General features: G+C 42.7%; 4 protein-coding genes and 1 pseudogene across 6 annotated transcripts; 3 read left to right on the top strand and 2 right to left on the bottom strand.

Moving 5' to 3' along the window:
* Positions 1-1,983: 1,983 nt before the first annotated feature.
* On the bottom strand, positions 1,984-14,542 carry LOC139381598 (transmembrane protein 150A-like). The gene is made up of 7 exons (XM_071125251.1): positions 14,185-14,542; positions 9,911-9,958; positions 9,471-9,533; positions 9,073-9,140; positions 7,988-8,118; positions 4,095-4,272; positions 1,984-3,692 (listed from the first exon to the last, which is right to left on the bottom strand). The coding sequence occupies exons 1-7, from the start codon at positions 14,247-14,249 to the stop codon at positions 3,505-3,507; spliced, it is 741 nt and encodes a 246-aa protein (XP_070981352.1). The 5' UTR covers positions 14,250-14,542; the 3' UTR covers positions 1,984-3,504.
* Positions 14,543-15,458: 916 nt separating this feature from the next.
* Positions 15,459-22,504, top strand: LOC139381259 (NFU1 iron-sulfur cluster scaffold homolog, mitochondrial-like; annotated as a pseudogene).
* A 9,669-nt stretch (positions 22,505-32,173) lies between these two features.
* LOC139381974 (cell division cycle and apoptosis regulator protein 1-like) lies at positions 32,174-68,462 on the top strand. 3 transcript variants are annotated; one of them, XR_011628603.1, is made up of 29 exons: positions 32,174-32,234; positions 33,887-34,050; positions 36,213-36,391; positions 38,289-38,468; positions 41,025-41,054; positions 41,204-41,233; positions 41,390-41,419; positions 41,596-41,628; positions 41,856-41,882; positions 42,224-42,432; positions 42,700-42,826; positions 46,003-46,125; positions 47,151-47,343; positions 47,511-47,802; positions 49,271-49,496; positions 49,647-49,760; positions 49,895-50,061; positions 50,861-51,071; positions 52,376-52,459; positions 54,349-54,537; positions 54,786-54,977; positions 58,901-59,137; positions 60,632-60,779; positions 60,983-61,218; positions 63,195-63,315; positions 63,567-63,767; positions 64,122-64,327; positions 66,876-67,065; positions 67,157-68,462. XR_011628603.1 is itself a non-coding variant. In XM_071125868.1 (28 exons), the coding sequence occupies exons 2-28, from the start codon at positions 33,939-33,941 to the stop codon at positions 66,936-66,938; spliced, it is 3,960 nt and encodes a 1,319-aa protein (XP_070981969.1). In that variant the 5' UTR covers positions 32,174-32,234; positions 33,887-33,938; the 3' UTR covers positions 66,939-68,462. The 3 variants fall into 3 exon arrangements, 2 of the variants coding, with proteins under 2 accessions (XP_070981969.1, XP_070981970.1); XM_071125868.1 differs by having other exon boundaries at positions 66,876-68,462; XM_071125869.1 differs by lacking the exons at positions 41,025-41,054; positions 41,204-41,233 and having other exon boundaries at positions 66,876-68,462.
* Positions 68,463-83,156: 14,694 nt separating this feature from the next.
* LOC139381937 (storkhead-box protein 1-like) lies at positions 83,157-125,551 on the top strand. The gene is made up of 4 exons (XM_071125817.1): positions 83,157-83,665; positions 120,306-120,458; positions 120,932-123,803; positions 124,736-125,551. The coding sequence occupies exons 1-4, from the start codon at positions 83,290-83,292 to the stop codon at positions 124,887-124,889; spliced, it is 3,555 nt and encodes a 1,184-aa protein (XP_070981918.1). The 5' UTR covers positions 83,157-83,289; the 3' UTR covers positions 124,890-125,551.
* Positions 125,552-134,532: 8,981 nt separating this feature from the next.
* Positions 134,533-139,822, bottom strand: LOC139381123 (zinc finger protein 502-like). The gene is made up of 2 exons (XM_071124420.1): positions 139,664-139,822; positions 134,533-137,735 (listed from the first exon to the last, which is right to left on the bottom strand). Exon 2 carries the CDS (start codon positions 137,591-137,593, stop codon positions 135,941-135,943), a length of 1,653 nt encoding a protein of 550 aa, XP_070980521.1. The 5' UTR covers positions 137,594-137,735; positions 139,664-139,822; the 3' UTR covers positions 134,533-135,940.
* Between the last annotated feature and the right edge of the window lie 4,357 nt (positions 139,823-144,179).

A 144,179-nucleotide genomic window follows, 5' to 3' on the forward strand; every position in this document is an offset into this window, starting at 1 on the left:
TTTGCCGATGTACGGTAGCTTATAGGCATAATGTTTACAATGCAAGCTACGGGTAGAAACGTTGTACAGTTGGCTAAACATATTGGTAAGTTAAGTAGTGCTCATGTATTTTTTTCTCCAACCAATGTAGGCCTACTAGTGAAGTTAGCTAACATTATTTTATCCCCTTTTCAACATTGAGAGTGTTTAATCACGATTCATGTTGACAAACATGATAACAGATCACATCCATATGGCAAGTTAGACAAGTTAACTTTCAGGGGATAAACTAGATGGCTATGCTATATTTGCTTGGCATCTAGTGGTGATGACAGTAGTCCGACTGACAACTTTATCAGGATGAGGATCAATGGATGTTTACTGATCATGAAAAGCATGCAGTAACTTGCTGTGCAACTGATGATAGAGCTAAATGTGGAATAATCAGAAATGTGTAGTTCTGACTACTATGCTCTTCAAGAGGTGATATTATTTAAAACCAAATAGTTATAACATTTATTTAACAATCCCTTAAACGGCACGTAGTTGTCATTGGTTTTAGCATCGCTGGGGGTCTCTACAGATGAAGCCTGGGCTGGAATGTGAAGATGGTAGCCTGCTAGCTTTAGAAAACCCTAGGTAGAACTTGATTCAAACATAGTATACTGCTCTGGTCTGAATAGATAATCAGATCTGTACAAAGCCTGTAGAAGTGTTTAATAACAATCCCAGGAAACATATTGTATGAACATCATATAATCTCCCAATAAAATGCACAGAATCTGAAATGCACCCAGTATCTACTTTTGCTCTATGTTGAAATCCAGATCGTTCCCTACCCCTACAATGTATGTAGATCTCAAAAGATTGGATATAGTAGCTTCACCTTGCCATATTGCTTACCTAGCGGTTGGAGTGTTCGTCGCTGGTTCGAATACCTGATCCGATAAGGTGAATAATCGGCCAATGTGCCCTTGAGCAAGGCACTTAACCCTAATTTGCCCCAATGGACCCGTACTACTATGGCTGACTCTGTAGAACAACACATTTCACTGCAGCTATCTGGGGTAAGTGACAATAAAAACCTATTTATATATATTTTGTTATAATCATGCACCCTTTGTACATAAAGTAGGCTAATCAATTTCAAGTACTTCTTGTTCTGTACATTCCTAAGTCATCCTTAGCCAGTGCACACACCCAACAGACATTCATTCTTCCAAGACCCTAAAATTCAGACAGCTATCAGTCCACAGTGAGAGTCAACAACACAATGACTAGGTTTCCCAAACATCTCCGGTTCAAACTCCACCAGACTTACCTGTGCACCTACAGTACACACCTGTCCCCACGCAAATACCACCTGGGAGCCAATAACTGTTAACACCCCACAATGCCATAGTAATTATATAATGACGGGACAACACCTACTGTACCGAACACCACTGATATGAGTCATGCCTGTGTTCTAAGAACACTTAATACTTGTGTTCCAGAGGTATGCACGTTTTTGACATTCATTGTGTTTGTACATTTCCTCAGACAATTGAGCAAGCGTAAAGAGTCAGCACTACTTGTTTCCACATCTTCCCACATATGAGTGAGGCAAGGGGGATGTTTTTGTGGACACAACTCATATACAGTATCAGGGTTGACCCCAGAATTGACCCCAACTCTGTACAGTATACCCCGGGAATAGCTAAGTCAGACTCCCCTTAGATATGTTGACATTACATGTTTTTCACTGACTCCTGCCTGCATTCCTACACACACACACCTATAACGAACGGCCTACACACTGTCCCCTTTGGAGCATTACATAAACACATGACAGATCCTGGAGTGAGGTGTGTTGATGCGGAAACCATGCGGTTGAACTTGCCAAAGAAGTTCTCACGTCACTAATATGACAGCTTAAGGGATGTGACGACTAGATCTTGTCATAAAGTGTGTGAATTCATGGGACAGTCCTGCAGAGGAATCACAAATACAACAATGATTACATTTGATCTTACACACGTTTTATTACTCAATTACGCTTGGCAAAAGAAATGCCTCCAAAAATTAAGAGTAGGAAACCTTCCAAGTTGATATTTTCATACTGAATTAGGCTAAATGCTTTTATTTATTTCTACTTTTAGTAAACATCAGTTTGTCACTATTTCGTTATATATTTATTTATTTATGTACCACTTTGTTAAGATGTAACTATATAGTCCATGATATATTGTTGTTGTAAACAAGTCTGAATCATCGTTGCACAAATGCCTGAATAGGAACACTGTAGAAAAGCAGTAGAAAATGAGAACGATACATAAGAAGAAAGGAACAAATACAAAGTATAATGCCTTGCTAAGAAATTTGTTCTGTTCATAACATTTTCAGTTAGATTGTTTCTGGATGAAGGATTGCTTTTGTTCTGGTTCTTCTCTCATCTGCCATGTATGCAGTAAAACTTGTACAACCAGCTGTTCTGCCATCAAAAAGCTTTCCAGAATGATCTATCACAAAAGACAGAGGCCTCTATTAATAAATCTGAACCACCACACCTGCCTGAATTTCCTGCCTCCTTCACATTAAATCACCTGTTCTATCACAAAGGTTTAAAATTATCACTGGCTTCTAATCTCCACACCAATAACCAAATGACTTGATCATCATTTGAATGTTAAAGCTGTCGAGGGATTACTGGCCTCAGATTCCATCACAACATTACACCTCAATACTTCACTTTGCAGACAGTTACATTTTTTATACAACTTTTTTCTGTTGTTGCCTGGCATAGTAATGCCCCGAAGACTTTAAGTTTTAGACATATAGACAAAACATTGAAAGAATAACATCATTCACAATTCTACATGGCCCATAAAATAGAAAATTTCACCTTGATCAATTCAGAACATGAGAATAGAAATATTGATTTTAGTACTTACAGTGACTACTACTCAAATGCTAAGGTGTCCTGGTATTGGTCCATCAGTGGCTATGAAAGTTGTAGGATGGACAGTTTTACTTTTCCAAAGCTTTCAGAAATACTTAGATTTGTTGTGACCCGAATAACTCATCTTTCGTTTTGTATTTAGGGGCTTGCATAAGAAAAATGATTTCAGCCCTGATTAAAAAAATTAAAACCCATCCTCAATAATAAGACTTGGTCTGCGAATGAGATCAAAGGTTATGTTTGATCCCCATCTTTGATGCCACTAGGTCAGTGTTTCCCCAAACGGTGGGTCGTGGACGATTCAGCTGATTCATTTTTTGGTCGCAGCCAGAACCGGTTACAAACAATTGTTCCCTTTACTTGGTTGGTCCAATTCCACAAGCTTTAGATCAGTCACAACATAGAAAAGTTTGTAAACTACTGGGTTATTTCATTAGGGCACAACGTGACATTTTTTTTAACCGACACTTAATGGACAAGTCCAGCTGGTCTCTCCATTTTGGAACGTTTTCTTCCATTTCATGCATCACATGACCCAAGTGTCTCTTACAGTAGGTCCCCCAGCCCAGTAGCATCTCATCTTCTCAGGCCAGAAGGATAGGCTTCTCCTCATCTTTCTTCCCCAGCAGTGTACACAACATGGAGGAGGAGAAGAAACAGAACTCAACAGCGAAGCTGAGCTCAAACAGCTCCAGGTTGACGCTCAGTATCCACTCAAACACGGCCGCTGAGTGCTTGTACACGTATTCCTCCTGTACAAACAAGATTGCATCTGACGTGGTCAGAGGTCAAGGAGGGAGAACTGTAGTTGTTAATAGTAACCCTATGCATATGTTCAAAGGAACGTCGAAGATGTTCAAACATTACTCATCAATAAACAGACAAAACACACAGATAGGCAACCTCACTGTCAATGTTCTGGACGGTATCTTGTTGTTATCAAATACCACTACTACCTAGAACGTCTTGTGCCTTTCTGGGCCTGTGAGCGTTTGCAAAGTTGAAGACGTATGGAAGAGGACACTCCTATTCTTATATTTACTCTTGCATTGTGTCGTCTCTATAATTCTCCTGAGTGTATGCACACCCAGCAGAATTTAATAGGTTCAGGGGTTATACGGTCAGGGTTCAGGGGTAAGGCTTATAGTGTTCATCAGAGCAAGTGAAAGGATACAGCCAATAGTGACAATGATTTGGACCGCAGTAGACATGACCCGTGCTGGGTAGAGGAACCACTCCATCCGGGTCAGAACACACTTCCCTGTGAGCACCGTGAGGAGCAGGCTGTAGAAACAGATACACAGGAAGCTTACCGCAGCCCCCAGGTAATGGGCCAGTGTTAGGTACTCGGGCTGGAGGAGAGAGGACAGGTTACAGTTAGTATTAGGTACCTTGGATAGAGGAGAGGCTTAAGACAAGGTTCCATTTAACTATTCCAGCTGCAAATGACAAAGCCAAAGCACTTCTAAGAAACCATTATGCCACACAATACTCCAATTCCTCAATGATGGATGTGTTTGTGTTACATTCTAGGAACCTCTGCTGTCAAGCTCCTGCCTCTTCCTCTCTTTGGATTGGTGGATACATCTCGTTATTTTAATACTTTTTGTAATATATGGTGAGAGGTGTTGATGTCAACCGCCTATATTCAATGGAAAGTGAGATGCTATGCTAGCCTCATGAATATGCATAGACCGTCCTGAATTTCAACAGGGACAACTCCGATAAGTGTTTTTTCTCAAAGTTGCTAGGATGTGACGTGCATCACACTTATATCAGTACACTAGTAACAACCTAAGCATAATGAAGCATAATGAAACTTGTATTAGATCAAATAAGCCTCACATATGAAAATAGCAACACATTTTTATCTTGACTAAATTTGACACTCATTGCCCCTATACAAAAACTCCTTACTTGCTTAATATACTGAACAAAAATATAAACGTAACATGTAAAGTGTTGGTCCAATGTTTTATGAGCTGAAATAAAAGAGCCCAGAAATGTTCCATATGCACAAAAAGCTTATTTCTTTCAAATTTGGCCCACACATTTCTTTACATCCCTGTTAGTGAGCATTTCTCCTTTGCCAAAATAAATCAATAAAAAGCCACTGACTGCAGGAATGTCCACCAGAGCTGTTGCCCGAGAATTGAATGTTCATTTTTCTATCATAAGCCACTCCAATGTAATTTTAAAGAATTTGTCAGTACGTCCAACTGGCCTCACAACTGCAGATCATGTGTAACCATGTCAGCCCAGAACCTCCACATCCGGCATCTTCACCTTCTGGATCGTCTGAGTGGATTCTGGGGCATATTTCTCTCTGTAATAAAGCCCTTTGTGGAGAAAAACTAATTCTGATCGGCTGGGCCTGGCTCCCAGGTGGGTGGGTCTATGCCCTCCCAGGCCCACCCATGGCTGCGCCCTTGCCCAGTCATGTGAAATCCATAGATTAGGGCCTAATGAATTTATTTAAATGGACTGATTTCCTTATATGAACTGTAACTCAGTAAAAATACATTATTGCATGTTACGTTTATAGTTTTGTTTAGTATAATTAATGATCTGCTTAACGTGGACAGATTTTGGGCGGAGTAAACCCTCTCGCTTTGCCTTTTCCTCTCTGTTCTGAATGTGTCTTTGTGGCAGCTCTAGAGACAAACGGAAAGGTCGTACCGTTCAACTTAATAGGTGTATGTATGATTCCCGGTCGCTAACTAAGGCAGTACGACATTAAGGGCACAAGTCACGACATCTCCCATTTTTTGGTGTGTTCCTCTGCCCAGGTGTTGCTGATGCATGCCAGATCTGACAATGCCTGGATAGTTATTTTAAGTATCAGCTAACCGCATCATAAATTCTAGCAATGGGCGGATTGGATTATGCTGAGCAGCAGGGCACACACCAGTCTATGGCCTGCAAAAGCGGTGAGGGAGGAGCTCCCTTCTCAGTAATCTATGCCACACTGTCATGTTGTCAGCCAGGCAGCATGGTGTATCGTCTTTTCCATAAAATATACAGTATGTTTGAATTTGGGCAGATTAAGCGTTTTTTCACTTTTGCATGTGAAAACACAGAATCCTACTCATTATTACATCACTTTTGTTTTGATCCAACTTCGCCTTGGGCTTTGAATGTGGCACCTGGCTCACACCCGGGAGTTAGCCCGGTTCCAAAACAAATGGTGTAAAACACGCCTACCCGGGTGCCCGAGCCAGATTAATCGAATCCCCTCAATCTGTCAGACGATGACACAGTCGATGACATGGCACACAACCATTGGTTGATGCATGCAACGTCTGACCATGGGAACTGGCTGCATCACCGCTTGGTATGGCAAATGCACCTCCCTCGACCGCAAAGTGCTATAGAGGGTGGCACTGGTGCCGACAGCCCAGTACATCACTGGGGCCGAACTCCCTGCCATCCACAACCTCTATACTGTATCAGGCGGTGTCAGAGGAAAGCCCGAAAAATTGCCAACGACTCCAACCACCCAAGCCATAGACTGTTCACTCTGCTACCGTCCGGCAAACGGTACCGGAGCAACGGCTCTCGGAACAATAGGCTCCAAGACAGCTTCTACCCACAAGCCATAAGGCAGTTAACAGTTAATTAAGTGGTTACCCGGATGATATGCACTGACCCTATCTTGCACTGACTCTATGCACACTCACAAGACTATACACTCAGTGTCCAGTTTATTAGGTGCATCCATTTAGTACCAGGTCGGACCCCTTTTCCCCCAGGACAGCCTGAATTCTTCGGGGCATGGAAACATTGCTCTATTGGTATCAAGAGCCCTAACGGGTGCCAGAACAACATTCCCCACATCATTACACCACTGCCACCAGTCTATACCGTTGACACCAGGCAAGATGGGTTCACAGACTCATGCTGCTTGCCCCAAATCCTGACTCTGCCATCGGCATGACGCAACATGAACTGTGATTCGTCGGACCAGGCAATGTTTTTCCACAATTGTCCCCACTGGAGCTTCATCTGCGGTCTCTTCACACTTGCTCAATTGTCTGAGGAAATGTACAAACACAATTGGGGTGTTGACAGCTGATAGGAGTGGAATCTGGTGTGGTCGTCTGCTGCAATAGCCCATCCGTGACAAGGACCGATGAGTTGTGCATTCCGAGATGCCGTTCTGCACACCACTGTTGTATTGCGCCGTTATTTGCCTGGTTATGACCCGCCTGTTAGCTTGAACGATTCTTGCCATTCTCCTTCGACCTCTTATCAACAAGCTCCTTTCGCCCACAGGACTACCGGCGACTGGATGTTTTTCATTTGTCCCACAGTTCTCTGTAAACCCTAGACACTGTCCTGCCTGAAAAGCCCAGAAGGCCAGCCGTTTCTGAGATACTTGAACCGGCGAGCCTGGCATCGACGATCATACCATGCTGAAAGTCGCTTAGGTCACTCGTTTTGCCCATTCCAACATTCAATCGAACTGTAACTGAATGCCTCAATGTTTGTCTGCCTGCTTTATATAGCATGCCACATCAACGTGACTCATTGTCTGTAGGAGCAAACCATTTTTGTGAACAGGGTGGTGTACATACACACACACACACACACTACCACTCTCACATAAAACCCCCACACATTCACATACACTACATATGCATACTCACTCACATACTCATTCCAACCACTACAATGAGCCCATCCTCCTATAGCTCCTCCCACCAGCCTCCACTGACAAACACACACACATACCGACACCACAAACACACACACACTTTTGCACTCATGTGTTGCTGTACTCTGTTCTTTATTTTATTCTTATTATTATCATCTATCCTGATGACTAGTCACTTAGGATAGATGATAACTGTACATATCTACTTCAAATACCTCGTACCCCTGCAACTTGAACTGGTTTTGGTCCTCCCTGTATATAGCTCCATTATTATGTTTTTTCTTCTCTGCATCGTTGTGTACAGTGTAGCCAGCCGCGCAGGCCTAAGTCACCTGTAAGTTACTTTGGATAAAAGTGTCTACTAAATGGCATATATTATATTTACTGTTTGTAATACATGAAGTACTAACATTGCAGTTCCCAGCCACGAAGGCCCCGACGGCTGCCACTCCACCAAACACCAGGGCGATTCTACTGAGCATGGAGTGGACACTGTTCCTCTCCAAGATGTGAGCATGGTGGAAGATACAGAACACCATAACTAAGGAGGAGAGAGTAAAAATATTGATATTATAATGCATCTATAACATTATATTTGATCAAATGTTCATAAGATGTTTATTACATGTTTATGCAACATCCCATCTGTATAATATAATGTGATTATATGATTATTATTCAATAACACAACAATGACAATCAACTCGTAATAACTTTTCTTTCTGGAAAAACATTTCTCTAGCAGGACAGCAACACATTTGATATGAAATATGACTAGGGCCCTGTGCTTTGGTTAATCATGTCATATGACCTGGATTTGAACCTTCATTTTAAGCCTTTTCCAGAAACAAGAATTCAACAAAAAATATAAGCAATTGTCTGAGGATGGTGCTGGACCATCTGATATAAAAAAGAAAAGGGGACAGTTTGACGAAAAAGCTTTAAATAAAGGTTCAAATCCAGGTCATGTGATCCAAAACACAGGGCCCTAAATATGACATACCAAACCCTTTTATATTTATGGTACTTTTACCACTTTTTCTCCTCAATTTTGTGGTATCCAATTGGTAGTTACGGTCTTGTCCCATCGCTGCAACTCCCGTACGGACTCGGGAGAGGCGATGGTCGAGAGCCGTGCGTCTCTGACACACAACCCCGCTAAACCACACTGCTTCTTGACACACTGCCCGTTTAACCCGGTAGCCAGCCACATCAATGTGTCGGAGAAAACACCGTACTCTTGGCGACCGTGACAGCGCGCATTCGCCCGGCCCGCCACAGGAGTTGCTAGAGCGCGATTGGAGAAGGACTTCCTGGCTGGCCAAACCCAACCCTAACCCGTATGACGCCTCCCATTACATTACAACATTATGAGCACATACTCGCACACTCTCATCTTTGTGTCAGTATAGACATCTGCATAGTGCATAGAGATCCAGGTTGACCTGTGTATGTACAGAATAGGTAATCTGCACAGTCACAGAGGTAATCTTACACAGAAATGAAGCAGCATTGATGGTGGCTGTGAACAAAGAGTTTTCTGGTGAGCTTGTTCCACTCGTGCTGCAACAAGGCCAAAGCATGTGTAAGAAACGATTATTTCAAACAATACTCAAATTCCCCAGTGACAGAAAACATTCTAGGAATGTCTGTTAAAAAGCTGACTAAGTGTTCTGATGTGAATGGAACAGAGTTAAAGTTCAAGTTCTAATTCAATGTTAAATTCAATTTAAATTTATAAACTTAAAAATGAAAGTCTGTTTCAAAAAATGTATGTTCAGTAAGTATTTGTATTAATTTTTTACTGTAATTTCAATTATTTTCTTCACTTTCTTCACTGAGATTAAATTATGTTAGTTGACCCCAGCCTTGGTATCAGGTGTCTATGGTTACCTAATGGTGGGAACTTGACAACATGCCATTGTTGTATTGTTTCCACAGGGGTTCCCGGGGGCCCTGAAGACAGAGGGGAAATAATCATGGTTACAGACCTTCCTTTTATGTATAGTGTGTATACAGTATGCAGTGGTTTTCACCCTTGGTCTTGGAGGGCTACAGGGTGTGCAGGCGTTTGTTCCAACCCAATAGCAGCAACACACCTGATTCAACTAATCAAGTTGATGATTAGTGGATTAATTTAATCAGGTGTGTTGGTGCTGGGATAAAACGAAGAGACTGGACACCCTGTCAATCTCCAGGACTTGTGTTGAACAATACTGCTTTATAAATATGCTTGTGTTACATTAAAGCAATGTATTTCATTGACATAGAATTGGCTGAGATAACCATTCACAATGGTCTGTAGGAATTCTCACAGACAGAGCACAACGTACCAGTTGTTGAGGGAACACACATGGTCATAGCTGTATGCCAGGCCATACCTGAAACAACAAAACAAACACACCCATTTGATATGATTGAAGTGCCTAATTATCTATGTTAGGGCGTATGTTTTTTCGATGTATAATATTGTACTAATATTGTACTAATTATTTTATGAGCATAGCACGCGCTCCAGCAGGTGTATCTCACTGATCATCCCTAAAGCCAACACTTCATTTGGCCGCCTTTCGTTCCAGTTCTCTGCTACATGTGACTGGAAAGAATTGCAAAAATCGCTGAAGTTGGAGACTTTTATTTCCCTCACCAACTTCAAACATCTGCTATCTGAGCAGCTAACCGATCGCTGCAGCTGTACATAGTCTATCGATAAATAGCCCACCCAATTTACCTACCTCATCCCCATATTGTTTATATTTATTTACTTTTCTGCTCTTTTGCACACCAGTATCTCTACCTGTACATGACCATCTGATCATTTATCAATCCAGTGTTAATCTGCAAAATTGTAATTATTCACCTACCTCCTCATGACTTTTGCACACAATGTATATAGACTATTTTTTTCTACTGTGTTATTGACTTGTTAATTGTTTACTCCATGTCTAACTCTGTGTTGTTGTCTGATCACACTGCTATGCTTTATCTTGGCCAGGTCGCAGTTGTAAATGAGAACTTGTTCTCAACTAGCCTACCTGGTTAAATAAAGGTGAAATAAAAAATATGTTTTTTATTTTTATGAGCATTTATATTTTGTCAAACTTAAATAACCTGTTCCCTTTGGCCTTTACACACATTGCTTACAGTACATGTGGTGAATCGGTCTTTTAGGAAAAAACTGTTTACCTAATTCTTTACCTAGTAACTAATTACCTGTTTTCTTATTGGCCAATGCATTAATTGTATGCTTTATATGCTTTATTGAAACAGAAAGTGACAGTCAGTTCTAGTGTGGTTGCTGATGGTGTTCAATGTGGTTTGACCTTTAAAGCTGCTAAATAGTTATCCGTCTCCATCTAGGCTTTGCTCCTACAGAAAAGTCATCCATCCACTTGTACTCACACCCTCAACTTACAATATGATATACAGTACGCTCGCATAATAAAACACTGATAATCTTGAGAGGTACAATGGGTAACCAGGAACTGATGAGTGTGACTAAGCAAGAGTACACAGTTGGAGGTCATTAGAATATTATTAGCATGAAGGTTAAATAAAATGTCTCACAATGTATGAATCAGTGAAACAATTGGTTTATATTTTGCGCGTTGTGAGGTGGGGTGTAAGGTGGTGGCTCTGGCTCTACAGGTATCTTAAACGATAACTCAACCGAACAAAAATATTTAGTATCAGCATGGGACTTTCTTTCTGGAAAGTTTTGTTCAGGGTCGGCCCTAGCCACTAAGCAACATTTCATTTATTTAACCTTTATTTAAGTAGGCAAGTCAGTTAAGAACTAATGCTAATTTACAATGATGGCCAACCAAAAGGCCTCCTGCGGGGACGGGGGATGGGCACAACATGGCAGCAGCACAACATGGTAGCAGTACAAAACAGGTTACAAACATTATTGGGCACAGACAACACCACAAAGGGCAAGATGGTAAAGACAACAATACATCACGCAAAGCTGCCACAAATGATCCAGAGGCAGCGCTCCTAGTGGCTGGGGACTTTAATGCAGGGAAACTGAAATCTGTTTTACCCAATTTCTATCAGCATGTTAAATGTGCAACCAGAGGGAAAAAAAACTCTAGACCACCTTTACTCTACACACACACATGTACAAAGCTCTCCCTCGCCCTCCATTTAGCAAATCTGACCATAATTCTATCCTCCTGATTCCAAGCAAAAATTAAAGCAGGAAGCACCAGTGACTCGGTCAGATGAAGCAGATGCTAAACAACAGGACTGTTTTGCTATCACAGACTGGAATATGTTCCGGGATTCTTCCGATGGCATAGGAGTACACCACATCAGTCACTGGCTTCATCAATAAGTGCATCGATGACGTAGTCCCCACAGTAACTGTACATGCATACCCCAACCAGAAGCCATGGATTACAGGCAACATTCGCACTGAGCTAAAGGGTAGAGCTGCCGCTTTCAAGGTGTGTGACTCTAACCCGGAAGCTTATAAGAAATCCCGCTATGCCCTGCGACGAACCATCAAACAGGCAAAGCGTCAAAACAGGGCTAAAATTGAATCGTACTACACCGGCTCCAACTCTCGTCTTATATGGCAGGGCTTGCAAACTATTACAGACTACAAAGGGAAGCACAGCCGTGAGCTGCCCAATGACACAAGCCTACCAGACGAGCTAAATCACTTCTATGCTCGCTTCGAGGCTAGCAACACTGAGGCATGCCTGAGAGCATCAGCTGTTCCGGACAAATGTGTGATCACGCTCTACGTAGCCGATGTGAGTAAGACCTTTAAACAGGTCAACATTCACAAGGCAGTGAGGCCAGACAGATTACCAGGACGTGTTCTCCGGGCATGTGCTGACCAACTGGCAGGTGTCTTCACTGACATTTTCAACATGTCCCTGTGCCCAAGAACACTAAGGCAACCTGCATTAATGACTACAGACCCGTAGCACTCATGTCTGTAGCCATGAGGTGCTTTGAAAGGCTGGTAATGGCTCACAACAACACCATTATCTCAGAAACCCTAGACCCACTCCAATTTGCATACCGCCCAAACAGATCCACAGATGATGCAATCTCTATTGCACTCCACACTGCCCTTTCCCAACTGGACAAAAGGAACACCTATGCGAGAATGCTATTCATTGACTACAGCTCAGCATTCAACACCATAGTACCCTCAAAGCTCATCACTAAGCTTAGGATCCTGGGACTAAACACCTCCCTCTGCAACTGGATCCTGGACTTCCTGATGGGCCGCCCCCAGCTGGTGAGGGAAGGTATCAACACATCTGCCACGCTGATCCTTAACACTGGGGCCCCTCTGGGATGTGTACTTAGTCCCCTCCTGTACTCCCTGTTCACCCACAACTGCATGGTGCCAGGACAACAACCTCTCCGTCAATGTGAGCAAGACTAAGGAGCTGATTGTGGACTACAGGAAAAGGCGGGCCAAACAGGCCCCCATTAACATCGACAGGGCTGTAGTGGAGCGGGTCGAGAGTGTCAAGTTCCTTGGTGTCCACATCACCAACGAACTATCATGGTCCAAACATACCAAGACAGTCATGAAGAGGGCACAACAAAACCGTTTCCCCCTCAGGAGACTGAAAAGATTTGGCATGGGTCCCCAGATCCTCAAAAAGGTTCTACAGCTGCACCATCGAGAGCATCCTGACCGGTTGCATCACTGCCTGGTATGGCAACTGCTCGGCATCTGACCGTAAGGCACTACAGAGGGTAGTGCAAACGGCCCAGTACATCACTGGGGCCAAGCTTCCTGCCATCAAGGATCTATATAATAGGTGGTGTCAGAGGAAAGCCCATAAAATTGTCAGAGACTCCAGTCACCCAAGTTATAGACTGTTTTCTCTGCCTCTGCATGGCAAGCGGTGCCAGAGCACCAAGTCTAGGACCAAGAGGCTCCTCAAGACCTTCTACCCCCAAGCCATAATACTGCTGAACAATTCATAAAATCGCCACCAGACAATTTACATTGACCCTCCCTTTTGTACACTGCTGCTACTCGCTGTTTGTTTGTTACCTATGCATAGTTACTTCACCCCCACCTACATGTACAGATTACCTCAACTAACCTGTACCCCACACACTGACTCACTACCGGTGCTCCTTGTATATAGCCTTGTTATTGTTATTCTTATTGTATTACTTTTTTATTATTACTTTTTATTTTAGTCTACTTGGTAAATATTTTCTTAACTCTTCTTGAACTGTACTGTTGGTTAAGGGCTAAAGTCTGCACTTGTTGGATTCGGCGCATGTGACAAATAAAGTTTGACTTGATTTGATATACAGTCCATGTCACCTGTTTCCTCCCCTTCATCTACACTGATTGAAGTGGATTTAACAAGTGACATCAATAAAGGATCATAGCTCTCACCTGAATTCACCTGGTAAGTCTATGTCATGGAAAGAGTTCCTCATGTTTTGTACACTCAGTGTAACGTAACATACTAATTTGAGTGTCCCGGATTTACGTTTACTAAATTACATCTAGTCTATGAGACCAGGCTGAAGAGAAATCTAAGTCAATAAACTCAAGAACATGTTATTATTATCTTATAAAACATTAGAAGAAAATATAAATATAACTTACGTCACCCATGTGCCAATGAGAGACACCAAGGAGAGGGAGATGGGGAGTAGACTCCAGAGGACCATGTCTTGGTAGTTTAGTGAGAGCAGCAGCAGAAGTACAGTAGTGACGACCTGGGTCCAGACACAGTCTGTCTTTCTGGCACTTTGAAGATTTCTGCCTCTTAGATTCCCCCACAGCAGAGTCAGTCACCCATAAACCTGACGCCTCATCGTAACTGTAGAATCCCAATAAGTATGTCCTGTTACCAAACTAGATCATTCAAGTATATCCAGCAGATTGACGTAGTACCAGTTTGTCTGTGTACCTTCCACCACCCAGGCAACATTCCTGCGATTTGAGAGCAGCAGAGGAAACTAAAGTTCTAACCAATATTGCCACTCCTTTTGGAAGGGAGTACCACCTTGTCCTGTCAGAGGACAGACGTGAGGAAACATGGGGTGGGCCCTCTCGACGCTATCTCCCTGTTTGTTTTAAATTACATAGCACACACTGTCGACTGCATAGCGGTCAAACTCTAGTTCTCCAGGGGCAGTGTGGAACTTTAGCCAACTATACGTTTCTTAGATTCCTTTACTGAACTGTAAACTATAACTTTCAGATTAGCTTAAAAATATGTGTTATTAAAGTTGTCCAGAAATAAAACTTTATGCTATGGTAAATGATGAGATTGATTTGAAATAATTGGCCAACAGAACTTGTGAAAGTGGAGGGGAGAGAGAGAGAGAGAGAGAGAGAGAGAGAGAGAGAGAGAGAGAGAGAGAGAGAGAGAGAGAGAGAGAGAGAGAGAGAGCTGCAGCTTTGTAGTAAATGGGCTGTCGAAGGTCTGCATTAAATGCAAATTCCGGAAACTAGTGGCAAATTTGACAAAATGCATACCAAATTTAGAGATTATTATTTATGTAGTTTATCACACATATTCCCACTTCAGTGATCATTTACATTAAATACCTATATTTTGCTTTAGTAGCAGCAACAAAATCCCAATACATTACATGCAAGAATTCGGATTTATGTTTATCATTGCATAGTCTGCAGAACCAACAGTTAATTAATCTCAATAGTAGCTGGCTGTTCAGATGCCAATATTCGTACTTTCTATAAATGTATCTAGCTAGCTATATAGGTTGAATTTATGTTTATTTATTGTAATGACTATGAATATTTACTTAGTAAACGTACGATTAATGAACAGTGGAGCAATTGGAATAAATTTTAAACAGGATATGTCAAGCCAGCTGTCTGGAGTCCTCATTTTCAAAACAAATTAAATCATGGCGGCCCGTTTAAAATCGAGTTTTCTACAGTTGATTCGGTCACGAAATACATCACATTTTAGGTTTGAGTTTAAACATTTTCTATGAAATTAAGAGTTCTACTTGGGTATACCAACTTAATGAAAGTCTTGCTGTGATTTCAGCTCAGTAGCTCAACCTTAACTGCCACATCGTCGATGTCAAACCAGGTCCTAGCCTAATCCCATCCTCATGTTGCGCAGCCAACCACCACGATGGGCCAAGAAGTATAACAAGAACTCTGTTTGCCTGGGCCTTCTTCGGTTATGTAGCTAACGTTAAACCCGTCATCAGCAACTTGATTGAGTGACGTAGCTAACGACGTTAGCTAGGTAGCTAAAAAACATTCCGTTTTGTTCTGCAGTCTGGTCATTGAGGCATTCCCTAGCTTAGTCAGTGTCACTGCACAACCATAGGTAGCTAACGTTAGCTGCTTTGTCGTTTCTTTGCTTTTTGACAGTCTCAAGTTAATGTTTCAAGACCATCGGACATTCATCCAACAGATTGGGTTTGTAAGGATAAACCCACTGTTGAATGAATGTCCGACCATCTAAATACATGACCTGACATAACTGTCTGTTAAAGGTTTACAATGAAAACGAGAAACCAGTTCCACACACAATAGACATTGGCCAGAACTTCCGAAAACGTCTGCCTCTGACAGTACCCACACAGTTCGCAGGTGAGAAACCGTCCTTTCTGATCACATTTACTAACTAGAATAACCACATTCAAAGGCTACAGATGTCATGTTTTCTGTAGTATATACAGAGTAGGCCTACAAGTGGAACTACAGGTAACTGCCAAAATAAAGGAAACACTTGCGTACATTTTGAATGCAAAGTATATTGAAAGCAGGTGCTTCCACACAGGTGTGAATTTCTGGCAGCCTAGACGCTGTGTTGCATATTTCTGCCTTTCTCACGTCGGAGTGCAGATTGCACATTTTGGTCCCCCCCAAAAAAGTGGGAGGGGAAACTCTTAAATTGCACCACCATCTAACCCCTTTTCTCAAAACTCCTTGTAGATCTTCTGCACTACAATCTCTCATCCAAATATTTTTCTGCCGATGCGACTACCACATCTATGTTCTGTGATTTGCAGTCCATCAGTGCAGTGCAGTTGATCACCTTTGCTATAATCGCAAGATATCCAACCTTACTGAAAAACTCATCCTCTCTGGGTCTTTCTTCAGACCTACTCACTGGGGAACTCCCAGTTGATTATCTCACCTTTGGGCTGTCCTCTAGTCTCTTCACTGCCCCAGGAAAGGAAACTTTCTGCCCCACTCAACCGGTCTCTCTCTCACAGGGCACTTCGGATCTCCAACTGCATGGGCGCCCCCGCAGTTGACACAGTGCTTTTTGTAACCCAACTTTACACTCCCATTGACTATGCCCTTCTGCACATTTCTCACATTGTGGGATCTCCTTTCTACACACTGCTGCAACATGTCTGAATCCTTGACACCTAAAGCACCGTAGCGTGTTTGGAACATAGGCCCTCACAGAATAGCAAATATAACCTAACCTGACCTTATCAGGTAGAAACTCTGTTAAAGTTCAACAAGACAGACAGGGTATTCTCAGTTGCATTGCCACTGGGTCTACATCTTACCAAAAGGTGGGTGTCACAAACACCAGGGATATTCTTTTTCATTTGATTCACCTCTACGCTCAACGCTACCCACCAGTCACCCCTTTGAGCACGACACAGGTTGAGCCACGATGATGTGTGATGCACTGCGCCCGCTGCCTCTGGGCAGAGGATGCAGAACAAATCTCAACAATTCCACTTCTCTAAACTTTCAAAGATGTAACCGCTCGCAGCTTGTCCTTTACCGTGCCTGAATCAATGTACGGTTTGGCCAAAAAGCAGGAATCCACTTTTTCCTTAAATCTCACTCCAACCGGTCCAAAATCATTTGTGACAGGACTCCCATGGCAAACACTGGAAGTGTCTACCACACCTGTAGCTGCAGGTACTTCATCCTGGTCTGGCTCGACTTCAGAGCACTCACTACTGCTGACTGATGTTCTCAAGAGCACAAGTAGATTTCTAGGTAATTTTACTTGGTTTGTATTCAGGAGAAGAAAATGATTGGACAAAGGTTTGTACTCAGGAGACGTAGGTATGTACTTGCCTTTTTATGCTTTTGTGTCATCGCACCCTGGTTCCCGAGTTAATTAAGAAATTAACATCCCATCATGCTTAGGGTCATTTCCAGTTGCCCATCATTTTGGTTACCATGGCTAGAAGAAGAGATCTCAGTGCCTTTGAAAGAAGGGTCTCAATGGCACATAGTGGGATTAAAGGGTGTGTGTGTGTCTGTCACCAGATCTCAACCAAATTGAACAGTTATGGGAGATTCTGGAGCGGCTCCTGAGAAAGCGTTTTCTACCACCACCATCAACAAAACACCAACTGAGGGAATTTCTCGTGGAAGAATGGTGTCACATGCCTCCAATAGAGTTCCAGACACTTGTAGAATTTATGTCAAGGCCTGTGGTGGCCCAACTCCCTATTAAGACACTTTATGTTTCCTTTATTTTGGCAGTTACCTGTAGCTATATGCTCAAATGATTGCGGTTACAGTTGTATTGATAGCAATATAGATTTATTGATGTATAATGTTTTGAGAGTCTGGGATAACAAATGATGGGAATAGGATAGGTTGACTATCTCTTATTTTAAATGTATTTATTATATGCTGTGTAATACCAGGTTGTTTTTTTTACTGTAGGGATTACTGTTGTTTTCTGGTTTTGTCTATATTGTGTTTATTCCATCGGGGGTCACGTTGGAAACAAGTGGAATTGCTTTAATGTGTTATTCCCTGGATTGTACTCAGTGCATCTTTCCCATATTGGAAATATGAACAATGAGCAGTAACCTTGACAAAACCAGACAGTGTGAATAAACTGAGGTTTTCCAACGTGAATCACAATTGTTCTCTAAACATCAGCTTGTTTGCTTTTCAGAGTGTGGGAGAACCAGTGACATTTGTACATGAACTGCTGTAGGAGAACTCGAACCGAAGATAATAATTTGTGCTCTAGGAACATATTTCTTAGAGGTTTAATTACTGTACTGATTAACCTAAGTTACAGTTCTGTGCATGCCTCAAGTAAAAAATCTATTGCAACGTGCAATGTGCTTCTCCACTGTTTGTTGACCCCCCTTGGTTTTCACAGGAACTTGTTTGAAATGGAAGGAGTGAAAAGTGGCCCTGACTTCATCACAGTGCCCAAGGTACCCAATAAATACACTAAAGTTTAAACCCTCATTTACCAACCCTATCCATTTGCTCTGGGATATGGTGTGCAATTAGACCATGATGACTGAATGGATCATGTCACAAATACAATTGAACTTACATTTTATGATTCAATTCATGGGCCATGTCCACATTTTCAACATTCTCCCAAATTGTGCACTTGCACAATCCTTGTCATTGATTTTAAAACATAGGATTGGTATAAGCATTGACAAGAGTGAGTTTTCACCATTGCAAAATCCATGCAAGAAAGTGTGCAGAATCTGGGAGAAGGGTGGGGTATGGGGCCATGTTCATTTACTAACAGGCCTTTGCATGTTTTGTGTTGCCTTTGTCAGACAGATGGCGATGTGGAGTGGACAGACATCAAGCACCATGTCATGGATGCCATCACTAAGTGGAGACCCCATGACCACGGGGGTGACCCACGATGAGAGCAGTGAGTATGACAGGAACAAAACTCTTCTTCATATGAGTGTTGAGGGTCAATCTGTCATAACCTATTGTCATCTTGATAAATTGCATACATCTAATGAAAATTTTTGTTTTTTTGTATTATGAATTTAAGACTTTCAACATGCTGTTCCTGTCTTAGGTCACTTTGGAGGTGATGAAATTCTTTCAATGATTAACAAGCTTCTAGATACACGGATCAGGTAAAATCCCCATATACTATTAGTATGATGTACAGTGGGGTCTGAAATGATTGACACCGTTGATAAAGATGAGCAAAAATGACAGTATAAAATAAATAATTAAAATATTGTCTGTTGTATGCAAAAAAAATGGGATATTATTTTGTACTGATACAACTGCTCAGAGAAAGAGAAAACAATAATAATTGAAGGATCTTTGATTATTCCTCCATATAGAATCTTTCAAGATCCTTGATATCATTCATCTGCACTTATGGACTGCGCTCTTCAATTCAAACCACAGGTTTTCACTAGGCTGGCCATTGCCAACTGTTGATGTTGTGGTCAATTAAACATTTTTGTGGATTTTGATGTGCTTGGGGTTATTATTTTGCTGGAAGATCCACTTTAGGCCAAGTTTCAGCCTAATGGTAGCGGCAACCAGGTTTTTGGCTAAAATGTCCTGGTACTGGGTAAAGTTCATGATGCCGTTGACCTTAAGGGCCCCAGGGGCTTCCCGAGTGGCGCAGTGGTCTAAGGCACTGCATCACAGTTTGCGACCGGGAGTCCCATAGGGCATCGCACAATTGGCCCAGCGTCAGTTTATTTTTTATTTAACCTTTATTTAACTAAGCAAGTCAGTTAAGAACAAATTCTTATTTACAATGACGGGTTACCCCGGCCAAACCCTCCCCTAACCCGGACGATGCTGGGCCAATTGTGCGCCGCCCTATGGGACTCCGATCACAGACGGTTGTGATACAGCCCGGGATCGAAACAGGGTCTGTAGTAATGCATCTCACACTGAGATGCAGTGCCTTATACCGCTGCGCCACTCAGTGTTTCCTCCGACACATTGGTGCAGCTGGCTTCCGGGTTAAGTGGGATGGTGTTAAGAAGCGCTGTTTGGCGGGTCATGTTTCTGAGGGCGCATGACTCAACCTCTCCCGAGTCCGTTGGGGAGTTGCAGCGATGAGACAAGACAAGATCGTAGTCACGAAATTGGGGATAAAAAAAAGTATTTATATACTAAATAAAAAAAACAAAAGGCCCCAGGACTAGTGGAAGAAATTAACCCCATAACATCAAAGATCCACCACCATATGCATCTTTCTTTCGACGCAAAACCCCCAACTGGTGTGCGTAGCCAGGGAGCTCTATTTTCATGTCATCCAACCAATGTAAATGCCTGGAGTTTGCTAAACAGCATTGGCACTTGGATTGGAACTGGTGCTTTGGTCAGATGACATGAAATTAGAGCTATTTGGCCATGCACACCAGTAGTGGATTTGGTGTTGAAAGAAAGATGCATATGCAATAGAAAAAAACATACCTAACCTAAAATATGGTGGTGGATCTTTAATGTTATCGGGCTATTTTCCTTCCACTGGTCCTGGGGCCCTTGTTAAAGGTAGATTCAGCAACTATAACATAGATGAAGAACGTAAACAGCATAGTGGGTCATGCTGTCAACAGCGTGAAGTGAACCCGTGCACATGCGCAGATACTGTCTGTGACTGTGAGAGCGAAGTCTTGCATCTTGCTCATCTCAATATCTGCGGTGCTGCTCGTGGCAACGTAATTTCGCTGTCGACCTTTAAGGTTAACCGCATCATGAACTTTACCCAGGACATTTTAAACAGAAACCTTGTTGCCTCTGCCAGGAGCCTGAAACGTGACCGGAAGTGAATCTGCAGTGTTCAGTCATAATCATTACAGAGCATGCACTTTTAACCCCACCCCTCATCTACTCTCAGCCCATTCCACCTATCTCTGTAGACCACCCTCAGGCAGATTGTTTGGGCACTGAAGTTGTTCCACAAACAAATTATAGAAATTATGTTGATATGAAATAAAGACTATAGTGATGTCATCTTCAAGGACAGCTCGGTACAAATTCTCCCATCCCCTCCCCCCTCTTAAACCTCTCTTCTTCATCCCCTCCATTCTTCTCTCCCCTCCATTCTTCTAACACCTGTTATGTTGTTCAGTGACAAATAAACTCAACAAATAAACCCTCCCGTTTCACACAGACCCACAGTGATGGAGGATGGCGGTGATATAATCTTTAAGGGCTTTGAGAATGGCACGGTAAAGCTGAAGCCGGTTGGCTCGTGCACCGGCTGCCCCAGCTCCACTGTCACCTTGAAGAATGGCATCCAGAACATGCTGCAGTTCTATATCCCGGAGGTAGATGACGTGGAACAGGTGAGAGACAGAGAGGAGGAGAAGAGGAAAGTGAGAAGAAGGGAGAAACCCATAGAGAGGCAGAATGAGGATAAAGTGAGGGAGGAGGGGAACAGTTAAGCTTTTATGTCTGTTATAGCTGTTCTTTTTGTTTTGTTTCTCTAGGTGGAAGATGAAGTGGATCATGTCAACGCAAACGTTTTCACCGAGTTGGAACGCAAGTTTGGAGACATAAAACTGTCAGCCCCCATGCCTATAGATAAACAGCCTGTTGTATAGATGTCATGCAAACCAGGTAGACACTGCTTACCCTAGTGCAATGTTCATGATGAGAGAATAATATTCAGCATTGCAATTTCAAAATACCTAGAAGTGTTCTGTGCACTGTTGTCTATTAGTGTGGCGAGAAAATTACTGTTATTGATTCTACATAAATATTTTCAGTGCACAGTAATTGGCCGTAATTTTGTAGGACTAACCTTGCTTCTGAATTTAAAAAATGTAGTTCACCACACTGAAGAACTGGAAGTTGTCATTCCCACGAATCTAGCAAAAACAAGGATTATAAAATGGAAGTACATGCTCTACGATATCATAGCGGTCTGCAAACAATCGCTTGTGCTGGAATATATGATCAATCATGATGACCAATTCAGTATTACCATTAAAATAAATCCAAATAAATACCTATTAACTTCTATCACACCCTTCCCCTCCCCCCCAAAACACTTGCCAACCCCCCTGATCTATATCATGCTGAAACACTTCACCCTTAGGATTGTTCAGCATGTCAACAACCATTTCAACATTAACATCTCATACCCCCAATATCTCTTTTGCCGTCTCCACAAGAACCTTCAACCTGGCATTTTTGCTTTCCACAACCTGAATCGTATTGATAACCTTACCAATAAAAGCTATGAAGTCAACTTCATTATCAGTGTCCTTTGACAGTGCACATTCATGAGCGCAAGATTTCTGAACAGGTGTCCAAACCATGCCAGGACCAGCAGAAACACCAGCCAGGTTATTCCTACAATGCGGTGCCATTTGGACCTCAAATCTTTTGGAAAAATGTTTGTATATTGTAGCAGGTTCAAGGGTGTGGGGTTTCCATGTTACCAAGTTCAATAACCAAACAAACACAAGGAGCACAACTAGAATGCAAATGGGGAGTTTAGTTGGGAGTTTTGCACACTGGGGAAAGGGGGGAATTCACCAACCATTCACAGTCCACAATCCATTTCTCCAGGGGTAATCATAAAACTCAGGTCCTCGGCCAAACCGGTTCGGTACACAGTGGGGTAACCACACAGCCATTTCACTCGCTTCCTTCTCCATTCTCTGCCGCATCCTCTTTTATCCCCAAGCATTCACTGGCTTAATGACCCACAGGCTCGCCTCATTGGGGCAGGAAGTCCATATAAGGCTCGGGGGTGGAGCCAGCGGGCTGCAAGGCATCTCCCTTCAATTACCACTCCCCTCACCTCTCCCTGCCACAAATGTATGTGTTCTCTCAGAAAAAGGACATGTTTGACTTTCAGAAAAACATATTGATCAAGCTCAGGCACGTAAACACCGGGGTGCATTTTCCAATTTGTTAGGTGCATAATCCTAACAAGGTGGAACCTAACAGAGTGGAAATGTTATTAGCCACAGCTCTGTGAGTGAGCAAGATTGAGCTATCGTATCATTTTTTTTCTCTATAAATTTAGCCTAACTGTGTAATTTATGAGTGGAACATACAGACTAACAACATGAAACATGGACAAATAGATAAACTTAGTGTTTATTTATTTAGCTTCACACTTCTTTTTTTTTACCCATAAGAAATTATGACACTTCCTGAATATTGTAGGAAGGGGTTGATTTCTTAAATAGAGAATTACAACAAACTAACAGGGTGGAAAGTGGTATCGGGGACACACAGAAAATCTTAAATAAAATAATAATAAATACAATAATCACGAAGAAAAAAAATATTGATACTTTAAAATAATGAAGAAAAATGTTAAACGTTATTATTTTAAGACTTGATAACACCTTGATAACACCTTGGGACATGGCAAAAACTCTTACACCCACTGACAAAAAGTGTTTAAAATGCATTAAATTCCCTTTCAAGATCTATATTTGGTGTAAAGGACACCTGAGATTATATTTAAAGCCTTTTGCAATCCACATTTTACACTAAATAAGAACTTCTATTTTCTGGGGACAGAAAAGGCACCGCTAGGCCTCCTGAGTGGTGCAGCGGTCTAAGGAACTGCATCACAGTCCTAGAGGCGTCACTACAGATCCAGGTTCGATCCCGGGCTGTGTCCCAGTCGGCAGTGACTGGGAGACTCATGAGGCGGGAAAACGCCTCTTTGACCTAGACTTGGCGCTCCGGTACCGCTCGCCGTGTGGTAGCAGAGAGAACAGTCTATGAATAGGGTGGCTGGAGTCTTGGACAATTTTCAGGGCCTTCCTATGACACTGCCTGGTATAGAGGTCCTGGATGGCAGGAAGCTTGGCCCCAGTGATGTACTGGGCCGTTCGCACTACCCTCTGTAGTGCCTTGCGGTCGGAGGCTGAGCAGTTGCCATACCAGGCAGTGATGCAACCAGCCAGGATGCTCTCGATGGTGCAGCTGTAGAACCTTTTGAGGATCTGAGTACCCATGCCAAATCTTTTCAGTCTCCCAGAGGGAGAATAGGCTTCGTCATGCCCGCTTCATGACTGTCATGTTAGTTTGTTGGTGATGTGGACACCAAGAAACTTGAAGCTCTCGACCCGCTCCACTTCAGCCCGTTGATGTTAATGGGAGCCCGTTCTGCCCTCCTTTTCCTGTAGTCCACAATCAGCTCCTTTGTCTTGCTCACATTGAGGGAGAGGTTGTTGTCCTGGCACCACACGACCAGGTATCTGACCTCCTGCCTATAGGCTGTCTCATTGTTGTCGGGGATCAGGCTTACCACTGTTCTGTCATCGGAAACAGGGAGAGGGAGAGGTTGAAAATGTCAGTGAAGACACTTGCTAGTTGGTCAGCGCATTCTCGCTGTACACGTCCTGGTAATCCGTCTGGCCCTGCGGCCGTGTGAATGTTGACCTGTCTAAAGGTCTTACTCACATCGTCTGAGGAGAGCGTGATCACACAGTCTTCCTGTACAGCTGGTGCTCTCATGCATGTTTTCAGTGTTATTTGCCTCGAAGTGAGCATAGAAGAACTTTAGCTTGTCCGGTAGACCCGTGTCACTGGGCAGCTCTCGGCTGTGCTTACCTTTGTAGTCTGTAATGGTTTGCAGGCCCTGTCATATCCGATGAGCGTCACAGCCGGTGTAGTACGGGATCTTAGTCCTGTATTGATGCTTTGCCTGTTTGATGGTTCTTCGGAGGGCAAGGCGGGATTTCTTAAAGCTTCTGGGTTAGAGTCCCGCTCCTTGAAGGCAGCTCTAGCCTTTAGCTCAAATCAAATCAAATTTATTTGTCACATACACATGGTTAGCAGATGTTAATGCGAGTGTAGCGAAATGCTTGTGCTTCTAGTTCCGACAATGCAGTAATAACCAACAAGTAATCTAGCTAACAATTCCAAAACTACTACCTTATAGACACAAGTGTAAGGGGATAAAGAATATGTACATAAAGATATATGACTGAGTGATGGTACAGAGCGGCATAGGCAAGATACAGTAGATGGTATTGAGTGCAGTATATACATATGAGATGAGTATGTAAACAAAGTGGCATAGTTAAAGTGGCTAGTGATACATGTATTACATAAAGATGCAGTAGATGATATAGAGTACAGTATATACGTATACATATGAGATGAATAATGTAGGGTATGTAAACATTATATTAGGTAGCATTGTTTAAAGTGGCTAGTGATATATTTTACATCATTAAAGTGGCTGGAGTTGAGTCAGTGTGTTGGCAGCAGCCACTCAATGTTAGTGGTGGCTGTTTAACAGTCTGATGGCCTTGAGATAGAAGCTGTTTTTCAGTCTCTCGGTCCCAGCTTTGATGCACCTGTACTGACCTCGCCTTCTGGATGATAGCGGGGTGAACAGGCAGTGGCTCGGGTGGTTGATGTCCTTGATGATCTTTATGGCCTTCCTGTGACATCGGGTGGTGTAGGTGTCCTGGAGGGCAGGTAGTTTGCCCCCGGTGATGCGTTGTGCAGACCTCACTACCCTCTGGAGAGCCTTACGGTTGTGGGCGGAGTAGTTGCCGTACCAGGCGGTGATACAGCCCGACAGGATGCTCTCGATTGTGCATCTGTAGAAGTTTGTGAGTGCTTTGGGTGACAAGCCAAATTTCTTCAGCCTCCTGAGGTTGAAGAGGCGCTGCTGCGCCTTCTTCACGATGCTGTCTGTGTGGGTGGACCAATTCAGTTTGTCTGTGATGTGTACGCCGAGGAACTTAAAACTTAGTGCAGATGCTGCCTGTAATCCATGGTTTCTGGTTGGGGTATGTGCGTACGGTCACTGTGGGGATGATATCATCGATGCACTTATTGATGAAGCCATTGACAGATGTGGTGTACTCCTCAATGCCATTGGAGGAATTCTGGAACATGTTCTAGTCTGTGCTAGCAAACAGTCCTGTAGCTTAGCATCTGCTTCATCTGACAACTTTTTTATTGATCTAGTCACTGGTGCTTCCTGCTTTAATTTTTGCTTGTAATTTGCCAAATGGAGGGCGAGGGAGAGCTTTGTATGCATCTCTGTGTGTGGAGTATAGGTGGTTCCCTCTGGCTGCACATTTAACATGTTAGAAATTCGGAAGAATTTGGGAAATTAGGAAGTTAGGTAAAACTGATTTAAGTGTCCCTGCATTAAAGTCCCCGGCTACTAGGAGAGCTGCCTCTGGGTGAGCATTTTCTTGTTTGCTTATAGTGGAATACAGCTCATTCAATTATATGTTGGTGCCAGCCTCTGACTGTGGTGGTATGTAAACAGCTACAAAGCATATAGACAAAATCTCTCTCTGTAGATAATGTGGTCTGCAGCTTATCATGAGAAACTCTACCTCAGGCGAGCAATGGCTCGAGACTTCCTTCGATATCGTGCACCAGCTGTTGTTTACAAAAATACATAGACCGCCAGCCCTTAGACCGCCAGCCCTGGGGTCAGGGCCTGTTCCCGAGGGAGTCGTATATCTTCCGCCTCGGGCTCGTCAGAGTCGTGAAAAAAGAAAAAGGATTCTGCTAGGCCGTGGTGAGTAATCGCAGTCCTGATGTCTAGAAGTTATTTTCGGTCATAAGAGACGGTAGCGGCAACATTATGTACAAAAATTGTAAAACAAATAAGTTACAAACAACGCAGATAAACAAAAACAAAAAACACAAATCGGTTGTGGGGCGCATAAAACGTCTGCCTTCTGTTCCTGCGCCATTTGAATGTTTTTTGTTTTCCCAAACGAGGAAAAAAATACAAATAAATCTACTTTTAATTATGAACATATAATTTACACATCCACTATCAAAGGAAAAACAGAAAGAAAGGATTTTTTATGCGTACATTATTTACAAAAGTGTACAGTCCCTAAAAATTAAGCACTGAGGTATAGACTGGACCTTGACAGACCAACCCCAATGCCCGCTGGGATACGGAGGTCAGAGGTCAGGCGATGATAACATGGCCGTTGCCCTTCCCAGTTTAGTCTGTTAGAGTGAGAATTGACAGAGGCCATTGTGTGCGTCTCTTTCTTTGCATTCCCACACTGATTTACAGTATCAGGCAGTGGTTGTTCTTGGAGACGGCGACACAGGAGAAGGATGAGGGCTGGTGTGTCCGGGTGCACAGGGCAAGCATTTTAGTTCCAACCTTATAGCATTAGCTAGATGAGATGCTGGTGCTTTAACAGGCTAGCATATGGTACTGGTTGAGATTATGCTAATCTGCTGAAGCATTTAGGTTGGGTGGAAAAGGAGAGTGACAATGGCTACTAGGAACATGAACACCAAGGTGGTGATGGTGAGGAGATGGTCAGCATCTATTTTTTCCCACCTCTATACTTCCAAGCTGCATGCCTTGTTACATGTAATACATATTCCTGTGAATTCCTATCATTATTCCACAGTGTAGATATAGTGTTTAGGTGCATGTAGAGCAATATAACACTGGTGCCCTACTGCCTCATGGCTTTTAAAGGGACAGTGAGGGATACTGACAGAACACACACAAGATGCACCTAGAAGGTCATGAACCCACACAGAGGAGAACTGAAGCTGCACGGGTACTAATCAAAATGGCTCTCTGACATGTTTTTATTGTACTAGGCAAGTCAGTTAAGAACAAATTCTTATTTTCAATGACGGCCTAGGAACAGTGGGTTAACTGCCTTGTTCAGGGGTTAGAACGACAGATTTTTACCTTATCGGCTCGGGGATTCGATCTTGTCCAACTAGTCCAACGCTCTAACCACTAGGCTACCTGCCGCCCCTTACACAGCCTGGATGTCCTTTGGGTGGTGGACCATTCTTGATACAGACGGGAAACTTTTGAGCGTGAAAAACCCAGCAGCGTTGCAGTTCTTGATACTCTCAAACCCATGCGCCTGGCACCTACTACCATACCCCATTCAAAGGCACTTGAATATTTTGTTTTGCCCATTCACCCTCTGAATGACACAAATACACAATCCATGTCTTAAATGTCTCAACACATAAAAATCCTTTAACCTGTCTTCCCCCAATTCATCTCCACTGGTTGAAGTGGTAGTGACATCTATAACGGATCATACCTTTCACCTGGTCAGTCTATGTCATGGAAAGAGCAGATGTTTTGTACACTGAAATATTTTCCATATAATTATAATGTATTTATTATTTCTCACACAGTATTTAATATTTTCTCCAAGTTTAACAGAGCAGCAATGATACTTCAAGCTTTCCCCCAGTGTGGGTCGCACTTATTGCTCGTCTTTAGACTATTTAGCCTTTGGTCAAAGATGAGCCTTGTTACCGGTAATAACTCCCTACATGTATCATGAGTCATGACCGTAAAATACACTACACCTGTACATAGACCTGACCCCATTTCAGTAGTTCGAAAGAATTCACACCCCTTGACTTTTTCCACATTTTGTTGTATTACAGCCTGAATTTAAAATGAATTAAATATAGATTGTGTCACTGGACTACACAAAATACCCCATAATGTCAAAGTGGAATTATGCTTTTAGAAAATGTTACACCCCTTTGTTATAGCAATAAGTTCAGGAGTAAAAATGTGCTTAACAAGTCACATAATAAGTTGCATGGACTTACTGTGTGCAATAGTGTTTAACATGACATTTGAATGACTACCTCATCTCTGTACCCCACACATACAAGTATCTGTAAGGTCTCTCAGTCAAGCAGTGAATTTCAAACAAAGATTCAACCACAAAGACCAGGGAGGTTTTCAAATGTCTCACAAAGAAGGGCACCTATTGGTAGATGGGTAAAAAAAACAGACAATAAATATCCCTTTGAGCATGGTAAATTATTATTTACACTTTGGATGGTGTATCAATACACCCGGTCACTACAAAGAGATGCAGGCATCCTTCCTAACTTAGTTGCCGGAGAGGAAGGAAACCGCTCAGTCATTTCACCATGAAGCCAATGGTGACTTTAAAGCAGTTATATAATTTAATGGCAGTGATAGGACATAACTGAGGATGGATCAACATTGTAGTTAATGCACAATAATAACATAAATGACAGAGTGAAAAGAAGGAAGCTTGTACAGAATAAAGATTCCAACAATGCACTGAAGTGCAAAAAATGTCCTGAATACAAAGTGTTATGTTTGGGCCCAACACAACACATCACTGAGTACCACTCTTCATACATTGCAAAATATACAGTGGGGCAAAAAAGTATTTAGTCAGCCACCAACTGTGCAAGTTCTCCCACTTAAAAAGATGAGGCCTGTAATTTTCATCATAGGTACACTTCAACTATGACAGACAAAGCGAGAAAAAAAATCCAGAAAATTACATTGTAGGATTTTTAATAAATACTTATTTTCCACCATAATATGCAAATAAATTCATAAAAAATCCTACAATGTGATTTTCTGGATTTTACCTATGATGAAAATTACAGGCCTCTCATCTTTTTAAGTGGGAGAATTAATGGCTGACTAAATACTTTTTTGCCCCACTGTATATAAACAAAACATGTAAAGTGTTGGTCCCATATTTCATGAGTTGAAATAAAAGACGGAAAATGAATGGAAAACGCTGCACACTGCTGCTCATGCTCCCAGGTGATATTTATTTATAACAACGTTTCCACCCTTAGGTCTTCATCAGGCATAAAAGATCCCAGATATTTCCCCTGCACACAAAAAAACGTATTTCTCTAAAATTTTGGGCACAAATTTATTTACATCCCTGTTAGTGAGCAAAGAGAATCCATCCACCTGAATAGGTGTGGCATATAAATAAGCTGATTAAACAGCATGATCATTACACAGGTGCACTTTGTGCTGGGGACAATAAAAGGCCACTAAAATGTTCAGTTTTGTCACATATCACAATGCCACAGTTTTTGAGGGAGCGTGCAATTGGCATTCTGACTGCAGAAAGGGCATGCTGACTTCAGGGATGTCCACCAGAGCTGTAGCCAGAGAATGTAATGTTAATTTATCAACCATAAGCTGCCTCCAATGTCATTTTAGAGAATTTGGCAGTACATCCAACCAGCCTCACAAACACCGACCACGTGTAACCACGCCAGCCCAGGACCTCAACATCCGGCCACGCGGACAGCTGCACAAACTGCCGGAAGCTGTCTCAGGGAAGCTCAGCTGCGTGCTCATCTTCCTCACCGGGGTCTTTACCTGACTGCAGGTCGGCGTCGTAACCGACTTCAGTGGACTAATGCTCACCTTCGATGGCCACTGGCACGGGGGAGAAGTGTGCTCTTCACGAATGAGTCCCGGTTTCAACTGTACTGGGCAGATGGCAGGTAATGGCTTTGTGTGGGTGAGCAGTTTGCTTATGTCAGTGTTGTGAACAGAGTGCCTTATGGTATGGGCAGGCATAAGTTAGGGACAACGAACACGATTGATTTATTATCAATTTCAATTTGAATGCACAGAGACACTGTAACGAGATCCTGAGGCCCATTGTCGTGCCATTCATCCACCACCATCACCTCATGTTTCAGCATGATAGTGCACGGCCCTTCGTCGCAAGGATCTGTACACAATTCCCAGAAGCTGAAAATGTGCCAGTTCTTCCATGACCTGCATACTCACCAGACATGTCACCTATTGAGCATATTTGGGATGCTCTGGATCGACATGTACGACAGCGTGTTCCAGTTACCGCCAATATCCAGTAACTTTGCACAGCCAAGAGCAGTGGGACAACATTCTACAGGCCATAATCAACAGCCTGATCAACTCTATGCAAAGGAGATTTCGCGCTGCATGAGGCAAATGATGAACACACCAGATACTGACTGGTTTTCTGATCCACGCCCCTACTTTAAAAAAATAAGTTATCTGTAATCAACAGATGTATATCTGTATTCCCAGTAATGTGAAATCCATAAATTAGGGTCTAATTAATTAATTTGAATTGACTGATTTCCTTATATGAACTGTAACTCAGTAAATCGGCAGACTCACTCATTGTAACCTCATCGGTAGACTTGATAGCCTTGGTTTCTCAAATTATTGCCTCGCCTGGTTCACCAACTAATTAGTGTGTCAAATCGGAGGGCCTGTTGTACGGGCCTCTGGCAGTCTCTATGGGGGTGTCACAGGGTTCAATTCTTGGGCCGACTCTCTTCTCTGTATACATCAATGATGTCGCTCTTGCTGCTGGTGAGTCTCTGATCCACCTCTCCGCTAGTCACCATAGCAGCACCCGCCTGTAGCACGCTCTCCAGCAGGTATATCTCTCTGGTCACCCCCAAAACCAATTCTTCCTTTGGCCGCCTCTCCTTCCAGTTCTCTGCTGCCAATGACTGGAAGGAACTACAAAAATCTCTGAAACTGGAAACACTTATCTCCCTCACTAGCTTTAAGCATCAGCTGTCAGAGCAGCTCACAGATTACTGCACCTGTACATAGCCCATCTATAATTTAGCCCAAACAACTACCTCTTCCCCTACTGTATTTATTTATTTATGGCAAGACTTGAAAATGGCTGTCTAACAGTAATCAACAACCAACTTGACAGATTATGAATAGTTTTTTTAATTCTTCTTTCTTTAAAAGAATGTGGAAATATTGTACAATCCAGATTTGCAAAGATGTTAGACATACCCAGAAAGAGTCAAGGCTGTAATCGCTGCCAAAAGTGACTGACATTTGTTGGCTCGGTGTGAATGCTTATGTAAATGAGATATTTCTGTATTTAATTCTCAATAAATCTGCAAACATTTTTACAAACGTTTTCACCTGGTCATTATGGGGTATTTGTGTAGATGGTCGAGAATTAAAAAAATGTTTTTATCAAATTTGAATTCAGGCCGTAACACAGCAAAATATGGAATAAATCAAGGGGTATTAATACTTTCTGAAGATTACACAGATTGCCTGACCGACCTTGTTATTTTGTCGTCAAAGAAAAGTATGTAGCGCGCGTGCGCGCCCCCTGATCTACGCATGCGCGGCGACAGTTTTTGATCCATCTCCGCCGGCGAATGAACAGAGGACAGAGGTAAAGGCGTGAGGCCAATATTTTTTCCTCTATCTGTTAATGTAATAAACATTTTGGATGCTCCCTTACTGCATAATGCAATTATTGTCGCAAAATTGGAATGCCCATCAACCTTGCTGTCCATCGGTCTTTTATAGAGCTGCGTCGTGTGTTGCCTTGCTTAGGCCTCGTTATAGCTAACGTTAGCTACTTTACTAGTCGTCTTTGCTTTGATAACAAAACCCACGAGTCATCATCAAAGCTAGCTATCATCATAGCAAACTAGGTAGCTATCTAGCTATCTATCTCCGTTTGCAAGGTAACCCAGCAAATGTTGTTAGTTAGCCTATGGCTATTTATAGTTAAAGGCTAACCAGGTAGATGATATCTGTAATTGTCTAGCATGTGCATTAGCTAGATGGCCTGTAAAACTCTCGGTAGTTTTGAGCACACAAAAAAATAGAAAGTAAAAATAATTTGAAAGCTACAGCTCTTGTCTTTTGTAAGACCCCCCCCCCCCCCCCCTTAATAAAGGCCATAAATCATGCGCAATGGGCATATTCATAGTGTGCAATGTAGGTCAAGTCACTAATAGTGCAAACATTTAGTAGGAAAGGATACACACTCATTGTAAAACAATGCATTTTCTTCTCCATCCACATTACATTGTATGCATCCTCCACATGCACCGTTGATTTCTCACCCATTTACAATAGGAAACGTGAATTATGAAAATATGTTTTCTCACCTCGATAACTTGAAAGGCCTGATTGCTAGGGTCATTTTAATGTCAGGCTTGGAAATCCATTCAGCCTTTTTAGCACAGTGACTCAACTGATTTTACTGCATGGTCGGAACTAGAAGCACATTACATGCATTTCGCTACACTCGCATTAACATTTGCTAACCATGTGTATGTGACAAATAAAATTTGATTTGATTTTAAAGTGGCCAAGAGACATCATGTGATCTACTGCTGTCTAGTGGACAAACTGGGAATCTGTTGTATCTCAGGCTCTGCAGTAAACACATTGTTTCCCACCTTTCTAACAGTACTAAGCTTGTGTTTGTCAGACTTAGTTCTGAAACCGAAATGTACTTTGAGGGTAGTATAGAATATAATGCGTAGTTTAGAAAATGGCACCAGAGGGCATCAGTTGAAGAGGCTAACTAAATAGTATGCCACATTCATTATTATTATTTTTTCTAATTCTAAGGCTTTCTAATTATTAACAAAAGGTCCCATACAGAAGACGAATTCGTCCAATGACTCTTATGTGTAATGTAATAAAACTGAGAGTCATGATCAAGGGATAGCTAGCTGGCCAACTAAGCGACATTTTCCAGCAGTGAACGTTTTGCTAACCTGCCCATTAACTCTGTTGTTGCTAGTCTCACTATCCCGCCTAGTAGAGGCAGCTGTCAAGAGGCCCAACATTGTTGTTGTTTTAGCCAAGGTGGTAACTTAACGATATATTAGCCAAGCTAACGTTAGCTGATATGATTTAGCTAGCTAGGTATTGTATTAGCTGTAAGTAAATCTGTAACAATTTCATCCTGTATTGTTTGTTTTTGTTGCTAGCTGCCAGTGTTTGTGGTCAATGAAAGCAAGGTAAATGTCAAATGAAGAATCTTTATACAAATAGGCCCGTTTCCGGTTGTTGTTTTGACAGGATATAAACCTAAATCAGTTCCGTCAATACACTTAAGTTCGAGCCGTGACTCATGGCCCAGTTTGGGGGACAGAAGAACCCACCGTGGGCCGCTCAGTTCACTACCACGGGGGTGTCCCAGCCCAGCCACTCAGGACAGTCCCTGGACCTCAACAGCCTACACTGTGAGTATGACATTTTTCTGGATGACTGCCTTTCCTTCTATAATCTGTACTCATCTGTGGGATACAATTAATGTGAGGTTGAGGCAGGGTTTCAGATAGGAAAATGTGACGCCGGACATTTGACCGGCAGTATTTTAATTTACAAGACATTTGTGATTAGGGTGGCCATCCAGAAGACTGACAAGAAATCACATTTAGATTATGGTAATTCATATTCACCCCCTAGAGTCTACATTAATTAACACAAAACATTTCCCATCAAAATCCATCAGTTTTTTTGGCATGGGCTGCGTCTCAACCCACAGCATCTGCCGATGTCACCCTTCCGCATCTGCGGTGAAGGTGGCAGAGCTAGAGCAGTGTTTGTCAGATCATGAGACATTCCGAAAATCGGTCTTCTCACGAAAACGTCTATAACGTCCGAACGGTTTGACCTGCAAACTAAAGATGACTCCCACGAACACAATTGTGTTCTCCGTTTTGCTCTACGACCCCAAGAAACGTCCGATACAGCCGATGTGCCAACTTAAGTCAGTAGTGTCCGAACAGTTTGGGCTACACGCTAATATGCCCCCTCTAAGGAAAGGTGAGTCTCTCACGAACAGGTTGGTTGTTTTGCTCTAGGACACCCACAAGCCTCACAAGACTTGTCTGAAAGTAGCCCGGTACCAGCTTAAAAAATTAATGGAAGTACAGTATATATGGAGAGTTTTGTGCCTAAAATAGGGGGTTAAAAACATGTCAATCTTTCATAACTTCATTTTTTGAATTATTTTGTTTTACTCTATATTTATCCATGTATGAAGCTGTTATTCAATGTGTTTCTATGGGATAATAGCAGTAAGGTAAATGCTATTTCATCAAATTTTAGATTTAAAAAAATATATATATATACCTTAAGGGGTCCTAATATTCTATGTCACGTAGTCATACTAAGGATTTTATTTTTTTTTTACCTTTATTTAACTAGGCAAGTCAGTTAAGAACAAATTCTTATTTTCAATGACGGCCTAGGAACTGTGGGTTAACTGCCTGTTCAGGGGCAGAACGACAGATTTGTACCTTGTCAGCTCGGGGATTTGTTCTAACCACTAGGCTACCCTGCTGCCCCAAGGATCATTTAGCTATCTGAAGAGGTGTGGGGGGCTGCCTTAAATCAGAGAAGTGTGGGGGGCTGCCTTAATTGACATCAACATCTAAGCAATGAGTGATGCAATAGATCAGAACGTTTATCTTAAAATGTATAATGTTCTTAACATTACAAGCGCAGCAATGCGCACAAGGCATTAGACTACGCACTAATGTTCGTTCCATAATGCAATTAGCAGGAAAACACCATTATCAAAAGGACACCGCTCGTGCAAGTGGTTTCATGTGACAGAGTAAATAATTTGGCTACTGGACAATGAACTAAAGTTGTCTAGGCTACACATTTTGAAGCTGGTAAGACATGCCCCATAATATGTATTAAAATGTTCAGGTTTCAAACAATTAAGTATATGTTTTCAAAATGATACTGCCTCCAGCTCATTGCAAAGTGGTGTGTGATGCGCTGATGAAGCCTGACTTCCGTTGCCTATGTTTGCTGTTTGAGATGCTGTAGCAGCAGCTTTTGCTGCTGACTGATTTTCTGTTCAAAGGCTCTGTATTTGTTTGCTGTAGGCCTACGCGTGTGATAAATAAGATGCATAAAGAATATACTGTGCACCAATTTAATTCCACTAAATGATGCAAATGTACCTATAGACCGATAAGCATGACCACTCACATGTATTTACATTGACTGGTATTTCCATCAATAAATAGGCCAAAAAGCATTATTTTGCAAATTGGCTGGTGCCAATTTTATTTATCGTTTTTTCTATTGTTATTTTTTGGGACAAAGGCTTGCTATTACCGGATAACGGTAACCCTGGGTTGAGGGTACAGTGCTTGAAGGAAACTGAATCTCACTGATATATTTGGCAAAGTTTGTGATGGAGGGGGTTCAGATTAGTCCGCTGGATATTCAAAGTACTATACTTTTTTCTTTCTCTCTCTCCCGTCATTTGTTTTCTGTTTCTCGTTCTGCCGGTCTATCACTCCATTCCTCTCACTTGCCATACATCCTAACACCACTCTTTATGCATTCTTCTATTCCCACACCTCTCTCTCCCCTGCAGCTCTAGGTGTGCAGCAGCCATCTCTCCTGGGTGCGTCTCCCTCTATGTACTCCCAGCAATCGGCCCTGTCTGCAGCCTCCCTCAACTCCCAGTCGTCCGCCTCCAACTACCAGCTATCCCAACAGACTGCAGCCCTGCAGCAGCAAGCCGCAGCTGCCGCCGCTGCAGCCCTGCAACAGGTGAGCTACGCTAGGGTCAGCTGGGCAGTGTTCTGCTAGGTACAATGCAGCTAAATGTTCTTTAACAGAATATGATAATATTTGTGACTCACCACCTGGATTCGGTCTTATGTAGCAAAATGTGAAATGATGTTTTTTTTACATTGGATAAAAGTAGAGACTCAGAGCTACAAAATTGTTTATTATACACTGCATTTGAGGAACAATGGGAAAGTAATTCTGCTTTGAAAGTTGATGAACTTGTAAACTCACTTTTGAGAAAATCACCTTTGAATGTTTTGGTATCTAGCTCTTCTTTGTCTACACCCATTCAGCATCGTTCACACCCTCTTAAGCTTTAGCCCCACCCATCTTGTTTCGCTCTTGGAGTGCACACTTGACGCACTGGCCGATGATTTGTTTACCTCTGGATAACATAAAAACAGCCTAACCAGCTCTCCTGGCAACAATTTAATTACGCTTTTTTGCAGACGTTTACTGACACCGGCCATATTCAGCGGGTGTTGTACACAAGCCACGTAATGTTAGCAAATGAGCCAGCCAGCTAACGTGAGCTAGTTAAACAACAATGAACAAAGTGCCAACAATGTCACAGTGCTAGGAGCTAACCAACCAGGTTCAATGTTAGCTAGCTAACATTAGGCTCTAACTAGAAAAGCAAACGGTACTGGGAAACAAAGAATAACGTTAGCTAGGGAGCCAGCCAGCTAACGTTAGCTAGCTAGCTAACAGTACACTTTAGCTTGAAATAAAACCACCTTCTGTCAAAATTAGAAACGTGTCTTATCTGAAAATGTAGCTAGCTATCTTACATTTTCAGATATTACACGTTTCTAATTTTGACAAATTATGCACCTGTCAGGAATGCCATACCACGGTTGCCCTTAGTTTGAAGATGTAATCCGGAGACAGGTGTTGTCTCCATCTTTTTACCTATCATACTCTAATTCCACTGATTTCAAAACTTCATCCTCCAGAAAGTGAAGAGCAACACTTATGCAGCTCCACTACACAATACATTTTTTAAAACGCCTCGTTCGACAGGATTACCAACATAGACTGACGAGCTCAAATTGACAGAAGCCTTGAAAATGGCAGACCAATCGGAACCCCTCTCTCGGCATGTCCAGCTCACTCGTTATCTCAGCCAATCATGGCTAGTGGGAAGGTTGCTATATTTCTCTGTGGCTTAACCAACAAGTCTCGTAATTTAACAATTTTATTCGTATTACAGATGGCATACACTTTTGTTATTAAGGCACATGAAAGTTCACATGTTCGAGAAGGCATTTCTGCCAAAAAAAGACACTTTGATAAAAATACAGAAATAATTCAAACGGCCCTCCTGTGACTTGTGACATATGCCTAGTTTCCTGATTCGGGTCACTGTTATTGTTGTTGGATAAGCTCGGGTAATAACTTTGGTTTTGTCCCAAATGAACACAACCCAAAAGTCCCCAAAATGGTAGGGAGATACCCTATTGGTTGATCACGTCTAATTTCACTTGAACTTTCTGGATTTTGTTTACTGAAGAAACATTTCCAATGATGAGCATTATTTTGATCAGACAAACTGGTTTGGGAACCACCGAGGTACAGAGATTGGTAAGTGGCCAAACCTCACTAGACTTGAAGGAGCTGTGATTTTGGAAAACCTGTTCTCATGTTCTGATTTGTGGGTGATCAACTGATGAACACCCCCACACCATGAGACAGATCAGTGTGAACAACATATTCTTTAGATTCTGAGTGAAAGTCTGAGGAAAATACAATTTGTTTTTCTCATCGCTGTGGTTGAGTATGAAGTCACTAACTGTTTAGTAAATGGTCTTCCCTTCAAAGCAACATCAAGTCATTTTAACTTTTTCTTTCTGTCTCATCTCACTTATTGTTTTAGTCTCAAATCAACTCGGCCTTGCAGCAGTATCAGCAGCAGCAACAACAACAGCAGCAGCAGCAACAACAACAACAGCAGCAGCAACAACAGCAGCAGCAACAACAGCAGCAGCAGCAGCAACAACAACAGCCTCCTCCTCAGCAGCCGCCTCCTCAGCAGCTCTACAATGTACCCCATCAGGTGAGACACATGGCCATTACACCAAGTGAAATACCCTGTTCTAGGTTGAAGTTTCACTTAGAAGCTATTGAACTTATGTGTTTTGAGTTTTGCCCCTGATGGCTATGATTGGAGAAGATGTTTAGTATGTCATATAATGTTAGTTCATATGACGATCAATCTGGAATTCGTAATGTCTTCAATTTCTCCTGATGAGCACATATCTTTCCTTATTAGTTATACAAAATATTCTGTGGTTATAAAGGATTTGAGAATGCCACTGGGTCTTATCTGGAGTAGTGCTCTGTTGTTGGGGGTTTGATACATGTTTTTGCTGCTTGGTTTGTAAACGAATTAGAGCTTGTCAGCAAAACTGTCGAACTGGGCAGAGTTCCAGAACTTTAACCCACTTTAAGAACACAGTGTTCTAACCCAGAGCAGCCAGTTCATATCACGTCAGTTAGACCTCTCACTCACTTAGTCACAGGCTTTCATTGACAAATGGGTTTCACTTAGATAAAAGAAAATGGCATCAGTGTTTGTCAAATCAGATTTTTTAGAGGCTAGACTCTGCAGCATAGTTTTCCCTCTTGTTCTCTTTGACCTATGAAGTAGTTGTCTTATACTACATTCCACAGGAGGTTGGTGGCACCTTAATTGGGAAGGACGGGCTTGTGGTAATGACTGGAGCGGAATCAGTGGAATGATATCAAATACATTTGAATTCGGAAGTTTACATACGGAAGTTTACATTAACTCAGTTTTCTCAATTCCTGACATTTAATCCTAGTAAAATATCCTGTCTTAGGTCAGTTAGGATCACCACTTTATTTTAAGAGTGTGAAATGTCAGAATAATAGTAGAGTGATTTATTTCAGCTTTTATTTCTTTCATCACATTCCCAGTGGGTCAGAAGTTTACATACACTCAATTAGTATTTGGTAGCATTGCCTTTAAATTGTTTAACTTTGGTCAAACACTTCGGGTAGCCTTCCACAAGCGAAATAATTTGGGTGAATTTTGAGCCCATTCCTCCTGACAGAGCTGGTGTAACTGAATCAGGTTTGTAGGCCTCCTTGCTCGTACATGCTTTTTCAGTTCTGCCTACACATTTTCTATAGGGTTGTGATGGCCACTCCAATACCTTGACTTTGTTGTACTTAAGCCATTTTGCCACAACTTTGGAAGTATGCTTGGGGTCATTGTCCATTTGGAAGACCCATTTGCGACCAAGCTTTAACTTCCCGACTGATGTCTTGAGATTTTGCTTCAATATATCCATATTATTTTTCTACCTCATGGTGCCATCTATTTTGTGAAGTGCACCAGTCCCTCCTGCAGCAAAGCACCCCCACAACATGATGCTGCCACCCCTGTGCTTCACGGTTGGGATGGTGTTCTTTCGGCTTGCAAGACTCCCTATTTTTCCTCCTAACATAACCATGGTCATTATGGCCAAACAGTTCTATTTTTGTTTCATCAGATCAGAGGACATTTCTCCAAAAAGTACAATATTTTTCCCCATGTGCAGTTGCAAACGTAGTCTGGCTTTTTTATGGCAGTTTTGGAGCAGTGACTTCTTCCTTGCTGAGAGGCCTTTCAGGTTATGTCAATTATAGGACTCGTTTTACTGTGGATATAGATACTTTTGTACCTGTTTCCTCCAGCATCTTCACAATGTCCTTTGCTGCTGTTCTGGGATTGATTTGCACTTTACGCACCAAAGTACATTAATCTCTAGGAGACAGAACGCGTCTCCTTCCTGAGCGGTGTGACGGCTGTGTGGTCCCATGGTGTTTGTACTTGCGTACTATTGTTTGTACAGATTAACGTGGTACCTTCAGGCATTTGGAAATTGCTCCAAAGGATGAACCAGACTTGTGGAGGTCTACAATTATTTTTCTGAGGTCTTGGCTGATTTCTTTTGATTTTCCCATGATGTCAAGCAAAGAGGCACTGAGTTTGAAGGTAGGCCTTGAAATACATCCACAGGTACACCTCCAATTGACTCAAATAATGTCAATTAGCTTATCAGAAGCTTCTAAAGCCATGACATAATTTTCTGGAATTTTCCAAGCTGTTTAAAGTTACAGTCAACTTAGTGTATGTAAACTTCTGACCCACTGGAATTGTGATACAGTGAATTATAAGTGAAATAATCTGTGTGTAAACAATTGTTAGAAAAATGACTTGTAGATGTCCTATCTGACTTGCCAAAACTATAGTTTGTTAACAAGAAATTTGTGGAGTGGTTGAAAAACAAGTTTTAATGACTCCAACCTAAGCGTATGTAAACTTCCTACTTCAACTGTACATCAGACATGGTTTCCAGGTGTTTGATGCCATTCCGTTTGCATCGTTCCAGACATCATTATGAGCCGTCCTCCCCTCTGTAGCCTCCTGTGCTGCATTCTCTAGGATTTTTTTTGTTTGTGCAAATTATGGATGTTCAACACATCTTAAAAAATACCTCACTAAAGCTGGTCACTTGATATGTGTCAATCAAACAATGTAATGTTTATTCAATGAAAGACTTATTGCAATTTCTGCATTTGTGTGTGTACCCCGTCTCTTCAGCAACATCAACAACATACAGACTCATACGGGGTAAATTATTGATGTTCAACTCACACAGACAACTCTGAATCGCCTTGATTTGAAAAAGGCTATACTCATATGTATCAATCAACAAATGTATTATTTACTCAATGAAATACTTATTGCAATTTCTGCGTGTGTGTATCCCGTCTCTTCAGCAACATCAACAACATACAGACTCATACGGGGTAAATTATTGATGTTTGCAACTCGCACAGACAACTTTGAATCGCCTTGATTTGAGAAAAGCCATACTCATGATATCTATCAATCAACAAATGTATAGTTGACCCAATGAAAGACTTATTGCCATTTCTGCGTGTTTGTGTACCCTGTCTCTTTAGCAACATCAACAGCATACAGACTTATACGGGGTAAGCAGCAGCGGCTCGCAGTCGCAGCACAGTCAAATCATTCAAATCACAAGGCACTTCATGCTTGGTGCTGGGGTGTGGAATGTACTCTATTCTATATACGCACCGTAGTAACTGTTCTCTTTCTCTCTATTCTCTTTCTCTCTATCTATCTCTATCTATCATTCTCTCCACAGCTCCCCCAGCCCCAGCAAGCACTGCTTTCACAGGTAGGCTAATTAGGAACAAACTTGTCTCTCTTGTAAATTTAATACACCTTTCAGAAAAAGTGTTGCCACTCAAGTCATCTTGTCTTGAGTAGAATTATTTAGTCAAATATAATAGGCTTAAAAAAGATGCAATTTTGTCATGAAAATTGGGGAAAGAATTGTGACGGCATCATAATAGTCTAACATGACCGTGTCTCTTTTTCTGCCATCGGCGCGGATGTTGAAAGAACTGGAGTGGTGAAAACAAATTCCCGGTAGGCATACCCACCGTATCACTTTTCAGTTTTAAAATCCAGGTTAAATGTTTTAACCTTCTTCATAGCCAAATACAATAACAGGGCGTGTATGGCCACAATGACTGTAATAATCAAAACCTTGTAATAAATGAAGAGAACAGCTAAAGGACATTTGATTCAATTAAATCACAAATAACATGATAGGCTCGATATACAGTAGACACTTCAAACAGTTCCATTATTAGATACACAGATTTAGAATTTAGTGGGACTTCATACAATTCATCCATTTAGGACTTATACAGAAGGTAGGATGAAGTTGTCCCTGGACACTGACCTATAACTTTCCTCCTCCCCAGCCCCCCGTGGCTCTCCCCACCAGCCTCTCTCTGTCCAACCCCCAGCAGACAGCCCAGATCACTGTGTCCTACCCCACGCCTCGCTCCAGCCACCAGCAGCAGAGCCAGCAGCAGAGCCAGCACCAGAAACAGCGCGTCTTCACCGGCGTTGTCAACAAGCTGCATGACACATTCGGCTTTGTGGATGAGGACGTCTTCTTTCAGCTCAGGTGAGTGTTCAGACTCTGCACCAAGTCCTCTCAGATCTCCACAAGTGCATGGAGTTTAGGAGTCCGTTTAGGATTGGGCCACAGAAGACATCGGACCAATTGTCTTTTTTTCCATGGGTTTTCTATATTTTGCTGATCGCATTCCTAATTTGTGTACCTTTTATTCTAAAGCAGTAATGTTTTGTTGAATTTCAAGTGTGAAGTCTCCGTATATTGCAGTTTCTAAAGCAATTTCAAGTGGGTAAATAATGGGTGATGTCTCCACAGTGCGGTGAAGGGGAAGACCCCCCAGGTGGGTGACAGGGTCCTAGTGGAGGCCGTGTACAACCCCAACATGCCTTTCAAATGGAACGCCCAGCGCATTCAGACCTTACCTCAGCTGGCCAACCAATCGGTGAGCCTCACCTAGCCCCTACACACTCCTGGGACACATTCAGTAGACAGTCCTGAAGTAAAACTGAATAACTTTTGTCTCCCTACTGAAAATGATCGTGGTGACCCTGTCAACAGCTAAAACCAAAGCCTTATGCCTTGATCAGACCGACAGCGGCATTTTGTTTTGGTACACCAGAAGTACATTAATTTCCAATGGAACTCTGAATTTGCCTTGCAGCATTGGGTTGCAGAAGCATTTGTAGTGCGTTCTGTGTGGTGCATTGTGTACAATTGTGTACAGACCCTTTCGACATGGGGCCGTGCATTATCATGCTGAAACATGAGGTGATGGTGGCAGATGAATGGCACAACAATGGGCCTAGCTTAAGTCTGCCCATGCCATAACCCCCTCCGCTGCCATGGGGAACTCTGTTCACAACGTTGGCATCAGCAAACTGCTTGCCCACACAACGCCATACACGCTGTCTGCCAGCTGCCCGGCACAGTTGAAACTGGGACTCATCCATGAAGAGCACACTTTTCCCACGTTTCAGTGGCCATCGAAGGTGGGCATTTGCCCACTTAAGTCTGTTACGATGCTGAACTGCAGTCAGGGTAAGACCCTAGTGAGGAAGGCGAGCACTCAGATGAGCTTCCCTTATACGGTTTCTGACAGTTTGTGCAGAAATTCTTCAGTTGTGCAAACCCACAGTTTTATCAGCTGTCTGGTTGGCCGGTCTCAGACGATCCCGCAGGTGAAGAAGCAGGATGTGGAGGTCCTGGTGGACATTCGTGCAGTCAGCATGGCATTTGCATGATCCCTCAACATGAGACATCTGTAGCATTTTGTTGTGTGACAACTGCACATTTTAGTGCCTTTTTATTGTTGCCAGCACAAGGTGCACCTGTGTAATGATCATGCTTCTTTATGTGCCACACCTCTCAGGTGGATGAATTGTCTTGGCAAAGGAGAAATACTCACTAACAGGAATTGAAACAAGTTTGTGCACAAAATTTGACTAACACTTTACATGTTGCGTTTATATTTTTGTTCAGCATAGTAGCTAAAGGTGAATGTTAAACTTTTGTTGCACACGTAGCCACAAAATATCTTGGCTTACATAATGAAAAAGGTTAAAACTGCAGAATATATTACTCGGGATTGATATAATGACGAAGGCGGCAGGTAGCCTAGTGGTTAGGTAAAAATCTGTCGTTCTGCCCTTGAACAAGGCAGTTAACCCACTGTTGTAAATACGAATTTGTTCTTAACTGACTTGCCTAGTTAAATAAAAGTTACATATGTACAGTGGGGCAAAAAAGTATTTAGTCAGCCACCAATTGTGCAAGTTCTCCCACTTAAAAAGATGAGAGAGGCCTGTAATTTTCATCATAGCTACACTTCAACTATGACAGACAAAATGAGAAAAAAATCCAGAAAATCACATTGTAGGATTTTTTAATGAATTTATTTGCAAATTATGGTGGAAAATAAGTATTTGGACACCTACAAACAAGCAAGATTTCTGGCTCTCACAGACCTGTAACTTCTTCTTTAAGAGGCTCCTCTGTCCTCCACTTGTTACCTGTATTAATGGCACCTGTTTGAACGTGTTATCAGTATAAAAGACACCTGTCCACAACCTCAAACAGTCACACTCCAAACTCCACTATGGCCAAGACCAAAGAGCTGTCAAAGGACACCAGAAACAAAATTGTAGACCTGCACCAGGCTGGGAAGACTGAATCTGCAATAGGTAAGCAGCTTGGTTTGAAGAAATCAACTGTGGGAGCAATTATTAGGAAATGGAAGACATACAAGACCACTGATAATCTCCCTCGATCTGGGGCTCCACGCAAGGTCTCAAAATGATCACAAGAACGGTGAGCAAAAATCCCAGAACCACACGGGGGGACCTAGTGAATGGCCTGCAGAGAGCTGGGACCAAAGTAACAAAGCCTATCATCAGTAACACATTACGCCGCCAGGGACTCAAATCCTGCAGTGCCAGACGTGTCCCCCTGCTTAAGCCAGTACATGTCCAGGCTAGTCTGAAGTTTGCTAGAGAGCATTTGGATGATCCAGAAGAAGATTGGGAGAATGTCATATGGTCAGATGAAACCAAAATATAACTTTTTGGTAAAAACTCAACTCGTCGTGTTTGGAGGACAAAGAATGCTGAGTTGCATCCAAAGAACACCGTACCTACTGTGAAGCATGGGGGTGGAAACATCATGCTTTGGGGCTGTTTTTCTGCAAAGGGACCAGGACGACTGATCCGTGTAAAGGAAAGAATGAATGGGGCTATGTATCGTGAGATTTTGAGTGAAAACCTCCTTCCATCAGCAAGGGCATTGAAGATGAAACGTGGCTGGGTCTTTCAGCATGACAATGATCCCAAACACACCGCCCGGGCAACGAAGGAGTGGCTTCGTAAGAAGCATTTCAAGGTCCTGGAGTGGCCTAGCCAGTCTCCAGATCTCAACCCCATAGAAAATCTTTCAGAAAATCTCTGAAAGTCCGTGTTGCCCAGCAACAGCCCCAAAACATCACTGCGCTAGAGGATCTGCATGGAGGAATGGGACAAAATACCAGCAACAGTGTGTGAAAACCTTGTGAAGACTTACAGAAAACATTTGACCTCTGTCATTGCCAACAAAGGGTATATAACAAAGTATTGAGAAACTTTTGTTATTGACCAAATACTTATTTTCCACCATAATTTGCAAATCAATTCATAAAAAATCCTACAATGTGATTTTCTCATTTTGTCTGTCATAGTTGAAGTGTACTTTTGATGAAAATTACAGGCCTCTCTCATCTTTTTAAGTGGGAGAACTTGCACAATTGGTGGCTGACTAAATACTTTTTTGCCCCACTGTATATATATTTTTAAATGTAACTGTCGTTCTGATCGAGGCATAAGCCAGCGACACCTTCCACCTCAATTTGAATGCTTCCAGGGTTTGAATCCAATCTGATCATTGGCTCGCTCTTCCTGTCTGCCCTGCTTGACTCACTCTCTGATTTAAATGTAATGTAAGCCTACTTGTAGCCTTCAAGCAGTATAGATGGAGCCATTGCCATATTCACCCTCCGATCTCAGTGCAGAGGTGAAGTTTGGGAGTGATCAGATTGGAACCCAGCCCTGTGTCTGTTATTAACCACTCTGATCTCCACCCCTCCTCTCCTAGCTTCAGCAGCAGCCCCAGTCCTTACCTCCAGTTCCCCCACAGCTGAGCAGCTTCTATGCTGACCAGGGGATGCAGCAGCGCTACTCAGACATGCACTCCGTCGGCATGGACAACAGACAAAATGTAACCCTCACCCTGCCTACCCCACCCCAATCCCACACACACCTCTATGGCCCTCTTATTATCTTTCTTTTTTCTTTATATATATTCCTGCTTTTTTCACACAATCTGTGCTTCTCCCTCCTCTCTTCTATTCTCTTCTATTCTCTCTTCTCAACTTTCTGTCTTCTCTCTCTTTTCCTTCTTCACGCTGAGCATTTATTTGTGTTTCAGACCCAGGTGGTTTCCTGATCTATAAAAGCACATAAAATTCATTGAATACATTTTATCTCGGGGAAATTTGCAATTTTGAAGGTGCAATCCATAAGATTTCCTTTCATTGTTGATTTAGGCTAACCATGCGAGTCCCATTGATGGTAATGTTTTTAGTGTTTTTCGCTTAAATTTTTACAGACATTAAAGAAATTAAATCAACAAATACTAGGATTTCTAGGATATCGTTCAGAACGCACTTTTGACACACTTTCTTCACTTCTCTAACCCTTCTTCAATGTTATGATTATCACCTTTTCACCTCACAAACAGGTTAGGAACTACTATCAAAACTGGAAAGTTCTCCATTCGTCAAACAGAAAGTCATACACCTATCATTCCAGGGTTTTGCAGAGTTTTATAACTCCACCTTTTTGTCGTTTTTTTCGTGGAACCTGTCCTGTCTTTGCAGATAATGCAGACAGAATATGTGCTACTTTGGCAGTAGTTTTCTCGTTTGTTGACAGAAGTTAGTCACTGTACCTGATTGAAACAACTGCACCTGCCAAAAAACATTTTGGGTGAAAGAAATGGACGCCTTCCAAACCTCACTCCTCTAGTTCTGTTTTGCTTTAGCACATGGTTACCTGTTGGCAGCGGCACAAACCTAATTTGGTGTATGTCCTCTTTGCATAATGATATCCATGAAGCACATTTCTTTAACTTACGCTCACATATGGGACAAGAAATCAAAATAAATCACTTACTCTGATAAGATACCTCATGGGACAGCCCTGGAGTAATGCTAACCTCTCTTCTCCCATACCCCACCCCAGAGCCAGCCTCCAGGCCCTAATATGATGAAGCCGGGTCCCAACATGCTCCAGTCTCTGCCTCCCCCCACCAATTTCAATGTACAGGCCCAGGGTCCCCCTCCTCCCCTGCTCCAGGCCCAGCTCTCTGCTGCCTCCTTGGCCCCGCTCCTCCATAACCCTCCTCCGCCCCTGCTATCACAGCCACCACCCAAAGGTAGGGGGCACTATGATGTCCATTTGTCTTTTTCTGATGCTTTTAGATTTAGTTGCGACTTTTGCAGAAAATAAAGAAATTATTTGATTTGTTATATATCTGTCTGTGTTTATGTATTTGTCTGTCTGTGTCTCTTTCTCGCTTTGCATGTTTCCCCTTTCCTCTAGATGTGTTCTCAGGTGGTCTGCTTCAGCCCCCAGTGAGGATGATGCCTCAGCCCGTCCGGCGTCTGGACCCCTCCCCCCGCTTCCCCAACCGTATCGACCGCCCTGAACTCATCCTCAGGACCAAGGATGAACGCAGTCGTGAAAGAGACCGTGAGCGCAGGAGGTCCAGAGAGCGCTCTCCCATACGTAAACGCTCCAGAGACCGCTCTCCGAGACGTGATCGCTCCCCTCGCCGCCCTCGCAGGGTGGTGCCTCGCTACACCGTCCAGTTTTCCAAGTTCAGCCTGGACGGGTGGGTCAACCAATCATTATAATGATTGGTCCGTTTCAGATTTTCATTGCTACTATATCTGGGTGTAATCTGGAAAACCCAACCATTGGCAACACAGTGACTAGGGTATGATTTAAATGATGGACTCTTGGCATAGAGGAACTACACCACTGCCTACATCACTAGTTTATCCTATTGAATAAAATGCTAAATAGTAGCTAGCAAGATGGAGATCACAGAGGTCATCTTTAAAGAGTGCATTTCACAAGTGGCTTGTTTGCATCAACTACCTTAACTAAAACCACTGAAAAGGTTTTGCCTGCACACTTTGGTTTTCAATTGTGACGTTCTGGCTTGTCTTCCTTTTAATTTTGGGGGAGAGTCCCCTGAATTCGTTTTTTCCCTTCATAGACAGTGACGTAGTTTCTCTTTGCCAAACGAGTCAATTGAAACCAGAGGGCTATACTACGAAGGAAGCTAGATCTACTCAGGGTTTTCTAAAGCCCTGAGTTAGCCTGCCTCAGAGCAGGTTAGTTTTGAAGCGTTCGTTGCCATAGAAATGAACCTGGCTAAAAGGTGAGCCACTTTCGTGGCACTGGTTATCCCGAGTTCAACTCGAGATTGACCAAAGTTAACCGGGTACCTCCTCAAACCTGATTCGTAGTATAGGGCTTTGACCCTAGTCACTGTGTTGCCTAGGGTCGGGTTTTTGTCACTACTCAGGGGTGCAGTTGACTGTAGAACTGTGTGTGTAGGGGCCTCCCGCATTGGTCTAAGTGCTAGAGGCATCTCTACAGATTCGAATTCGATCCTGGGCTGTGTCACATCCGGCTGTGACCGGGAGACCCATGACGCAGCGCATAGTTAGCCCAGCATCGTTAGGGGAGGGTTTGGCCGGCAGGGATGTCCTTGTCCCTTCTCGCTCTGGCGACTGCTGTGGCGGGCCGGGCGCATGCACGCTGACACGGTCGCCAGTAGTACAGTGTTTCCTGCAACATATTGGTGCGGCTGGCTTCCGGGTTAAGCAAGCAGTGTGTCGAGAAGCAGTGCGTTTTGGCAGGATCATGTTTCGGAGGACACATGGCTCGCGATATTAACCTCTCCTGGATCCGTACTGGAGTTGCAGCGATGGGACAAGACTGTAGCTACCAATTTGGATATCACGAAATTTGGGAGAAAAGGGGGTAAACAAATAAGAAGTGTGTGTGTGTAGTGGAGGACTAGGTGAACTGTATATATTCCCGGGTTTCGGTACCAATTCGGAACCTCTCGGGGCCTTTCTTACAGTTGCTGCTCCTCATGTGTCCCTGTTGTTTCTGATTGTTATAAAGAAGTGCATGTGAGGAGGTAAATTGAGGTTGTATTAAAGATGTTTTGTAATTGATAAAACAAAGTTATGTGGCTGCATTGAAGCAGGTCTAGGTGCTTTGCTAGAACCGTTTGTAGTGACTACATTTGGTAGAACTGTACTATTTTCACTCCCCTCCAGTTCTAACTGTGACATGATGGAGCTGAGGAGACGCTATCAGAGCCTGTACATCCCCAGTGACTTCTTTGATGCTGTGTTCACCTGGGTGGATGGCTTCCCCCTGCAACGGCCCTTCCAGTTCGGCAACTACTGTAACTTCCACATCATGCACAAGGAGGTGGACTCTCTGGTCAAGAACACTGCGGTGCTGGACCCTCCCGATGCCAACCACACATACAGTGCTAAGGTAAGGTATACACACAGACAGGTTGCATGCGCATGTACATACACCTGTACAGCGCTATGTTGTGATGCGTCCACTACTAATACCACATACAGCGCTAAGGTATTCCACACACACCCTCACCTGTCCTGTCTGTTGTAATGCATTGAATAGGTGATGTTGCTGGCCAACCCCAGTCTAGAAGAGCTCTACCATAAGTCCTGTGCTCTGGCTGAGGACCCTCAAGAACTCAGAGACTCCTTCCAGCACCCCGCCCGCCTCATCAAGGTTAGTTAGGTGTCAACCAATCAGGGTTTTTTCCCAAGCCTGGTGTACAGTATGTCTAAGTTATAGAGTAGCATGGCTTAGGCTTGTTTTTGACCTCTTGTTTGTCTCTCTTTCGGTCTCTCTTTGTCGCTCAGTTCCTGGTGGGGATGCGGGGTAAGGACGAGGCCATGGCCATCGGGGGCCACTGGTCCCCCTCCCTGGATGGAGCGGAGCCTGAGAAGGACCCGGCCGTGCTCATAAAGACAGCCATACGCTGTTGTAAGGCCCTCACAGGCATAGACCTGAGTCTCTGCACTCAGTGGTAAGTCCCGCTCTTTTCTCAACCTCCTTTCTCTCTTTTCTATCGCTGTCTTTTCTCTGTCTATAACTAGGCCAGTGGTAGTATTATAAAAATTGGAAAGGCGACAATCCATGATGCATGGTTTTGTTAACTCCCAACTATTAATATATAGCTTTTTTTTGTTGTTGGTTTTTGGACATTAATGACTGATTCTGTCATTTGATTTGCCTCTTAATTATTTTTTGTTTTCCAATGTCTTTGGCTACCATATGACGCCGTTCTGCTTCTATCTATCTTTGTATATCTATGTTGTGGATGAATGAATGCATTGATTTTTGTGGCTCGAAGCGCAGTCTCCCGGACCAGAAGACACCACCATTACTTTTCGTGTTTTAAATGTTTTCTTTTCATTCTGTTAAATATCTTACATATTTAACTTCTTGCTTTCACTGTCCTGTCCTCTGATTCTGTGTCTTCTCTCACAAACTCTCCCGTCCGCGAGGTCATAAGCTACACAAACACAGAAATACTGAACTTTGATTGACTGAAGGCAAGGGTTGAGATGGGTTTGGGGTGTTACCAGGCTTGATGTTTTGTCAAAACAAAAAATGGCCGCTGTTTTCCCTGAAAACCAATGGACAACCAATGGAGAGCTGCAGACTGGGTTCCATGCTAATGTTGTGTGTTGGGGGGAATACTGTAACAAGTTCAAAAGTCATTGGGGGGGTAATGTAGCCTAGGCTAGCCCTAGCCCTGTTTTTGAGAGTTGTGTCCCTGACCCCAATGTTTCTTTCCAATGCGCCTTCTTCCTTTGCGACAGGTATCGTTTTGCAGAGATTCGCTATCATCGCCCTGAGGAGACTCACAAGGGGCGGACAGTGCCCGCACATGTGGAGACAGTGGTTTTGTTTCTTCCGGATGTTTGGCATTGTCTTCCTACCCGCTCAGAGTGGGAAGGGCTGTCGCGGGGACTTCGGGAGCAGCTGGCTGAGAAGCTGTCCGCGGAGCGGAAGGAGGCTGACGGAGAACAGGCACTGAACCGCTAATCCCTCTTCTCATTTCCCCCGCTTCTCACAGGAAGAACACAGCCACAGGATATTCACTAGACATAACCACCCCAGATACACACAGTACATTATGTTATACAAATCTAAACACACACAGAGGGCAAACCAGATATCACCATCATCGCAGGCAGGATATTGAACTACCTGGTCCCCTTTAGGTTCAGTTCCTCTCACTGGTCCCCCCCTCTCCTACCGTCCTGCTACCTGGTACTACCCCCACTGTCCCCTCCCTACACCCCCACCTGCCCTCACACTCAGCAGACGGAGACTAGGTCTTAACTGAATGACAATGCCGCGACTGGCCAATCAGCTTCCAGCTTAATAAATGACTCATAATTGGGTACTAACCTTGATATAGCCTAATTTTTATTGGCTTTATTTGCTTGTGCCAAAATCACAATTAATAAAAAATTAACCCCGCTTGCAATTTTGGCTGCTTGTATGAGGGGAGGATAAAATTACAATATTTGATTATTTGCTTGGGACCGCTGAGGATTCCAAAAGAGAATGCTGGAACCTGCAGAGCCAGTTGCATTGGCATGTGTTTGTTCTAGATTTTGTTTTAGATTTTTTTTTAATATATTTTTTTCTTCAGTTCAATATCTGCTGAACTTGAAAAGAGAGAAAAAACCCTTCCCTGAGTTCTGTCTGTTCCTGTTTTGATTGGACTGTATCTAGAACTTAGTTTGTTCCAGGGCAGTTGTTTGGACAGATGCTTTTCTATGATCTTCTAGAACCTAAACAGAACCTAAAGAATGCAGAATCCTGAACTATCCAAATCAGAATCTCTGCCAGACTGGGATGGCTAGCTAGGGAACCCACATACAGACAGTTGGCATACACACTGAGTTTGGCAACACAAGCTTTGAGTTGAACCTGATGTACCTACCACTACACAGATACAGACCACACCCCCTTTGGAACCCACTGTCATTGATTTACCTTTTTGTGTTCCACAGAACGTGATTGATTGGCCGCTGGGGATGGGGGGCGGGGTATTGGTTTTCCGTGATAAAGGTTTTATATTAAAGAGATAGAGGGCGTCCCTGTGTTACCTACTACCCACCCTGCTGTAGCAGAGGACTACTTTATCATCCCAGAGCAACTCACTAGGACCAGAGAAACTATCAGACACATGATGTGAAGGATCACCTTTTGTTTTTTCACTATTTAAAACGACAGGAGAACGACTGTTTTAATGTTTTTCTGTCCCTCTTTCTTTTTCTTTCTCTATTTCTCTATCTCGGTTGGACATTTATTTCTCAAAGGAGGAAGAGGAGAAGGATGAAGAAGATTCGAAGGAGGTGACCACCCCGACACACTGGACTAAGCTTGATCCGAAATCAATGAAGGTAGTGTTCGATAGTTGATAGTTGAATAGCCTATACTTGAGAAATGACTGAATATTACTCAGTACAAAGTAGGTTACTTCGACTTTTAAAGCCACTTACCAGATATACTTTTATTTAGAGTACAGTGAGTGCATAGCCTACATTTGTAGTATGTGTATGTGATGCAGGATTTGAACCCACAACCTTAGCATTGCTAGCGAGTCAGGATAATGTTCTTCTGACATGCTATTAGCTGTTTTGGTTCAGGTGGTTCCCCACATCTATACCTGGCATCATCTGGAACTGTGCAACTTAACAACAATCCTAACCAAAAAATTGCAGGGGGTGAAATGGTCCGGGATAGGGGAGGATTCAAGGTCCCCCTGGATAATTTTATTTAGAAGGACGGAGACGCTCAGTTATGGCTTTTTAAAGGACATTCTACTAGAAAATTATACTGAAAGAATCTAAAATATAATTTCCACCTGCAGAAATGAGCCCAATAACATAATGGTAAAATGATTTAAACATATTGGCCCCTCAGGGGTTGCAGAAAAGGAAAGATAAAACGCAGATCTAAAATACTTCTCGGCTTCAGTCAGCGTTCGCTCCAAATCAGAATGTAAAATTACTAATTGTGTGCTTCAGTCGCACTTCTCAATTCAGATGAAATATCTTTGCTCTCTTCATTGGATCATCAGACTGCTCTGACTGCTGTGTGGGCTACTTTTCTCCGGTGCTTTCCTTCTGTGTAGTTTTTCTCCGGTAGCAAGATTGACTTCAAGCGAAACATTCGGAAATGTAGCTGGGTACATTCTTTTTATGATAAACATTAGAAATATGATGGCCATGCATCGTTTTTGCAAAACAAATACCTTGCTTTTTCATTGTAAGCTAATTTACTTGTGTGGCTGCTAGCCAAATAGCGTTGCGCTTCTGATAAACGATGTTCTGCCGAATGTGTTGCACTAATGTATTTTGTGTGAAGAAAAACTATAGTCGCACGGCCCTTATCACTCCTTTGAAACAAAACACCACTGTTGACTTTCAATATAACACTCAGGTTAAATGGTTATGAAAATGCAGGTTTCTGAAAGCTAATACGACCCCTGGACCAGGCATAACGTTATAGCCAATTGATACAAATCATCATATCATTATGCCAGGTAACGTCAGGTTAAGTTTATTTTGCCGTTAACATTTCATTTGGAAAGTTTTATGGGAAAGCCATTTAGAAATGGTGTAGGCCATCGTATAAATAAGAATTTGTTCTTAAACTGACTTGCCTAGTTAAATAAAGGTAAACAAACTAAGTGGTAGACACGGGCATTCCCATGCCGTTACGTCTTCAGAAAGTTGCAAGAAATACACATCACTGATACATTCTTTACTATTCTCTACATGTAGACTTTGGATTGAACGAATGAATCTGCGTGCACCTTTTTCTCTAGGGCATTTGGGAAAGAATTGCACAGTTAAACCTAGCACTACAATTGTTCTCTGGGTGATTTATTTAGATTTTTGTGGGAGTCGCACTGGTGCTCCCAAAATTAAATGTCAGGACACACATCAAAATATCTAGGCTCGACCAAAATTGTCACACTTTAGAGCCCTGATCACAAGTCATTTCAATGCATTCTTGTCTGTAGCACCTCAGCAGGGCTAGCATTTTGGTAGTTTACTTGTGCACTTATATTTTGTTATGTATTGTGTGTCTCATTCCAGCATTCCTGTATTGATGTGTAGTAAAGTGGTATAAAAAAAGCAATCCATTTGTTCAGCACAAAATACATGTAAAAAAAATAAACAATCCGTGGGAGCTTCCTGTTTTGAATCACATTTTATATCCAGTCCATCCTAAATGTGTAACAAAATAGTTATAAAGGATGAACTGACCACCTCTCCTGTAGGTGAATGACCTGCGCAAAGAGCTAGAGTCACGCTCCCTGAGCTCTAAGGGGTTAAAGTCCCAGCTGATCGCACGCCTCACCAAGCAGTTGAAAGTGGAGGAGCAGGTAGAGGAGGCCAAGGAGCCTGAGAAACCAGAGAGCCAGGTCCCTGAGGAGGAGGAGCCTCAACACATGGAGGAAGACAGAGAGGTACAGTACAGGAGGCTAGGGTACTTACGACTAAGACACTTACTGCTAGGACACTTCTGCTAGGACACTTGTGTCTACTGTACTAACACCAAAGCTGGACAGAGGTATGCTTTTAGTGCATTTAGCTACAATTAGCACGATGACAAACAACATCACCAGGGATGGCTTACTTGAATGGGTCCACTGATTTCTTGTTTCTGATTATCCCATCGCTTCATCCCATTTCTCTCTGACTGTCTGTCCATCAGGAGGAAGAGAGGAAGAAGCAGGAGGAGTTGGAGCGCCAGCGCAGAGAGAAGCGCTACGTCCTGCCAGACGAGCCCACTATCATAGTTCACCCCAACTGGGCGGCCAAGAACGGCAAGTTTGACTGCAGCGTCATGTCTCTGAGCGTGCTACTGGACTACAGGGTGGAGGACAACAAGGAACACTCCTTCGAGGTGAGACAACAGTCACACACACAAACACTCACACTTTCAGAGGACATTCAGGACACACACACAAAGTCTCAGGACACTCAGTGAACACGAGCACAGACACACGTATTAGCAGCAGCTGCACTGAGTATTGGTATCTCCCAGTCATACACTGAATTTTACACCCCTTCACGAAAATGGTTTGCTCCTGCAGACATTGAGTCACTGGCTGTGGCTTGCTATATAAAGCAGGCATCGAGGCATTCAGTTACTGTTTGATTGGTTAGAATGGACAAAACGAGTGACCTAGTCACACCATTTCAGTATCTCAGAAACTGTCTGCCTCCTGGGATTTTCACGCACGACATTGTCTCGGGTTTAAAGAGAATGGTACTACAAACAAAAAACATCCAGTCAACGATACTGTTCCCTCTAAGCTGCGTTCATGCGCAGGTGCACAGCTCCCCTCGGACTGCCGCACAGAAGAAATATCAGCCTCCCCAGAGATGCACAAGATTGAACTTCACTCAACTTTCTAGAGTTTTCCCCTTTAGTTAACACTATCAAGAACGGCATCTCGGAAAGCACCACTCGTTGGTCCTTGTGGTGTAATGGCGTAGGGAATGTTTTCCTAGCACACGTTAGGTCCCTTGATGCCAATTGAGCAACGTTTGAACGCCACACCTTGTAGAATCCATTCCCCGCAGAATTCAGGCTGTTCTAAAAATCAAATTGTATTTGTCACATCCGCCGAATTCAACAGGTGTAGTAGACCTTAATGTGAAATGCTTACTTAACTTAACCAACAACTCAGTTCAAGAAATAGAGTTAAAATATTTACTAAATAAACAAAACAAAAAAAATAACAATAACGAGGCTATATACAGGGGGTGCCGGTTAGTCGAGGTAATTTGTACATGTAGGTAGGGGTAAAGTAACTATGCATAGATAATAAACAGCGAGTAGTAACAGTGTAAAAACAAAGGGGGTAGGTGGGGGGGGGGGTAGGTGTCAATGTAAATAGTCTGGGTTGCCATTTGATTAATTGTTCAGCCGTCTTATGGCTTGGGGGTAGAAGCTGTTAAGGAGCCTTTTGGACCAAGACTTGGCACTCCGGTACCGCTTGCCGTGCGATAGCAGAGAGATCAGTCTAAGACTTGGATGACTGGAGTTTTTGACCATTTTTGGGGTCTTTCTCTCACACCACCTAGTATTTAGGATCTGAATGGCAGGAAGCTTGGCCACACGCATTACCCTCTGTAGCTCCTTACGGTCTGATGCCAAGCAGTTGCCATACCAGCTGGTGATGCAACCGGTCAGGATGCTCTCGATTGTGCAGCTGTAGATCTTTTGGAGTATCTGGGGACCCATGCCAAATCTTTTCAGTCTCCTGCGGGGATAAAGGTGTTGTTCGGCCCTCTTCGCGACTGCCTTGGTCTGTTTGGAACATGATAGTTTGTTGGTGATATAAACACCAAGGAACTTGAAACTCTCGACCCACTCCACTTCAGCCCCGTCTATGTTAATGGGGGCCTGTTCAGCCCTCCTTTTCCTGTAGTCCACGATCAACTCCTTTGTCTTGCTCACATTGAGGGAGAGGAGGTTGTCCTGGCACCACACTGCCAGGTCAGTGAAGACACTTGCCAGTTGGTCTTTGCATGAGTACACGTCCTGGTAATCCGTCTGGTCCTGCGGCCTTGTGAATGTTGACCTGTTTAAAGGTCTTACATCTGCTACGGAGCGCGTGATCACTAATTTTGGGAGTAAAGGGGTGTCCGACCCGGTATTAGATGGGTGTACCTGATCAACTGGCCACTGAGTGTATACGTATGTACACCGTAAGAATGTACACAATATATGCTAACAATGATATGTACAGCATTAGATATATTCGTGAGCTATGTCAAGAATCCAGTATATAAATAAATATGTGGTGTGTACAAACTGTAACTAAAATACAAAGTACAGAGTGTGTGTTTGAGTTAGAGGTCGACCGATTATGATTTTTCAACGCTGATACCGATTATTGGAGGACCAAAAAAGCAGATACCGATTAATCGGACGATTTGTTATTTTTAAAAAATATATAGATTTTTTATTTGTACTAATGACAATTACAACAATTCTGAATGAACACGTATTTTAACTTAATACAATACATCAATAAAATCAATTTAGCCTCAAATAAATAATGAAACATGTTCAATTTCATTTAAATAATGCAAAAACACAGTGTTGAAGAAGAAAGTAAAAGTGCAATATGTGCCATATGATAAATCTAAAGTTTAAGTTCCTTGCTCAGAACATGAGAACATATGAAAGCTGGTGGTTCCTTTTAACATGAGTCTTCAATATTCCCAGGTAAGAAGTTTTAGGGTGTAGTTATTATAGGAATTATAGGACTATTTCTCTCTCTACCATTTGTATTTCCTTTACCTTTGACTATTGGATGTTCTTATAGGCACTTTAGTATTGGCAGTGTAACAGTATAGCTTCCGTCCCTCTCCTCGCCCCTACCCGGGCTCAAACCAGGAACACATCGACAACAGCCACACTCGAAGCATCGTTACCCATCGCTCCACAAAAGCCGCAGCCCTGGCAGAGCAAGGGGAACAACTACTCCAAGTCTCAGAGCGAGTGACGTCACCGATTGAAATGCTATTAGCTAACTAGCTAGCCATTTCACATCGGTTACACCAGCCTAATCTCGGGAGTTGATAGGCTTGAAGTCATAAACAGCTCAATGCTTGAAGCATTGCGAAGAGCTGCTGGCAAACGCACGTAAGTGCTGTTTGAATGAATGCTTACGAGCCTGCTGCTGCCTACCATCGCTTAGTCAGACTGCTCTACCAAATATCAAATCATAGACTTAATTATAACATAATAACACACAGAAATACGAGCTTTGTGTCTTTAAAATGGTCAAATCCGGAAACTATCATTTCAAAAACAACTTTTATTCTTTCAGTGAAATACGGAACAGTTCCGTATTTTATCGAACGGGTTGCATGCCTAAGTCTAAATATTTATGTTACATTGTACAACCTTCAATGTTATGTCATAATTATGTACAATTCTGGCAAATTAATTACGGCCTTTGTTAGGAATAAATGGACTTCACACAGTTCGCAACGAGCCAGGCGGCCCAAACTGCTGCATATACTGCTTGCACGGAACGCAAGAGAAGTGACACAATTTCCCTAGTTATAAGAAATTCATGTTAGCAGGCAATATTAACTAAATATGCAGGTTTAAAAATATATACTTGTGTATTGATTTTAAAGAAAGGCATTGATGTTTATGGTTAGGTTTTGTGCAACGACAGTGTTAAATCATCACCCGTTTGGCGAAGTAGGCTGTGATTCGATGATAAATTAACAGGCACCGCATCGATTATATGCAACGCAGGACAAGCTAGATAAATTAGTAATATCATCAACCATGTGTAGTTAACTAGTGATTGTAAGGCAGGTGGTTGGACTGGTAACCGGAAGGTTGCAAAAACAAATCCCCGAGCTGACAAGGTAAAAATCTGTCGTTCTGCCCCTGAACAAGGCAGTTAACTCACCGTTCCTAGGCCGTCATTGAAAATAAGAATGTTTTCTTAACTGACTTGCCTAGTTAAATTAAGGTGTACATTTTTTTCTTTTAATCCGATTTCTGATTGTTATGAAAACTTGAAATCGGCCCTAATTAATCGGCCATTCCGATTCATCGGTCGACCTCTAATTTAAGTATTAGGTGTGTGTTTGTGTGTGTGTGCATCACCTGATATAGGGCTAGGGATGGCTGTTCAACTGATGGCATGGTAATCAAAGCTGTTTTTTAGTCTCGGTCTTGGTACTGATGCACCTGTACTGTCTCCGTCTGCCAGAAGGTAGCCCAGTGACGTCCTTAATAAGATTTGCATCAAAAGGTATCGTGTCTCTGTCTCCTCTTCTCTCCAGGTTTCTCTGTTTGCGGAGCTGTTTAACGAGATGCTACAGAGAGACTTTGGCTACAGGATTTTCAAGGCCCTGGCCTCTGTGCCTTGCAAGGATGACAAGAAAGACAAGAAGGATAAAGCCAAGAAGGAGGCAGAAAAGAAGGAGGCAGAGAAGAAATCAGATGTGAAGAAAGTGAAAGAAGAGGAGAACGGAGAGCCGGTGACAAAGAAGGCAAAAGAGGAGGAACCGGAGAAGAAGGTAGGTGGTTCATAGCTCTCGAGAGTGAATTGTATTTATATTGAGAAAAAGTAGGTGGGAGGTTCATGGCTCTTGAGTGAATTGTATTTACAGTGCTTTCAGAAGGTATTCATACCCCTTCCTTGACTTATTCCTAATTTTATTGTTACAGCCTGAATTCATTAAATTTTTCCTCACCCATCTACTCACAATACCCCATAATGACAAAGTGAAAACAGGTTTTTAGAAATGTTTGATTACAGCTGTGTCTTTCTGGGTAAGTCTCTTTAGAGCTTTCCACACCTGGATTGTGCAACATTTTCCCATTATTCATTGCTAGACAACCATTTTCAGGTCTTGCCATAGATTTTCAAGCAGATTTAAGTCAAAACTGTAACTCAGCCACACGGGCACATTCACAGTCTTCTCGGTAAGCAAATCCAGTGTAGATTTGGCCTTGTTAATATCCCAGTTTCTGGTGGGAAGCAGACTGAACCAGGTTTTCCTCTAGGATTTTCCTTGTGCTTGGCTCCATTCTGGTTCTTTTGTATCATGGAAAAACTCCCCAGTCCTTAACGATTACAAACATACCCATAACATGATGCAGCCACCACTATGCTTGAAAATATGGGGCGTGGTACTCGGTAATGTGTTGTTGGATTTACCCCAACCATAAGATTTTGTATTCAGGACAAAAAATAAATTGCTTTCCACAGTTTCTGTACAGGCTTCCTTTTTTTCACTTGATCCATCCTCAGTTTTCTCCTATCACAGCCATTAAACTCTGTAACTGTTTTAAAGTCACCATTGGCCTCATGGTGAAATCCCTGAGAGGTTTCCTTCCTTCCGGCAACTGAGTTAGGAAAGATGCCTGTATCTTTGTAGTGACTGGGTGTATTGATACACCATCCAAAGTGTAATTAATAACTTCACCGTGCTCAAAGAGATATTCGATGTCTGCTTTTATTTTTTTAATGACCAATAAGGTGCCCTTATTTGCGAGACATTGAAAAACCTCCCTGGTCTTTGTTTGAATCTGTGTTTGAAATTCACTGCTCGACTGAGAGACCTTAAAGATAATGTAAAGTGTGGGTTACAGAGATGGGGTAGTTATTAATAAAATCATGTTAAACACTAATTGCACACAGAGTGAGTCCATGCAACTTATTATGTGGTTTGTTTAGCACATTTGAACTCCTGAACTTATTTAGGCATGCCATAACAAAGGGTTTGAATATGTATGGACTCGACATTTGAGCTAAAGACATTTGTATTTTTTTCTTTTGAAAAACATAATTCCACTTTGACATTATGGGGTATTTTGTGTAGACCAGGGACACCATTTTTAATCAGGCTGTAACACAACAAATTGTGGAAAAAGTCAATGGTGGTGTGAATATTTTCTGAAGGCACTGTACATACAAAGTTTGCTCCATGATGTAAAGGAAGTGCTCGGTTTTTCAAACAGCCTGCTAGTTCTAAGTTGTGCCTGTGCCATGTATTTTCCAAACCCAGGAGGAGGGTGAGAAGGAGGAAGAGAAAGTGCTGAAGGAGGATTCTATAGATGCGGAAGAGAAGGAGGAGGAGGATGAGAGCAGCAACACTAATGCTGAGGAGTACGACCCTCTGGAGGCCGAAGATGCTGATGACGATGACGAAGATGGTACATACAATGCAATGCCCCTGTCCTGATTCATTATGGGCCTGTGTCCAGGACACAAATTAGCACTAGTTCTGGACTAAAAAGCATGCTCAAGAGGATCTCTATAACAAACCCTAGAAGTGTTAAGAAATTATTCCCTGTACGTTTCACACAATTTCACCAGTACAAATCTCACTGACGGACTTCTGGCGATTCTTTCTCAGATAAAGACGATGAGGACTCTAACGGCAGGGACAGGAGAGACGACCGCAGCAGCAGAGACGACAGGAAGTCCAAAGAGCGGTCCTCTAAAGACAAGGAGAAGAAGCAGATGGTGACCTACAACAAGGACCTGCTTATGGCCTTTGTCTACTTTGACCAGAGCCACTGTGGCTACCTGCTGGAGAAAGACCTGGAGGACATCATGTACACACTGGGGTTACATCTGTCTAGAGCCCAGGTATATACACACACACACTGGGGTTACATCTGTCTAGAGCCCAGGTATATACACACACACACTGGGGTTACATCTGTCTAGAGCCCAGGTATATACACACACACACACACACACACATATACTGGGGCTACATCTGTCTAGAGCCCAGGTATATACACACACACACCGGGGTTACATCTGTCTAGAGCCCAGGTATATATACACACACACACTGGGGTTTCATCTGTCCAGAGCCCAGGTATATACACACACACACACACACACACACACACACACACACACGCACTGTGGTTACATCGGTCCAGAGCCCAGGTATATATACACACACACACTGGGGTTACATCTGTCTAGAGCCCAGGTATATACACACACACTGGGGTTACATCTGTCTAGAGCCCAGGTATACACACACACACTGGGGTTTCATCTGTCCAGAGCCCAGGTATATACACACACACTGGGGTTTCATCTGTCCAGAGCCCAGGTATACACACACACACTGGGGTTTCATCTGTCTAGAGCCCAGGTATATACACACACACACTGGGGTTTCATCTGTCCAGAGCCCAGGTATATACACACACACACACACACACTGTGGTTACATCGGTCCAGAGCCCAGGTATATATACACACACACACTGGGGTTACATCTGTCTAGAGCCCAGATATATACACACACACACTGGGGTTACATCTGTCCAGAGCCCAGGTATATACACACACACACACACACACACACTGGGGTTACATCTGTCTAGAGCCCAGGTATATACACACACACACTTGGGTTACATCTGTCTAGAGCCCAGGTATATATACACACACACTGGGGTTACATCTGTCTAGAGCCCAGGTATATACACACACACTGGGGTTACATCTGTCTAGAGCCCAGGTATATACACACACACACACTGGGGTTACATCTGTCTAGAGCCCAGGTATACACACACACACTGGGGTTACATCTGTCTAGAGCCCAGGTATATACACACACACACACTGGGGTTACATCTGTCTAGAGCCCAGGTATATACACACACACACACTGGGGTTACATCTGTCTAGAGCCCAGGTATATACACACACACACACTGGGGTTACATCTGTCTAGAGCCCAGGTATACACACACACACTGGGGTTTCATCTGTCCAGAGCCCAGGTATACACACACACACTGGGGTTACATCTGTCTAGAGCCCAGGTATATACACACACACTGGGGTTTCATCTGTCCAGAGCTCAGGTGTATATATACACACACACACTGGGGTTACATCTGTCCAGAGCTCAGGTATACACACACACACACACTGGGGTTACATCTGTCCAGAGCCCAGGTATACACACACACACTGGGGTTACATCTGTCCAGAGCTCAGGTATATACACACACACTGGGGTTACATCTGTCTAGATCCCAGGTATATACACACACACACACACTGGGGTTACATCTGTCCAGAGCCCAGGTATACACACACACACTGGGGTTACATCTGTCTAGAGCCCAGGTATATACACACACACTGGGGTTACATCTGTCCAGAGCCCAGGTATATACACACACACTGGGGTTACATCTGTCTAGATCCCAGGTATATACACACACACACACACTGGGGTTACATCTGTCCAGAGCCCAGGTATATACACACACACACACTGGGGTTACATCTGTCTAGAGCCCAGGTATATACACACACACACACACACTGGGGTTACATCTGTCTAGAGCCCAGGTATATACACACACACACACTGGGGTTACATCTGTCTAGAGCCTAGGTATATACACACACACACTCTGGGGTTACATCTGTCCAGAGCCTAGGTATATACACACACACACACACACACATACACTGGGGCTTGAGCTCAAGGTTACACATGCCTGCCCTGCTATTTTTATATTCGTCACAATAAATGTGATTGTTCATTTGTTATTTTCATAATGTTGATTCATTTGCAGGTAAAGAAGTTGTTGAACAAGCCGGTGGTGAGAGAGTCGTGTTACTACCGTAAACTGACGGACGCAGCTAAAGATGAGTCTGCTCCTTCCTTCAGTGAACCCCTGCTAGACAACCTGCTAGGTGAGGGAAGGAGACCTGACACTGGAATGGGTTATTCATTTTCTCTTTTTGACTTGTCTCAAAGCATTTTTTTAAGCTTCACTAAGGTGGATCGGAATGATCCATTCCTTCACCAATGCTTTCTGTGAATATCCAACATCCTAGTTAGAACTGACATAGTGTGGTTTATTTTTGAGTCTGACACTCTCTCTGCTCTCTCTCCCTCCCTCTGCCTTTCCTCCTCGATCACCACCTCTCTCCTCCCTCCTCAGGTAACCGTGCCTTGCTGCCCATGCTTGTGTCTCGTGGCCAGGCAGCGCCAGTGGAGTCTAGTGAGTCTGGAGGCGGCAGCAGTCTAATAGTGTATAATGGAGCCATGGTGGACGTGGGCAGCATTATGCAGAAACTGGACAAGAGTGAGAAGGCCAGGGAGGAGATTGAGCAGAAACTCATGGTGCAGGACTCCAAGATGGGTAAGAGACAAGTCACCTCAACAGATTCACTCAGTCCACTACGAGCTCCCTCTACTTACTATCCGTGGCATCATTCTGTGCCTCGCTCCAAGGGAGCCACTACTTATATTTTCTGATCATTGTTAAACTCAGACTGGCTTTTTTAGGTCTTCAAAGGTCTTTTAAACTCAGACTGGCTTTTTTAGGTCTTCAAAGGTCTTTTAAGCTCAGACGGCTTTGACGCAATGTTATCTTAATTCTGCGGCCTAATGTGGGAGGAAAATTGGTGAATGAACTTCAACCGGAAAAAAGTCTAATTTAATAGAATGTATTCCTGAGTGTCTAAACCTGTATGTGTGCGTTGTTGTGTTCCAGCCGAGGACACCAAGCAAATCCTCCAGCTGGTATCAGCTAACCGAGCCCTGTCTAAAGATCTGGAGGAGGTGAAGGGAACTCTGGGCCAGACGGAGAACAACTTCAGAGCTACGGTGGAAGAGAAGACTGTCTACCACGACCAGCTCAGCAAGACACTCAACAACCTGGGCAACACCATTAAGGAACTTCAGGGAGTCCTCAAAAAGGTAGAATTGATTTATTGGTAGACATGAGTTGGTTTTAAATTGTGATATTCATGGATTTCCATTAGGTCTGGAAGAGAGCAACTTACAATTGCTGGTGGATTGAGTTAGTTGTTAATGGGAGATTTGCATGAAACTTTAAGTTATGTTTAATAATCAGCCCAAACCAACTGTGATAAGAAGGAAATGTACTTGTCGTACAACCGTCAGTTTCACTATTGCCCCTCTCAGACAAATAGAAAGTGGCGCCTTGAAAGCGCCTCGACTACGACATGTTTGTTTGTCTGAAAAGGTGCACAATGAATTTTTAAATGCCGCCACGAAACCTTCTCTGGAGATAGTTAAGAAGCGCCACTGAACAGGCAATTAACTTGTCTCTAACGGCTGCTTCTATAGCGGGACTAACGTCCATCACTAGGCAAACAGATCTGTCAATCAAATGACCTCGAGCTGCCTGCACACAGACTCCTCCCTCCTAAAAAAGTACTTTGAATTTTGTTAAATACAATGGCTTACCAATACATTTAGTCTAAAGAAAACCCATCTATCTACCTTGCTATAAAGAAACAGCAGAAAAACAACACAACAACCCATCAACCAGCAATGTTTATTGTTGTCAGGGAAACAATACCGAGCAGAATTCTACTGGCTGAAAAGGTACAGACACTTCTGATGCGGCACTTAAAAAATAAAAAAATTGTCTGAAAGGTTATCAATTGCTGTTATCAATTGCTGTGTTACTGTAGTGGCGTCCTATGTATGAAAAGGGTATACAGTGCCTTGCGAAAGTATTCGGCTCCCTTGAACTTTGCGACCTTTTGCCACATTTCAGGCTTCAAACATAAAGATCTAAAACTGTATTTTTTTTGTGAAGAATCAACAACAAGTGGGACACAATCATGAAGTGGAACGACATTTATTGGATATTTCAAACTTTTTTAACAAATCAAAAACTGAAGAATTGGGCGTGCAAAATTATTCAGCCCCCTTAAGTTAATACTTTGTAGCGCCACCTTTTGCTGCGATTAAAGCTGTAAGTCGCTTGGGGTATGTCTCTATCAGTTTTGCACATCGAGAGACTGACATTTTTTCCCATTCCTCCTTGCAAAACAGCTCGAGCTCAGTGAGGTTGGATGGAGAGCATTTGTGAACAGCAGTTTTCAGTTCTTTCCACAGATTCTCGATTGGATTCAGGTCTGGACTTTGACTTGGCCATTCTAACACCTGGATATGTTTATTTTCGAACCATTCCATTGTAGATTTTGCTTTATGTTTTGGATCATTGTCTTGTTGGAAGACAAATCTCCGTCCCAGTCTCAGGTCTTTTGCAGACTCCATCAGGTTTTCTTCCAGAATGGTCCTGTATTTGGCTCCATCCATCTTCCCATCAATTTTAACCATCTTCCCTGTCCCTGCTGAAGAAAAGCAGGCCCAATCCATGATGCTGCCACCACCATGTTTGACAATGGGGATGGTGTGTTCAGCTGTGTTGCTTTTACGCCAAACATAACGTTTTGCATTGTTGCCAAAAAGTTCAATTTTGGTTTCATCTGACCAGAGCACCTTCTTCCACATGTTTGGTGTGTCTCCCAGGTGGCTTGTGGCAAACTTTAAACAACACTTTTTATGGATATCTTTAAGAAATGGCTTTCTTGCCACTCTTCCATAAAGGCCAGATTTGTGCAATATACGACTGATTGTTGTCCTATGGACAGAGTCTCCCACCTCAGCTGTAGATCTCTGCAGTTCATCCAGAGTGATCATGGGCCTCTTGGCTGCATCTCTGATCAGTCTTCTCCTTGTATGAGCAGAATGTTTAGAGGGACGGCCAGGTCTTGGTAGATTTGCAGTGGTCTGATACTCCTTCCATTTCAATATTATCGCTTGCACAGTGCTCCTTGGGATGTTTAAAGCTTGGGAAATCTTTTTGTATCCAAATCCGGCTTTAAACTTCTTCACAACAGTATCTCGGACCTGCCTGGTGTGTTCCTTGTTCTTCATGATGCTCTCTGCGCTTTTAACGGACCTCTGGGACTATCACAGTGCAGGTGCATTTATACGGAGACTTGATTACACACAGGTGGATTGTATTTATCATCATTAGTCATTTAGGTCAACATTGGATCATTCAGAGATCCTCACTGAACTTCTGGAGAGAGTTTGCTGCACTGAAAGTAAAGGGGCTGAATAATTTTGCACGCCCAATTTTTCAGTTTTTGATTTGTTAAAAAAGTTTGAAATATCCAATAAATGTCGTTCCACTTCATGATTGTGTCCCACTTGTTGTTGATTCTTCACAAAAAAATACAGTTTTATATCTTTATGTTTGAAGCCTGAAATGTGGCAAAAGGTCGCAAAGTTCAAGGGGGCCGAATACTTTCGCAAGGCACTGTATGTTACATAATGCATTCATAAGCAGTACAGCTATAACGTGACACATACGCCTAAAATGCTGTTCATAAAGAGCTCATTAGTTTGCAGAATACCGCCAAACATTGTTCTATTTTTGTATGTTGAAATGTACTGAAGAATTCCTGTCTTGTTTCTCCAGGAGGTTCCCTCAGAAGCCGCAGCTGACCAAAAATCCCAAACAACTAATGGTTCAGACGAATGAAAGAATGAGTTGTGTAATCGGACACACTTCTTACAAATCCTGTACATATGCACTAAAAACCAGTTTCATTTGGGTCTATAGTAGTTGTTTTCTCTCTCATGGCCATAAATAGATTGGCATTGTGTGGGTGAATCCCAAAGGGCACCCTATTCCCTATATAGTGCACTACTTTTGAACAGGACACATTGGGCTCTGGTCAAAAGTAGTGCGCTATGTAGGGAATAGGGTGGCATTTGGGACTTAAGCGTTCACTTAATTAGTTCTAATGTTTTTAAGTGACCTCACTGTTTCCACCTGAAAATAAAATGTTAATTTCATTGGTTTGAAATCAGTTAGTTTGATTCTCGGGTTATTATGATGCGTTCTAATTGTGAAACTATTAATAACTATTTTGTTCAAAATTGTGTTTATTTCATTGAGAAGTGCTTCTTTGCTTACGGTATACATTTTTCATTTTTGTAGCTGCCTCAGTTACTCATGATAATTTAAATGTTTTGTTTTAGTCTGCATTGGTTTACTCGTTCATAGCCCTACCCAAATAGTAACATAACATTGATGCCAGTATGTGTGAGTAGTACCTTATATCAGATCATTCTAATTAGCAATAATGGTGTTATTTATGTTCAAGTGAATTCATAAAAAAATATATATATTTAAAGTAAATAAACAATGATATTTAGAGGGGGGGGGGTGAGGACCTTGAAGAAGATATGTTTTTGATGAGTCAACAGAATGACTATAACATGTTCCTCCTCTTCTCCCTGACAGCTGATCAATAAAGTAATTGATCATTTTGTATTTCCTCATCCTACTAATCTATGTAACTGACTAGACTGGCTGCCACTGTTTTGAGACATGGGTTGTATTCATTAGGGAACACTAACAAAGTAACGGATTCTTATTGGACACGTTCAGATAGTACCTCCCCATTTTGGCCAGTTTGCTTCCGTTTAGTCCCCAATGAATACGGCAGTAGTATTGCATGCATCTCCTTATGAGAAACCTCAGTCTCTTGAGGCCTCTTCCAGTAGCAGGCTTGTTTGATCCCAGGAGTTGTGAGACCATGGTAGTCAGTCAGTCGTGTGGTCTATGTTACATCTATCCAGGGTGGGATTGTTTAGCATTGAGTTGTTTGTTTATTGAAAGTGAAGTAAATGCAAAGCCAAACCATAAGCTGAATGTCTCAACTAACATCAAAGGAACTGGAGCCCTAGGTCTCATCCTGCCTTTTGACCAAGGATAGAATGGTTGTGATTCTAGACTAAAACAACATGAGAATACTACTGGAGTTCTGTTGTAGAATTATGGATGTTCTAGAAGTGATGTTTTCTGTTCTGGGGTTGTTGTAAAACTGTGTGAGGAGTTATGATTCTGTCCCTCAATGTTTGGGCACCAGGTGTGATGGTGTATGTATGCATTTCTGGATGAGAGCCTAACTTGAGACATGAGCCCAAAGCATATAATTTTTCTATTGAAAATGTACTGTATGGCTGTCCTGTGCAGAATTAAAGGAGTCCATTTTAACATTTTGTCCTGATTAGCTTTTTTGTCCTGTATTTTAGAGCCATTTTGTATGTAAAATAAAATGTGTACAGTATATTTTGGTTAACATTGATATTGAAATGCTTATTGCAATGAAAGATATGGAAAATGCTTATTGGAGAGCAATTTATTCAAAATATTCTTATGTGTAAAAGTCTGTGTTACTGGAAGTAGAATTTAGAAAGATATAATAGAATGACAACCACCAGGGGGCATTGTATGTTCTTTTAATGGTTTCAACACATCTGACGTCTGCATTGTTTTGGTGTGTGTTCCTCCTGGTGATGTATTGTTGCTAGTCAGTTTTTGTCCCCGGCAGCTTCACACCACTCCCATCACACAAACAATGTTGTAGTGGTATGAAAATTGGTGGTGGTGGTGGAAAAACTAAACGCTCACTATACTGCAATGCAGTTTTCTGCAAAAAAATGGGTAAACTATGTTTACCCTCCACTGCGTGCACACACACACACACACACACAGATGGAATAATAATGGATGTGATGGGAAGGAAGGTCTTCTTTCATTTCAAAACATAACTCAAAGACAAATGATTGTATGTTCCCTAAAGGTGATAAAACAAAACATTAATGTCTCTCTGTATTGAATTTGTTCTCGTTCACATTATGTGCCTCTTACTCCCTATGAATGTGGGTGAGTTTGCTTCAGAGAAAATGAACTAGAGGTGACATTAAAGAGGGTACAGATCAAAGGTTGTGGCCAGAAGTCAGCTCACTGGGAAGCCAGTGTGACATTTCTAAACTTGTCTGTCTACCTTTCACAAAAGGTCACCTCAAACTCCTCAGGTATTTTACATTTCAGGGGTCAATGGTTCACTTTCGTCTCGTATTTACGCATTCAGAAAACCTTTTCAGATGGTCAATATTTCAAAAAAGTATCTTTGTACTGTAAAAGCTCATTGTATAAGGGATTTTACCCGGTGTTTCCCTAATGGTGGTGTTATGATATGGGGGAGGTTTAGTGTTATGACATAGACAAACACACTACCATGATGCACTTACACACTCCATCCCCAGGTGGCAGCAGCAACCGGGTCTAGCCGCTGAGCCAGGCCTTTATTGACACACAGGTGGTGATCTTCATTCAGTGTCCCAGCGGGCATAGCCGTGAGGCTGCTGGTTTTGTTTGGTGGTTTCGTTGTTTTTTCTCTTTATTTTGGGCATGCCGGTGTATTTTATTTATATATAAATATATATTTATGTTTTGTTACCATCTGAACAAATAATAAACAGTTTGTACTGGCTGACCAAGAGGTCAAGAAGCAGCCAGCCCTGGACCTAAGGTAAGATGGCCGTCTCCTGTAAACATATTTTCAACACATGCTTACATCCCACATTTATGCACACATCAAATCAGGTTACAGACCATGTAAGTTAACCAACAAACTTTATACATCGTTTGCTAGGCATAAGACTCCTAGACCTAACGAGTGCAGCAAAATCAGCAGGTTAGTAACATAGTTTTGTAACAGTGGGAAGGGATCACTGGTGGTAGGTTGCAGCTGACTCCTTTTGAGTCACAGATCAAGACTGAATCATGGCTAGAAATAGTTGTATTTCTTACATGGTGGGTCACAAGAAGAAAGACCAGTTTGTATGAACTTCTGACTTTACATTTTGTTAACATTTAGTCAACAGCTCTCTATATGTCATTTCCTGGGGAACAGTCAGAGGAACTGCAGTATGACTATCCTAAATCCTTAGTTTGTCTGTCTGTGTGTGTTGTGAAATCAGACCCCTGCCAGAGAGATTGATGCAGGTAACCTCACTCCCAGACTGAGACAGGGCCTTTGTGGCCTCCTCCCCTCTCTCCTCTTTAACCCAGTGAATCAAATGGTCTCTCTCACACACACACACACACACACACACACACACACAAATCTAGACAGGGTTGGTGGGTTCGGGTTGTGTTTATAAAGGGAGAGTTTTGGAAAGTAACTGATCAAGTTGCAATTCTTTCTCCCTTGATCTGGTTATGGTGTTACGCTGGTTCCATTAATGGTTGGATATAGTCAGAACGTGCTTTTAAAAAGTTTAGACCTCTTACTTGCAGGTGTTGATCGCTGATCTGCTTATCATTACCCTCTCTGTCTCCTCTGTTTAGTTCAGTCTGCGTTCCTATAGATGTGTATAGTAACTATCTATAGGGGTTGATGGCCAATCCTTTTGTAGTGTAGCTGTGTAGAGTTGTATGGTCTGATGGCAGTCCATTGTCCTGTGGCAGTGGGGCCGTTCTCTCCTCATTCTCTCATGTGTCTGTCTGGGAGTCAAACACGTCCCCTGTCTACCATCACCATCAACACCTCCCCCATCTCAAGAAGAGACACACAATCATTCAACAGTTGTAGGAGTTGTTTCCCTTACTCAACACTTGATCTCTCTTAACTACCAAAGCTTCCCATTGTCTGTGTGTCGAAAGTTCAGTGTCGTGATTATCATGACACAACCTGTTCCCCCAACTTCCCTCACAGCCTTTAGTGGCCTGATGTGTCTGCTTTTCATAACTCGCCCCAACTTCCTGTCTGTTTGCTTTGGGTTGTTGTCTTGATTTCCTGCAAGTGCCAGTAGTTATGATATGTGGGTTAGGGAAGTAATCTTGCCGAGTCAGAAACTTGTCTTAAATCTGGCATACGAGATTAGGAGGAACATAATTGGTTTGGTGTGCCTCAGAAGATTGCTTTTAAACAGCCTTACCCTGTATAGTTCAATTTCACGCCATATGTACAGTATATATTCACATAGAATTTGGAGCATGTTTCCTCTAGTCTAGTGGGATTCTCTCTCTCTCTCACCCTCTCCCTCTGTCCACCTCTCCATCACCCTCTCTCTACTTGAATTTCAACAGAAGACTGTCCACCGTAGTCAGGCAAACTGGCCAGTGCTGTTTGATACTTTAGTTAATTGATACATGAGTGGTCCTATTGATTTTATCCTCCTTGTCCTCTCCTGGGCCTATCCACAGCCTCGGCCCCCTGTGTACACACACACACACGGGCCCTTATGTAGGGTGTTCAGGCCCTTTTTGTCCGATCTGGGACCCCTGGATTGCTGGTAGGCGGGGTTACAGTGGGAGAAAGTTTCTCAGCTGTTTTTGACAACATTGTCTCTAGGGGTCTACAGTGGCTTGAGAAAGCATTCACCCCCCTTGGCATTTTTCCTATTTTGTTGCCTTACAACCTGGAATTAAAATATATTTTTTTTGAGGGGGGGGGGGTGTTTGTATAATTTAATTTACACAGCATTCCTACCACTTTGAAGATGTAAAATATTTTTGGTGAAACAAACAAGAAATAAGAGAAAAAAACTGAAATTGAGCGTGCATAACTATTAGCTTGTGGAAGGCTACCCAAAATGTTTGACCCAAGTTAAACAATTTAAAGGCAATGCTACCGAATACTAATTGAGTGTATGTAAACTTCTGACCCACTGGGAATGTGATGAAAGAAATAAAAGCTGAATAAAGCATTCTTTCTACTATTATTCTGACATTTCACATTCTTAAAATAAAGTGGTGATCCTAACTGACCCAATACAGGGACATTTTACTAGGATTAAATGTCAGGAATTGTGAAAAACTGAGTTTAAATGTATTTGGCTAAGGTGTATATAAACTTCCGACTTCAACTGTATATACTGAGATCATGTGACACTTAAATAAAGTCCACCTGTGTGCAATCTAACAAATTATGTGAGTTCTGAAGGTAATTGGTTGCACCAGATCGTATTTAGGGGCTTCATAGCAAAGGGGGTGAATACATAAGCACGCACCACTTTTCAGTTTTTATAATTTCTTCCATTTCACTTCACCAATTTGGACTATTTTGTGTATGTCCATTGCATGAAATACAAATAAAAATCCATTTAAATTACAGGTTGTAAGGCAACAAAATAGGAAAAACACCAAGGGGGATGAGTACTTTTGCAAGGCACTGTACCCAACTAACAAACTGTACATACAGGAGTGGCCTTATTTTGTGTGTGTGTGCATCCATCTACTTAACCCATTGCTATAAAACATTGTAATTTACAATATAATTGACTAAAGTAAAACTGTAAAGTTATTGACCCTTTCCAAAACATAAATATAGGCAGTCAGGTAGCAACATGTCTCATCCACAACTCTCTGCATGTTATAATCTCCTTGCAAAAAAATTGAAAGGATATTCAAAAAGTCAAACTCCACACACCAATATCACATTTAATAGCATGTTTCAGATTTCACAGACAATATGCACATAAATCTTAGCATTCATCTACGCTTGCCGTTTACAAAAATGGGTTAAAAGCCAATTTTAGCTTAATTGCCCTCCTGTAAGCTGCCCTGAAGGAAAGCGTGTCACTCAATAGGATAATCATATACAGTTGGAGCCAGCGGTTACCGGTACCAGCCTGCAATTTGAAAAAACAAACATCTCCATTGTGAAATTACATAGTTGGCTTTGTCGTGGTGGTGCATGCGGGTCAACACATCCAGCAAGCAACATCTATGAGAACAAAAGCAGAAAAATACACAGCCCTCCACATTTCCGTTCGTACCAGTTGTTACAATGAGTCATTCACAAATGAACCCCCCCTCCCAGTCCAGGAAGTCACAGTGAGGTATTTCCTGCATGCTTCAAGTCACCTTGGTGCAGGGGTCACTAGGAACAGTGGGAGGGTTCTCTTCTTTGCCAGTGTGTGTGCATGCGTGTGTCCGGATGTGTGTGTATTTGTCCCCTAATGAACTGCATATGTGGTGGCTGTTTGATGTCGCTCTGCCACAGCAGTTTTCAGGCTTTGGTTGTTCAGTTCAAAGCTCTGGTCATTTAGACCTGGGCTGTAATGTAGTTAAGCTTCTGCATTAGGCCCTATGTTAACTTGGTGACAGGTGATGGAGAACAGATCTACACAGGGCTGAATCACAACTCATGTTTGTATAGTTAGCCAATCACTCCAAAGTCTTCATGTTTCAGTCATACTGAGAAGGATGGGAGGGATGTATATTTGTAAAACATTGGCAGAAGAACCACATGTGAATGTTACCATATGCACTGTGATTCCACATCATGCCCAGTTATGCTTTGTCACTAATTCAAATAGTCAGTGTATCATTCAAACCCTCTCGACTAGAGTGTAGCACAAGTACACAGAATTCCAGATGGCCACGTGATAACAATGGATGTTGTGAAATCACATTTTATTGTCTACACCACCTGACTCAATGCACTTGTGGTGTGAGCTCCACATTGGTGGTTTCTGTCCGCGTTGGATGGTTTCAGTGCACAGTGGTGTTGATGGCGATGAGAGAAAGGAAGCCCACCCATCTCACACAGGTTCGAAGTGCAGCTGTGAACACCTCCCATAAGACTGTGAGCTGTGTGCGTAGGAGTCGGAAGGTGCTATGGACCTTCTTTGTGTGAATGACTGAGCAGATTGCCAGTTGTCAACTCAACAGTTCTCTGAGAGAATGCCTGGCTACTGCTTCCTGCTCAGTATGGACCTTCCTGAACGTTCCTTTCCCACGTACAGTACCAGTCAAAAGTTTGGACACACATACTCATTCAAGGGTTTTTCTTAATTTTTTACTATTTTCTACATTGTAGAATAATAGTGAAGACATCAGAACTATGAAATAACACATACGGAATCATGTAGTAACCAAAAAAGGTGTTATATTTAGATTTGTTTATTTTATATTTGAGATTCTTCAAAGTAGCCACCCTTTGCCTTGATAACAGCTTTGCACACATGGAATTCTCTCAACCAGCTTCATGAGGTAGTCATGAAAAAAATAAAAAATAAAGAAAAACCCTGGAATGAGTAGGTGTGTCCAAACTTTTGACAGGTACTGTACGCACATACACACGCACAGCACACACACATCCCTCAACACACATCATGGATCTATGAAAATAAAAATGCACGACTTGTTATTGAGTTTAGGCTGATGTCTCAGTGAGATTGATTTGCTCAATGGGCCATGTATTTTCTTTGCTGTGTAAAAACCACCCTGGAGAATCTAAAAGCAGGGAGCACTTTCACATAATGCTCTGAGAGTTCAGTGCTGTTCTGGAAACATTCTCCTCCCATCCACAAGTTATTAAAACAAGACGACCCAATTTAGGATCTGACTTCAGCAATCAAGTTATACGACCGAGCCGGCTTTCAGTACCTTAGTCGGTGGCTGTCTGCACCCTGTGTGTGTGTGTGTGTGTGTGTCTGCATGCATGTTGATTTATCCACTAAAGCACCCGGGCATTCGCTTGTTTCTGTCTTATAAACATCAATACACACTATTAGGCTTGAACAGGAACCAGGTCCAGGCTGCTTTGATGTTAATAGCAGAGGGAGTGGGCTGGGGGAGTAGCCTGTCATAATAAAATAGGAATTAGAGAGTGCCTGAGTTGGCAACTTGGCGTTGGGAGACATATCATCTCTCCTCTCAGGCTGATACATCATACAAAAACCGAAACACTATGAAATATGGAAAACAATATTCTAATTGAAGAAGCCTGGTGAAAATGTGAAGGCTTAATGAAACAACCTTGGTATGAAGTGAACGTGAAATACTTTTCTATACTATTTGAGGGGCAATTCAACGTGTAAATGTACAGTTGAAGTCGGAAGTTTACCTACACTTAGTTTGGAGTCATTAAAACTCGTTTTTCAACCACTCCACACATTTCTTGTTAACAAACTATAGTTTTGGCAAGTTGGTTAGGACATCTACTTTGTGCATGACACAAGTAATTTTTCCAACAATTGTTTACAGACAGATTATTTAACTTCTAATTCACTGTATAACAATTCCAGTGGGTCAGAAGTTTACATACACTAAGTTGACTGTGCCTTTAAACAGCTTGGAAAATTCCAGAACATTATGTCATGGCTTTAGAAGCTTCTGATAGGCTAACTGACATCATTTGAGTCAATTGGAGGTGTACCTGTGGATGTATATCAAGGCCTACCTTCAAACTCAGTGCCTCTTTGCTTGACATCATGGGATAATCAAAATAAATCAGCCAAGACCTCAGGGAAACAAAATGTCTGGTTCATCCTTGGGAGCAATTTCCAAACACCTGAAGGTACCACGTTCATCTGTACAAGCAATAGTACACATGTATAAACACCATGGGACCACACAGCCGTCATACTGCTCAGGAAGGAGACGCGTTCTGTCTTCTAGAGATTAACGTACTTTGGTGCAAAAAGTGCAAATCAATCCCAGAACAACAGCAAAGACCCTTGTGAAGATGCTGGAGGAAACAGGTACAACATTATCTACAGTAGTGGCCAAAGGTTTTCAGAATGACGGAAATATTAATGTTCACAAAGTCTGTTGCCTCAGTTTGTATGATGGCAATTTGCATATACTCCAGAATGTTATGAAGAGTGATCGGATGAATTGCAATTAATTGCAAAGTCCCTCTTTCTTTGCCATGTGAATGAACTGAATCCCCCAAAAACATTTCCACTGCATTTCAGCCCTGCCACAAAAGGACCAGCTGACATCATGTCAGTGATTCTCTCGTTAACACAGGTGTGAGTGTTGACAAGGACAAGGCTGGAGATCACTCTGTCATGCTGATTGAGTTTGAATAACAGACTCGAAGCTTCAAAAGAAGGGTGGTGCTTGGAATCATTGTTCTTCCTCTGTCAACCATGGTTACCTGCAAGGAAACACGTGCCGTCGTCATTGCTTTACACAAAAAGGGCTTCACAGGCAAGGATATTGCTGCCAGTAAGATTGCACCTAAATCAACCATTTATCGGGTCATTAAGAACTTCAAGGAGAGCGGTTCAATTGTTGTGAAGAAGGCTTCAGGGCGCCCAAGAAAGTCCAGCAAGTGCCAGGACAGTCTCCAAAAGTTGATTCAGCTGCAGGATCGGGATACCAAATCAAATCAAATTTATTTATATAGCCCTTCGTACATCAGCTGATATCTCAAAGTGCTGTACAGAAACCCAGCCTAAAACTCCAAACAGCAAGCAATGCAGGTGTAGAAGCACGGTGGCTAGGAAAAACTCACTAGAAAGGCCAAAACCTAGGAAGAAACCTAGAGAGGAACCAGGCTATGTGGGGTGGCCAGTCCTCTTCTGGCTGTGCCGGGTGGAGATTATAACAGAACATGGCCAAGATGTTCAAATGTTCATAAATGACCAGCCCGGTCCAATAATAATAATCACAGGCAGAACAGTTGAAACTGGAGCAGCAGCACAGCCAGGTGGACTGGGGACAGCAAGGAGTCATCATGTCAGGTAGTCTCAGGTCCTCCGAGGGAGAGAAAGAAAGAGAGAAAGAGAGAATTAGAGAGAGCATACTTAAATTCACACAGGAGTTAATTGAAAGCATGCCAGGGCAGATTACAGAGGTCTTGAAAAAGAAGGGTCAACACTGCAAATATTGACTCTTTGCAGCAACTTCATGTAATTGTCAATAAAAGCCTTTGACACATGAAATGCTTGTAATTATACTTGTAATTATACTTAAGTTTTCCATAGTAACATCTGACAAAAATATCTAAAGACACTGAAGCAGCAAACTTTGTGGAAATTAATATTTGTGTCATTCTCAAAACTTTTGGCCACGACTGTATATCCACAGTAAAACGAGTCCTATATCGACATAACCTGAAAGACCGCTCAGAAAGGAAGAAGCCACTGCTCCAAAACCGCCATAAAAAAAGCCAGACTATGGTTTGCAACTGCACATGGGGACAAATATCGTACTTTTTTAGAAATGTCCTCTGGTCTGATGAAACAAAAATAATACTGTTTGGCCATAATGACCATCGTTATGTTTGGAGGAAAAAGGGGGAGGCTCGTAAGCCAAAGAACACCACCCAACCGTAAAGCACGGGGGTGGCAGCATCATGTTGTGTGGGTGCTCTGCTGCAGGAGGGACTGGTGCACTTCACAAAATAGATGGCATCATGAGGTAGGAAAATTATGTGGACATATTGAAGCAACATCTCAAGACATCAGTCAGGAAGTTAAAGCTTGGTCGCAAATGGATCTTCCAAATGGACAATGACCCCAAGCATACTTCCAAAGTTGTGGCAAAATGGCTTAAGGACAACAAAGTCAAGGTATTGGGGTGGCCATCACAAAGCCCTGACCTCAATCCCATATAACATTTGTGGGCAGAACTGAAAAAGCATGTGTGAGCAAGGAGGCCAACAATCCTGACTCAGTTACACCAGCTCTGTCAGGAGGAAGGGGCCAAAATTCACCCAACTTATTGTGGGAAGCTTATGGGAGGCTACCCGAAATGTTTGACCCAAGTTAAACAATTTAAAGGCAATGCTACCAAATACTAATTGAGTGTATGTGAACTTCTGACCCACTGGGAATGTGATGAAAGAAATAAAAAGCTGAAATAAATCATTCTCTCTACTATTATTCTGACATTTCACATTTTTTAAATAAAGTGGTGATCCTAACTGACCTAAGACAGAGACTTTTTACTAGGATTAAATGTCAGAAATGGTGAAAAACTGAGTTTAAATGTATTTGGCTAAGGTGTATGTAAACTTCCGACTTCAACTGTACATATTAATCCATTCAATCATGTTTGATTTCTACCCTACATGATGTATGTGGTGACGTTATTTCTTACATTAAACAATAAACTGTCAACATTATTGATCCCCCACCAGCCTCCCAACCAGTATTGCTTCCACGCTGTAAAGACGATGAATTACAGGTCATTTTATCCACAGGCAGTCAGTCTCAACATGTACACTAACGTTCAAATGTTTGTGGTCACTTAGAAATGTCCTTGTTTTTGAAAGAAAAACACATTTTCCATCCATTAAAATAACATCAAATTGATCAGAAATACAGTGTAGACATTGTTAATGTTGTTAACAACTATTGTAGCTGGAAACGGCAGATTTTTTATGGAATATCTACATAGGCGTACAAAGGCCCATTTTCAGCAACCATCACTTCTGTGTTCCAATGGCACATTATATTAGCTAATCCAAGTTTATAATTTTAAAAGGCTAATTGATTATTAGAAAACCCTTTTCCAATTATGTTAGCACAGCTGAAAACTGTTGTTTTTATTAAAGAAGCAATAAAACTGGCCTTCTTTAAACTAGTTGAGTATGTGGAGCATCAGCATTTGTGGGTTTGATTACAGGCTCAAAATGGCCAGAAACAAATAACTTTCTTCTGAAACTCGTCAGTCTATTCTTTTTCTGAGAAATGAAGGCAATTCCATGTGAAAAATTACCAAGAAACTGAAGATCTCGTACAATGCTGTGTACTACTCCCTTCAAAGAACAGCGCAAACTGTCTCTAACCAGAACAAAAAGAGGAGTGGGAGGCCCCGGTGCACAACTGAGCAAGAGGACAAGTACATTAGAGTGTCTAGTTTGAGAAACAAACATCAACAGTGAAGAGGCGACTATGGGATACTGGTCTTCTAGGCAGAGTTGCAAAGAAAAAGCCATATCTCAGACTGGCCATTAAAAAGAAAAGATTAAGATGGGCAAAAGAACACAGAGACTGGATAGGGGAACTCTGCCTAGAAGGTCAGCATCCCGGAGTCGTCTCTTCACTGTTGATGTTGAGACTGGTGTTTTGCGGATACTATTTAATGAAGATGCCAGTTGAGGACTTGTGAGGCGTCTGTGCCAATCAGTTTTTATAACCAAAGACTTTCTGCTCAAAATGTCAGAAACCGTCTCAGGGAAGCTTATCTGCGTGCTCGTCGTCCTCACCAGGGTCTTAATCTGACTGCTGTTTGACATTTATGAACCGACTTCAGTGGGCAAATGCTCCCCTTCGATGGCCACTGGCACTGGAGAAGTGTGCCCTTCACGGATGAATCCCGGTTTCAACTGTATCAGGCATATGGCAAGTGGTTCAGTGATGTCAAAGTTGTGACCAGAGTGCAACATGGTGGCAGTGAGGTTATGGTATGGGCTATGGTATAAGCTATGGATAGCGAACACAATTGTATTTTATTACTTTGAATGCACAGCGATACCGTGACGAGATCCTGAGGATCATTGTCGTGCCATGTTTCAGCATGATAATGCTGCATGTCGCAAGGATCTGTACACAATTACTGGAAGCTGAAAATGTCTCAGTTTATCCTTGGCCTGCATCCTCCCCCGACATGTCACCCATTGAGCATGTGTGGGATGCTCTGGTTCGACGTGTATGACAGCGTGTTCCCGTTCCTGCCAATATCCAGCAACTATGCACAGCCATTGAAGGGGAGTGGGACAACATTCCACAGGCCACAATCAACAGCCTGAACCAAACTATGTGAAATATATGTGTCGCGCTGCATGAGGCAAATTGTGGTTACACCTGATACTGACTGGTTTTCTGATCCAATTCCTTTTTTTTAAGGTATCTGTGACCGTCAGATGCATATCTGTATTCCCAGTCGTGTGATATTCATTAGGCCTTAACCTATAGATTTATTTAAATTGACTGATTTCCTTATATGAACTGTAACTCAGTAAAATCTTAGAAATTGTTGCATGTTGCGGGTTTTTTTCTTCTTTGGTGTACATAGATGTATTAAAGACATTATGAATCTCTGTTCTGACTGGTTAGGAATGGAAAGACCGAGTATAGGGCCAGGAGTCTTTCCTGACCATGGGAGCTGACCAGGAAAAACTCAAGCCGCTCAGACAGACATATCCAGATATCTATTGTGGTCTTTGACAGCAGTATTGGAAGGCAGGAGAATAAATTGCTCACACCAGACATTCTAATGATCACCCTGACCTCATTTGGCCTGACCCCTTCTCTTCTATGGCTGATTCCAATTCTACTGCCCCTGACAAGGGCTGGGTCACTATGGTAACATCCTGATTCCTGAGACAACCCAAACAGCTTAGAGAGATTTAGAATAAAGGATTCCAATCAACAATAGGCTGACAGTAGACTCCCCATTTCCGATGTAGTGCACTACTTTACTCTGGACTAAAGTAGTAGGCTATGGCCAAAATGAATGCACTGGGTACCATTTTGGCTTGGCTCGCACTTGAGTGTCTCAGTATGGCTACGGTTTTGTGGGAGGGTGTTCCATATCTGTTGAGTCCTACAGTGGTTTTAGAATGAATCATGCTATTCTTGGCCAGGGAGGAATAGGGAATTCGGGAAAGTATTTCTGGGGTTTAGTCCGAATCTGTCCCAAAGCCAGAGCTGCTGTAGTAGTAACCGATGTATTGGCATGCAGGGGGAAATTCAGTCGTCTTGTTTAAACATTCACTTAATTGATATATCTGATTGGAAACATACAGTATAATAAAATCAGGGATATCTGACATACACAAACCTAAAGAGACATCTGATACTGCCTCAGGTAAAATTGTTTCAAAGCTACACGTGTGCACACACACACGCACGCACGCACACACACACACACGCGCATGCAGACAAAATGAAATCATGGGAGAGGAGTGCAGAATTTCATATAATTATAGTAACTTGCTGAAGTATGCGTTGTGGTAATCAGTTTCACCAGTAGACTAAACATCTAGGGGCAAAGGCCCCTCACATTCTAAATACTAGTCTGGAGGGGCTCCCAACTACCATTGTTACCTTCCCACAAAGTTACCCACAGTCTGCCAACTACAGTGCCTTCAGAAAGTATTCACACCCCTTGACTTTTTCCACATGTTGTTACAGCCTGAATTCAAAATTGATTAAAATGAGATTGTGTCACTAGCCAACAAACAATACCCCATAATGTCAAAGTTGAATTATGTTTTTGAAATGTTTACAAATACATTTAAAATGAAAAGCTGAAATGTCTTGAGTCAATAAGTATTCAATCCCTTTGTTATGGCAAGCTTAAATAAGTTCAGGAGTAAAAATGTGCTTAACAAGTGTCATAATAAGTTGCGTGGACTCACACTGTGTGCAATAATAGTGTTTAACATGACTACCTCATCTCTGTACCCCACACATACAGATAATTGTAAGGTCCCCCAGTCGAGCAGTGAAGTGAATTTCAAACAGATTCAACCACAAAGACCAGGGAGGTTCTCCAATGCCTCGCAAAAAAGGGCATTCTGTTTGCAATAAGGCACTAAAGTAAAACTGCAAAAAAAATGTACTGTTTGAACAGTCGCTGAGATTATATTTGGTTATTAATGCAAAATACGCTACTTTGATGAATAGCCTATATAGCGTAGATCAGATCAAGGAACCAAGCGACCACACTGCCCCCAAGGCTGCAGAAGGAATGATATGGAGTGTCTATATTTTCAGGTAATAAAGAAGTTGTCGAATGCTGGAAACTAGGTGAACAACAGACAGTAAAATAAAGCGTTAGCAAAAGTAGGCATTAGTTTTCTGGTATAGGCCACCACAAAATATATCTCTGCCAACCCCATATGCCTTTGCCTTGTAACTGCACTCCTCTCCCCTCCCCTCACATCCCCTTCCTCCTCCGCGGGTAAAACACAGCACATAATTCATCAAGTGTAGCTTGGGTGATGTATCCTTTTCATGTACAGAGGAAACACAATATCCTGTTCCAGCACTGAGCTTAATACCACCGCTAGTCAGGGTGGCCCCTTTACTTCTACAGGGCTCTGAGTGCCCCTGAAACTATAGACAGACCTTAGGGGCTCTCTAAGACTGATATAATATCTGTCTATCTGTGGCTCTGACTGGGCCTGCTTAAAGTTGGAGCCTGGCCTAAGCCTGGCCTAATGGGGGTGTCTGTAGTAAAAGCATTTGGGAGGGAATGGTTCTCATTGTAGCTACAGTATCTATATAGGGCGGGGGTTACCAAACTTTTATTAGAGCCACTGAGTTAGTTTTTCTTGCAACCTGTGGCATTGCATGTACGTTCCATGTAGCAAAACTAAAGAACTATGGCACCATTTTGCAAAAATGTTCTTATCGGAATCAAATTATTTGTCTGTTGGAAGCAAGTAACCTCCGAGCAGCACAGTCTAGTGAGTTTATTCTTATGTAGAGGATCTAGCCTTCAACAAAAGTTGCTTTCAAGCCTGGCTCTGAACTATCCCATGTTCTTTCTGATGTAGCAACCATTTATAAGAAAAACCTTGAACAGGAACCAAGTGTTTTACAAGGAAGCATTGGAGCTGGTCTGCTGCCAAAACTTACCCTGCGCTACTGATGTATTCTGAACAAACAAGATCTGTGTTATGTGTTCTGTGAGCAAGGGCATTTGTACATATCTCTTCTTGCATAAAGTCTTGCACTCATGATATTATTATGGAGCCTACACAATTAAATGACTAAGAACTGTTGAATATTATTGACTTCAGAAAAACCCCTTGGTAGGCCCAATTTCAATGTCATCCAGAATATGATGTTGATACCAGCTCTTATTAGACATTAATGTGCTATTGTGTAACATGTATTAAATACTTACATTGTAAGAGGTGTATTATAGGCAACATGGCAAGTGTATTTGGGTTTAGAGTGCTCTCTTGTATGAGGACAGCCTTAGCCTACATAATATGCGCATTATTATTATGCCAATGCGTAAAAGCCATAGACAGTATATAGGTACAAATCGAGATTCGCACCTGTCTGTCAAGTTCCAGTTGAATTGCACTTCAATAGCCAACCTAAGACTACTTTTATTGGCCCTGTCACAACTAGCTGATCCCTCCGCCTCCTCTGCCAGATTCACCACTGGTTACCTTGGAAGCAGGAGAAACTACCACAGTCTGCGCTCCGCTCAGATCACTTGGCACAGCTCTGACGGACACTGTCGGAATGTTTTACAAATTCTAGCGTTCCAAGGGTATTTAGGGTGGGAAATACGTGCTTCGTTGTGTGATGATGTCTGTAGCATGATATTTCTCCTAGAATCGAGCGAATCGGCGATAACAAAAATGTCACAACAACAGCGGATCGTCCAACTGTCGACCGCCTCGCTCGCGCTGGTCTTCTGCAAGGAAGAGGAGAGCTCGATAATCACCGGTGGAGGGAAATACAACGTGAACAGTGCGAGTGGTCAGGAGATTTTTACGGATTTCAAAGCGCAAAATCTGCGCAGTTTTTGGAACAAAAGACTTGTGAAAGCAGTAGCTGAAGTTTATTTCCACGGATGGATGGAGAATTTGGTCCTGTTCGTCCATGGGAATGCCAACAACCTAGAGGTGTTGAGGGAAGCTTGGATGCGCAGAGCGCTGAGGTCACCCAAAGGGTTTGTCATCAAAGCAGTGGGTATGTGCCGGAATTATTATTCTACCATTACTATTTATACTTTGTTTGATTATTTTTAGATTACATATGAGAACATGTTGCCTGTGCAACAAAACATATATGAATGGCCATTGCCATCATGGCGCACAATAAATGATGATTTTCTTCCATACGAAAATTATCTAACCCCATTGATAAGTATTGACTTGAGTCCCCACTCTCCAGAATGTATATAGGGACTCTTTGGGAAATACTTTGTTTACACAGCACTCAGCCTCGAGAGAGAAAATGTGTTGGATGTAGGCTAATGAAAATAAAAGCCTGAGCAACTGTCAATGGGCGAGTGATCAACAGGCGGTATTCTGCCTTCTCCCTACAGTTTCAGCGATTATTTCTCCCACGACTGGCTCATGTGAACTACAATCCCGAAGCTGTGTTTTAATGTTTCGAAACGTCAATAATCATCGCTTGCGATACGCCTTTCGAAGCATACAGTATGTGGCACTTTCATCAACGAGAAAGAATCCTTAAAATATTTGTTATTTTATTTAACTAGACAGGTCAGTTAATTAAGAACACATTCATATTTACAATGATGGCCTACCAAAAGGCAAAAAGCCTCCTGCGGGGACGGGGCTGGGAATAAAAATATAGGACAACACACAATCACGACAAGAGAGAACTAAGACAACAACATAGCATGGCAGCAAGACATAACACAGCATGGCAGCAACACAACATGGCACAAACAACAGAACAAAGGGCAAGAAGGTAAAGACAACAATAGATCACGCAAAATACACTTACTGTAGCAGTTTTGCACAGTTCCATACAGCTATGGGTGCCTCCATTTGACCAAACGACACTTCTCGAGTTAGCTTACACACAGGTGTTTGGCGCAAGCTAGTTATTCCGCTTTCATAATGGTAGTCGAACTCGTATTTTTTTTGTGTGAAAATGATTTCTGATGATATGAAAGATATGTTCCTTATGTTTAAAAAACTGTACAGCAAGCGTTGCGTGTTCATGTTTACAGCAAGCGTCAGGGCTCTTAATAACATTTCCCAGGAAGTAGATGCATTCATCAATAGGCGCTAAAGAAAAAAATCAATAGGCGCTAACTACCTTTAGTTGGGTACCCTCATTGCTGCATGAAGTTTGGGGGCGGGGATGCTGCGATTCTTTTCCCGACTGGGGGATGCATAAAAAAATTGGCCGCCCTACAGATATATATATTGGTTTCTAATACAGGACTAATAAAGGCCCAGTGTGACTTTAAAAAAACTAAATGTATTTGACTGTTTAACAGCATTTGTACATTACTGATAATTATCTGTACAAAACAGTTAATCTGATAATACTTGTGGAATATAAAAATACTTGCATGATATATGCTTTCCAGTTTCTTAAAATACTTTGCAAATGGAACTTATTTTTATGTGAAAACTGAAATGGTCTGTTCATTCCTTTTTCGTATTGGTCCACAGTGGGAATTGAACCCACAACCAGGGCTGGTCCTTGCTGTTCTGCCTCCTTAAACGAGACTAAAAAATGCTGCCCCGCAAAACAAAAATATCCCCAGTAAGCAAAATGATGTTGAAAAGACGTGTAAAAAAACATATTTTCCAGACGTTGAAGTTAGGTTCAATTTTGGTTCTGAATGAAAGTTGAAAATACTTATTTTTCGGATGTTGATACCCAACTTAATCAGGAGTTATCGTGAGCCTATTTGCAATGTGTTTCCACAGTGGGAACATGACAGCACATTTTTTGTTGTTGATTGGGCACCATTTAGGTTAGGCTATTTGATGTGTCCATCTCATTACATTGTCATACATTTTATCTCCAGCCTGTAGGCTACAGAAAAGGCCACATACTCTTTCTACTATATCCTATATCTGCTACATGATTTATGTTGGATGATCTTTTTGACGGAACGTTGCTGGAGCACCACAGCGATGCGTCTCTCCATCAGCACCCCGAAGAGGCATGCTGAGAATGGACAATATTTTGCACTTCCTTTGACAAAGTGGGCACTGCTAATCACAGGGCAGAATCTACGCTCACCTAAAAAGCCCTTATGCCACTGGTTGAGAAATTGTCATTGTTTTGGGACAGAATTGTGTGAGGTTTTATGTGTTGTTGTTGGAGGTGTGTCTTGGTCAGTTTAGCTCAGAAAATGCCGCCCTCGTCAATCTGCCACCATAGGCGGACGCCTAATGAGTGTGCCGGGCGTGCCCACAACCCTAGCATTGCAAGCGCCATGCTCTACCAACTGAGCCACATCACCACAAACCACTTGATGTCTCAATTACTGTATTGTGCATTGTTTTTCTACATGGTAATGGAAAGTCTACAGGTACAAACCTAGATGACCAGCCTATGTACAATATAGTAATTAAGTGGTTCACTAATACTTCACAAAAAGTGGTTGTTTTCCATGTTATTTGATCAAGAAAAACATTTAATTTGATGTGGATGTTTTGTGTCTTTGCCCATGACTTTGCACCTATGTCATTTTTTTGGCCTCCACTACAAATGTCTATATTGGTCCGCTAATACTAGTATAGGCCCAGTGCACTACTTTTGTGGAAAAATATTGATTAAAAAAACAAGTGTTTATATATATTTTTTATTCTTATTTTTTAGGGGGTGCTGCAGCACCCTCAGCACCCCTACATCACAAGGCTATGGGTACCCTGTCTGTTTAATTTATGTGATTGGTAAACTATCTATTGTATTTGTCACAAAGCTTCAGCCATGATGTCCAATAAACGTCCGCTTGCTAATAAACATTGTCTGGTAGTCTTCTGCAGACTTTTGACTGACCAATCAGTGTCATCTTTCACGTTGAAACATTCTGTATGTTTGTCAAAGCCTGTTTACAAATTTCTGTACAACCTTAAATAGGCTTCTCTCTTATTACTTTCAGAAAGCTATATTTTTTAAAATCAGTTTCAGGCAGCTATATTGTGCATGGTGTTTTGAACATCCATATATGTATGACATGATCTCATGGGTTGTATAATAAGTGTAAATGACACCTCTGTGTGGACCCAATTATGGTATGATCAGGTTATAGGACAGAAATAGAGAGAAATATCCCTGTCATACATACCATGACGAAAATCTACCAATTTTACCATGTCAACTTTTTGCCGCCTTTTTCTGTATATCTTAATGGTATTGCCAGTAACAACGCCTGTACTTTTATTTTGGCCAACTGAGGCATGCATATGCTAATATGTTTAAACATCCTGCCAATGCCTCAGTATAAAACTTCCCCTTTTACCAGCTTTGGCACGCATTAAATAAATGAACATTCTGTTGTTGTCTGACATTAAACTTGTCCTTATCACTCTCAAAGTTTAAAGGAAATGGTTGAAATGTATGTAGTTCTGTCCTTGTGCTGTTCTCGTCTATTGTCACTGAAATTCTATGGCACCTAGCCCGGGGAACGCACACTAGAAGTCTTCACGGATCCACCTGTACCCGAATATCTGGGACCTGAGCAGGTCCAGATGCAGAATTCTAATTTATGTCATGAGTCGGATCTGATCTGATTGTCACGCTTCTCTGTATGTGTAATTTTAACTGACTTGTTCGGAAGGACCTATACAGATCCAAACGTGACTGCTAACAGTAGAGATGGAGAGAGAGAGAAATTGTTATTTATGTTGCTGCTCTTTGCTTTTCACAGTGTTGTTGTTGTCGTCCAATCATAAGTCATCAAAGAGGAATTTAATTTTTTAAATAATTGAATCTTTATTTAACTAGGAAAGTCAGTTAAGAACATATTTTTATTTACAATGACGGCCAAACCCGGACGACGCTGGGCCAAATGTGCGCCGCCCTTTGGGACTCCCAATCACGGCCGGATGTGATTCAGCCTGAATTCGAACCAGGGACTGTAGTATCGCCTCTTGCACTGAGATGCGCCACGTGAGAGCAGTTGTTACAGTCATAGAGCCTTCATGTGGGGCAAAAGTTAGGAAATATCTCATCAATGGAAGATTAAATTAAAATGATGGAATTAAAAGAAAAAGAATGATAGCTCTTGGTCGCTGTAGCCTAACAGGTAGGTCGCTACTTTATATTCTGAGTTGTTGTTTGTAGCTGTAGGCCTAGCTAGCTAGTTTAACTAGCTTCTCCCGGTTTGATGCGTTCAAGACAGGTAGCTACTACATATTCATATTGGATGATAAATAACCTAGCTATGGCAGCTATTAGTCTACTATGGCGTGAGTCGGGTTGGTTAGTTGCTGTCTATCCCTCCTTGTTCCCCATGTCACTTGCTCACACTCACAGTGGCCTACAGCCCCTGCTAAAGTGTCACCTCTCTCTACCTCTTCTCCCATCACGCTTTATCAGCTCTGGGTAATAAAGTAGCTTAAAAATGTACTTTCTGCTGCTTCCCTCACTTGGATCGGACCAGTCTGAATCCGATCAGGTATATATGGAACGGGTCTAGTTGTCCTTGGATCCGTTCTGAACCGGTCTCTATATATTTTGTATACATTTATGCATATTGGGTCCATATGGGACACGCAATGGCTTCTAATGCACACTGCCATTTCATTTTTTCCCCCTGACTTAACAGGTAAATATTTAAAGGCCCTTATTTAGCTAAGAAAATGATGGGTTAATATGCATGCAACTACAAATTGCTAGTAGGCTATCTGTCTTCAGCCAAAATAACTGGTGGGTGTTTGATAGGAGAGAAAGCGTGCAATAGTGTGATCACATTGGCTGGTGATGATACATTACTGCAACATTGGGCTTACTATTTAACCAACACTGTCACGGTCGTCCTCTTCATCTGAAGAGGAGAGGCGAGAAGGATCAGAGGACCAAAACGCGGCGTGGTATGTGTTCATAGTGAATATTTAATAAAGAAAGTACTGAACACTGCATACAAAACAATAAACAAATAACGACCGTGAAGCTACAAATGAGACCTGTGCTGACACAAGCCACTAACATAGACAATCACCCACAAACAAACAGTGCAACCCAGGCTACCCAAGTATGATTCTCAAGCAGAGACAACTAATGACACCTGCCTCTGATTGAGAACCATACTAGGCCGAAACATAGAAATCCCAAATCATAGAAAATCAAACATAGACTGCCCACCCAACTCACACCCTGACCATACTAAATAAATACATAACAAAGGAAATAAAGGTCAGAACGTGACAAACACATGATGGGTTGATATGAATTTGCTTCTTTAGCTACACATAGCCTCTCTTTTCCAGATGAGCCCATACGCAGTTGTGCATGCCGCTCTGCTATTCCTCTTCTCCCGGAGTTGCAAAACCATATGAGTGGAGGGAGGGAGATATCTGAGGTGAGATATTTTCAAGACACACATCTGATGCGTGTGCACCCGCTTACATATTTGTCTAATATTCTAACTCTGGAAAGGGTATGTGTCAACATGCTGACATATCTAAGCCTTTATAATTAGGCAGATGCATATATTTTACATATAGTTTCAGAAATGTATCATATCAGTAGTCATCACCTAATCATTTATGTATCCGTATTTATTTATTTTTTCATAATTTCAATAGATATCCTTACATGATATGTAATATTCATCCTCATATGTCTGATAGAAAATGGGATAAATTCGACTCATGAAATGCCCAGCGGACAAATAATTTTACCTGTTTAGGTGCCGAAAATCATTGTGCTTCTTCACATGAAGTTGACATATCTGAGCATACATTTGCACCATATTCAGTAGTAGGCTAAACAAAGCACGGAAAGGCAAACATCGTCATATTTAATCCAAGTTGCTATTTCTAAAGCACATTTCTGCTATTTTTGTTTTAAAAATGCAGTGTAGAAAATCCAGAGCGCCAATCACAACACGTTTTCGATAAAGATCTTTGTTAAAAACTCTTTGCTAAAAAATGTTATTTATTTAACAGAACATAAATGTTGCACACCCTTAATACCCCTGCCTACCCTGTTTGTTATGGACAATGATGCGATGGGTGCAGATTGAGTCGTCGGCGGAGGTCCCTCGTAGTCCAGACAACTTTTCAATCAGTGTCGATAAAGGGGAGAAGACAGGTTAAAAAAGGATTTGTAAGACTTGAGACAATTGAGACATGTATTGTGTATGTGTGCCCTTCAGAGGGTAAATGGGCAAGACAAAATATTCAAGTGCCTTTGAATGGGGTATGGTAGTAGGTGCGCCTGGCACCGGTTTATGTCAAGAACTGCAACACTGCTGTGTATCAAGAATGGTCCACCACCCAAAGGACATCCAGCCAACTTGACACAACTGTGGGAAGCATCGCTGTGGAACGCTTTCAACACCTTGTAGTCCATGCCCCGACGAATAGCGACTGTTCTGAAGGTGTTCCTAATGTTTTGTACACTTAGTGTATGTGCACACGTTTTCCAAACCACACTCCAACATTTACTGTAGGCTGCCACACGTGATCGCAGCATCCTGAAAAGGCACTTGAACAGCTGGGGCAACCTCAAGGGCTCGTCTCAGGATCCTCCATCTTGCAGCAAGGATCCCCAAAGCAGTTCTCTGAAATTCTTCTGGCTATTGAATGGTGATAGTTGTAGATCTTCTTGGCGCCATTAAAGCCAGAAGAATCTTTGAATAAAATAAGCTTTTCTATTAGTTTTGAACAGGAACATGAAGGCTGCCAAATGTGTACTGTAACATCTGTGCAGGCAATGCTTTGGACATAGGCCCCTGTCCTCTTACTGGGATGCCAGATCACATTTATGTGAGGCATATAATTACAACGTCCATGCAATAATTTTCACATATGTACAGTCACATGTATTACGCGTATCTTACCTGGATATGGTCGCATTAGATTTACCATCAGAGGGAATGCCTCATCTTCCACGAAAACATAGGCTCTGTGTTTGGGTCCCCGGCAAGCTCTCTAACCTTGGTAGTGGCAGATGGCCTGTAATGAGTTGGGAGCTCAACTTGCTTCGGGAAAAGATTCCTGCATCTCCCTCTCGGCTATGCGTTCACGTCGACCATGGTGAAGCCCATTTTTTTGCCACAGAGGGATAAGCAACAAAATCCTCCTTCAGGACATGCCAGATTGCGTGGCACACTTCTGTGTGCTGCCACTGGCAAAAAAAAAACGTGTCAAAGACAGCCTTCCTGAAGCAATGACGGTCAAGCTGTGAGTTCTCTCGTGCTAGAGGTTAGGGGGAAGTCGCTGATGCAAGTGGTCAAATCTGGCATCCGACATCCGAAAGTATTGAAAATGTCTTTCCTCATCATTGCTTCACATAGGTTGAACAACAGACGTGTATTCTTCAGCTCGTGTATTCTCTTCATTGGATGAACTCGCCATTTTGTCAGCAATTTTTTATTCTCCTGAGTAGTTCAGTCTATTGCCATTCATAGAGAGACATGTTTGCTTCATCTTCTGTGGCTAAAAAGTAGCGTTGTAAAGCATAGACCAGACTAGCCTGACATGTAGCCAGCTAGCTACTATTTATAAACAGGCATGTAACACCGGATCCGGAAGTTCAAATGCTGTCACTAGCTAGAGTTCCTCCCCAAACCCCCTAGTGAATATACATTCCACAAGGCGGACTTCCTCACTGGATGGAACGCAACGGAAAGAGTCCGCTGCCCCCAAAAACATCTCCTCCCACATGCCCGCAAGCATGTAGATCAATGGAGTGGAGCTTGTAGCCGCCTTTTAATAAGCTTCAACTCACAACAAACTCCCACATACACACTCACCACATGGGGGACAAGGATATTGTTATGCACACCCTAAAAACACGAACACATGGGCGTGCATAAATGCATAGTGACACACAGGCAGACTGACAGACACACGTGCACACAAACACACACACACACACCCTTCTCTTCCTTCTGATCAGACTGATTCTACTCGATAGGGATTTGTTTGGAAATTAGTCCCTGCAGGTTGATTTACTGCCTTTTCACTACAAGGCGGTTAGCAGTGAATCAGTCCTCCATTGGCTGCCAACCAGAGCCACCCTATCAACCCCAGTCCTTCAGGATTAATGTCCTTTCATTTTATGGCCAGCGAGGGACTATATAAGCCTGATGCCTTTATAACAGACACTGAGAAAGACCTTGACATTGACTTCAACACGCCAGCTCCAACTTGGAAATGCCCCCTCTGACCTTTTCCAGGTTATAATTTGTTATGGGGTTTTTAACCAGACAATTTCCTATGTTTTGAATGTGACTAGAATGCAATTTTCCTAACTGAGAGGGCTGTTCTCATTCTATTCACTGGAGGAAATTGGGTGGTAGGATTTGTAATGGCGTTACCAGCTAACCAAACTATTTGATTAGCCTATTTTAGGCATTTCTTAAGACACTGCGCAAAAACCCTAGCAAGAACCCTCTTTGAATATGGCCTAACCCTTGTTTAACACAAAGTCCCATCTCTTTTCTAATTGAGAGCTCGAGATGACAGTAAACCTCAGTGCAGTGGTGGGTTTAGCTAATCTACTGGTAGTAACATAACTCTTATTATAACTTTTAGGAGAAGTTTAGCCCAGAGAGAGCGACAGAGAGAGGGAAAGGTGAGAATCAGTCAGAAGACTGATGGTTTACTGGTTCCACCACTGTTTGGATGAGGGGAGAGAGGAGGACATTGAACGGAATGGGTGAGGAGATGAAGGGGTTTGGGTGACTGATTGAGGAGGAGGGGTGTTTGGAGGGGATGAGTGGAGGGAGTGGGTGGTGAGGGTGAAGGATTGATGTGTTAAGGGAATGAGGAAACAGGGATGGGGGTGAGCTGGAGAATGAACAGGCTCTGTTTTGTCTTTCTGGGAATGGACCCCCCCTGGTACTGGAGTTGACCTCCTACGCTGGAGTAACACTCATCTCTCTCTGTCTCGCTCTTTCTCTCTCATAGCCTCAGGCTAGCCTCAAGGCTTATGAAATCATGAACAGATTTTTTTATACAAAGAGTAGAAACTGTAGAGGGTTTTATTGGAATGATTGAATGATTGGACAGCTATGTTTGTCAGAAAAACAGAGCAAGTGAGCTCACTGAGCTCTGTGAAAAGAGCTTTCTGAGTTCAACTGAGAGCAGAAGAGTGGTTAGAACTGGCATTAGACTCATAAACCTATCCCTTCACATACGTCATGGAAGAAAGACCTTTCCATATGTAGCATTGTGAGTAATTGGACCAGAGTTTGGTTTGGACCAGAGTTTGGTTTGGGAGTGCCCAGGGATTTGACTTTTCTGTTGTCTCATCCTGTCTATCTGACATAATGGGTAGAAATGTACCATGTTCACCATTCATTTTATTGTTAAATGATGACACTACTGTAGACTTATCTGTCAAATAGCGACGTATTTGGCTGGCTGAATTAACAGCAGCCACATTTTTTGTTGTTGACTGTAGCCTCACATTGGCAGGCTCCTCATTCTTGGGGCGGCAGGGTAGCCTAGTGGTTAGAGAGTTGGACTAGTAACTGGAAGGTTGCAAGTTCAAACCCCCGAACTGACAAGGTACAAATCTGGGGCGAGTGAAATGAACAGATTTACTCTTTCATCAACGTATGACTTTTTAAAAAGACTGCTATTGAGAACCACTAATCTAACTTTGGGTTGGGGAAGTCTTGTGGTGGAGGGTGGGATGGGAACTGTTTGGTCTTGACACTTGTTTTTTCTGTCCATACAGTTTTGTGTAACTTGTAAAAAAAAAAAAAACATTTGATCACAGAAGCCTTCAGGTTCCTGAACAATTGTGGTAAAGTAAAGCATGAGGTTGGAAGGAAGGTCTTTTGAGAGAATGGTGACACCATATAAATAGATGTCCTAGGCTATACTGTTATTCTACTATGGGGGAGTGGCATTCTCATCAGTCTTGTTATGTCATAATACTAATAGCCTTGTCATGGAAGAACCTAGTTGTTGTTCAACTCTTTTCCTCAGGTGAAATAAGAGGCCTCCCTCATCCATCACAATGACTGTTAGCTGCCTCTGCATTATTGAGAAGGCTAATATGCGTCCCAAATGGCACTCTATTACCTATAGTGCACTACTTTTGTTCTTGGCCCATACGGCTCCCGTCAAAAGGAGTGCATAATGTAGGGAATAGGGTGTCATTTAGGCATCTCATTCTGGATATAGTTCCTGGTACGAGGCTACAGCCAGGCGGAGGGATATGCACGTAAGACATTAATGTTGAGTCGCCCTGTGGTGTAATGAGGTATCCTGTGTCCTCCGACACAATTTAACCCTCATCCTCCACTGTCAAAGGGTACAAGAGACTATGTCGTCACTGTCAGTGTCGTGGTATTGAATTTGAATGTGGAGCTTCCAATTGGGTAATTCAATCCAATGTAACTCTTCTCGACATCGTCGTTGTAAATTATATTGTGTTCTCAATTTATTTACCTTATAAAATGCAAATAGATGAAGAAGAAAAAACGTAATTGGAGAAGTATTGGGTTAGGCCTATAAATTGAGTTGATGAGAGGATGTAGAATTATAGGACACATGCAACACAAATGTATGCATTGCTTCCAATCATTTCTGCAATGCTTCCCTCTTGAATCAATCATTATCTGAACACAGAGAACTTCTGTTTGTCCTTTTTCTTCACATCTTGGAGATGAAAGTGCTTGTATACTTTAAGACATAGGGAGTCTGATTTCATTGGTTTGTTTGGTCTGAGATTCGGAGCTGTACTAATGGTCGTAACTCTACCAGATGTCCGCTTATTAGCCATGACATCCCCTCGACTTACTGGGGTTAAACTGCCCACCCTGTGTGTGTTTGTGCATATGTGTGTGATTGCCACGTGGCCTGGGCACCCTGTCGTGATCATGCAGCTAAGGTCAAAGGTGGCAACTTCTGGGCTAACTGGGGTTGTAGTTAAGGCAACCGGCTCATATAATCACAGCGTCTCCAGGTGTTCCATCCTCAGACTGTGTGTGTGCACGGGCGTTCGTGCTATGTTTCTAGATATTCCTCTTAAACAGAAAAAGCCCTGTTTGTGCTTGCGTGCATGCTGTGTTTCTAGGTGTTCCTCATATACAGATAAAGCCCAGTTGAACCACCATGTGCCTGTAAAAGGAAGTAGAACGCACACACACTCTCTCCCTGTAGAAGAACACACACAGTACAGAGGTAGTGTTTCTGAGTGCAGATGAGGCTTGATTACAAGTGGTCGGACTCTGCATTCAACAGGGCCAGTCAGCCGTAGCTTGGCTTGACAAACGTTTAAGCACACTGAATGGTGAAATGTGTTGGATTTGAATAATGAAGTAGCACAAACCATTTTCCTCCAAGAGTTGTCAGAATAGGCCTAGCTATTCCCTGTTGTCCACCGATTCAGCCAGACTGGCTGGGCCAGTGACGTTCTTACAAAGAAAAAAGGCCTTTTTATGAAGCTCCATCTTTCATGCTACCAGTCCAGTGTGACCTGATGCTGTTAGACATGGGTCTCGCTCTCACTCTCTGTGTGTCCTGGTCATGGACCCCACAGTGTGAGAAATGGAAAAAGGAGAAAGTATGTGTGTATGTGGTGTCTTGATAGCTATTTCCTCAGTTGCTTTATTATTAGTCCAGAGAGGAAAAGACAACCTCACCCTCCATTCTCTAACATGACCCCTCGGTGTCCCTGATCGTTTGTTAGCTACATCCTCTTCCCATTCAGCAGGAAACTCTCCCTAGGTGAGAATCATACAGACTGGGTCATTTAGTGACCTGTAGAGTTTACCCACAACACTGGATCACAGCCAACAATTACACACAGATCTTGCACCCCTCAGCTTATTCACACTGGTGTGTGTGTGCATGGTTTGTGGGTGTGTGTGTGTGTGTCGACTGCTTTTATTGGATTTGAACCTTATTCTCTCACTGCTGGTCAGAGGTAGAAGTCACCAGGTGATGTAGTATTCTAGTATTTCTGTTATTATTGAAGCTTCAGCTTCCTGAGGGGACGTTGACTTAGCTTCATATAACACTGATAACACATGCGCAGAGATAGAAACACGGCCTGGTATTATTATATTATGGATGAAGATAAGAATGAATTGAAACATACGGTTTTTGTCTTTGGTTCAGTTTGTTGGCGCATCAGACGTCTCTCCGCAAGGCCTACTGCACATACTCTGGTTAGACTAGAGAGGAAATGGCTTTCATCTGGCCTCAATGACCCACGCACCACCATCACTCTTGATTAGAGGGGGTGGGAGTACTATAAACCATTCCTCTCTCCCAGGGGTAAGGGTAGGAGTGTGTGTGTGCATGCGTTTATATGTGTGTCTGCATGCCTGTGTGTATGTATGTATGTATGTATGTGCATGCTCGTGAATGTGTGTTCGAGGCTTCGAGCGTGTGTGTGCACGCGCGTGTGTGTGAGTGCATCCGTTTGTGTGTATGCACACATGTTGGTGTCCGTGTGTATGTGTACCATCACTCAATCTCATGGGGGTTAAGGCTCCTTGGGTGGAGCGTGCTGGAAACACCCAGAACTTCTAAACTTCCCAGGGAAGGGAAGCTTGTGAAACTGAAGTCTTCTGCATTCCTCTGGGCTTGGTGGTCACTAGACAGCCAGGATAGAGGACAGAAGCACTGTGCTTTCTAACCATAACATGCCATTTTAATGACTAGGTCTAAACCATGCTCCGTCCCTTTATAATATCACATAATAGCTTAGAAACGAATGCCAACCTTCCTCCCACTGTTTAATAAAAAAAAACATTGGAATGTAGTTAACATGTTTATCTGCTACCTGCCTCCATGGTCAATGTATCACAGTGATGAGGGATCTAAAAGTTGTCTGAGCATCGGGTTACAGTGAGCACTTTGGGAACCGGGCCAAATAGGGGCTTATTCTCTGTTACATTATTACCTTTCTTCAGTCTAACACCTGGTTACTCTGTCTGGTTCCTAGGAACATTACAAGGTTCATTGTTTGGGGAATGAAGTGTCAGGATTCAGGTCACTATTGGCCCATTTCCTAAAACTCCGTATGCGGTGAGGAATAAGCGTTCTGTCTAGAGCAGGAGGAGGAGTCTAGGAGGAGGCCTAAACATCATCCAGGTCCAGGAAATCATCCCTTAGTGTGTTGATGACTGACGAGAAGGAGGTCAGCATCTTCACAGCTCTTATCCTGAAGACATGTCATAATGTTGTGTCACAGAATTAGTGACACAGACTCTTCCCCCTCTGACAATGAGGCTGCAGGACAGTAAACTTGCGTAGTCTACTCAGACTGGCCTGTGCTCTAGGGTATAACATGCGGTGAAATGTTACAATGTAGCCTATCAACATTGCTCTCTTTTCACGCTGCTCCAATGTAATACATGTACAAATCTAACAACAGAAGACTCATCTGGGTCTGCATCCCCGCTCGCAATCACTCCTACATTATGTTTTTAAACCGACAGAGGAATAGACGCACATGAAGAGCAGACGGAGAGAAGCAGGTCAGTGAAAGGCGCTGCACGGTCATTCTGGAGCTATACGGAGCCCTCCGCATTGTTACAACATTTTGGAGACGCACATCGATGCAGTACGGAGCTCTGCAATTTGGCTTCTGCATGGCTCATAAGGCTCCGCGAATGGGTCACACCATCCATACGGAGCCTCCGACCACATTTTCGGATCAAATATAAATTGGCTTTGAGGGCTGGTAGGGGATGAAGTGGATATTATTGGCTCTGCCCATAGAAGAGAACAGTGGCTGTTACTTAAATTCGACTGAATTTATAAACACAACTGACTTTATAAACATGTTATAGCAGGCGACAGCAGGTTCTTTAGATCGGTAGGGCTGAAAAAGTCGGTAGTATCATATGAAACTGTACTATGGTATTCTAAAATGTTGGTGTCATAGGTATCGTGGTGTTTTGGTACTGTGATATTGCTGTGGTACCGATATACCGTGAAACACTACACTGACTGTTCTTTTTAATGCCGAAAAGCACCTCTGGCATCTCTATACAACAGTGTGTCTGTTTGTATGAAGTCAGATGTCTGGGTCTTTGCTCAACAAATGTGGTTAGATGTTTTCTTCACAGACTCATAACTCATATATTTGAGACTTCAGAACATACACTATATATTAAAAAGTATGGGGATCCCATACTCAGTGAAGAGCTCAGTGACTTTCAACGTGGCACTGTCATAGGATGCCACCTTTCCAACAAGTCAATTCGTAAAATTTCTCTCCTGCTAGAGCCGCCCAGGTCAACTGTAAGTGCTGTTATCGTGAAGTGGAAACATCTAGGAGCAACAACGGCTAAGCTGGGAAGTGGTACGCCACACAAGCTCAGAGAACGGGACCGCGGAGTGCTGAAGCGCGTAAAAATCATCTGTCCTCGGTTGCAACACTCACTACCGAGTTCCAAACTGCCTCTGGAAAAACAAGAACTGTTCGGGAGCTTCACGAAATGGGTTTCCATGGCAGAGCAGTCGCACACACGCCTAAGATCACTTTGCGCAATGTCAAGCATCGGCTGGAGTGGTGTAAAGCTCGCCGCCATTGGACTCTGGAGCAGTGGAAATGCGTTCTCTGGAGTGATGAATCACACTTCACCATCTGGTAGTCCGACGGACTAATCGGAGTTTGGCGAATGACAGGAGAACGCTACCTGCCCCAATTCATAGTGCCAACTGCAGAGTTTGGTGGAGGAGGAATAATGGTCTGGGGCTGTTTTTCATGGATCGGGTTAGGCCCCTTAGTTCCAGTGAAGGGAAATCTTAACGCTACAACATACAAAAAATATTCTAGACAATCCTGTGCTTCCAACTTTGTGGCAACAGTTTGTGGAAGGCCCTTTCCCGTTTCAGTATGACAATGCCCCAATACACAAAGCGAGGTCCATACAGAAATGGTTTGTCGAGATCGGTGTGGAAGAACTTGACTGGCCTGCACAGAGCCCTGACCTCAACTCCATCAAACACCTTTGGGATGAATTGGAACGCCGACTGTGAGCCAGGTCTAATCAACCAAAATTTGTCCCCGAACTCACTAATGTTCTTCAAATCAAATTTTATTAGTCACACGCGCTGAATACAACACTGAAATGTTTACTTACGAGCCCCTAACCAAAAATGCAGTTGAATAAAATACAGATAAGAATAAGAGATAAAGGTAACAAGTAATTAAAGAGCAGCAGTAAAATAACAACTGCGAGACTATATACAGGGGGTACTGATACAGAGTCAATGTGCGGGGGCACCGGTTCTTGTGGCTGAATGGAAGCAAGTCCCCACAGCAATGTTCCAACATCTAGTGGAAAGCCTTCCCAGAAGAGTGGAGACTCTTATAGCAGCAAAGGTGGGACCAACTCCATAATAATGACCATGATTTTGGAATGTGATGTTTCGACGAGCAGGTGTCCACATCATTTTGGTATAGTGTAAATGTAATAATGTATTGGTTTTGAGATTTTGTCAGTGCAAGGCATCTTGTGTTGATGGATAGATTTTTTCATCCTTTTGATATCTGACGTAAACTCAGAGTGTGTGGCACAGTTCTGTATGTGTTTCTATGGTGATGGAACTCCTAACAAAGTGTGCCTCTGTTCCCAGTCAGAGCTTGAAACAATGACCTAATAACTTTTAGTAAAAGTTAAAATGTTGCTTTGATTCTGAAAGGGCTGTAGAGTAAGAACCGGGCGTCCATAAACAGTCTGCTTTCTCGTCTTTTATTCTGGCTTATTCACTATTTGCTCAGATAGCTAACGCCGTCCGTGGGTGTCTCTGTCAGTTTGACAAATAGGCTATGCCCAAGCTCCTACTGTCTGTCTGTTGGTGTTGTCCATGACAGCAAGGCCTTCTCAGGATTACATTCAGGTCGCTTTCTCCTTCCACAGCGCCCATGTATCCTATTTTAATGACCTTTCACCTTTCCCCACTGTGGTAAACGTCCATCTGATCTCACTGTGTAGTCTGTGTCTTTCTTATGTAACAGAGGTAGTGAGCTGGTGATAGGTTACAATCATGAAGAAAGGCAACAACCCACTACCTGAGTGTTGACTGAAAGTCAACTGTCACTCCCAGACTGAAAACTATAGCAGTTTCCTTGTGGCTGTTAGTTTTGAATCGCAGAGCGCTGACAAACAAGGTTCAATAACAGTCAAATACACTTCCAACTCCAGTTCAATCAGCTCAGTCAAACCAGTCAAAAGTTTGGATACACTTACTCATTCAAGGGTTTTTCTTTATTTTTGTTTACTATTTTCTACATTGTAGAATAATAGTGAAGACATCAAAACTATGAAATAACACATATGGAATCATGTAGTAACCAAAAAAAGTGCTTCTTGAGGTAGTCACCTGGAATGCTTTTCCAACAGTCCTGAAGGAGTTCCCACATATGCTGAGCACTTATTGGCTTTTTTTCCTTCACTCTGCAGTCCAACTCATCCCAAACCATCTCAATTGGGTTAAGGTCAGGTGATTGTGGAGGCTAGGTCATCTGATGCAGCACTCCATCACTCTCCGTCTTGGTCAAATAGCCCTTACACAGCCTGGAGGTGTGTTTTGGGTCATTGTCCTGTTGAAAAACAAATGATACCATCCCATCTGGTTTGCGCTTAGTGGGAGTGTATCGCTGCAGAATGCTGTGGTAGCCATGATGGTTAAGTGTGCCTTGAATTCTGAATAAATCACTGACAGTGTCTCCAGCAAAGCCCTATCACACCTCCTCCTCCATGCTTCCCGGTGGGAGCCATCCGTTCACTGACTCTGCGTCTCACAAAGACACGGCGGTTGGAACCAAAAATCTAAAATTTGGACTCCAGACCAAAGGACAAATTTCCACCAGTCTAATGTCCATTGCTTGTGTTTCTTGGCCCAATTAAGTCTCTTCATATTGGTGTCCTTTAGTAATGGTTTCTTTGCAGCAATTTGACCATGAAGGCCTGATTCACGGAGTCTCCTCTGAACAGTTGATGTTACTTGAAAACTGTGAAGCATTTATTTGGGCTGCAATCTGACGTGCAGTTAATTGCCCATTTCTGAAGCTGGTAACTCTAATGAACTTATCCTCTGCAGCAGAGGTAACTCTGGGTCTTCCTTTCCTGTGGCAGCCCTCATGAGAGCCAGTTTCATCATAGCGCTAGATGGTTTTTGCAACTGCACTTGAAGAAACTTTCAAAGTTCTTGAAATTGTCCAGATTGACTGACCTCCATGTCTTAAAGTAATGATGGGCTGTGGTTTCTCTTTGCTTATTTGAACTGTTCTTGCCATAATATGGACTTGGTCGTTTACCAAAATCTTCTGTATACAAACCATACCTTATCACAACACAACTGATTGGCTCAAATGCATTAAGAAGGAAAGAAATTCCACAAATTAACTTTTAAGAAGCCACACCTGTTAATTGAAATGCATTCCAGGTGACTACCCCATGAAGCTGGTTGAGAGAATGCCAAGCGTGTGCAAAGCTGTCATGGAAGGCAAAGGGTGACTACTTTGAAGAATATAAAATATATTCTGATTTGTTTAACACTTTTTTTGGTTACTACATGATTCCATATGTGTTATTTCATAGTTTTGATGTCTTCACTATTATTCTACAATGTAGAAAATAGTAAAAATCAAGAAAAAGGAGTAGGTGTGTCCAACCTTTTGACTGGTACTGTATGTGTGGTAAATATTCGTTCTCTTTTGTGTTTTCCTGTCCTGCCCCTGAAAAATCTTCATCCAAGATGAATGGACCTTCACACAGCTTTACTTAACCCATGATTAGATATTCTATGGCCTGTTTCCTCATACTTCAGCCTGTAGTAATCATACCACTTTGCCAGCACAGCCATTTCCTCAAGCTGTGATTACTATGAGGGTTCAGTCATAACATTGCCCTTTGCTCCCACTTAAGTCTTCTACTTTATGTTTAAACACTGATGCCCTGAGATAGTAAAGTTTCTACTGAAATATTTATCTTAAGCCCATAGGGAGGGGTGGGAAGGAGGGAAGGCTGAGTTTACTGCTGGAAGTCAATGGAGCTGTTAAGTCATCACAAAGTGTTCATGGACTGATTGTTGCCTTTTTATGGCTCAGTAATGTGGATATCATTTGGTTGGAATCATTCACTTCTGTAGTGGCCATTTTGCTTGTCATATATGAAAATTCCAGAAATGATTCCGACTGTTTCAGTCCTTAAGAAAACCTTTTTTTTCTTAAAAATAAATAAATGAAACACTACATTATTCAACATGATTTGAAAACAGGGTAAATGAAGCAGTATGGTGGATGATGTCTACTGGGATTTTACTTTCATTTATCCAGCTCTTTCACATCAATAAGGAGAGGAAGTCACTCAGATTCTTGAGATGTGCCCTTTGGTGTCTGAGATAAGAAGAACCCAAGGGCAGACCCCAGAGAGAGACAGGCTGAGATGGGATGACATTGACTGGGATGGAGTATAGAAGTTAATGGCTCCAGTGATTTGAATGCATGTGTTGCTGGCTCCACATCTGTGCTGGTCTCGTAAAGGACTCTTTTCAGTGTCTTTATGGGTCTGTTTTTACTGTTGCTGGCTCCACATCTGTGTCCTCCATGACGGCCACCGACACTCTGCTCGTAAAGACACCACACACACACACACACACACACACACACACACACACACACACACACACACACACACACACACACACACACACACACACACACACACACAAGGGTGTGGCAGGGAGCCCTGTAAGCCCAGCAAGGACAAAAAGGCATAGAAGAGTGTCTGGGAGGATGTGGCAATAAAAATTCACAACAGGCATCCTTCACCATTTATCACTGTGTGTGTGTGTCTGTGGGGTGTGTGTGAAAGAGAGAGGGGTTGTAACAACGGTGACATTGTAGAGACATTGGTAAGATTTATGTCGATTTTTATTCAGTCAACATTCATCTGATGATTCACTGAGTGTCTCTGTGAGTGGGAGGGAGAGTCCTTCTAGTGGTTTAAATCAGTCTCCAGGTTCACTGTGACAGGGAGGGAAAGTCCTACTAGTGGTTTAAATCAGTCTCCAGGTTCACTGTGACAGGGAGGGAGAGTCCTACTAGTGGTTTAAATCAGTCTTCAGTCTTCACTGTGACAGGGAGGGAAAGTCCTTCTAGTGATTTAAATCAGTCTCCAGGTTCACTGTGACGGGGAGGGAAAGTCCTTCTAGTGATTTAAATCAGTCTTTAGATTCACTGTGACAGGGAGGGAAAGTCCTTCTAGTGATTTAAATCAGTCTCCAGGTTCACTGTGACAGGGAGGGAAAGTCCTTCTAGTGATTTAAATCAGTCTCCGGGTTCACTGTGACAGGGAGGGAAAGTCCTTCTAGTGATTTAAATCAGTCTTTAGATTCACTGTGACAGGGAGGGAAAGTCCTTCTAGTGATTTAAATCAGTCTCCGGGTTCACTGTGACAGGGAGGGAAAGTCCTTCTAGTGATTTAAATCAGTCTTTAGATTCATTGTGACAGGGAGCAACTCTGTCTGCACCCCAAATGGCACCCTATTCCGTATGTAGTGCAGGACTTTTGAACAGGGCCCTTAGGGCTCTGGTCAAAATGCTTATTGGAAAAGATTAGAGACAAGATAAAGAGTCTACACTTACAGACATGGCCTGGGTAGAAGTGTGTGTGTGTGTTCAGTGCATGCGTGAATGCATGTACTCGTTGTATTCAGTGTGTATCACAAAGTCCACAGAGTGAAGGATCATGGTGGATTTAGCCTAAGTTTCCATTAGATCTAAAATGTGATAGTATAGTAGTATGCAGGGGGGAGCATGAACATGGTCTTGTCAACCATGCTGGGAAACTGCATCATAGTTGACTATTCTTTTTTTTATAGGGAGTAGTGTTCAGTCATTACCTTGGTTTTGAGGCTTTTCCAACTGGAACGGTGGTAGTAGTAGCCTAGCCTCTCCCTACTAGGACTTGGTATACCTATTAGATACCGTATACTGCTCTTGTAATCAGTTTATCATAAAATGTCGGCACACAACATAATATTTGCAGATTTTAAATACAAATCAGCCAGATCCTGTTCAGTCTCGGTGAGATATTATGGGACTTGATGGGTGTGGGTCTGTGTGGGATTGGCAGTAGAGTACTATAGGGATAAATCTCTGTCTATGCAGAGGAGGATCAATGCCGAACAAGAGGGAACTGTCTTGAGTCTTGCGTCTCCTGCCTCAGTAGCTGGTCAGAATGTCTCTGAGGTTAGATGGCACAGGCACACGTTGTTCCACTGATGAGATACTAGGTAGACGGAAACCTAAAGAACAGCTGTATAGGGCTGTTATTTCACGCGTACGGAATGAGGACCACATCATTAGGATTTGGAGATTAGAAAGGGACAAGAAAGACTGCGTGTGTGTGCACCTGCATGCATGTGTGTGTGTGCGTGTCTTTGTGTGTGTGTGTGTGTGAGAAAGAGTGATATCAATAGACCATCCAATGATTAGAGTATGAAGTCCACACAGGCAACGGGGCTGACTCCAGACCTGCCAGTATGTCCCTTATTGGTAGTGTAGTAGGTACTACTGACTAACCCAGTGTTATCTCTCCTGTTGTGTAGGCTGTCAGAAGGGGCCTGGCTGTAAGATGTGTTTTTAGACCTTTAGGCTGTAATGTAATCACATGCCTAATCTAATGGGACTCATGCGACTGACCCGGTGGGGCTAAAGCAGCAGCATTTGAATAGAATACATGTGGCATTTATCAGCCTCGTGATAGGAGAGAGAGAGGCTAGATGGTCTTGTCTGTCAATTTCTTTCAAAATCACAGGAGTATCATTTCAATAAACATAGCTTGTTTATGTGATATTCTAGATTTGTCTTTCCATGTTTACTCTAGTATGGCAAACTATTTGATGTATGAGAGTAAATATAGCCTAGATGAGATAATTGTGGACATTGCTTGTTTTGATTAGTGGTTGGCCGATTAATCGGCATGGCTGATTTAATTAGGGCCGATTTTAAAGTTTTCCTAACAATCGGTAATCTGCCTTTTTGGGCGCGGATTATGGCCGATCACATTGCAATCCACGAGGAGACTGCGTGGCAGGCTGACCACCTGTTACGCGAGTGCAGCAAGGAGCTAAGGTAAGTTGCTAGCTAGCATTAAACGTATCTTATAAAAAAACAATCAATCAATCTTAACATAATCACTAGTTAACTACACATGGTTGATGATATTCCTAGGTTAACTAGCTTGTCCTGTGTTGCATATAATCAATGCGTTGCCTGTTAATTTATCATCGAATCACAGCCTTCTTCAATTTCGTCAAACGGGTGATGATTTAACAAAAGCGCATTCGCGGAAAAAAAGCACAATCGTAGCACAAATGTACCTAACCATAAGCATCAATGCTTTTCTTAAAATCATTACACGGAAGTGTATATTTTTTAAAACCTGCATATTTAGTGAAAAGAAATGCATGTTAGCAGGCAATATTAACTGGAGAAATTGTGTCACTTCTCTTGCGTTCAGTGCAAGCAGAGTCAGGGTATATGTAGCAGTTTGGGCCGCCTGGCTCGTTGCGAACTGTGTGAAGACCATTTCTTCCTAACAAAGACCGTAATTAATTTGCCAGAATTGTACATAATTATGAAATAATATTGAAGGTTGTGCAATGTAAAATAAATATTTAGACTTAGGGTTGCCACCCGTTCGATAAAATACAGAACGGTTCCTTATTTCACTGAAAGAATAAAAGTTTTGTTTTCGAAATGATAGTTTCCGAATTTGACCAAATAAATGACCAAAGGCTCGTATTTCTGTGTGTTTATTATATTATAATTAAGTCTATGATTTGATAGAGCAGTCTGACTGAGCGGTGGTAGGCAGCAGCAGGCTCGTAAGCATGCATTCCAACAGCACATTACTGCGTTTGCCAGCAGCTCTTAGCAATGCTTGAGCACAGCGCTGTTTATGACTTCAAGCCTACCAACTCCTGAGATTAGACTGGCAATACTAAAGTGCCTCTAAGAACATCCAATAGTCAAAGGTTAATGAAATACAAATGTTATAGAGAGAAATAGTTGACGCGTCATAATGCCTATAATAATGACAACTTAAAACTTCTTAACTGGGAATATTGAAGACTCATGTTCAAAGGAATCACCAGCTTTCATATGTTCTCATGTTCTGAGCAAGTAACTTAAACGTTCGCTTTTTTGCATGGCACATATTGCACTTTTACTTTCTTCTCCAACACTGTTTTTGCATTATTTAAACCAAATTGAACATGTTTCATTACTTATTTGAGATTAAATATATGTAATTTATGTATTATATTAAGTTAAAATAAATATTCATTGTTCATTCAGTATTGTTGTAATTGTCATTATTACACACACACACACATATATATACAGTGGGGGAAAGAGGAAGTAAAGTACTTTAAGAATATGTTTTCGTTTCAGTCTCCCCATTTCCATTAACCGAACCTAATTGTATGGATTGTTTTCCTATTAATAATGTAAAATGAACATCTGTACAGAAAGACTTATGTGAAGGCAAATTACAGAGGAGGAACTTCTTTATGCATTTAAAGCCTTTAAATCCGGGAAAACTCCAGGGCTGGATGGCACACCAGTGGAAGTATACACACCAGTGGAAGTATACACACCAGTGGAAGTATACACACCAGCGCCACTCGAGAGGCCCCAGGATAATTTTTTCTATCCCTCATGTGGAGGAAGGAAAATAAAAGTCACAGAAGTAACAAGAAAAGGTAGACCTCAATTTTGTTTCTAAATTATTAAGTGATTAAAACCTAATTCTGTTAACAAATCAGTAAAATAGGTAACTGAAATCATAGTAGTCACAAACCACTTGGGTCATCTTCTACTGTCCTCCCTTCCACTGGCATACTGTTATGTTCAGCTGATAACTGTTTTTTTTTCTCATTCTGTCTGCTTGGGGTGTAAAGTCAAGATAACCTTTCTCTCGCCAGCCTGGCTGTCAGGGGATTGTGCTGGGGCTGCACTTTATATTCCCGGAGACACACACACACACACACGCCAGCACGCAAGTGCGCACACAAAACAAACACACACACACACACATACAGGCCGTGCTGGTGATGGGCTGGTGCATCATCTAGTCCAGCCTCACATAGAGGCCTTAAGAGTGTCTGGGTGTTTGTGTGTGTTCTGCAACCGTCGCCCTCTTGTCTGGTTCCTCAGACAGACGTCCTTGCAATCGAGGTAAGATGGATGCTGGCTGTCTGAGTGAGACCAGTCTGAGGGTCATCTGCCTTCATAATCTCTCTCTTTCTTATATACAGTGCATTCGGAAAGTATTCAGACCCCTCGACTTTTTCCACATTTTGTTACGTTACAGCCTTATTCTAAAATTGATTATAAATAGAAATCCTCAGCAATCTACACACAATACCCCATAATGACAAAGTTAACTGATCATTAGAAATTTTAGCAAATGCATTAAAAATAAAAACAGAAATACCTTATTTACATAAGTATTCAGCCCCTTTTCTATGAGACTCGAAATTAAGCTCAGGTGCATCCTGTTTCCATTGATCATTTTTTATGTTTCTACAACTTGATTGCAGTCCACCTGTGGTAAATTCAATTGATTGGACATGATTTGGAAAGACTCTTCCTAGAGCTGACTGCCCGGCCAAACTGAGCAATCGGGGGAGAAGGGCCGTGGTCAGGGAGGTGACCAAGAACCCGATGGTCACTCTGACAGAGTTCTAAAGTTCCTCTGTGGAGATGGGAGAAACTTCCAGAAGGACAACCATCTCTGCAGCACTCCACCAATCAGGCATTTATGATAGAGTGGCCAGATGGAAGCCACTTCTCAGTAAAAGGCACATGACAGCCCGCTTGGAGTTTGCCAAAAGGAACCTAAAGACTCCCAGACCATGAGAACCAAGATTCTCTGGTCTGGTGAAACCAAGATTGAACTCTTTGACTTGAATGCCAAGCGTCACCCTGGAGGAAACCTGGCACCATCCCTACAGTGAAGCATGGTGTTGGCCAATGTTTTTCAGCGGCAGGGACTGGGAGACTAGTCAGGATTGAGGCAAAGATGAGCAAAGTACAGAGAGATCCTTGATGGAAGCCTGCTCCAGAGCACTCAGGACCTCAGACTGGGGCGAAGGTTCACCTTCCAACAGGACAATGACCCTAAGCACACAGCCAAGACAATGTCTCATTCGAGACAAGTCTCTGAATGTCCTTGAGTGGCCCAGCCAGAGACCAGACTTGAACCTGATCGAACATCTCTGGAGAGACCTGAGAATAGCTGTGCAGCAACGCTCCCATCCAAGCTGACAGAGCTTGAGAGGACCTGCAGAGAAGAATGGGAGAAACTCCCCAAATACAGGTGTGCCAAGCTTGTAGTGTCATACCCTAGAAGACTCAAAGCTGTAATCGCTGCCAAAGGTGCTTCAACAAAGTACGGAGTAAAGGGTCTGAATACTTATGTAAATGTCATATTTAAAAAAAAATATTTAAAAAAATTGCAATAAATTAGCAAAAATGTCTAAAATCCTCTTTTTTCTTTGTCATTATGGGGTATTGTGTGTAGATTGAGGGGAAATTATTAATACATTTTAGAATAAGGCTGTAACGTAACAACATTTGGAAAATAAATCAAGGGATCTGAATACTTTCCGAAGGCACTGTATATTAATGTCAACTCTCCCTCTCTTTCCATTTACTGTAACATGCATCATCACCCACTAAGCACCGACTGACACCGGACGTCCTTGGACGTTGAAATTTGGTCAGTCCGCCCTGGCCTTTATTTCAACGTCCACAGATGTATTTTTTGGTCCAAAACATAGAGGTCCATGATTGATTTGGTACAGGTCGGACCGAATCATTAACATGGATGTATCACAAGTTTGGACAGCACAGTACAGTAAAGAAAAGAAAAGTAGAGTATAGTTCAGTATAGTAAGGAAAAGTATAGTTCAGTACAGTCCTGAACTGTTCTTGAACAGTAGAATAGAGTGGATATACTTCACTGTACTGAACGTTACTGTACTGTACTGTGCTGTGCTGTACTTTGATGTCCAAACTTGTGAAACATGGACGTCTATGATTGGACCAAATTTGGTCTTGTTTGGTGGCAGAGCTCCTTCAAATACTAACCAGTGTGTAGAACAGTACACACATATGCAAAGGAGGATATAGCATATTTATACCTTTGTACCTATTGAGGATACATCCATGAAGAGAATGACATTCATATCCATAATTATGCATTTCTGTATAGGACAGATTAGGGACCCATAATGAAATTCCATTACCTCCAGTGGTGTAAAGTACCTGCACCTAGTACTTGAAAGTATTTTGTGCATCTATACTTTAGTTTAATATTTATATTTTTGACAACTTTTACTCCACTACATTCCTAAAGAAAATAATGTACTTTTTACTCCATAAATTTTCCCTGAAACCCAAAAGCACTCCTTACATTTTGAGTGCTTAGCAGGACAGGAAAATGGTCCAATTCACACACTTATTAAGAGAACATCCCTACTTGCCTCTGATCTGGCAGACTCACTAAACACAAATTCTTAGTTTGTAAATTATGTCTGAGTGCTGGAGTGTGCCCCTGGTGTCAAGGGTGTGTGTACTGGTGGCGAAGTCAGGTGCAGGAGAGCAGAGTGTTGTGAACAGGCGCACTCTTTATTCAGGCCGGAGTGAAAAAAGCAGATGGACGCAAACTGCGTCAAAACCTCCAGAAAAAGGCAAAAGCGCGAAAAAACTTTCACCAAAGCTAATGTACCAAACAAACATACAACGTGCACAAACATGGAACATGTCACAATAACAATAAACAATTTCACACAAAGACATGGAGTTTAACAGAGGAATAAATACATGCAGTGTGATTAGGGAATGAAAACCAGGTGTGCAGGGAACAAGACAAAACAAATGGAACAATGAAAAATGGAGCGGCGATGGCTAGAAAGCCGGTGACGTCGACCGCCAAACGCTGTACCGAACAAGGAGAGGAGCCGACTTCGGCGGAAGTCTTGACACCTGGCTATTTAAAATGATTTATACTTTTACTTTTGATACTTAAGTATATTTAAAACCAAATATTGTTTTACTTTTATTCGCGTAGTATTGTACTGGGTGACTTTCACTTTTACTTGAGTCATTTTCTTGAAAGGTATTTTTACTTTTACTCAATTATGACAATTTGGTACTTTTTTCACCACTGGTTACCGCAATTCTGTTACTGGATGTAAATCCACTTCACTTACTGTAGTTGAAAAAACATAATACACTGCAAAAAAAAATAAAGGGAACACTTAAACAACACAATGTAACTCCAAGTCAATCACACTTCTGTGAAATCAAACTTAGGAAGCAACACTGATTGACAATAAATTTCACATGCTGTTGTGCAAATGGAATAGACAACAGGTGGAAATTATAGGCAATTAGCAAGACACCCCCAATAAAGGAGTGGTTCTGCAGGTGGTGACCACAGACCACTTCTCAGTTCCTATGCTTCCTGGCTGATGTTTTAGTCACTTTTGAATGCTGGCGGTGCTTTCACTCTAGTGGTAGCATGAGACGGAGTCTACAACCCACACAAGTGGCTCAGGTAGTGCAGCTCATCCAGGATGGCACATCAATGCGAGCTGTGGCAAGAAGGTTTGCTGTGTCTGTCAGCGTAGTGTCCAGAGCATGGAGGCGCTACCAGGAGACAGGCCAGTACATCAGGAGACGTGGAGGAGGGCAACAACCCAGCAGCAGGACCGCTACCTCCGCCTTTGTGCAAGGAGGAGCAGGAGGAGCACTGCCAGAGCCCTGCAAAATGACCTCCAGCAGGCCACAAATGTGCATGTGTCTGCTCAAATGGTCAGAAACAGACTCCATGAGGGTGGTATGAGGGCCCGACGTCCACAGGTGGGAGTTGTGCTTACAGCCCAACACCGTGCAGGACGTTTGGCATTTGCCAGAAAACACCAAGATTGGCAAATTCGCCACTGGTGCCCTGTGCTCTTCACAGATGAAAGCAGGGTCACACGTGACAGACGTGACAGAGTCTGGAGACGCCGTGGAGAACGTTCTGCTGCCTGCAACATCCTCCAGCATGACCGGTTTGGCGGTGGGTCAGTCATGGTGTGGGGTGGCATTTCTTTGGGGGGGCCGCACAGCCCTCCATGTGCTCGCCAGAGGTAGCCTGACTGCCATTAGGAACCGAGATGAGATCCTCAGACCCCTTGTGAGACCATATGCTGGTGCGGTTGGCCCTGGGTTCCTCCTAATGCAAGATAATGCTAGACCTCATGTGGCTGGAGTGTGTCAGCAGTTCCTGCAAGAGGAAGGCATTGATGCTATGGACTGGCCCGCCCGTTCCCCAGACCTGAATCCAATTGAGCACATCTGGGACATCATGTCTCGCTCCATTGCACCACAGACTGTCCAGGAGTTGGCGGATGCTTTAGTCCAGGTTTGGGAGGAGATCCCTCAGGAGACCATCCGCCACCTCATCAGGAGCATGCCCAGGCGTTGTAGGGAGGTCATACAGGCACGTGGAGGCCACACACACTACTGAGCCTCATTTTTACTTGTTTTAAGGACATTATATCAAAGTTGGATCAGCCTGTAGTGTGGTTTCCACTTTAATTTTGAGTGTGACTCCAAATCCAGACCTCCATGGGTTGATACATTTGATTTCCATTGATAATTTTTGTGTGATTTTGTTGTCAGCACATTCAACTATGTAAAGAAAAAAGTATTTAATAAGAATATTTCATTCATTCAGATCTAGGATGTGTTATTTTAGTGTTCCCTTTATTTTTTTGAGCAGTGTATATATTTTTTCAAAGTCATGGTGTCATGTCATAGCTGAAATCTGAGTCTCGGTGTAATTCTGTTACCATGGAAATACCCTTCCTCCATCTCCCCCACAAGACTGTGTTAAGGCGTCCGCATGTTTTTTATTAAAAACAGTTGGTACATACACTATATATACACACAACAGTATGTGGACACCCCAACAAATTAGTGGATTTGGCTATTTCAGCCACAACCGTTGCTGACGGGTGTATAAAATTGAGCACACGCAATCTCCTTAGACAAATTTGCAGTAAAATGGGCTTACTGAAGAGCTCAGTGACTTTCAACCTGGCACCGTAATTGGATGCCACCTTTCAGTTTGTCAAATTTCTGCCCTGCTAGAGCTGCCCCAGTAAATTCTTAGTGCTGTTAATTGTGAATTGGAAACGTCTAGGAGCAACAATGGCTCAGTCGTGAAGTGATGGGCCACACAAGCACACAGAACGGGACCGCCGAGTGCTGAAGTGCAACTGTCCTCGGTTGCAACACTCACTACGAGTTCCAAACTGCTTCTGGAAGCAACGTCAGCACAAGAACTGTTCGTCGGGAGTTTCATGAAATGGGTCTCCATGGCCGAGCAGCCGCACACAAGACTAAAATCATAATGCTCAATGCCAAGCGTGAGGTGGAGTGGTGTAAAGCTTGCTGCCATTGGACTCTGGAGCAGTGGAAACATGTTCTCTAGAGTGACCTGCCCCAATGCATAGTGCCAACTGTAAAGTTTGGTGGGGGAGGAATAATGGTCTGGGGCTGTTTTTCATTGTTTGGCCTAGGCCCCTTAGTTCCAGTGATGGGAAATCTTAACACTACAGCATACAAAGGCATTCTAGACAATTCTGTGCTTCCAACTTTATGGCAACAGTTTGGGGAAGTCCTAATCACCCAACGTCAGTGCCAGACCTCACTAATGCCTGTGGCTGAATGGAAGCAAGTCCCTGCAGCAATGTTCCAACGTCTAGTGGAAAGCCTTCCCAGAAGAGTGAAGGCTGTTATAGCAGCAAAGGGGGGACCAACTCCATATTAATGACCATTATTTTGGAATGAGATGTTCAAAGAGCAGGTGTCCACATACTTTTGGTCATGTAGTGAATATTATGACAACATTTTGTGAAATGTTTGTTCGTTTTAGTCTTTGGCAAGGGTTTTTTCGGCTGTTTGTGCGCACAACCTTTTTTTCCAAGCAAGCCGAAGTTTGGGAGCCGAAGTCTACTACCCTCTGTTAGTGATCAGTCAACAGTAAGGATTCTTCAATGAAGTTTGTTGGCGTTCAACCAGAGACAACTCGTTTTCATGCTGATTTTTTCACTCAAAAAATACTGCACCAAGTAGTTAGATGTAAAATTGCGGGACTAAGATCTCCTCGGCAAAAACTTTAATTAATTACATATTTCTTGAGTTAGCTTAGATTAATTCGGACTATTTTGAGGAAGTGTATACTGGCTACGGCGTCTCAATATGGACAAACAGTACTATTGTCGATTTTTATTTTTTTCTCTTGTTTTTCAGGCGAAGGTCTTTTAAGAAAGTATGCAAGCACACTCGTTCAGTTCGTCTAGCCGGGTTCAGCTAGGCACCAGCCAAACTGAAGCATGCGGAAGCCCTAAGTCCCAGCCATTAGCTGTTGCTAGCCAGCCTGGAAGCTATTGCTCTAGGAAGTGAGCACAATATAGCTAATACCTAATGGAAGGAACACTCAATGAGACATCAGTTCTAAGGATTAGACTGAGCTTTAGCAGCCTGTTGTCAGTGGTGAGGATGTATGGGGGTTAGGGGTTGAAGGCATATTTTTGTCTGGCTATGGCCACTATCCCTCAGTCCCCTCCCTTAGAACAGGATCAGGATGTTTAAGAAGTAAGAACAGACCTCTCCCACTAGTGGGCTGTGGATAAGTGGCTGCTGTGGCTTAACACTGACTGATTAAGGGCCTTGTTGTTGTCAGCGTAATTCCTCTACTTAGCTGTATACTGTATTTCATCAGACAAAAGCTCAGCAAAATGAATAAGATAAAATGTCATGTTATATCAGTTAAACAACTCACGTTGGGCTTGTTTGTGTGTTTCAGGATTTATGAGCATTTTAACTTCTTTGCTGTGTTTGCAAACCCTTTGTAGGCTCATCCAGAGATATGTATATAATGACAAGATGCTCATGTCTCCAGCCTAATAATGTGAGTCGTTGTTTCAACAGCGGGAAGGCAGGCTTAGGTCCAAAATAAGCCCATAGAAACGCATTGGGCTTATATTGGACTTTGGGCTTATATCGCCCCTTCCCATCTGGCTCCTCAGACTGCCTCGGGTGTGCATGTATGTGTGCGTGCACACCATGCATGTATGCCATACATGATTAACCCTACCATGGCAGCCATCTGATTAGTGGTTTATTTTCGCTGCCTCCGACATAAGTGGTTCAAGTGTGTGAGGGAGGTGAATGTTTACTCTGCAGGGAGTGGTGTGTGTGCCAGACACAGTTTTAGCTGAGTGGTCTAAGGAGTGGTGGGAGAAACTCACACACACACACACCACAGGGTTTAACCACAGACATGTTTCTTACATTTTCTTACATGAAACCATGCAGCCTACTTGAAATACCTCACAAGAATTTGTCGATACAGCATGTGTTGCCAATGAATGAAAACCAATATCCCAGGTCTTTATGAGGTAGTGGTCACTGCCATGTGTCTGTCTGTGGTTGTGCCCGTGTCTGTGTTTGGGGTTGGTTACAACTCTCTAAGAAGAAGAGTAAACCTATACTATCTGTAAAACTCAGGCTTGTTGGTAGGCTAATCATTTAACACCTCAGGGTGGGAAAGCACTAAAGTGGCCATCCCAGATTGTGAGTTAACTATAGCTTACATTATAATAGGTTAAGTATTAAGAACTGTTGTAGTAGTCACTAGGCAGTGTGTACATATAACCATTCGAGCAAGCAAAATAAAACACAACTTCAAACTGTGAACTTGATTCAAGATGCAACTAAATCACCTCAAATTCCATTGTTTGCCCATAAACCCAGTCCTGTTAAAACTTCTTAGTGCTACAATCCCGTTAACAGGATCGATATGACAACAGCCAGTGAAAGTGCAGGGCGCCAAATTCAAAACAATAGAAATCTCATAATTAAAATTCCTCAAACATACATGTATCTTATACCGTTTTAAAGGTAATCTTGTTGTTAATCCCACCACATTATCCGATTTCAAATGGGCTTTACAGCGAAAGCACCACAAACGATTATGTTAGGTCACCACCAACTCACAGAAAAATTCCAGCCAAAGAGAGAAGTCACAAAAAGCACAAATAGAGATCAAATTAATCACTAACCTTTGATGATCTTCATCAGATGACACTTATAGGACTTCATGTTACACAATACATGTATGTTTTGTTTGATAAAGTTCATATTTATATAAAAAAATCTCAGTATACATTGGCGCATTACGTTCACTAGTTCCAAAAACATCTGGTGATATTGCAGAGAGCCATATCATTTTACAGAAATACGCATTATAAATGTTGACAAATACAATTGTTAGACATGGAATATAGATATACCTCTCCTTAATGCAACCGTTGTGTCAGATTTCAAAAAAACTTTACGGAAAAAGCAAACCATGCAATAATCTGAGACGGAGCTCAGAAAAAAAACATTTTTTATCCGCCATGTTGGAGTCAACAGAAATCAGAAATAACATTATAAATATTCCCTTACCTTTGATGATCTTCATCAAAATGCACTCCTAGGAATCCTATTTCCACAATAAATATTTGTTTTGTTCTATAATGTCCATTATTTATGTCCAAGTACCTACTTTTGTTAGCGCGTTTAGTACACAAATCCAAACGCTCGTGCAGGTCCAGCCATACGTCCAACGAATACTTCAAAAAGTTATATTACAGGTCGAAGAAACTTGTCAAACTAAGTAAAGAATCAATTTTTAGGATGTTGTTATCATAAATCTTCAATAACGTTCCAACCGGAGGTATTCCTATGTCTGTAGAAAAGCCATGGAACGCAGGTCGCTATCATGTGAAATGCGTGTGACCAGGACCTGGCTCTCTGCCAGACCACTGACTCAAACAGCTCCCATCCGGCTCCACATCACAGCAGAAGCCTCATTCAAGTTTCTAAAGACGGTTGACATCTAGTGGAAGCCTTAGGAAGTGCAACATAACCAATATCTCACTGTGTATTCAATAGGGGCTGGGTTGAAAATCGACCAACCTCAGATTTCCCACTTCCTGTTTGGATTTTTTCTCAAGTTTTTGCCTGCCATATGAGTTCTGCTATACTCACAGACATCATTCAAACATTTTTAGAAACTTCAGAGTGTTTTCTATCCAATACGAATAATACTATGCATATATTAGCAACTGGGACTGAGGAGCAGGCCGTTTACTCTGGGCACCTCTGGGCACCTTTCATCCAAGCTACTCAATACTGCCCCTGCAGCCATAAGAAGTTAAAGGGATACTTCGGGATTTTTGCAATGAAACCATTTATCTACTTCCCCAGAGTCAGTTGAACTCAGGGATAGCATTTTTATGTCTCTGCATCCAGTATAAAATAAGTTAGATGTACTTTTGTGAGCCAATGCTAACTAGTGTTAGCACAATGACTGGAGGTCTATGGTATCTACTAGCATGCTAGATGATACCATAGACTTCCTGTAATTGCGCTAACACTAGTTAGCATTTGCGCAAGCTCTAGTTAGAAACTTCTTTCATACTGCACACAGACAAAAGGGCTTCATTGCCAAAAGACCCAAACCACCCAAGCCATAGACTATTTTCTCTGCTGCCACAGGGAAAGAGGTACTGGTGCATCAAGTCTGACATCAACAAGCTAACAAAATAATTACAATATTTGCACTGTCTCTATGCACATTCACAGAGCCCTACACACTCCAACACACACACAAACACATAATATGCATATACATACAGTACCAGTCAAAAGTTTGGACACCTACTCATTCCAAGGGTTTTCTTTATTTTTACTATTTTCTACATTGTAGAGTACTAGTGAAGACATCAAAACTATTAAATAATACATATGGAATCATTTTATATTTGAAATTCTTCGAAGTAGCCACCCTTTACCCTGATGACAGCTTTGCACACTCTTGGCATTCTCTCAAGCAGCTTCATGAGGTAGTCACCTGGAATGCATTTCAATTAACAGGTTGTTGTTCATTTGTGGAATTTCTTTCCTTCTTAATGCGTTGTGTTGTGACAAGGTAGGGGTGATATACAGAAGATAGCCCTATTTGGTAAAAGACCAAGTCCATATTATGGCAAGAACAGCTCAAATAAGCAAAGAGAAATGAGTCCTTCACTACTTTAAAACATGAAGGTCAGTCAATCCAGAAAATGTCAAGAACTTTGAAAGTTTCTTCAAGTTCAGTTGCAAAAACCACCAAGCTCTGTGATGAAACTGGCTCTCATGAGGACCGCCACAGGAAAGGAAGACCCTGAGTTACCTCTGCTGCAGATGACATGTTAATTGGAATTACCAGCCTCAGAAATTGCAGCCCAAATAAATGCTTCACAGAGTTCAAGTAACAGACACATCTCAACATCAACTGTTCAGTTGAGACTGAGTGAATCAGGCCTTCATGGTCAAAAGTCTGCAAAGAAACCATTACTAAAGGACACCAATAAGAAGAAGAGACTTGCTTGGGCCAAGAAACACAAGCAATGGACATTAGACCGGTGGAAATCTGTCTTTTGAGATGATGAGTCCAAATTTGAGTCCAAATCCGAATTTGTGTCTTTGTGAGACGCGGAGTAGGTGAACGCATGAATCATGGAAGAGGAGGTGTGATGGTGTGGGGGTGCTTTGCTGGTGACACCGTCCTTGATTTATTTAGAATTCAAGGCACACTTAACCAGCATGGCTACCACAGCATTCTGCAGAGATACACCATCCCATCTGGTTTGCACTTAGTGGAACTATCATTTGTTTTTCAACAGGACAATGACCCAAAACACACCTCCAGGCTGTGTAAGGGCTATTTGACCAAGAAGGAGAGTGATGGAGTGCTGCATCAGATGACCTGGCCTCCACAATCACCCGACCTCCTGGTTGAGAGAATGCTAAGAGTGTGCAAAGCTGTCATCAAGGCTGTAAGATGCCTCACTAGGACGAGGTGGGTGCAAGAGTCAGGAGCAGGAGAGCACTGAGGTCCAAATAGAAAATACTTATTTGGAAGTCCCAAAACACAACAAAACTGGTCGGGAAACAAACCCAACGAAGGCACCCAACAAAACAGGAATACGAAGTGACAACAGGAGGAAAAACAATCTACTCCTAAATAAATCACAATGGCTCAAACGACCGTGAGAATAGCCTGTGGCGCAACCTAGCACACGCACCAAACAAACACAGAAATAATCCCGCACAAAATACCAGCAGGCATCAAGGTTAATAAACCCACAGAAATTAACTCAATAGAACATACGTGTAAGAAACAGACAGAACCAAACAAAAAATAAAAATGGATCGGTGGTAGCTAGTAGGCCGGCGACGACGACCGACGAGCACCTCCCGAACAGGGAGAGGAGAAACCCTCGGTGGAAGTTGTGAATAAGGCAAAGGGTGGCTACTTTGAAGAACCTCAAACATAAAATATATTTGATTTGTTTAACACTTTTTTGGTTACTTCATGATTCCATATGTGTTATTTCATAGCTGTGATGTCTTCACTATTATTCTACAGAGTAGAAAATAGTAAAAATAAATAAAAACCCTTGAATGAGTAGGTTTGCCCAAACTTTTGACTGGTACTGTACATTTATACAGACCCACCACACCCGCACACCCACTCACATGCAAGCTGCCGCTACTCTGTTAAACGCATATCCTGTTGCCTAGTCCCCTTAGTCCTATACACATCTACCTCCATCACTCCGGTATCCCTGCACATGTAAATATTTATATTGGAACTGACTTTTTAAATATTTCCTGTATGTAGTGTTGTGGCAATTCTTACAAATGTCGTAGAAATTACCACCAGGGACACTCGAAGTCAATCTTGAATGAATCATCCTTTATTATCAGCGCGCTGGAGAGGTTCCAACCAACTCAATGCACCAAGTACACATGTCAATCAGGAGCTCCACCTGGGGTAGTCCCGTTAGTTCTCTTATATACAGACAAGTTATATTTGCATGATTTAGCTTATTCATCATTCATAATGAATTAACGTTTGCTTTATTCATGTGACCGACCAATATCTCACAAGGCTTCTTCTCTCTAAGCTGAGACCTTGAAACTGAGATCTTTCGTTCTCAAAACAAGGTCTGGGCGTACTGCCAAATTGCAGATACTGATAAGTGAGGATTCGTTCAATCAGTCACTTGCACGATCATAGAAATTGGTTATTAGAACAGCACATGAATAGAACACAAAACTAAGTTATTAGAAAAGTACAAGTATAAAATATCCCTCACAGTAGTATGCTTACTTACTTACGTTATTGTGTATTTCATATTTCCTATGAGACATTAAAACTTGAAACTATCCCTTTAAGGGGGGGGGGGGGGGGGGGGAGAACTTTATGGTTTTGTTATCTCCCCCTCTCTCTCTCCACATCTGTTTCCCTGTCGCTTTTCTCTCTCCCGCTCTGTCCCCCCCACGTACCATCACGGTCTCTCCTCCCCCTGTCTGTGCATCTTCAGTTAGTAAAGAAACAGACACTGAAGCAATACTATAAAAAACCTGTAGTCCTGAGGGAGTTCAGTCCTTCTAGTCTAGGCTGGTATGGCAGGTAATTGACTGTTTTACTGTATGTGAGGAACTCCACTGCAGTTTCTTGTCTTTGGTCCTGAGATGAATCAGTCTTAAAATGTTAAAATGTCTGCTATGTTTTGAAATGAGTTTGTTTTATGATTTCAAAGGCCTGTGGTTTCTCTCTGAGATGGCTTCCAGATCTTAGAATCATGTCATTGGAACGCTGTCAGTCAGCCCTCGGGTTGGTTGGGTGGGTTTGATGTGTGTGTGTGTAGTGTGCACTCCACGGGAGGTTGGTGACAGCTTAATTGGGGAGAACGGGCTCTTGGTAATGGCTGGAGTGGAATTAGTGGAATGGTATCAAATATTCAATTTCCTCCGTTCCAGCCATTATTATGAGCTGTCCTCCCCTCAGCAGTCTCCACTGGTGTTCACTTGTGCATGCGAGAGAGAGAGAGAGACAGACAAAGAGACAGAGAGAGAGACAGACATTTTAGGTACAGTCTGAGCTTTGTACGGATTGAAGTGTCTGTAAAATGCTCTCTCTTTCTCCCTCCATCCCTTCCTCCCTCCCTCTCTCTCTTTTAAACATACATTTAGTTTATGTATTTTTCTTGGATCACAAGAAAATTCCCAAAAGTGTGTGGCCGGGTTATAGCAGCTGAAGACACAGTATGATATAGAGGTGATATGTGATAGCCTGGCAGGCAGAACTTGTGGTCACTTCTGTGGGGGTAATGACATTCCGTGGTCGCTCCCAGCATATATGGAATACCGCAATCCATCCCAGTATTAATGGAATTCCAATGGAAGTCAGGCCTGGTCTACATTACTCACTGGACCACCCACATTCAGAAATCTCATCTTGGGCGTGACAGGATTATTTTTACTGGAAAAAGGATCTAGACCACAAAGTAAAAGTTGCAACCATGACAGAATTAAGTTATTTTGACTGGCAAAAACAGACTTGTTGAAGACCAACAGTGGTCATAACATTGCTACTACATGAAAACTCAACAATAACAGATGTGGATGTGACACAGATGTTTGTGTGTTTCACCAGTCTAAGTGTGTGTGTGTGTGTGTGTGTGTGTGTGTGCGTGTGCGTGTGTGTGTGTGTGTTTTCCAGGTGACCTGTCCCCAGTGCAGATGTCTCCAGTGCCCCAGTCTCAGTTCATCCCTCTAGCCGAGGTCCTATGCTGTGTCATCTCTGACATGAACTCCTCCAACATCACCGTCAACCAGGATGCCCTCATCAGTCACATGACCAAGGCTCACCAAGGTAACATATACAGATGTATGGGGAGAGCTTCAGGGCATGTCCTTACATACAGGCAGCCTAGTGGTTAGAGCGTTGGGACACTAACCGAAAGGTTGCTGGATCGAATCCCAGAGCTGACAAGGTAAAAAAATCTGTTGTTCTGCCCCTGAACAAGGCAATTAACACACTGTTCCCTGGTAGGCCGTCATTGTAAATAAGAATTTGTTCTCCACTGACTTGCCTAGTTAAAATAAAGGTTAAATCAAAATAAATAAGTTAAAACATACAGTACATTCAACCACAGGTGCTCCTGAAAAAGGGGAATTGTAGTTGGGAAAAAAGGGGAGAATGATATTAGTGTATTAAGTCTAACGCTTAGTCTCAACTGGCAGTTTTCAGCCTGTCTGCAGATATACAGTAACTTTTGAGGGATTTAAAGGAGATAAACTGTATTAACTAATATGGCTGAACTTCTCTCTCTCTCTCCTTGCCAGGGATGACCATCCCTACTCAAGACATCCTGTACAACGCTCTGGGCTCGTTGATCAAAGAGAGGAAGATCTACCACACAGGAGAGGGCTACTTCATTGTCACTCCTCAGACCTACTTCATCACCAACAGCCTGGTGAGAGAGAAGAGCTGGTGGACCTCAGGGTCTGGAGACAATGAGTTGCCCTCCCCTCCCCCCATCACCTACCTGCTCAGTAATGACACTCTGGAGAGCCACCCACAGTCCCCCCTGGTGACCCACTGCAAGTCCTGCAGCTGCTTTGCTCCTGCCCAGAACGTGACCAATGCTGCTACTACGGCCACTTTAGCTGCCATGGTTCCTCCATCTGTCCCAGACCAGCACTCAGTTTCTGTTTCTATTAGCGATTGCACAGGGAAGAGCCTGAAGTGGCCTCGAGACCACAAGCCTCAAGTCCAGCACCAGTCGACCTCGACGGCCACAGACTACCAGATTAGTGAGGTCAGCAAGACCACTACGGCTACCACCACTGCCACTAGCCGTAAGGACAAAGACAAAGATGGCAAGGAGAAACTAGGGAGGAGGTTTGGCCTTAGCCTCTTCAGGAGGAACGGAGGGAAGAAGGAGAAAGTGAAGAAAGAATATGCCTTGTTCTCAGGTCAGTTCCCTCCGGAGGAGTGGCCAGTGAGGGACGAGGAGGATCTGAACAATCTGCCCAGAGACCTGGAGCACGCTATCATCAGACGCATCAACCCTGAGCTCACTGTTGACAACCTGACACGCCACACTGTACTAATGAAGAAACTGGAGGAGAGAGGAGGGGAGAGAGGGATGGAAACGGAAAGACGAGGGGAAAGAGGGGTGGAAAGGGACAGAGGGTTGCACAAGGGGGACAGGGTTGACGGAGGGGACAAGGGTGTGGACAAGGGCATGTCCACTGAGATCCTAAACTGCTCCAAGCCCAGACACCACCAGTCCTCCCGAGCCAGACTAGGAGTAGGGGCTGGGGGCAGGAGATCTATCTCCAAGGCCTCTCGCAGTAAGAGAAGGGCCCATTCCTCCAGAGAGAAACAGAGAGACCGGCTGAAGACTAAGGCCCCAGTGTGTGTGGATGTGGACCCAGACGGGGAGGACCTGGTTCCCTCTTGCCTCAGACCAAAGGTCCCTATTGATGAATTAGACCACAGAGAGGAGCCAGGAGCGGTGGAGGGGAAAAGCCTCTATAAGAAACGCATTGACAACCCCTTTGATGGTCAACCACCTGGGAAAGATACAGCCACAACCCAGACTGTGGCACCTACTATGACCCACAAAGAACAGAGGAGGAGAGAGGGAAAGGAAGCGAAGGAGGGGAAAGAGGGAAAGACTTCAGGAGGAGGGAGGAGAGAACCAGCGGGACACCGCTCCAAATCCTGGGACCCGCACAAAGCAAAAGCAACCTCTGCTGACACACAGTATGCTGGGAAGTCTCATACAGCTGAGGACAGGTCATGTGATCGTCTCCACGAGAGGGTGTTCACCACCGAACCCCTCCTCCTGCCCCTCTCTGACACCAAACCACCCAGTGAATTACCGTTGGACTACAGCTCGGCTTACCCACAGAGCAGCACACTAAGGATGGACGACAAGGTTAGATATCAGAGGGAGGGAAAGAACAGAGGGAGGAAGAGCAGGGAGGGAGGGAAGGAGAAGGAGGGAAAGCATAGGACGACACAGCAAGTAGAATATGGCAGTACAACAGACCATAGACACCCAGCAGTAACAATCCAAACCCTGGACTCTGATGCCAACCTCCCTAGTACCCACCCCTATGACTCAGTCCCTGCCCACCCGTACGACCAGGCCATGCCTTGGCCAAAGCCTGCTGTGCATCGCAGGCACTCCTTCAAACACACAGACACACAGGGAGACCTAACCCACAGGCCTGACCTGCTCTCCTCACACCAACAGGTCTGCAGTACCACCCCCAAACAACATGGGCTGGTACACAGCAGTGGTGTCAGTAGAGCCCACAGGAGTCCAGGGCATGGGCAAAGGGCCAGTGATGGGTTAGCAGTGGAGAGTAATGGCTTTATGATAGAGAGTGATGAGTTTATAGAAGATGATCACAGGTTTTACCAGAGAGCAGAGGAAGAAGATGAGGATGCCTGTAGTTCTCTGTATCTGAGTGAGGAGGGAGTCATTGACAACAGAGAGGTCTATCAAACACACCTGTCTCATTATCGTGACTCTCAATCCCTCTACCACGATCCTAAGACCATATACCAAGACACTATCACCCACTACCACAACCAACCTCACTCCCCTTACCACGAGCCCCAACCCCACTGTCCCAACCCCCATTCCCTCCAAGCAGACTGGAACAGCACTTTTCCGGGGGAACACTCTTCCACTATCCACCAAGACCCCCCTCTGTCCCCCCACAGCCCCCAAAGACAGGAAGAGGAGAGGTGGTTCAGGGTGAGCGGCTCTACCCATAACCACCGCAGCCACACGTCCCCAGGAATCCACAGTGATCCCATCCCCAGACGAAGAGCTCCAATCCCGGGGGAGCGAAGACAGGACGCCAGCCTCTCCCTGGAAGCTCCAGAGGGTTTAGAGCCACCTGAGGCAGCAGACAGCAGCATCTTTGACTACTGCCAGACCAGCGAGGTGGACTCGGATGCTGAGACCCTCCATAAATCAGCAGACGAGGGGGACAGGGAGTCATCTCACTGGGGGTGTGGAGTAGAGGAGGAGGAGGAAAAGGGTGTCTTTGAGACCCTCGGGGAGAGAGGAGGCCCTCAGACCTCAAGTGCCAGTCTGGGCATGCCCAGTGGAGCTGGACGGGGAGAGATAATGGGGGAGGCGGGGGAGAGTCAGAGCAACACAGGAGACAGCGGGATAGACTCGCCACGGTGAGTTTATTTCTTTGTATTAAAATTTTGATGATCATCATCGTCACATTTTTTTTATGGATTGCAGTTATACCACTTTTCACAAAGGGTCTCATTATATTTTGTGGAGTGATTGTGACAATTTGGCACCAGCTAGATATTATTAAATGACCATGATATTCATCAGTATTAGTCTATTTTAAAGGACTATGCCCCAAGAATGGCCTTCATTTGTAGTGCCAACTCAGTGGAACTCCTCTAGGCAGCAGTACCTATCTTCCTCACATCCTCTCCTGTGTGAGGTCCCAGTCAACCAGAAAACATAACAGAGGCACTTGGCCCTTAAATCCCCTGTTTATTTGTCTTCTCGCCTGCGGCCTCGACCTCTATCTCCAGCTGTAACCCTAGCCTCTCTCTTTGGCTGAGGTAAAGGCTATAGAGCCTATAGTGCTGGCCCAGGGAGGGTGGAGGAATGTGGAGATGCAGAAAATAAGCTAAGGCTGGGAGTAGTTAGATCACCCATGGTCCTGGTCGGTGGTGTGCCTTCTCTCTCTTCCCTTTTCATGTCAATGGAGATGAAGCTGAACAAACACCCCATAGCCAATTACACCAGGCAGTATTTAGACAGAGGGGAATGATTATAGTGATTAATGTAATTACTTTGGAATGGGTACACCCTCATGTTTAAAACAAAGAAAGGGGAAAAGGTCAAAAGTTTTTCCATTAACTTTATAAGTACTTGACTTTTCCCCTTTTGTGGTGAAGAGCAGAGTTGTTTTCACTTGGATTTCACAGTATAGTTAGTGTGTGTGACTAACGGTGTATTGCATATTGTATTTCTATCCAACTGATATGGTTAATCTCCCCAATCCCCACAGACCAGTTTGTGTTCATGTGCACACAAGTGTCCATCCATGCATTTACACCCTGTTCTTCTATGTTTCTCCCTACAGGACCCGTGTTTGTCTGGCAACTAACAACACAGGGATTCTGGAGAGTCTAAATAGGCAAGGTTTCCTACAGAACCTGGAGAAACTGCACTCCAAGAGCTCAGCCATGCGACCACAGAGCTCTCTGCTACAGCTCACACCCGTCATGAACGTATGAGACCATAGGCCCCCTGATGCAGCTCCGTGCGAGGGATCATGAGCTCCCCGATTTAGCTCTGTGTGAGGGACTATGATCTCCCTGATGCAGCTCTGTGTTAGGGCCCATGAGTCCTCTGATGCAGCTCCCTCTTTTCTACCACCAAAAAGCATGGGAAGTAGGAACACTGTGCTATCAGATATGGGGTACACAACCCCAGTCTTTATGGACTTACAGCATCTATTTGTTTCACTGCTGTCATAAATCTGCTGTGAACCTCTAACCTTTCCTCATTGTCTAGCCTGGTTATATATCCTGTCCTCCAGGGCTATAGTCTATAGCAGTAATTTATGGGTGCTCAACTCCAAACCTACCCCAATGGAGGTCTTTGTACAGATGTATAGTCTACTTTTCCCATTCTGTATATAACATTTAACAGGAATATCCTGAGAGACGTATTCGGCTAATGACTGGTGAATCGACTATGTTAAATGCATGATCAATCGATTGGTGGGGTTGAAGTAACAGGTTGTACTCTGAGTTGCTAATGTTTTTCACTACATTCAACTTGGCCTAAAATGATGACAAAATAACTCAGTACTGGATCTTTAACCTTCATCTTCATTTTCACACCTCTTTCCTTGTAGCCATGTGTAACACAAATAAATCTGTATGCACCACAAGCCACCTCCTCGCTGAATGTGTGGATCATATCTTTTATCATAATTTTTTTTATTTTTTTAAGAAATTGGATGACACATGTACACTCACAAGAAAATAAAGTGACTCTACTACTACCTAACCTTTCACCTGAAATTACTAGATTTACAATAGGAATTCCAGTGGCAAAAAAGTAAATTCACATCACTCAGGAAAGACTTGTAAAAAACCTGAACCTGGCAAACAGCTGATAAGCTAAGCATTGCGTGTTGGTGGAGGCTCCAGTGAAGAGGTGTACATGGAAGAGAAACCCCAACCATGTCACCCGTCTCTGGGGGAGCTAGCGTTAGGAGTGTGGAATGGGTGGAGGAATGGGAGGTGGTTTAGTGTTATGTGAAGGCTAGAGGGCTGTTGTGGTGGCAATATTACCACCACACCACCAGTCATGAGTCATGACCACAGTCAAATTCCATGTGACTGTTGAGTCATGGTAATTTCTTGTTATGCACTGTGGACATGCTTTGGTAGTACAGGTTCTAATGGCCTGGTTCTAAGGGGTCTATTGTCCCTCTAACCACTCTGACATCAATGTAAATGCAATCGAAAATCACATCAAAACAGTATCATGCTTTTAAAACTCACCCCACTGGTGATCCATTTGAAAAAAAGAAGTTCAACAGTCGGTTGAAACTGAGTGTAAAACATGGTCATTGTAAATGTTGTTTCAAAGACTAACAATGAAATGGACAGCTTTCTAAGGTGATGGATGATTCATTAAAAACGCCCATATCCATATTAGAGCTTATGCATTTGCTTTTGAGCCCAAGCCCGAAAAAAAAACGGAATTAAAATGATGATTGTGCCGTTATACAATACATAGCCTACCGCATATTATGCATGACAGAAAAACACAAAACAAAACCGATTTAAGATGTCTTTAGTACATAATTGGTCTAGGCTATACTTCAAAATTAAACAAATTCGAGTAATCGCCTTTGAGTGTGGACTGTATTATTATGCATAATGGATGGACTGGTTACCGTATGCTACGGTCCAAATGTTATATCCACGAGCGATTTTGAATAGCCTTCTGATAGGGAATTTTTATATTTGTATAATTAATTGGGTGGCACACCTTTAGCTATAGCCTACATCATTTCTCACCACAATGCGTTTCCCATCTCTCCTTTATTTCTTTCTCGAGCGCACAGAAGGGCTGTCAACAGTTTATTGAAATATGTTTCGTTGTGAAACCACGTTCCCGAACAGATTTCACTCGGTTTCCCAATATGGCAATATGTAACTTTTTGGGCTAACCGACCAAATCCACATAGCAATTTGAGTTATAAATCTATCATTCGACTTGAAATAAATATTAAGAAGCGGTAGCTCTGTTCTAAATACTGCAATCTAACTGCAAAATGAATGCAGTAAAAAAACAGTGTTATTTTGGATGCAGTATTTACAGCACACTGCAGTTATACTGCACTCTGACTGCAATCGTTTTTCGTAAGGGTTTGGTTATGGAAAATATATTATAGCTGATACACTGATTATCTACACTATACTATCTTATTTTTTCACTTAAATTGAAATTAGGTGTGTCGTGGATAATTGTTTCAGAAATATAATACTCTCAGAAGAACTTTGTGAATTCAATGTAGACTTTAATACAAGTTATTAGGAGCCGTGCTGGTCCACGGAATAGCCGCCCCTTCTTAGCACTGCTTTTATACATACATAGTATTTGTGTACATCACATATGTAAATAAAGTTACTCCCCCTTAGTTCGTCTGCCACCATTAAATTCCTATTCTGAGTTCTTTGCTTGTTTACGCCCACTAACGCTCATATCTGCTTTTGATTATAACGATGGCAGAACTCTTTCCATGTTCTAAAAATAATGTATGTATTGCATGCTTATGTTTTACGTGTTAGTCATCAGCTATCTTGCCTACATCTTTCTTCCTGTGTTCTGCTGACCATAGCACGTTTAGCTGTCATGAATGCACGTATGGTCTTGGTTAATGTATTCTTTCAAAAATAGAGTATAGTCTGGGTGTCATATGGCATGGGTATCATCTTCTCTTAATGGGCATGTCCTTGCTACTTCAGCCTAGCAGCCAAACCTATCTACATGTAATGCTGAGCTTTCCTCAATGGTTCGCTCCAACAGGTGTACTATTAGAGTTTGGTAACCAGGAAATGGTGGAGCGATTTCTGCATAGTACAACTTTAAGCACTGGGTAGCTGCAGGAACAGGTTTGGTGAGAACATGGCATACAGAGTTTGGGCGGAATATCACCTGTCGCGCAGCGAGATAATGCTCATCAAACAGTGGTTGATGCGTGGAGTGAAATAAGTGTTATAGTATTTATTTCTCAGCTGCTCATATTACGCACATGCTCAGCTATAAAACCGAAGACGTATCATTGAACAAGACCGGTGGGAAAGTGCACGGCCTCCATTCACTATTTGCGTGCATACAGATAACATGTATTTTTTCTCCTGCACTTGTTTCTGCCCACTTAATGGCTCATTCTAAATCTAAACAAATTGTACATATTAGTAAAGACAAGATTAATTGAGAATAGTCTGATGGGTGACAATATGATAAATTGATGAGAGAACAGCTGTGCAGCTTGAGGCAAGGAACAGAATGCAAGCTTTTTACTTTTTACTTCTACTTTCTTAAATTAGGAATAGCCGATAATAGCATCATGCAGGCCATATATGTGTTGATTTCTAAGGTTTGTATTATTCACAAATTAAGTTGCCAAATAACTCTAAATCTAACATATTGGGAGGACCTGCTTCAAAGACACTTCATATGCACACCCACTCCGTAATGGGAAAAATATCCTTAGTATTTTATTCAGTTTAGTTCAAAATATTCTTCCTACTATAAAATCCTATAATATAAAACAATGGCATGACTTATAAGCATATGTTTCAGCTAAACCAACAAGCCTACAGTCTATGGCATGGAACATAGCCAGATAACATACAGTAGGCCAACCATTCTGTTCTTAAATATATTTTCTTCATATCAGGTTTCTTTAGACCTGACTAAAATAAATAATGGATTTATTGTGTATATTCAATTGATTTATTATACTTAATTAAATATAGATTTAGCAAAAGCGCGCATCAGCGGCTTGTATGCAGCTTGTATGCGTGGAGGCCTGGAGATACTAAGGTAACTGAACTAAATGACTATCACCCCGTAGCACTCACTTCCATCATCATGAAGTGCTTTGAGAGACTAGTCAAGGACCATATCACCTCCAACCTACCTGACACCCTAGACCCACTCCAATTTGCTTACCACCCCAATAGGTCCACAGACGACGCAATCACACTGCACACTGCCCTATCCCATCTGAACAAGAGGAATACCTATGTGAGAATGCTGTTCATCGACTACAGCTCAGCATTCAACACCATAGTACCCTCCAAACTCGTCATCAAGCTCGAGACCCTGGGTCTCGACCCCGCCCTGTGCAACTGGGTCCTGAACTTCCTGACGGGCCCCCCCAGGTGGTGAGGGTAGGTAACAACATCTCCACCCCGCTGAACAATGGGGCCCCACAAGGTTGCGTTCTCAGCTCTCTCCTGTTCTCCCTCTTCACCCACGACTGCGTGGCCATGCACGCCTCCAACTCAATCATCAAGTTTGCAGACGACACTACAGTGGTAGGCTTGATTACCAACAACAATGAGACAGCCTACATGGAGGAGGTGAGGGCCCTCGGAGTATGGTGTCAGGAAAATAACCTCACACTCAACATCAACAAAACAAAGGAGATGATCGTGGACTTCAGGAAACAGCAGAGGGAGCACCCTCCTATCCACATCGACGGGACAGTAGTGGAGAGGGTAGAAAGTTTTAAGTTCCTCGGTGTACACATCACAGACAAACTGAAAGGGTCCACCCACACAGACAGCGTGGTGAAGAAGGCGCAACAGCGCCTCTTCAACCTCAGGAGGCTGAAGAAATTCGGCTTGTCACCAAAAGCACTCACAAACTTTTACAGATGCACAATCGAGAACATCCTGTCGGGCTGTAGCATGGTACGGCAACTGCTCTGCCCATAACGGTAAGGCTCTCCAGAGGGTAGTGAGGTCTGCACAACGCATCACCGGGGGCAAACTACCTGCCCTCTAGGACACCTACACCACCCGATGTTACAGGAAGGCCAAAAAGATCATCAAGGACAACAACCACCCGAGCCACTGCCTGTTCACCCCGCTATCATCCAGAAGGCGAGGTCAGTACAGGTGCATCAAAGCAGTGCCATCACTGTTAAACAGCCATCACTAACATTGAGTGGCTGCTGCCAACATACTGACTCACTCCAGCCACTTTAATAATGGAAAAATGTATGTAATAAATGTATCACTAGCCACTTTAAACAATGCCACTTCATATAATGTTTACATACCCTACATTACTCATCTCATATGTATATACTGTACTCTATACCATCTACTGCATCTTGCAATCTTGATGTGATAAATGTATCACTAGCCACTTTAAACAATGCCACTTTCACATGTTTACATACCCTACATTACTCATCTCATATGTATATACTGTACAATATACCATCTACTGCATCTTGCCTATGCCGTTCTATACCATCACTCATTCATATATTTTTTAATGTACATATTCTTATTCATTCCTTTACACTTGTGTGTATAAGGTAGTTGTGAAATTGTTAGGTTAGATTACTCCTTGGATATTACTGCATTGTCGGAACTAGAAGCACAAACATTTCGCTACACTCGCATTAACATCTGCTAACCATGTATGTGACAAATCAAATTTGATACTAAATGTGTTTATGTTAATTAACCTAACCTTGTGACCGGCAGTATTTTGCATAACAATAACCGGCTGACAAAATGTCATGCTGCCACAGCCCTAACTACAACTACAAGGGAAGGCTATCATTTTCTTGAATTATTAAATCTGTAACCTACAGCAGAAGAATGGCGGAAGATCCATGCATTAAAGCAATTGAAATTTAAAGGCAATTTTCCCGCATTCGGGGGAATGCATTCAAGGTAAATGCTGCATATGTCAGCGCAATCAGAAATTACCTTCACATTTTAAGGTGGATCTTCTGTGATACAGATTGAATCCAGCTCTTAAAGTATCTTCCCTGTGTTCCAGATTTCAGTGAAATATTTACCAAACATGTATAACAATATGGATTTAATAGATGTCCTTCCAAAAAAAATGAATTAACAACGTTAAAAAGCAGGTTTTCTGTGCCCCTTGGCCTGTGGGGAAATAACAGAGTGGTTTGAGCAAATACAGCTTAGCCAATGAGACGTGCATACACTTGGTTATTCAAATTAGCTACAAACTCCAAGCTTGCCTTTCTGAAATTATATTTGTGTACTGATTTGCTCATACCAGATGCCTTTTATCAAAATATTTGACGCTCAAGCAGTAAGACATCCTGCAGCCTCATTAGCGTGCTTGTGACTCCTGCCTGTTTGAGTTGAGGACTTACAGGATGTTTGATTTGTTTTATATTAGATTACTTTGTGGTTTTACTAACAGTGCTTTTTGAAAATGCTCAAAATGATTTTTTTTGTAGACTGGCAAGGTGTTGAAAGTGGGACATACATAGCTGGTGGAAGATATAGTTCATTCAGTAGTTAAGTAACTTTTCTGATTCGTACTTCTTCTTGGCCATCAAATACATTGAAAACCGGCATATGGTAAGTTAATTCCCTCGGAAACATGTATACATTGTAATATATCTTACAGTGCCATGCGAAAGTATTCGGCCCCCTTGAACTTTGCGACCTTTTGCCACATTCCAGGCTTCAAACATAAAGATATAAAACTGTATTTTTTTGTGAAGAATCAACAAAAAGTGGGACACAATCATGAAGTGGAACGACATTTATTGGATATTTCAAACTTTTTTAACAAATCAAAAACTGAAAAATTAGGCGTGCAAAATTATTCAGCCCCTTTACTTTCAGTGCAGCAAACTCTCTCCAGAAGTTCAGTGAGGATCTCTGAATGATCCAATGTTGACCTAAATGACTAATGATGATAAATACAATCCACCTGTGTGTAATCAAGTCTCCGTATAAATGCACCTGCACTGTGATAGTCTCAGAGGTCTGTTAAAAGCGCAGAGAGCATCATGAAGAACAAGGAACACACCAGGCAGGTCCGAGATACTGTTGTGAAGAAGTTTAAAGCCGGATTTGGATACAAAAATATTTCCCAAGCTTTAAACATCCCAAGGAGCACTGTGCAAGCGATAATATTGAAATGGAAGGAGTATCAGACCACTGCAAATCTACCAAGACCTGCCGTCCCTCTAAACTTTTAGCTCATACAAGGAGAAGACTGATCAGAGATGCAGCCAAGAGGCCCATGATCACTCTGGATGAACTGCAGAGATCTACAGCTGAGGTGGGAGACTCTGTCCATAGGACAACAATCAGTCGTATATTGCACAAATCTGGCCTTTATGGAAGAGTGGCAAGAAGAAAGCCATTTCTTAAAGATATCCATAAAATGTGTTGTTTAAAGTTTGCCACAAGCCACCTGGGAGACACACCAAACATGTGGAAGAAGGTGCTCTGGTCAGATGAAACCAAAATTGAACTTTTGGCAACAATGCAAAACGTTATGTTTGGCGTAAAAGCAACACAGCTGAACACACCATCCCCACTGTCAAACATGGTGGTGGCAGCATCATGGTTTGGGCCTGCTTTTCTTCAGCAGGGACAGGGAAGATGGTTAAAATTGATGGGAAGATGGATGGAGCCAAATACAGGACCATTCTGGAAGAAAACCTGATGGAGACTGGGACGGAGATTTGTCTTCCAATAAGACAATGATCCAAAACATAAAGCAAAATCTACAATGGAATGGTTCAAAAATAAACATATCCAGGTGTTAGAATGGCCAAGTCAAAGTCCAGACCTGAATCCAATCGAGAATCTGTGGAAAGAACAAAAAACTGCTGTTCACAAATGCTCTCCATCCAACCTCACTGCGCTCGAGCTGTTTTGCAAGGAGGAATGGGAAAAAATGTCAGTCTCTCGATGTGCAAAACTGATAGAGACATACCCCAAGCGAATTACAGCTGTAATCGCAGCAAAAGGTGGCGCTACAAAGTATTAACTTAAGGGGGCTGAATAATTTTGCATGCCCAATTTTTCAGTTTTTGATTTGTTCAAAAAGTTTGAAATATCCAATAAATGTCGTTCCACTTCATGATTGTGTCCCACTTTTTGTTGATTCTTCACAAAAAAATACAGTTTTATATCTTTATGTTTGAAGCCTGAAATGTGGCAAAAGGTCGCAAAGTTCAAGGGGGCCGAATACTTTCGCAAGGCACTGTATATGACCACGTTTTCATGAATTAGAGGATGCAAAGTTTTAGGCCATTCTTAGCCTACAAAACGAGACAACAGTAAGTACCACTTTCTAATGCCTGTAGTCAGTATAGATGGATTCAGGATTTGAAAACACATGATGGAACAGAAATAAATGCAGAATGATTATTTTACAAGGGGTGAGTCATTTCTGTCCATTGCTTTGTTATTTTTGTTGTTAGCTAGCTACTAGCTAGTCATGAATGCTAGAAACACATTTCAAGCATTTTTAAAAACGTTTTTTTCTTTCAAAAATAAGTTTTAGATGGTTGAGTATTTGCTCTAATTTATACTTTGGCCACAACTACAAGGGACGAGTTCAGAACATTAATTGAAAATGAGAAAACAGAATATGAGCTTTAAAAAAATTGATTTTCACTGGAGTGTTACTTTACTTTATGTAAGGCTGCCCCCAAGTGGACTCAAATGTAGGCATGTGTCTGAAAAATCAAGACCAAATGAGCTGATGCTTACAGTAGTCTGTGGGGAGGAGGCGAAAACATTATCACTTAAATAATTCATAAATTCTCACATCAAATAGTTGTAAGTGGTAGTTTTCAAATGACACGGATGCAATCATGAACATAAAAAATAAACATTGGACCACTATTGTATTTTTAGGGTATCCCAAACTGAGTCAATATGTAAATGGGAAGTCTGGGTGTCATTTCAAAGTGTTATATTTATATATCAAGATGACAGAATCAGGAATCAGACAAGAAACCGTTGATGCGATGTTGACAGTCAACCTTTATTTGTCCATATGTTCCACTCAGAGATCTGGGGGGAAAGGTGGGGCTGGCTGGGGCCTCTACAGAAAGCAGAGCCTTATATGGATCGATGACATTGTAACGAAATGTATTTTCCTTAATTAAGCTTCAATAAGAAAACCTACATTGAGGCCAATCAACAAAGACAGGAGAGAAAATTAAATGACAATGAGATGTGTAATGGTAATATACATAGAAGACTGAAAGTAATGACATCTTAAAATGTTGGAGTAAGTTAGTATGAATAACAAAAAAAAACAAAAAAAAGTTGACAGCTCAGCATACATTTCTACATAGCATGCAATAAGGCACCTATCTAACAAGGAATAAGCCTATGCTATGGTTTGAAGCATAAATGTGTTTCAAAAGGGGGAAAAGAACCTGCTCAAAATATCATTCCCTCCCATAACAGTATATGTATTTTATCCTTTGAAAATGACCCAAACCATTAAAAAAAAAAGTATTTTTATTTTTTGTTTTTACACAGAACAGTAAATAGAGCTCAATCCCATGGAATTTGCACAAAAAAAATAAACTGAAAGTCCAAAATTAAGTGTCAGTAAAAGCAACCTAGTCCTGTAGTCGTATAGATTAGTATACACAATAAATCTATTCAGGATAGAAGTTCTCATCTGAGTGAAGACCTATGAAGCTAACTATAATTCTATACACTGATAATCGAATGAGTCTCCAAAGCAAAAACAATGACTCAAACACCTGAGTCCAGTCCATTGTCTATCTGTAATAACAACGATGTACATTTGGTATGGGAACACAGAAATCAATAGGGACTCAATGAAAAAGGACACAAGTCAACTTCAAATAAAGCTACCGGGTGGTTTTATTTTTTTTAAGCGATGCATCTTGTCCACTTATCACGACTTAATTGCATCCCATACTACGATGTCTTGGTGCAGTATTGCTCTCCAGTCTGTTCAGCTGTATGACCACGTCACTAGGTACATTACCATCCACTTTACCTGATACACATGGAGCTGCATCACACTGGATGGAGCCCCAGATCCGAGATTTGACTGTATGTACATAAGAGAGCAGTAGCAACATTTCCTGGTAGCTCTGTAACACCTAAAACAAAAACAATGAATAAAATGAAAACGGATGGTGGGGGGAGACTATGGGGATGTTACTAATTTTATATAAATAAAAGTCCTATTTCTGGAACAAAACTGCACACTAGCCACCTATACAGATATATAAAAGGATAAATCAACAATTATTTACATGGATTTCTTATTTTTTTCGCGAGTTCACAGGTGAGGTGGTAAGATGGGGCAAAAAAAATATAGCAAAATGGCTAATTTATGCCATCAAGACAGTATGACTTGATAGCAAGTTGCATCAGTAGCCAAGTGTGGGAGATTGACCTCAAATGTTAGATCTTGAAAAGCACTCCATATAGTCATATACAGTGAGACGCCCCCATACGGGTCAGTTAGTTACATCATGACTTGAATTCTCAGAGTAAAGCGTGTAAGTGGTCACACTAAGATAAGGGGGTATTATGTATGAATTAAATAACTACATTGGTCAGAAAACATTATCATGTAGATCAGGGTTTCCAAAACTGTTTTGCTGCCCCCCCAGGTGCACGTTTTGGTTTTTGCCCTAGCACTACAGCCAATTCAAATAAAGTCATCATCAGGCTTTGATTATTTGAATCAGATGTGTAGTGCTAGGGCAAAAAACAAAACTGTCCAGAACCAAGTTCAGGAAAACCTGATCTAGATTATCAATCAGATTTGATCTCTTTAAAACAATCAATCAAAAAGAGGGTCTCCAGAGCAAACGTTTAAGCACAATCACAAATGAGAAATGCAGGCTCATTCAAAATGTCTATCAGACAATTTATTGAAAACAAACTAATCTCAAAGGTCCAAGGAACTTGTCAACAGCTCCTCTGTAAAGGGTTATAATAAGTCCTTTAAGTTCAGGCAAGAACTTTTATTTATGATTTCTTCCTCCTCTTGAAAAAGGATATTTTTCTTGTGTCATTGTCCATTTGTTTTGACTGCTCCACAAAGACAAACTCCTTACCCCTGACCTCTACACTGTTTACTGTGAGAGCTGGCCTGGTTTTATTCGCAGTAGTCGTGTCATGTCTGGAGCTTGGGACCGATTGGTAGAACAGAAACATCACAGGGGTGGGTGTCAGCCAGGGCTGTGTGTATGAGACTATGTTTGGGTGTGTGTACTAGAAGCTCACTGGTCTATGTGGATCCTATGATGCCTGGAGAGTGAGGATGAATGGTTGAAGCCTTTACCACACTGGGAGCACCTGTATGGCTTTTCGCTGGCCAGGATGCGCTGTTTGAGGATGGTGGTATGGGGGAATCCCTTTGTCGAGGGCACAGCGCTGTACTGTTGCTGCACTACCACCTGTTGCTGCACCTGCTGCTGCTTCTCCTCCTGGTGAACACGCTGGTGCCTGGACAGGGAAGAGGAGTGGTTGAACCTCTTCCCACAGTGGCCACAGGTGTAGCTTTTCCCCTCTGAGTGCACTCTTTGGTGACGGGATAGGGAGGAGGAATGATTGAAGCCCTTGTCGCAGTGGTTGCAGCTGTACGGTTTGTCCCCCGCACCTCTGCCTCCCCCCTGGTGCAGCCTTGCCTGTTGCTTCATAGTGGACCCGTAGGAGAAGGCCTTGCCCTGGGGAGGAGAGGAGTAGATGCGGGCCTCCAGGTGGACCTTGTGGTGCCGGGAGAGCGAAGAGGAGTGGTTAAAGCTCTTGTCACACTGGGAGCAGGAGTAGGGTTTCCCACCAGAGTGGACCTGCTGGTGCTTCTTGAGGTGGCGCTTGCGGACGAAGCTCTTCCTGCACTGGTTGCACTTGTAGGGCTTCTCCCCAGAGTGGATCCGCTGGTGCTCCCGCAGGGTGGAGGCAGCGGCAAAGCACTTCCCACACTGTGTGCAGCGGTGGGGCTTGTCCCCTGCATGGGTCCTCTGGTGCTGCTTCAGGTTGGAGGACGTGGTGAAGCCCTTTCCGCACTGGGAACAGGTGAAGGGCTTTTCCCTGGCGTGGAGCTCCTGGTGCTTCTTGAGGTGGCGCCGGCGGATGAAGCTCTTTCTGCACTGGGTGCACTTATATGGCTTGTCCTCCGAGTGCATCTTCATATGCTCCCGCAGGGTGATGGCTGCCGCAAAGCTCTTGCCGCACTCAGAGCAACGGTGGGGCTTCTCTGGGCTGTGGATCATCTGGTGAGACTTGAGGTTGAACGTGTCGATCACCCCCTTGCCCACCATCTCCACGCCCGTGGTGGCGTACGCTTTCTCTTTCATGTGGATCTTCATGTGCTGCTTGAGGCTTGACTCCACAGCGAAGCTCTCGCCGCAGTGCACACAGATGTAAGGGTTGGTGGCCTTGTGGATCTCGAAGTGCTGGTGCAGGTCGGCCATGCTGCCGAAGATCTCGCCGCACTCGTTGCACTGCAGGCCGTGGGCCTCGTGGATCACCACACCATTCTCTGACTCCACCGTCAGCTCGCCGCCCACGTGGTCCGACTCCACCTTGACCATATGCTCCGTCTCAGTTTTTAACAGCACCTCTCCCAGCAGTGCCTCCCCCTTTCCCTCACCCCCCATGGTGAAGCACTGGATCTCGCCATGGTGGTCCATCTTGGTAACATAGTCATGGTCCGTCTCTGTGACCATGGCGTCCACACAGGCCACCGCGGTGAGGCCCTCGATCTTGGCCAGGTCGGCCCCGTGGATCTCCAGTTCCAGGCCGCGTTTCTCCTCTGTCATGATCTCAGTCTCGGCCGCGTAGTGCAGGTCAACCTGGCTGTGGGCGATGACACACTCCGACCCCAGCGTGTCAAGGCCGGGTGTGTCACACTCAGTCTCTGACTCAGCCATCAGAACACACTCCAGCCCGACGACCTCCGTTTTTGTGCTGGACGAGAAGCTTAGAGGGACTTGGGGGTAAGAGAGCTCCACTTAGTATGGCGAGCACAGCGGGTTGGTAGTCGTTCTTGGATTAGCAGTCAGTCACAAAGGGCTGTCAGGGGAGAAAATACAATATACAGCTAGGATTAAATGACTTGACAATGAGCTATTATTTACATCTCAACCGAAGTGTTTCCATGCTAATGAACAGTAGCACTGTGGGGCATATTCAATGCTACTGATACTAAGCACAGGACTGCTGGTGTTCCTTAAAACAAATTAAATTTGGACTACTGTATTTTTTTTGCAGAGATTGGCTATGAAGAATAATATTCTGTTTTTGGGCTATATAACCCATGAAAACACCCAACACGCCATGGAGCCATAGCTTCTGCACTATGACACTTGTTATTAGCCAGCTAACTAGCCAGCCAAGACCACCAACTAGCAATTAATTTACGGCTAACTAGCCAAGTGACAGGAGGAACAAGGGCAACACACTGCACAAACTGATTAAAAAAAAATAATTGTATTAATTCTACAACAGAGACCACGGGTGTGTACCATCCTCTAACAATGGATATAAATGTCACCAATTTACATTAGATTTGAAACAGTTCAAATGCATCTTAGTGCTTCATTAGATGGCTATAAATCGCTATCCCAAGTTGAGCTCAAGAACTGCGGCTACCTAGGCAGAATGAAAGACATCGGTTCTTGCACAGTCATTCATTGCATAAGACATGGCACGTAGATTTTTGATAAGACAATGCACGCGGGCTTCACAGAAGCCACAAGTTATTTACACATGATTTGAAATGGCATGACAATAGTGTAAACGCAGTGTTTAGCTAGCTAGCCAACGGAAGACAACATTTACCATCTTGGCTACATAGCCAACATTAGCCCGCTAGTTAGCGGGCTACGGTAGGGCGAAAACAACTTAACGACGACACAGCATTGTTAGCGGCTAATGTTTGCCAAGATAGCGCGCTAACTAGCTTAGTAGCTGACAACTAGCTGGCTTGTTTTGATCATCAAAACAAGAGTTCCCCCCGAACATGCAACAAACCTTACATGCACCCAAGTCATTTTTCAATGGTTAGGAACACAATCACGAATGCGGAAATTATCCCTGAGCTTGTGCGCAGTTTTAACAGGCCATCTTGTCTTTGCCACACCACCACTTTCCAGTTAGCCAGGAATAAGCATAAGATGGCTGCCACTACGCTAAGTACCGCCCTTCACAACGCATTTCAGAACTACAAGGGGGTTTCAAAAAGCACTGCACATTCCATATTCAAGTAAATTGAGCTACACGAGCAGAAAACGATTTTGTATACAACACAAATATGCCACACCGATGTGTAGAAGGGGTATTGTTTTCACTATAATCCGATAAATCAACCTGAAACAAAGATGGCTAACATTATCCGGGCGAGGAGTGTTCGCGTCGCTAAAAAGCCCGGGAAAGGCGACCCCATCTTATATAATCAACAATGCATAACAAAACACGTCTCAAATGCCTTAGCAATAATACAACACAGGACAAATGCCTGTATAATTTACAGTTAATTGAATGTACCCATGTATTTTAAGATTGAGAACGCTCGAGCATCAAGTTACCCAAATATATACTCGAGATGAGACAGCATTGCAGGAGTATATTTTCAGCACACATACAATATGGCCTAGCCTCGCTAGCTACCGCGCTAGCGTACTCTTGTAGCAGGCTACTTAGCCGCGACTTCACGCTAACTAGCCGGCTATCTTCCTAGCCAGCTATAACTAAGTCCGTACGGGGCCCGACTGTCATTTTCTTTCTTGGATTTTTTGGATCACTGGGGTGAATCATTGACATTTCATAGTGGCATATTTTCATTTGTGCAAAAATAATGAATCTATAAATTCATTGAAATTAAAACATACAAAATGATCACCTGATTGTATAGCATGTTAATACGCAACCTAAAGAACACAAAACAATCAACCTCGACAGCTGATTGGGAGTTTAATTCGTGTAGGTCTGCGGGTACCCACCTTTTTGTCTTCTGGTTATGTTAACTAGCTAGGTGATGAAAAAATGTTTATGGGCTCTGCACAACCGATAGCTAGCTCCTTGCTGCCTGCGACTGTCTGCAATGTCTTCCTCTCTCTTTCTGTAGAGCTGGCGCCACTGATCTTCCTTCTGGCGCCAACAACGTTGGAGCGCATTAGCGAATGCATTGTAGCTTGTCACTGGCATATGCAATCAAGACTGCCCCCTATAGCCCCGGAGTAATACATGCCGACTGCCTCTACTGTAAATTTACGAAGTTGCCTTCACTACCTGTGTCCTCTTTCTGTTCAATTTCAATTCAATGGGCTTCATTGGCATTGGGCACATATGTTTACATTGCTAAAGCAAGTGAAATTGATAAACAAAAGTTAAATAAACAATAAAAAGTGAACAGTAAATATTCCAAAATAATATTATGTCCATATACAGTGTTGTAACGATGTGCAAATACTTAAAGGATAAAAGGAAAAAGAAATAAACATAAATATGGGTGGTATTTACTATGGTGTTTGTTCTTCACTGGTTGCCCCTTTCTTGTGTCTACAGGTCACAAATCTTGCTGCTGTGATGGCTGTGATATTTCACCCAATGGATATGGGAGTTTATCAAAATTGGATTTGTTTTTTAATTCTTTGTGGATCTGTGTAATCTGAGGGAAATATGTGTCTCTAATATGGTCCTACATTTGGCAGGAGGTTAGGAAGTGCAGCTCAGTTTCCACCTCATTTTGTGGGCAGTGTGCACATAGCCTGTCTTCTCTTCAGAGCCAGGTCTGCCTTCGACGACCTTTCTCAATAGCAAGTCTGTACATAGTCAAAGCTTTCCTTAATATTAGGTCAGTCACAGTGGTCAGGTATTCTGCCGCTGTGTACTCTCTGTTTAGGGCCAAATAGCATTCTAGTTTACTATTTTTTTTGTTAATTCTTTCCAATATGTCAAGTAATTTTCTTTTTGTTTTCTCACAATTTGGTTATGTCTAATTCTGTTGCTTTCCTGGAGCTCTGTGGGGTCTGTTTGGATTGTGAATAGAGCCCCAGGACCAGCTTGCTTAGGGGACTCTTCTCCAGGTTAATCTCTCTGTAGGTGATGGCTTTGTTATGGAAGGTTTGTAAATCACTTATTTTTAGGTGGTGGTAGAATTGAAAGGCTCTTCTCTGGATTTTGATAATTAACGTGTATTGGCCTAATTCTGCTCAGCATGCATTTTTTGGGTGTTTTACATTGTACACAGGGGATATTTTCAATTTGGTGTCTCAATTTGGCGTTTGTCCCATTTTGTGAATTCTTGGTTGGTGAGCGGACCCCAGACCTCACAACCATAAAAGTTCAAACCTCCAAAAAGTTCTGGGACACTGTGAAGTCCATGGAGAACAAGAGCACTTCCTCCCAGCTGCCCACTGCACTGAGGCTAGGTAACACGGTCACCACCGATAAATCCATGATTATCGAAAACTTCAACAAGCATTTCTCAACGGCTGGCCATGCCTTCCGCCTGGCTACTCCAACCACGGCCAACAGCTCTGCCCCCCCCCGCAGCTACTCGCCCAAGCCTCTCCAGGTTCTCCTTTACCCAAATCCAGATAGCAGATGTTCTGAAAGAGCTGCAAAACCTGGACCCGTACAAATCAGCTGGGCATGACAATCTGGACCCTCTATTTCTGAAACTATCCGCCGCCATTGTCGCAACCCCTATTACCAGCATGTTCAACCTCTCTTTCATATCGTCTGAGATCCCCAAGGATTGGAAAGCTGCCGCAGTCATCCCCCTCTTCAAAGGGGGAGACACCCTGGACCCAAACTGTTACAGACCTATATCCATCCTGCCCTGCCTATCTAAGGTCTTCGAAAGCCAAGTCAACAAACAGGTCACTGACCATCTCGAATCACACCGTACCTTCTCCGCTGTGCAATCTGGTTTCCGAGCCGGTCACTGGTGCACCTCAGTCACGCTCAAGGTACTAAACGATATCATAACGGCCATCGATAAAAGACAGTACTGTGCAGCCGTCTTCATCGACCTTGCCAAGGCTTTCGACTCTGTCAATCACCATATTCTTATCGGCAGACTCAGTAGCCTCGGTTTTTCTGATGACTGCCTTGCCTGGTTAACCAACTACTTTGCAGACAGAGTTCAGTGTGTCAAATCGGTGGGCATGCTGTCCGGTCCTCTGGCAGTCTCTATGGGGGTGCCACAGGGTTCAATTCCCGGGCCGACTCTTTTCTCTGTATATATCAATGATGTTGCTCTTGCTGCGGGCGATTCCCTGATCCACCTCTACGCAGACGACACCATTCTATATACTTCCGGCCCGTCCTTGGACACTGTGCTATCTAACCTCCAAACGAGCTTCAATGCCATACAACACTCCTTCCGTGGCCTCCAACTGCTCTTAAACGCTAGTAAAACCAAATGCATGCTTTTCAACCGTTCGCTGCCTGCACCCGCACGCCTGACTAGTATCACCACCCTGGATGGTTCCGACCTTGAATATGTGGACATCTATAAGTACCTAGGTGTCTGGCTAGACTGTAAACTCTCCTTCCAGACTCATATCAAACATCTCCAATCGAAAATCAAATCTATAGTCGGCTTTCTATTCCGCAACAAAGCCACCTTCACTCACGCCGCCAAACTTACCCTAGTAAAACTGACTATCCTACCGATCCTCGACTTCGGCGACGTCATCTACAAAATAGCTTCCAACACTCTACTCAGCAAACTGGATGCAGTTTATCACAGTGCCATCGGTTTTGTCACTAAAGCACCTTATACCACCCACCACTGCGACCTGTATGCTCTAGTCGGCTGGACCTCGCTACATATTCGTCGCCAGACCCATTAGTTCCAGGTCATCTACAAGTCCATGCTAGGTAAAGCTCCGCCTTATCTCAGTTCACTGGTCACGATGGCAACACCCACCCGTAGCATGCGCTCCAGCAGGTGTATCTCACTGATCATCCATAAAGCCAACACCTCATTTGGCCGCCTTTCGTTCCAGTTCTCTGCTGCCTGTGACTGGAACGAATTGCAAAAATCGCTGAAGTTGGAGACTTTTATCTCCCTCACCAACTTCAACCATCTGCTATCTGAGCAGCTAACCGATCGCTGCAGCTGTACATAGTCTATCGGTAAATAGCCCACCCAATTTTACCTACCTCATCCCCATACTGTATTTATTTATTTACTTTTCTGCTCTTTTGCACACCAATATCTCTACCTGTACATGACCATCTGATCATTTATCACTCCAGTGTTAATCTGCAAAATTGTAATTATTTGCCTACCTCCTCATGCCTTTTGCACACAATGTATATAGACTCTCTTTTTTTTCTACTGTTATTGACTTGTTAATTGTTTACTCCATGTGTAACTCTGTGTTGTATGTTCACACTGCTATGCCTTATCTTGGCCAGGTCGCAGTTGCAAATGAGAACTTGTTCTCAACTAGTTAAATAAAGGTGAAATAAAAAAATAAAAAAATAAAAATAAAGGGTAATGGGTTCTAAAACTGATTCAAGCATTTTTAGCCAGATCCTAATTGGTATGTCATATTTTAAGTTCATTTGGATAGCATAGAAGGCCCTTCTTGCCTTGTCTCTCAGATCATTAACAGCTTTGTGGAAGTTACCTGTGGCTCTGATGTTTAGGCCGATGTACAGTGCCTTGCGAAAGTATTCGGCCCCCTTGAACTTTGCGACCTTTTGCCACATTTCAGGCTTCAAACATAAAGATATAAAACTGTATTTTTTTGTGAAGAATCAACAACAAGTGGGACACAATCATGAAGTGGAAGGACATTTATTGGATATTTCAAACTTTTTTAACAAATCAAAAACTGAAAAATTGGGCGTGCAAAATTATTCAGCCCCTTTACTTTCAGTGCAGCAAACTCTCTCCAGAAGTTCAGTGAGGATCTCTGAATGATCCAATGTTGACCTAAATGACTAATGATGATAAATACAATCCACCTGTGTGTAATCAAGTCTCCGTATAAATGCACCTGCACTGTGATAGTCTCAGATGTCCGTTAAAAGTGCAGAGAGCATCATGAAGAACAAGGAACACACCAGGCAGGTCCGAGATACTGTTGTGAAGAAGTTTAAAGCCGGATTTGGATACAAAAAGATTTCCCAAGCTTTAAACATCCCAAGGAGCACTGTGGAAGCGATAATATTGAAATGGAAGGAGTATCAGACCACTGCAAATCTACCAAGACCTGGCCGTCCCTCTAAACTTTCAGCTCATACAAGGAGAAGACTGATCAGAGATGCAGCCAAGAGGCCCATGATCACTCTGGATGAACTGCAGAGATCTACAGCTGAGGTGGGAGACTCTGTCCATAGGACAACAATCAGTCGTATATTGCACAAATCTGGCCTTTATGGAAGAGTGGCAAGAAGAAAGCCATTTCTTAAAGATATCCATAAAAAGTGTTGTTTAAAGTTTGCCACAAGCCACCTGGGAGACACACCAAACATGTGGAAGAAGGTGCTCTG

The sequence above is a fragment of the Oncorhynchus clarkii genome, chromosome 23 (assembly GCF_045791955.1).
Source record: "Oncorhynchus clarkii lewisi isolate Uvic-CL-2024 chromosome 23, UVic_Ocla_1.0, whole genome shotgun sequence".
In the NCBI taxonomy this organism is placed as follows: Eukaryota; Metazoa; Chordata; class Actinopteri; order Salmoniformes; family Salmonidae; genus Oncorhynchus; species Oncorhynchus clarkii.

What these genes read in the sequence shown, in the direction of transcription:
- LOC139381598 (XM_071125251.1), bottom strand. Translation starts at nt 14,249, where the DNA reads ATGGTCCTCTGGAGTCTACTCCCCATCTCCCTCTCCTTGGTGTCTCTC. An exon ending in GTGTGTTCCCTCAACAACTG is followed by an intron (nt 9,534 to 9,910) that starts GTACGTTGTGCT and finishes CTCTGTCTTCAG; the next exon opens with GGCCCCCGGGAACCCCTGTG. An exon ending in CAATGCTGCTTCATTTCTGT is followed by an intron (nt 8,119 to 9,072) that starts GTAAGATTACCT and finishes TCTCCTCCTTAG; the next exon opens with TTATGGTGTTCTGTATCTTC.
- LOC139381937 (XM_071125817.1), top strand. Translation starts at nt 83,290, where the DNA reads ATGATATTTCTCCTAGAATCGAGCGAATCGGCGATAACAAAAATGTCA. An exon ending in CATGACCAAGGCTCACCAAG is followed by an intron (nt 120,459 to 120,931) that starts GTAACATATACA and finishes TCTCCTTGCCAG; the next exon opens with GGATGACCATCCCTACTCAA. An exon ending in AGCGGGATAGACTCGCCACG is followed by an intron (nt 123,804 to 124,735) that starts GTGAGTTTATTT and finishes TTCTCCCTACAG; the next exon opens with GACCCGTGTTTGTCTGGCAA.
- LOC139381974 (XM_071125868.1), top strand. Translation starts at nt 33,939, where the DNA reads ATGGCCCAGTTTGGGGGACAGAAGAACCCACCGTGGGCCGCTCAGTTC. An exon ending in AGCATACAGACTTATACGGG is followed by an intron (nt 41,420 to 41,595) that starts GTAAGCAGCAGC and finishes TTCTCTCCACAG; the next exon opens with CTCCCCCAGCCCCAGCAAGC. An exon ending in TTGATCCGAAATCAATGAAG is followed by an intron (nt 52,460 to 54,348) that starts GTAGTGTTCGAT and finishes CCTCTCCTGTAG; the next exon opens with GTGAATGACCTGCGCAAAGA.
- LOC139381123 (XM_071124420.1), bottom strand. Translation starts at nt 137,593, where the DNA reads ATGGCTGAGTCAGAGACTGAGTGTGACACACCCGGCCTTGACACGCTG.